General features: G+C 35.6%; 4 protein-coding genes and 1 long non-coding RNA gene across 5 annotated transcripts in view; 3 read left to right on the forward strand and 2 right to left on the reverse strand.

Moving 5' to 3' along the window:
* The window catches only part of LOC115212231 (NADH-ubiquinone oxidoreductase 49 kDa subunit), an 18010-nt gene extending 1349 nt beyond the window's left edge, over positions 1 to 16661 (forward strand). The window contains exons 2-14 of the mRNA XM_029781070.2: positions 529 to 638; positions 2209 to 2318; positions 3506 to 3586; positions 3705 to 3825; positions 5067 to 5179; positions 6045 to 6119; positions 8430 to 8593; positions 9090 to 9209; positions 10279 to 10408; positions 12096 to 12191; positions 12297 to 12380; positions 14206 to 14263; positions 16465 to 16661. Of these exons, the coding sequence (XP_029636930.1) occupies positions 529 to 638; positions 2209 to 2318; positions 3506 to 3586; positions 3705 to 3825; positions 5067 to 5179; positions 6045 to 6119; positions 8430 to 8593; positions 9090 to 9209; positions 10279 to 10408; positions 12096 to 12191; positions 12297 to 12380; positions 14206 to 14263; positions 16465 to 16502 (1300 nt within the window). The 3' untranslated portion in view covers positions 16503 to 16661. The remainder of the gene's footprint in view (positions 1 to 528; positions 639 to 2208; positions 2319 to 3505; positions 3587 to 3704; positions 3826 to 5066; positions 5180 to 6044; positions 6120 to 8429; positions 8594 to 9089; positions 9210 to 10278; positions 10409 to 12095; positions 12192 to 12296; positions 12381 to 14205; positions 14264 to 16464) is intronic.
* A 2444-nt stretch (positions 16662 to 19105) lies between these two features.
* LOC115211827 (COMM domain-containing protein 5) lies at positions 19106 to 20729 on the forward strand. The gene has a single exon (XM_029780536.2). The coding sequence runs from the start codon at positions 19373 to 19375 to the stop codon at positions 20078 to 20080; it is 708 nt and encodes a 235-aa protein (XP_029636396.1). The 5' UTR covers positions 19106 to 19372; the 3' UTR covers positions 20081 to 20729.
* A 12114-nt stretch (positions 20730 to 32843) lies between these two features.
* Positions 32844 to 96484, forward strand: LOC115211682 (proprotein convertase subtilisin/kexin type 7). The gene is made up of 17 exons (XM_029780326.2): positions 32844 to 33717; positions 55635 to 56139; positions 67493 to 67589; positions 68437 to 68538; positions 70263 to 70358; positions 70987 to 71077; positions 71561 to 71615; positions 76829 to 76967; positions 85465 to 85565; positions 86199 to 86366; positions 86946 to 87050; positions 87473 to 87572; positions 89490 to 89646; positions 90679 to 90773; positions 92634 to 92727; positions 94320 to 94434; positions 96002 to 96484. The coding sequence occupies exons 2-17, from the start codon at positions 55636 to 55638 to the stop codon at positions 96398 to 96400; spliced, it is 2418 nt and encodes an 805-aa protein (XP_029636186.1). The 5' UTR covers positions 32844 to 33717; position 55635; the 3' UTR covers positions 96401 to 96484.
* Positions 88881 to 111664, reverse strand: LOC118763646. The gene is made up of 3 exons (XR_004999410.1): positions 111652 to 111664; positions 100017 to 100026; positions 88881 to 89005 (listed from the first exon to the last, which is right to left on the reverse strand). It is a non-coding gene; the product is annotated as an uncharacterized LOC118763646 (long non-coding RNA).
* Positions 111665 to 120550: 8886 nt separating this feature from the next.
* On the reverse strand, positions 120551 to 133224 carry LOC115211792 (mitochondrial import receptor subunit TOM40 homolog). The gene is made up of 7 exons (XM_029780482.2): positions 132892 to 133224; positions 128818 to 128978; positions 128109 to 128210; positions 127886 to 127991; positions 125567 to 125698; positions 124440 to 124619; positions 120551 to 122564 (listed from the first exon to the last, which is right to left on the reverse strand). Exons 1-7 carry the CDS (start codon positions 133082 to 133084, stop codon positions 122425 to 122427), a joined length of 1014 nt encoding a protein of 337 aa, XP_029636342.1. The 5' UTR covers positions 133085 to 133224; the 3' UTR covers positions 120551 to 122424.
* Positions 133225 to 139309: the final 6085 nt, after the last annotated feature.

Below are 139309 nucleotides of genomic sequence, written 5' to 3' on the forward strand. Positions count from 1 at the left end.
TTTATGTTGCATATTAATGTCATATATCTGCAGAGGGTAAAGAGTGGTATTGTTTACTTATGAGTATCATAGGAAATCATAGCTAATAATTTACCAATGTACAAGAGGAAAAATGTTGGAGATAAGCCTGCCATGCAATGTGGTAGAGTTGTGGGACCTTCTCTCTTACTGAACTGAGGACAGGACTGTGGCTGATGGAGTTGAAGGCATTCTTAAGGTCAAGTTTGAGGATAACCTTGGGTGGCAAGGAGGGCAAGTTGGCATAGGCTCTGGCAGCATGGGCAGCAGCTTCATATCCCAATTTGGTGCCCACTCCTAGCTGGGTGGAGGAAAAATCCATCCTCCAATAAACAAGAGACTGATTGTAAGCGCACCTTTACAGTGAAACGGCGAAGGGTGCAGCCGATCGCAATGAGGCACAGTGCTTTTTAATCAGTATTTTGTTATTTCATATACTTTAGAGTTATTTTTATTGATTTGCCTAAATTCATTAAATCCTGGTATTTTATATGAATCTTTTTATTCCAGCCGAGGAGCCAGCAAATGGCTAATGGATTCAGAGTATTTAGGAAAAATGACAGGACCTGTAATGTACCCTGATGAAGTCAGTTCAAAATGGAAAAATCTCCCACTTAACCGTAAGTTTATTTTGTTTTATTTCGGGTGATATATTTCCATAAACTCTGAAAGCTGTTTATCACTTTTGCACTAAACCATTTTGATAAGAATAACTGCTTAATAATTTTAAGTAAATGTTATAATGCTATCTGGATCTTTAATTTTTAAATGGTTTTGAATAAATTTGGAACTTAGTAATTTTGTTAGCTACTCTTTGATAATCTTGTCCAGGATTGAAATAAATGGCCTTCTGTATACATATAAGTATGTGTGTGAATTTGTACACATATACATGAATACTGTAATCAATTTGACTAGTGTGTCCACCAGATCAGTAGGTGAATAGGTGACTGGCAGGTTTCCTGAAGTTAGTATTACAAACCATAAGATCATTTGCATTGCAGAACTCCAGCAGCCTGGTTCCCTCCTCATTGCAGGAATCAAAACTATTGCCTCCGTGTACACTATGGAAGCCCCCTGCATGTTGTCCAATATGCCCAAAGAAGTCACCAGCCACAAAAACAAGATCCCTGTCATTCGTTGATGAAGTAGTCTGCAAGAAGATGTCATAAAATCAGTCTTTCTATTCATCAGGTAGCCCAGACTGAGAGGCATAAAGCAAGATAATGGTTGCTAACCCATGTTGCAGCACTAATCTGAACTTAAGTAGTCTATCACAGATGCTGACTACTTCAATTACCTTATCAACCCATTTCTCCACGCCCCTGACCCCTTCAGTGTTCCCAGTCCAGAAAATGTTATACCTATGTTCTTTGTCTGTGAGGAACCTAGCAGAACTTCCTCTTCACCTTACTTCTTGGATGCAGCACAAATCTACACGTCTCTGTTCAAGCATCTCAGCAATCTCACCAGACCTACCTTTCGGTGTGCCAACTCTGAGGGTGCGTGTGTGTGGGGGGATGTGGGCCCACGAGACCCTGGGATAGGAGACAGCTCGCATTTGGCAGAACTCATAAACATACAATAGCTTTCAACCTGCATACACTACATTATCATTTTATACGCTACATAATCACTATGTAGCATAAGAGATAAACCCTAAATAGGGATGGGGGAAAGATTAAGCCTTTGGAGGTGTTCATGGGAGAGACATTCAATAGAGGTTAGAGGATAGAGACTTCCGATACAGGTGGTGGTGGGGTGCACTGTGAAATAGCAAAAACTCGGGCTGCCAGTTTGAGAAAATATTAATGATAATATTGAGATAGAATTGGGGCATTTGAATTCTTAACTAGAGCTATAACCAAGAGTTTTCAGTCAACCAAACTGTGACAAAATTAGATAAATGACAATAATAGTTGCTTAAAACGATTCTATTCTATATTTCAAGCTGAAGCAAACACCGTAATATACATATTTAAATAACGAACAGTTATGATTAAAAAAATGCAGTTATTACAGGTTATATTATGGCAAAAAAATGTTTCAGAAATTTATTAAAAATAGTAGAGTTATTTCTGAGATATTTAGATATATGTTGAATTTTTTAAAACTGTCTTCTCGTCTGAATTCTGTATAATGAATACTACTATATAATGGTTACATGAATTGTATAAAAATTATCTGCAGCTCGAGGAGAAGTGAAAGAGAAGGAAGTTCAAAATGTGACTATGAACTTTGGTCCACAGCACCCTGCAGCTCACGGTGTATTGCGTCTCGTACTTACACTGGACGGTGAGGTAAGTTTCTCTCTAATATTATATTTCGTTTTTTTTTTTCATTTTACAATTGACCATAGACTACTAATCAAACTAAGACTTATTTATTTATTACTCTGTGTATTTCCAATTGCTTGACTGATAAAAATACATTTCCTTCTAATTAACATGAGTACTTTGTAGCAGAAAGAGCAAATTGTAAGAACAGTTACTTGAGTGAAAACCAAATTGCATTTGTTTTAGCATGAAATACTTGTAAAAGAATAAAATTTTTTAACTAATTTTCTCTAGTTTATGCTTAGACACCTTGTTCACTTGGTTATCAAACAAGATCATAAATACTTGATCTCGTTTGCTAATAGTAGAAACTGTGCAGCAACAAGTATTTGGATCTCTAACCTCTCCAGAGAACTCAAGAAGAGATAATACTCCTTTATAGATATGAAACTTGGATGATCACTGGATCCATGACTAAGTGTCTTCATGGATGCTCGACTTGGATGTGATGATGACCTTCAGATGCAGAAAGTGACCAGTGCACAACTGTGTGGTAATCTCTTGCTGTTGAAACTGTCTTCATGCTATTTTGTTAATAACATGAAGGCAGTTGCAGCTTAATGGCCACTGTCTCTGAAACTCAGTTGCTCATTGACCAAATCATCTGAGAACCACTCCACTGGAGGATAAACCATATATGTTCTTCATATGAAATTGTAACTGCTTTATTATTCTTGCACATTTTTTTATCAACATCAATTTGTTATATATCTGTTAGAAAAAAAGATGAAAATGAATGAAATGAGAAGATTGACATGGTTATCACTTGTATTAAAATGTGACAATGGAATTATTGTGCTTCATGACTCAAACAAAATCATCCAACTCAATCAAAGTAAAAGAAAGGTAAAAAAAAAAGACAAAAATATGATGTAAATTATTTGCATGTCTGGAAAAGCAAGTGATTGGCAAAATTTGTAGAGTGCTGAATAAAATAACCTTGTAGAATTTAATTGTATTTCTTTGCATTCTGAGTTCAAATTCTGGATCAACTTTGCATTTTGCCTTCCCAGAGATCAGTAAAATAAGTATTAGTTAACCTACTGATATTGACTCTAAGACTCACCATATTTCTGACCTTTTGCCAATGTATGAAATCGTTACTTTTGCTACTTCTTGCTAATATGAAAAACCTGTGTATTTCTCTTTAGACTATTGAACGTGCTGATCCTCACATTGGTCTATTACATCGGGGTACAGAAAAGCTTATTGAGTACAAGACTTATATGCAGGTAAATAGCATGATAAAGAAAACTGTAAGGAAAGAAATTACTATAAATTTTACAATTATTTCCTTTTACATATTGTATATTCTAGTTACTTAATTGATTTTATTTTCTTTCTTTGTAGGCCTTACCCTATTTCGATCGTTTAGACTACGTTTCAATGATGTGCAATGAACAATGCTATTCATTGGCTGTGGAAAATTTATTAAATATTGAGATTCCAGAAAGAGCAAAATGGATCCGAAGTAAGTAAATTCATAACTAAGTAGATATATTGGTTGGAATAATTTCCTAAAGTATTTTAGTTAATATAAGGACCTATAATGTTACTTGTGGAAATAGATGAATCTTTTACATTACTTATTGCAGTCATCCACTATAATAATAATAATTCTTTATACTGTAGGCAGATGGTCTGAAATTTAGGATGAAGTTTGGCAACAGGAAGGACATCCAGCTATAGAAAATCCCCCTCAGTTAACTCCATCCAACCCATGCAAACATGGAAAAAGGATGTTAAATGATGAGTTTTCTGGCTTGTGTTAGTCAATCCTGTACAAACTATTTGCCAATACCTCCAACACTGATCCCTATACAGATGATACCACCCTCCGTAACCTGCACCTAAGTTTCAACCAAATACAACTTAGGCACCTCACACCAAACCTATATTGATTCCATGAACAGAACTCAGTGAAGCCATGCTAATCTTTACTCTTTCAAAAGTACGAAGATGTAATTATTATGTATTATATACATATATATATATATATATATATATCAATAAAGCAATACTGTGCTCAACTCCTCAAACATGAAAAGCACACAGAACCCTTATAAAAATATTAGGCCCTCCTTATCACTGAGGATTTCTCCTGGTGATTTCACATCCTCAACATAGCAAAGACTGCATCCCAAAGACTGGCTTTCCTCTTCAAGACTAGAAAAATCTTTCAGCTCCCAACAATCAGTAACCCGATACAATGCGTGAATCTGACCCATAATGGAGTATTGTTCCAATATCTGGTATTGTCTGCTGCTACATTTACTGACATCCATGATTGCATTAAAAAAATAGCCGCTCAACTAATTGGCCTAACATCACTCTCTAACACACACCAATCTCTGGCCCACACACATGCTACTGTATGGCTACTTCTATTACTACTCAGTGGTCTTTACTCCTCAGGTATCTGGTCTTATGTCACCTCCATTCAAAATCTTGATGCATTTGTCTCTCTTGTTCCTTTTGTCACTTATATTGTGCACCCCAGTCCTTCCTCCTTGGAACATCGCTCCTTTAGAATTGCCTCCTTGCTCATGTTTTTTCCTTGAACCATCAAGAGAAACATCAACTGTGCCAATCTCACTGGTCTCAGGATTGCAAGGGCCACACCCACAACCCCTTCTTTCAAAGAAAACCATTAAAAAAAAAGACAAAAGTAACATGTTGATTATTCCAGTATTATCATTTGTTGATTTTTAGCCCTTTTTGGTGAAATAACTCGGATACTCAATCATATTATGGCAGTCGGTACCCATGCTTTGGACATTGGTGCTATGACACCTTTTTTCTGGCTCTTTGAAGAACGTGAAAAAGTAAGTACTAGTACTGTTGTTACCTATTTTGTAAGCATTATTAGCTGGTTTAGATTATAGTATGAACTATAAGTAACAGAGACAAGTGCAACTGGTTATTGTGTATTTTCAGGCCAACTATCATAAAGCTGACTTTTAGTTTGTAGGTAGTCAGTTGAATAACTAGGTGTGATCTACAAAGCCATCATTCCAATATACAGTGGCTAATCTTATGGGATACAATGTAACAATTTTGACAGATTTCACTTTCCACTATCCAGTCTAATTCTATATACTTGTACATTTTTGAAGTGGCCACTAGCAGAAGCAGGCAAGGAGGATTCTGCACAGTCACTTGACCTGCTAGAAATAGCATCCAAATCTTGAATTGTGCCTGTCTCTCCTAAAAATAGGTGAATATACAGACTAGCCAATTGCAAGTTTTATGTTTTAAATAAAGGTGGAGTGCAGTTGGTATTTGTAATCTAGTCTCTTATAATTTAACCCTTTCATTACCAACCCGGCTGAAGCTGACTCTGGCTCTGTAGTACAAATGTCTTGTTTTCATAAGTTTTGAATTAAAATCTTCCACTAAACCTTAGTCACAATTAATGTTCCTAACACTAGCTTAATGATAACTAAGTTATTTTACTAAATTCTTTGTTATATCTAAAATAATTGAGAGAAACACAGAGCATCTCAAAACAAATACAGTAATGAAAAGGTTAAAGGTCTAATGCAAATAATTCTGCAGAATTAACTAATTTTCTCTAGCTAGAGATCAAATTAACATTAGTTTTAGTAATGAGTTTATTTTTTGCAATAGAGTTGCTTTTGCTTAATATGTTGTGTCTACTTTATTAATTGAGTTTATGTTTCCCCATAGATGATGGAATTTTATGAACGTGTTTCTGGAGCCCGTATGCATGCAGCTTATGTTCGTCCTGGTGGAGTTTCACAGGTAAATCATCCAACAATTGTAGAAATGAAAATAAGACATAGTTTTACTTTAACAAATTCCATTCAGTATTGAAAGTCAATTGACTTAGCCACCTGCTTGGTCACCATCACCACTGTTTGTCTCTTTGCAGTTCTTACAAATCATTCTCACCCTCTCTTTTAAATGTGAGTAGCTACCTAGCTCCTTTACAGCAAGAACCTGCTCTGCTCCTCTCCCCTTCTCTTTAATTCTTCATCCCCTAGCATAAAGTCAACCTCCATCCTCTGGGTTCATAGTCTTGTAAGTTGCATGGCAACCTTATTAGTGCTGGTGACATGAAAAAAGTACTGTTGTAAAGTGGTTGGCATTAGGAAGAGCATCCAGCCATAGAAACCATTCCAAAAAGACACTGGAGCATGATGTGATCCTTAGATTCATTAGATCATGTCAAACCACCCCAATCCATGCCAGCATAGAACATTGGGTATGTTCTATGCTAGCATGGGTTCATTATGATAATAAAAGGTTTATTCATGATTAATTATTAAATAAAAATTTTAAAATATTGAATTTGTATACTGTGTGTATGTGCATATATATATTTATATATATATATATATATATATCATCATCATCATCATCGTTTAACGTCCGTTTTCCGCGCTAGCACGGGTAGGGTGTGATGAGTAAATTGTTGCCATTTTATATTTTTAATTTCATGCATATGCATTGTTTGTTTTTGATTCTGTCAACTACAGTATAGTAAAGTAAGCTGGACATTGTCTGTGAGAAAAACAGTTCCATGATACAATTCACTCAACCAGAAATTTGGAAATAACATGCTGTACTGCTTAGCATTTGCGCTGGCAACTCCAATTCGAACATTTCAGAGTGTTTGGCTGTCAATCTGAGTACATGTACTGAGAGTGATAAAAATTAAACATCCAGTCAACATCATGGTGTTTGGAGTGATCACTAGTAATGGTGACGTTATGCTTCCATTCATCTTCCCACATGGCCTCAGACTCAACATGGAAGCCTACATCAAGTGCCTGGAGGAGGTAGTGCTGCCCTGGGTTAAGAGGGTGCAACCACATCACCCCTAACATCTAGCTACCTAACTTCCCAGACTGCAACCCCCCTTGATTATTATGTGTGGTGCGCACACATAATGTAACACCAAAGATGAATTGTAGGCAAGTATTATGGCAGCATTCACCAACTTAAACAAGGAGACCATCAGAAGAGCTGCAGGAGATTCCGAAGTTGTCTAGAGACTGTGGTTGAAGCCAATGGTGGTTTTACTGAATAAATTTATTCTTTAGTACTTCAATATATTTTTATGTAATGTTGATAAATATATCTGTTAAGCTGAAATGTCAGTGTTATTTTAGGTTTTGCATAATTTAGACAACAGTTTATTCACCACACCCTCTATCATCATTATCATCCTCATTGTTTAACATCTGCTTCCTATACTGGCATGGGCTGGACTGTTTGACTGAGGGCTGACAAGCCAGAAGGCTGCACCAGGCTCCAATCTGATCTGGCAAAGTTTCTACAGCTGGATGCCCTTCCTAATGCCAACATAAGTGTAGTGGGTGCTTTTATGTGCCACCAGCACAAGGGCCAGTCAGGCGGTACTGGCATCGACCACACTCAAATGGTGCTTTTTACGTGCCATTTGACAGGAGCCAGTCCAGCGACACTGGCAGTGACCACACTTGAATGGTGCTTTTAACATTCCACTTGCACGGTTGCCAATCAGACAGTATTGTCATCGGCCACAACAACAATTCCACTTGTCTCAACAGGTCTTTGCAGGCGTCGTTTATTATCCAATGAATGAAGGGCACTCTTAAATGGGCTGGTTATACAGCACTGGCATTTTCCATGTTATGGTCTCACTTGGCTTGCTGGGTTTTCTCAAGCACAACATATCGCTAAAGGTTTCGGCCACTTGTTATTGCCTTAGTGAGGCCCAGTGTTTGATGGTCGTGCTTCACCATCCCAGGTCTTTCTGGGCCTACCTCTTCCACAGGTTCCTCAACTGCTAGGGTGTGACACTTTTTCACACAGCTGTCCTCATCCATTTGCAACACATGACCATACCAGTGCAGTTGTCTGTCTTGCACACCACATCTGATGCTTCTTAAGTCCAACTTTTCTCTCAGGGTGCTTAGTCGTGTATGCACACTGACAGATATATAGATATATATACATAGATAGATATGTATTTAAAAGACAAAATTAGAAAAGCAAAAAAGAAATCAAAGCTGTTATAAGGTTTATTGCATTTTCATTAACTACAAGATGTGTATTCTGTTTCAGGACTTACCTCTTGGATTGATGGACGACATCTTCGATTTTATTAGCAAATTTGGAGAGAGGCTTGATGAAATTGATGCTCTTTTGACAGAAAACAGAATTTGGAAATCTAGAACAGTTGACATTGGTATTATATCAGCAGAAGATGCCCTCAATTATGGCTGTAGGTAAGTTCTGTAATATTTTCTTATGTCAGAAAAAAATACAAATGAGTACCACAAACTTTCTGCCTTCTAAATTAATGCGTATGTTAATTTTGGTGAGAAGTGTGTGAAATTTAAATGTTGATATAAATATATTTGTATTGTAATTGTTTAAGTTAGAAGTCTAAGCTTTTGTGACATTAAACCTGTACTGAAATTTTATAGTATTTTAATATTCACTGATACAAGTGAACATTTATGTATGTATATCAGAATCAATTTGAAATTTTCTTTTGTCTTCTTATTCACTGGTTTATTTATAAAATTGCTTTAATATGCTGCCTCTTTATAGTAGCTTAATAACAAATATGAGTATTTCAGTATCAAAAAAAATATTTAGTAATACATTCTACTTTAGTTTCATGTATGTATGTATGTATGTTTGTGCATATAAAGTAAATATATTCTTACTTTATGCAATTGTTATTTCTGTTATCACTAAATCTTTTATGATCTTCAGTGGAGTAATGCTGCGTGGATCAGGAATCAAATGGGATTTGCGTAAAGTACAACCATATGATGCTTATGACAAAGTAGAGTTTGATATCCCAATTGGTCGTAAAGGAGATTGCTATGACAGGTAAAATCTTCTCTGGTATTTTGTATTTATTTAGTATATAGCCCAGTTACAGGGCCACATGTGATAGCTGGTATGCAATAGCAGATCCCACATAGGCTTCCGTGACTTGCTGGACATTTCGTCAGCTACATGGAACTATCATAATTATCTTTATCTAGAAGTTTGTTTGTGGTCACTTAATTTCCTAAAAAAAAAAACGTAGCTACCAATCTCCTTTAAATCAAGCTTTCATTCTTATAAAGGACACATTAGTTACTGTAGTCCTAGTGGAAACCAATAATGGTCATAGCTTGAATACCTTTCGTTATAGGTCTGCTCTGTGAGGACCTTGGGTTAAAGCACTATTTTAACTCAATATAAATGTACAATCAAAGAATTTCAAAGATTTTATTATTCACTTCAATTGTGAATACTTTGTGAGACAAGGTAATTTGTAGTCCCATTGTATTTCTCTGTTTTTTTTGTTTTTTTTTAATCTAATGTCCCTTATTGCATGGGTAATAATTTAGTGAACCAGTTGTTGATTCATTGGTTAAATCTATTATAACCAGTAGGTCTGTTTATAAAATTTAAAAAATAAAAAATCTAATATTGTTATATCTATTTGTGATCCTTTTTAACTAACATTACAACATTACCATAGAAGATAAAATTGAAACTCATGGGAAAAAAAAGTAAAACCTAAGTATATATATATATATATATATATATATATATATATATCATCATCATCATACGTCCATCTTCCGATATATTTATCATCCACCTCTCTGTCACTCTCAAATACTACCTTGCCATTTAGTTAAGGAAGTTCTTTTCTTGCCTTGAAAGTTATGTCGTATCTTCACTAGTGCTGGTATCACAAAAAAAAAACAACCCCAGTACACTCTGTAAAGTTGTTGGCATTATGACATCCAGCTGTAAAAACCATATCAAAGCTGATACTGGAGCTGATGCAGCCTCATGACTCACCAGCATGGAAAAAAGATGTTAAATGATGAATGTTTTGTAAATAAATTCAGGTGCCAAAAATATAAGATTTGTAAAATTTATTTTCATGTATGTGCAGGTATTTAATCCGAATGGAAGAAATGAGACAAAGTCTGAATATTATTCATCAGTGTCTAAACAAAATGCCTCCAGGTGAAATAAAAGTAGATGATCACAAAATTTGTCCTCCTAAGAGAAGTGAAATGAAAGTAAGTTGTTTTTTATTAAGCAGCTCAGTAATTGCTTATTATTCTAGTTACTTGTAATTTTAGTCAATCTTCATTTCTTACCCCTTCTTGTAGGCTAATTCATAATACCAGTTTAACCATTTTCCTTTACCTGATCTGCATATTACTCTAGTAGTTTCACTCTCCAGACAGTGGCTCAGTTGGGATACCACCTTCAACGATTTTAGTTGATCATATCAACTTTTGTACTTAATCTACTACTTATTTTATCAGTCTTTATTTATGGAATGGCCTGCTGTAAATGTCACAATACATAACATTTGTTGACATTCCCTATTTAGTAAATCATCCTCTAGTTCTACATGTTTGAAGTAGAATAAGTATCCCTTGCTTGAAAAAAATAGTAAGGTTAGAAACAGAGTCAAACAGCCAACTATAAAAAAAAATATCTGAGTTTATGAATTTGTCCAACTCATGCTAGCATAGAAAAACTGATGTAAAATTCATGAATGAACAGTGGACCACCACGGTTTCTGCTTAACAAAGTCAAAATGTTTATGAGCTTCATTCCTTTCTTTTATATCTGTTTTTCCATTGCTAAAATGAGTTGGTTGAAGACAAACTGAGGCATTTTTTTATGACTAGGCATCTTTCCTGTTGCCAAACCTAAATCGCCTTTCAAGTAAAGAATATTTTATATGACTATTCTTCATAAGCACAGTGCTACAGGATGTATTGTTTATAGTAAGTGTACACATTACATTAGCTTAAGCAGTAGCATGCAAAGATTATAGAATGCAAACCTCTATGTTCACACATGCACATACATGATGGAATGATGCAAGAATGGCTGTGTGGTTATGAAGTTCACTTCACAACCAGGTGTTCTCAGGTTCAATCCAAGTGCATGACATCCTGGGCCACTGACTTCTCTAGCTTTGTGAGTGAAATTGGTAGACAAATTCTATGAAAGCCAGTCATGTGTTTGTGTTGCACCCACTCTTATTTTCATCGATTTACTTGCCTTAGAATACAGAAGTATTGTGATGTTGGTACTACAAGAAAATGCACCTAGTACTCTGTGTGATGTAGAAACCGGTGCAAATGATACTTATGATCACTAGGAAGTGGAGGTGGTGGTGGTGGTGGTGATGGTGGCTGCTACTGCAGTGTGTATGTATGTAGATGTTGTCATTTCCACTTCTTCACATGAGACCATCTGAGCAAAAATGGGGATGTCGTGTTTACATCCTATAGTTCTGCCTTTTTGAAATTTAATGGAATGAAAAGAAAATGCTTCATATGAAAAATGGGCAAGGATTAGCAACAGGAAGAGTCAGGCTGTAAAATTCTGCTTCAGATAAAATCTGTCCAACCCATACTGGCATGGAAAATAGATGTAAAACAAATGAATGATGGGCTTCCAGACAGCTTCCATGTACTAGATTCACTTACAAAACTTTGGTCAGCTTGAAGCTATACTAGAAGACAGTTGCCTAAAGTGCCACACACTGGTGCCAAAACTACATAGTTATGAACTAAACTCCACATCCATACAACCATGCCTATATGTACATCTTTTTTTTTTATGTGACACTTATTTTTAAACAAAAACACCTGTGTTTTTAAACATTAGTTCCTGTGTTAAATGGTTTCTTACATTAACATGATTTGAGTGTTAATTTTTCAAATATTGTATTATTTGCAGTCTTCCATGGAATCACTGATCCATCATTTCAAGCTATACACAGAAGGTTATAATGTACCTCCTGGTAGTACATACACTGCTGTGGAAGCACCAAAGGTATGTAACTAAACAAAAATCAAAGCAATAGATAACAAGTTTGATTTTTTTTTCATTATGCTTTCTGAAATGTATTTCATCTTTAAAATTACTTTTGTTCTATAGGGTGAATTTGGAGTTTACCTTGTGTCAGATGGTACCAACAAACCTTATAGATGTAAGATTAAAGCTCCAGGATTTGCTCATTTAGTGAGTATTACTGATATTTGTTACATGCTTTTTTTTTACTTGATTTCTTATTTAACTATTAATACATCATTGCATGTTTCTATTTTTCTTTATTGCTGCATTCACTGTGGTAGCCATTACCCATAGCTGTTAGGGGAAACTTTAAATTGGAAAAATGTAAAAGGGATTGTTGTAGTTAATATAGAACTGAAGAATTGTATTGCAAGAACATTCATGAGGGAAGGTCATTTCATATAGCAGCAGTCTTAAGAATTCAGTGTTTATAGGGAGATTTTAGTCAAAGTATATGTATTGAAAGCAATCTTTGCGATACTCGGAATGTATAGCTTACTTGAATTATGACATATTTTGATTGACAAGAACACTGATATTTAGTAGTTAATAAACAACTATTATCAATAATTTGCTGTCTGTTCTGTCCCGCATTTAATATTACATTTTCACACACCCTACTTTACAATCAAATTACATCTCTTCTTCATACACTGTGCTTATCTCTCCCTTCCCACTCCTGCAGCCTAATAATATCCCTGCCCTACTTGCATTTGTGCGAACTCCTTACTCATGACCCTGGGCCATCCCCTGCCATTCCATTTATATTCTCATTCTTCTGCCTTGAGAGTATGCCCTGGCATATTGCCACCATCACTCTTATTCTCTCTTACTCTTGCTCTCTTTTCTTTGATTTCTTTCTTTCTCTCTCTCTTTCACTCTGATTGGGGTACCCATGTATCTCCTTTACAGTAAGACACCTATTTCTGTCCCTCTGTCATACCCTAACCTCTCATCACCTGGCACAAAGCCACCTCCTTCAATACCCACCCCAGTTCAAAAGACCTTTTTCATGCAAGTTACTTGTTGACTTCACCAATTCTGGTGCCATGTGAAGAAGCACCCAGTTTATGTTGTAAAGTGGTTGGCATTAGGAAGGGCACTGAGCTATAAAAACCATGCCAGAACAGATCCTCTCTTACACTTATGGAACATTTTCTGTCTCCTCTACTACTTATATTCCCCATCCATTTTCTCCTTTGGGTAGGCCCTCTCTCTCTCACTCAGTCTTTCCATCTTTCTCTCTAACTCTCTCCCACCTTCCTTTTTCCTACTAGGGTTGCCAAATATCTACTCTATAATAAGACAGCTATCTCTGCCCTTCTATCATACTCTAACCTCTTGCCTGACACACAGTCACTTCTCACACTTCCATTCCCTCTCTCAGCCAGGAGGTCTTTGACTTGCAAGCTACTTGGTGACCTCACTGGTGCTAGTGATATGTAAAAAGCACCTGTGCTAGTGCCATGTAAAAAGTAACTGGTATACTCTGTAAAGTGGTTGACGCCATAGAAACCAAGCAAAAACAATCAGAGCCTAGTGCAGCTCTGCTGTCGAACCCGTACCAGCATGGAAAGCAGACATTAAATGATGATGATGATATTTGATAGTTAATAAAGCTGAATGACATTTTAATATTTGCATTGGTTGCTTGATGAAAATCAGTGAAGATACTGAAATAAGTATTGTAATGGTTTTGTTGAGTGATTAATTATGACAACTTCAGATGAGACAAGTTTAATTACCTTTCTCTTAGCAATATTTTAAAATTTATGTAAAGAAAGGAAACTAATTTAATAATTCTCAGATTGGTAAAAATATAATTGATATGCAATAACTATGTTTACAGATTTGTGATTATGAATTACTTTCTGATTCTCAAGGTCAAACAAAACCACTTAGTACTTAATACTTCTCATGTTAAAAGAAATACTTCATTGAAAATTAGAATATTTTTCCATTGTATTTACCATTTGCAAAAAATCTTTTTCAGGCTGCCCTGGACAAAGTTTCAAGGAAACATATGCTTGCTGATGTTGTTGCCATTATAGGTGAGGATTTATTCACTTTCTTTCATAATCTTTTGATGTTTTTCATTGCTAATATATGCAGGATAAGTTTACGATTTTATTATTATTATTATTTAAATAAAGCAAGCATTTTTCTAATTACATTCTACATAGTGCCATCATTTCTTACTGTAAAATTACATTGCTAGAAAGACAGACAAGCAAATATGTCTTGACTTAGAGTACAAACTATGAGCAGTAGAATTTGAACTCAATATTTCACTGCTTTACAGTAAATAATTTCATACTGATAATATTAAAAATGATATATAGAAAATGCATAGGCAGAAACTCAATAAGGTGTATCCTGTGCAGTCAATGGAAACATAAGAGGTGCAGCAATATCTGAGGAAGGTTAACAGGGAAAATAGTCTTTGTGTGTGGCAGATGTATTGGTACAATATACACTAGAAATGTACAGAAAATAGATTCCCTCAAATACCAGTGGGGGATACCTGCAAGTTGTTAATAGCTTTTATTATCTGGGTGACCAAGTCAGCAGTGGAGGTGGATGTTCCATGAATGTAACTGCTAGAAGAAGAATAGATTGGACAAAGTTCAGAGGGCTTCTAAATTTGTTGGTAACAAAGAGCCTCTCCCTCAGAGTGAAAGGCAGATTGTATGATACCTGTGTGCAAACAGACATACTACACAGTAGTGAAATATGGGCTGTGACTGCAGAGGATATGCGAAGGCTTGAAAGAAATGAAGCTAGTATGCTTCACTGGATGTGCGATGTCAGTGTACATGTACAATAGAGTGCAAGCATCTTGAGAGAAAAATTGGCATTAGAGGCATCAGATGTGGTGTATAAGAGACTATTGGTATGGCCGTGTGATACGTACAGATGAGAACAGCTGCATAAAGAAGTATCAATCTCTAGCTCTGGAGGGAACCTGTGGAAGAGGTAGACTCAAGAAGACATGAGATGAGGTAGTGATGCATCATGTTTGATTGTTGGGTCTCACAGAGGCAGTGACAAGTGATTGAGACCTTTGGCGATTTGCTGTGCCCGAAAAGACTTGTCAAGCTAAGTGATACTTACTTAGTCGTGGCCAGTGCTGGTGACATGTAAAAGGCACCCACTACACTCTCTGAGTGGTTGGTGTTAGGAAGAGCATCTAGCCATAGAAACTATGCCAAATCAAACTGGAACCTGGTACAGCTCTCCAATTTGTCAGTTGCAGTCAAACTGTCTAACCTATGCCAACATGGAAAACAACAGATGCTAAATGATGATGTTGATGATTTAAAAATTTTCTTGTCTCTTTCTTTTTCAACTAGCCCTAAGTTTATCGTTAAAATATGTTTATTTGCTGTTCCACTTCCAAATTTTCTTTTCTAGTCTCTTTGCTTTTCTCAAAATTCTATACCGTGTATGTTTCCCCCTCTGTGTTGAACAACAACTGCCGTCTGTATACATGACATTAGATTACTTAACTAAAAATGCATAATAAATAATAGGCTTTAAAAAATAGAAAAAAATAATACTGTTAAATGCTCTCTTATCATAAAACAAGACATTTAAACTTTCCTTCATTTTGACCTGCCTTTTATATTTTTGCAATACAGTTACATCATCAATGATCTATTTTAGAGCTTACATCTCCAAGAATTGACTTTGTTTTCTGCAATATGTCTCATTTACTTTCTCTGTATAACATACTTCATGCAAATCATTCCTTCAAATTTATGCATGACCAGTGTAGCACTAGTTATTATATTGAACTTCATAGTAAGCTAGCAAAATGAAATACCATATTACATATGACTTTCAGATTTTAAGTCTTTCAAATATATCCCAAGAAACAAGCAATTCCTCTTTTTTTTAAATTACATTGCTTTAAATTTGCTAATTTTTAACTTTTGTAATTCTTAATTTTTCAAGTGCCCATCCAAAATTTCTGCTCTGACACTCAACATTACTTGCTCTTTATGAAAATGCATACATTTAAAATTCTTTATATTTTCAACAAGCAAAATAGGTAGTTGTAAAATCTGAAGAAGAGGTTTATATTTTTATTTTTGTTTGAAGTAGCTTTATCGTTGGATTTACTGCATAAAGTGGTATGAAAGTTGTTGATAAAGATGGTTTTACTTAAATTGGTTCATGTAAATATGTAGTGCTCATCATAATGTTATGTAAATATAATATTGATTATAATGTTATTATTTTAACTCAGGAACATTGGACATTGTATTTGGTGAAGTTGATCGATGAAAACATAAGGTAGAGGGATGAAACAAATCTGTGAAGACCAGCCATGATATATTGAGAATTTATTTACTTAATGGCTTTTACATATATTTATCAGAGTTTTATAGAATGTCGATAGACTTTTATAACAGCTGTTCTGAAAAATAAACTTGTTGAATAGTCTCCCTGTGTTGTTTCTCTTATTTTATTGCATACGTACATGATAAAGCAAAATTTAAATGTAGAATGTTTGGCATAAAAAGACATGATCATATCTTATGATTTTCATTTAAAGCATCAACCATTTGTCAACCAAATCATTTGGATAATTTCCAGCACAGAGGTTATTTGTATGTATGTCAGTAGCACATCTTTTTTTTTTTTTTGAGTTCTTACATTCCTGAAAAATATTTGTAGATGATGAGAAAAGAGATTGTGATGCATTTGGTCAACTTTTGTACAGGTATATATAGCATTATTTATAGATTTCATTGGTGAAAGGCGGTTTTCTGGAGGTATCGATCCCAAGATATATAAGATATCAAAGTCCAAAATTGCTTAAGGTTTTAAGAGGGAAGCAACCCTATAATATCAAGGTATATACTGAGAGCATGCATTAAGTGTTGAGAAAGTTCACTGGAGTGATTTAGCATGGTGATGTATTTTTACCTTCTGGCAATGGACACAATTCTTGGCCCATTCTCTGTGTTAATAAAAGTCTACCAATACATCTTGGATTTCTTGAACTATCTCGAGTGGCATAGTACTTATAATATAGGAAACACATGCTGTCTGCCAAAATCCAATGAGAAATTGTTCCTCGAGATAAATGAACCGTACAATGGGATAATGAATACAGAAAGACATGATCCTTAGGGATACTACAGATTGTATAGAAGTTGAAAAGCACAACTGGTTGTTCTTTGGGCATCTCATATGTGCAAAGCGTTCTGTAGCAAGAAAAAAATTGCTGAGATGTTGCTTGTGAAAGTTCACTCAAGAACATGTTGGATAAAAAATTCTTTGATTCATTGTTGCTAAGGTCACCAGTGTAACAATAGGATAATGAACCAAAGTTGATGAAATGAACAAGTCAAAATTCATCATATATTTCTCATTACTTCTGAAAGAAATACCCTGATACAGCAAAAATAGAATAGAAAAACAGTTCATTTCACAATAGAGGTGTGTCCTTTAGGTAGAGAAGGAATTTTCTGCATACTGATGACTGTTGATATACCTGAATGGTTAAGTAGTGTACATATTTTGCTGACAGTCAGGTTGTTGAAACAGAATTAGCCAAAATTTTCACATGACAAGTTCTGTTGGGCTTATAATGTGATCAGTTATGGAAAGAATTTCACTTGCAGTCTTACTTCATTACTCATAACCCTGCTTCTATTGTCTTTACTTATCAATAGCATCTTGTCTCATGGACTTCTCACTGACTACAAGAATCAACAAGCTGCTCAAAACTGATGACCAGGTCGAATCTGTCCATGTGTTCGCCTGACTCTGTTTGCTACTCTCTTCATTGGATTTGTAGCAGAGGTTTCTACAGATTCATTAGAATTTTAACTGACATCAATCAAAGAATATGATGTGTATGTTGAGTCTAATTGATAAGCTTTTTCTTAATGTTCTCACATCTGCAAGTTGTTTTGACCAAATTCCAAAAATTCTAGGAAAACCATTGGTCGGATATTTGCTGATGTGACAAATACCAGTTACATTTCGTGTTGGAGCATGAAAAAGTTCCAAGAATGAATCATGGTATACATTTGCTACACACCCATTCATTGACCCTTGACTCATCTTCGGCTGCATACTAAAAATTACACCATGTTATTCCTCCCTTGAATGTTGGCACGCTGGAATTTCGTCTTTGCACACATCAACATTTGTTAACATACAACAGTTTAAGTGGCACCAGTTACAGTGTTGGAGGACTCGCAAAGGATGCTACTTTATTCAGATCTAGCAAAAATAAGGGGTGGTGTAGAAAGAAAAGTTTGGCAAGGATGTAATATTATGTAGACTTTTTTTTTAAACGATACCAAATAAAATAGCTTTTGAGGCAAATTCAAGGTTTATGTAATTAAACTTGTAGCCAATCCTTAAAAATAAAACCCTTTTGTTTTCTTTCGCTATCATTATTTTCTCTTGTTCACCATCAAGTTGGTTTCAAATCCCTGTTTTAACCAGCCCATTTCACTTACGCTGATAAGTTCTTTAGAGAAATCATGAACGTCATTGCATTCCCTTTCTGCTTCTCCCCACCAGCTAGTAATACTGCTGTCTGTGCATAACAAGACCGATGATACGCTTATTTATCAGAAATTTATTCCGTTAATAATTTAATTAATTTCTTTAAGGACTTCTAACAAGAACTTATCAAAATACCAAATATATTTTTTAAATAAAACCTTACATAGTAGAAAGAAAACACGTCTAAATAGGTTGTATAATTCCTATTTCATAAAAAAAAAACTCCTGATAAAGTGGGGATAACTAACAATCCTACTAATAACTGTTAAATTAACGAACCGAGTATTTATTCAAATGGTCGGGGACCTGCAATAATTATTAAGCGCGTGTGTGTGTGTGCGTAAATTCAGTTTCGTACATCCCGTCATTTGAATAACGTTCGTTTTAGAATTGATATATACCTATCAAAGTATTTGTTCATCTTTCCATTTAACATCTACAACTGAGAATTTAAATTAAGTCATAAGTTTTGTTTACCAAATCACACTTTTACATCTACATACACGAGAATGTACTCCTATGATATAGTCTGCTTGTAAAATTTGAACCGGAAATCTCCATCACGTGACTCGAGGGGTGGAAACGACATGTCGATGTCTTTCTGATTGAGATCCTGTGTTTGAAAGATGTCTATTATAAAAGTTGTTGGGACAGGACTGGGTGGAAATATCGACAGAACCTTGTTTGTCGGACCAGTTATACCACCCGAGATCCGTTCTATGTATAAAATCATATCGGATATCGATAAAAAAATTTTCCGTAAAATCTTACATTCTGTTGTTTCTGGTTTCACATTTTCGGATAAAGTGAAAGACGAAAGTTTATTTTTGGAAGAAAACTCAAAAGAACGTATCCAGTTGGATTTTAAACAATTAAGTTCAAATAAAATTGATGAAGAAGGATTACGGATTATTCACACAGGGCTTCACACTCTGCTGTCGTGTGCATTCAGGAAACCAAGTGGAGCTTTAAAGGTTGATGTATTTAAAGAGGATTTAGCTGAACTGAACATTCCTTCTGACTTTATAAGTGATTTAGAAACTGTTGTGTATGGAGCTAAAAGATCAGAAATTGATACATCTATGTTGGCTTGCAGGCCTTCATTACCTAAACTAGAATCTTTTAGGTGGCGTGTGGACACTACAATATCCACTAGCGTGCTTAACCGAGTTTTAGAACCGTATCTCTTCGTGGAACTAATTCTAAGTAATGGTGAAGTTTCAACCTTTGAGGTACCATTGACTAAATTTCAAGAACTCCGATATAATGTTTCGTATGTTTTAAAAGAAATGGAAGCTTTGGAGAAAAAAAGTATTTTAAGATTAGCAGATTAAAACGTTTATTCAGTTGGTAATTTATATATATAAATGAAAAATATTTTTTCTATTCTGCTTACCAAATATATAATTTTTGTGTTTTATATATAGTGAGATGAGCATCTTAAAAGCAATTCAGTTATATTTTGAAATAACACGAGATATAATCAAAATATTTGGATTTTTCTGTTCATTGGCTTTTGTTACGTTCTTGTTGGTTTAAATAATTGAATATTTCACTAAAAGATATTAGGACTCCCTTATCGAAAACTATCCTATTTTGTTTTTGTATTTGACATAAAGACCCTCCCAAGATACAACAAAAACTATTCGATTTTGTTGTTAAAAAACAGACTGCATTGTGTATCGATAAGGTTAGGGTTTATGTGTGTGGAGGAAATGCATTCCAGATTATAATCAAGATATTGAGAGTTCATGAAAAGACATTGACGTTAACGGGTTTACACAAAAACCCATTGAGTCGGGGTTGAGGGGCGGCAACCCCGGGAGCAATGCATCAGTTCCCTGCTTTGACACTGTCAGATTAGGACTTTTGTTGTTTACAAACGGATCTCGTGAATTTTGGGCCGGAATTACTGTCGATATTTTCAATTAAAATGAATTTGTGTTTCTTGCTCTTATAATTAAATTCATAACAACGAAGACAGTTTTTCGTTTTAGCGACTTATTTATCTGTCCTTGCTTTGAAATCTACCGAAAACTCGTGTGTGTTATGTATATATATTCTTTTATTCGTTTCAGTCATTTGACAAATGACTGAAACAAGTAAATCGACCCCCGGGACTTATTCTTTGTAAGCTAAGTACTTATTCTATCGGTTACTTTTGCCGAATCGCTATTTCACAGGGATGTAAACACACCACCGGTTGTCAAGTGATGGTGGGGGACAAACACTCGATTACGTCGGTCTACCAAATCCACTCACAAGGCTTTGGTCGGCCCGAGGCTATAGTAGAAGACTCTTGCCTAAGGTGCCGCGCAGTGGGACTGAACCCGGAACCATGTGGTTGGGAAGCAAGGTTCTTACCACACAGTCACTCCTGCGCATATAACTCAAAATTCCATAAATACTTAATATTCAATTTTATTTATTCATTTTAATTATGAATGTTTAATAATTGAATGCTGTGAGTTTAAATCATAATTTTTTTCTTTTTCAACATTTGTCTATTTATTAGCAAAATCTCATGAAATAATTTTTTGTTTCGATTTTGGAATTAAATGGTTTTGATTCACTGTCAGGTACTTAATGCCAACCCTGTATGTATATATAAATATATGTGTGTGTATAGAGCTTCAATCATCAGGTTGCGGCCATGATCATCATCATCATTGTTTGACCGTGGTTGAGACAATGGAATTTACTATGCTATGCCAGACTTCACGGTCCATCATAGCATTACGGAGGTCCTGTTTCTGGATGCCTGTATCCCTGGAGATTACATCAGGGTAGGAGAGTGTGCGCCCTCTGGTATTGCGAGCAGATAGCTTCCAGAGGAGAAGAGTAGAAAATGCCTTGTTTTCAGCTCTACAACAACGTCCAGCAAACTGGAATCTCCTACCTTTCACAAGAGATGATACAGGTGGTAGTTTCCCATATATTTGTACTTTGGTTGGACGACGCTTCCACGAGAGATTTTGAGCTCTCATAAGGAGGCGAGTGTAAGTTCCATCCAACCGCCTCTCAAGCTTCTTTGATAAAGTCCAGGTTTCTGAGCCATATAGTAGAATTGGTTCGACTGTGGCTTTGAAGATTTTAAGTTTGAAATCTCTAAGTTTGATGACCAGATCTTATGCATATCATTACAGGCTGACCAGGCCATACCCTTTCTAGTTAGAAAATCTTTTCCAGATGATGAAATGTATGACCCAAGATATTTGTAATCAGAAACCATATTTAAGGGCGTATTGTTGAGAGTATGGATGATGAAATCATTGTTGGACAGGCACTTGTTTACATATTCAGTCTTGGACTCATTGAGGTAAAGACCTACACAATTTGAGGCTTGTTCAAGAGATTGTAAAAGAGACTGGGGATTGGAGAGAGAATCACTGATAAGAGCGATGTTGTCAGCAAAGTCAGTGTCTGTCAAGTATTCAGCTGGGTGTCTGGAACTTCTAGGTTTTATTTCAAAGCCCTTGCCAGAAATGGTATCAACTGACATACGTAGCACATAGTCAACGATAATGATGAAAAGAGAAATGAGGCAAGTGTGTCTCCCTGCAGTATTCCGGCTTTGAGAAAGATGATGTTTCTCCATCAGGGGTTAAGATGGTCGAAGACGTATCTGTGTAGAGGACCTTAATGGCAGAAAGGATTTTGTCTGGCCATGATGGAACACCACCTTGAAAGACTTTAATTGAACAAATCGATACCAATACTTTTATTTTTTAATCCTGGTACTTATTGTATCAGTATCTTTTGCAGATCCGCTAAGTTATAGGGGCAAATAACCCATGGACACCAGTTGTCAAGTGGTGGTTGGAGAGAAACATAGACATGAAGACACACACACACACATAAAGACAGGCTTCTTTCTGTTTCTGTCTACCAAATACACTCACAAACTATAGAAGACTCTTTGGCGATGTATTGTGATGATCAAAAATCCGGCCTGCTAAAATTTGGTTAAAGTGATTCAAACTGCAGACTCAACACAAAATGGTCACATTTAATTCAAAGCGTTAAAAATGTTATGAAAACAATTAGTATGTGTTCACAAAGTCCAAACGATTAATACAAAAAACCCTCCAGGCTACATCCCGTAAATTCATTTCTTTGCCGAATTTCTACAATGTTTACGGCGATTTGTTTTTATATCTTGATTTTTAATTTTTCATGCAATTTCCGCATGCTTGCATGCGTGGTGAACACAGTTCACGTCAAACAGCTGAGTAAAGTTCATTATTCAATGCATGGGATAAAGCCTAAACAAACACATTATCAATTTTTGCACTTGCGAGATGAATTTCGGAACAGAAATAGCGCAGTTCATTTTCATTCGCCTAAACTTTAAGTGACCCATTTTTGGTGGTTCTATGATTTGTTGGCTAGGAGGAGATGTGCTGGGAAGTTAAACACACAGACACACAAGTTGAGTTTTATATATATAGATGTTACTCAGTTTTAATGAATTATGGACAACTTCATAAGAAATGATAATCTTAGTGGCATTTTGTCCATCTTTATGTTCTGAGTTCAAATTCTGCCGCATTTCAGGGTCGATACAATAAGTACCAGTTGAACACTGGGGATGATGTAATCAACTTAACCCCTCCCTTGAAATTGCTGGCCTTCTGAAAACATTTGAAATCAGTGTTTGATTTATAGAGCCAACATGTCTTTGGCTCCCACCTATTTTTCTTCTTCAGATAAATAAGTGCCCAAAATAGTATATAACAGGAAACAACTTTGTGATGAACATAGCAGATATTCAGTATCCCCTTCCCACCCTATTTTTGAAATACATCAATAATGAAAACTTTTTATTTAATAAAAGAATACTCATCATTAATTTTAAAAAAACAACAGGTAATATTAATAAATACAATATTTTAGATAATTTCTGTATTTAATATGCTGTTTTCACTTTTTAGATTTCTGTTGCAGTTTTCCATAATCTTTATCTTTCATTTTGTCTCACTTGTAACTAGTTTGTTTCAAGGACTTTGCTGTTTCCATAACATAAAAGTTATTGAATTTGCTATAAATTACATAGCATTCTTTTGGTTTGTGATCACAAAATGAAAGTGGGTATATCGACATTATTTAGTAATGTTAAGACAGATATGTCAAATAAGCAACCTATCAACCAGTAATTTTTTTAACATTTTTTCAATAATTTTTGGAGTATATTCCACATTTAATTTTTTGGTTATATGATTCTGAGAAAAATTTTTTTTTCTTCTCTATAACTGAAAGAATGCTTATGCATAAGCCTGATGATGATGGTTGAGAATATTAGCAAAAAATTATCTTGTATATTCTCCAATTACTCATTTTGATTTGTTCTTCCATTTAGAATCTGGTGGACTTTATGGGGAACAAGGATTGGAGTGCAAAAATAGTCAAAATTTTTTAACAAAAAAATTCTTTCATAATCATAATTCCATTGTATGAAATGCAGGAATATTAAAAAGAAAACAAAAAACATGAAGGTAAAATTCCACCCAATTCCTTGTCCTTCTCATTCCTTATCAGGTAGTGATAGCTATTCCAAATGATCTCCTTGAACCATAACAGTATGGTTTCAGATTTGACCACATTGTGTGGCACCATAAGTAAGATCATCCAGGTTAACCAGAACCTTGTGAGTGAAAGTTGTTGTTGGTGGTGGTGGTTTAACCACATGTCAAACCTGATCAAACATGCCCATGATGGAAAGCATTGCTGCCATGACTATCCAGTCTTTTTCAAGCTGAACAGGATTACATTATGTTCTATGTTCTTATTTAAGATGATAGAGTGTCATTATAGGGGAAGCCTGCTAGAAATAGCAATCAAATCTTAATTAAATATCACTCTTAGTGTCTTAAGTAAAGAAAAATCACATTGGTTACTCCATAAAAATCCAATGGTCATGGCTAGAATGACTTGACTCATGAACCTGCTCGATTATACTTGACCTCAGGCTAAATTTCTTAATTCTAAATTAACAAACAAGCACTAGCATGACTATGTGGTAAGAAGTTGGCTTCCCAGTAACATGGTTCTGGGCTATTGCATGGAGATGAAAGTAACAAACACTTGAAATCAAGTAAGAGATACTCATAGGTTTTTAGTGTCTTATCAAAGTAGAACAAAGTGATTTGTAGAATACAGGCTTCAGTTCAGTACAGATTTAACAAGCAGTGGATAATTTCTTGATGTCTTCAAGAGATCATGGTAAATTTCAAGTAAGATTAATTCTTGTGATACCAGGATGACAGAGATGTAAGTCATTAAGTGTTGGATGCTCCAGACTGATGACTGAACAAAAATTCACAATAATGTATCAGCCAAAATACACTTTTTGTGGGAGTAGATTATATGTTGGTAACAAGTGAGTTCAATTCTCCATCCATTGTTCTTGAGTTTTACCACATTAATTGTTGTTATATGTGCAACTAACTGATTATTGCTCCTTTATTAGAGTGAAATATCTGCCAATACTTGTGAAATGCTTTTTTCAAGATTGGAGTGATTCTTTTAGAACTACATAATGAATGAGAGAAAATGGCAACATATCCTATTTTGTTAAATGAGCAGTAATGGCAAAATCAGAAACATCCATCTCAATAAGGAATAATGCCATCAACAGCATGAATGACAGACAATTTTATGCCTTCTTCAATTGAATTAAAGAAATCCCTTCCACGTTTTTTTTTTGTGTGTGTGTGGAAATGTATCTACTTTCATCTATGGTCTAATTTTGTCTGAGAAATGGAAAATCTGGTGCATAAGTAGAACATATCAATTAGCTGATGAAAAGAGACTGCATCATTTGGAAGAGTACTCTTTTACGGAGGATTCAGTGATTGAAGATCGGTGAGATCAATCCTTGTGATATTGTATAACCAAGGAAGTCATTGAATATACTACTATAGTTGGATTTCTGCTTGTTAAAGGTAACATGGGCATCTTTAAAAGTTTGCAGGACCTTAGTAAGATTAATATCATGTTCAGTTTGTGTTCTGTGAAAGGCATGAACATTGTCCATATAGACAAATGTATCCACTGGATTACCGTTTCTTATGAAGTTGTCCATAATTCATTAAAACTGAGCAACAGCATTGATTGAGCAATCTGAGAAACACCTTTGGATCGAAAGGATGTCATATTCCAAGATATATGCATTCATCGAATCCAGTGAAATGAATATTTTATAGTGTGCAACAGTGTTTACCAATGCACCTATCATTGGCAGAGTAACCATCCAATTGAGTGAAATCATTTGATAGTTTGTGAATAGATCATATGTTTGTGATGTTCACTGGTAGTGTTGACAATTTGAGATCACTGTGATGAATTGCTTGGGTCATATAAGCCTTTGTTCAGAAGATTTGCTATTTTTCCTGGTTGAACACCTTATCTATCTTGTTAAATATTCTTGATGGTGCAATGAAAGCTTTTACTGTCAATTGCGAGGTATAGAATCAATATTATTTGAGATAGGGTAGCTTCAATCAAAGCCAATATACTTTGGTATAGCTTAGCCCTGTTAAATATTGGTGTTCATGTTGGAAGAAATCTCTATCAAAAATTATCTTTTTGCACAGATTTGGTGTATCTGACACTTATCTCTTGATAAGCAGCTTCTTATAAGTGTAAAGTTCACCATATTCTAGTAGATACAAATAGAAAGAGAAGTCAACTGTGGTCATGCTCTTGGAAGAATGATACGTTATCAGGGAGTATTCATTCATAGCAGTTTTGGTGATGAAATATACAAGTCAAGATTGTTGATGTTTATCAAAGCCTGTCATGTCTTGCCCCTTGTGTATAATAATAAAGAAAAAAAAACAATTATTTTTGAGGTATCGGTAGCAGAGCTGCATATTGTGACAAGAATAGGTGTATTGAAATTGTAGAAGCTGATGCATGAATCTGACTTGTATATTTCTCTGAAGTGACCCTTTTTGCTATAATTTTCATACTTGGTTTTGTGAGGGGGACACTTGAGAAGAGGATGACATTTGTATCTTCGGAAAAAGTAAAGATTATGACTTGTCATATGTAGTAAGCATGATGTTGTCTTGAGAATTGTAACTTTGCCAATCTTTATCTACTGTGGCTACTGTGTAATATCTGGTATTGCCATACAAGCCAAGTGTTCCATCCAAGTTCCAAGGCACATACTTGGTTGTAAGCAGTTTCAAGACCACAGTTATACTTTCTAATATGTATTGTCAGATATCCTGCATTACTAGCCTACTAATAAAAGCATTCCTAATTGATTCTTCATAATGACAACTTTGAAGCTGCAATCCTTGCCAAGAGTTTGCATACCTGGAAGAAATTCATCAATAGATTCTTCTGAGGTTTAGTGTCTGCTTGCCAAAAGATGGCATACAAAAATTTCATTAAAGTTTCATATACAGTGTCTCAAGTATTTGAATTAGAGCATCAGTTCAGAGACATCAGCAATGTCATAAATTGTTGAGGATAATAAGAGTCAAACCTTTTTAGCCAATATGATGCAGTGGATTTGAAAAATGTCTCAAATGACACCACTCTTTGCTGGTAGTAGAAGCTAGATTGGTATCAAATCTCACAGGTTTGAAAGGTCATTCCATCTTTTGTAAGTAATTTTGTATTCAATAATTAATGCTGTATATCGCATCTTTAATAAAATTTTCACATTTTTTTTTTTTTGTTCTTGTTGAATAAATTGAACTGAATAACTAGAGAATAGCTTTAGTCAACATGGTCAAACTAGACTTCAGAGAGAGGGAGAGGAGAGGGAGAGAGAGAGGAATAAAATACAAATATATTTAATATCCGAAAGAAAATTATAAACAATCACCACATTCTGAAACCATGTTATAACTTTATTGTAGTTCTCAAATGTCATTCAAGCTGCATGGTAAAACTTGTCTGAAACGCAGCCCCAAACTTCTGCTCTTTCATTCATTCATTTATCTAGCAGATAAGTTGAATGCTTATTTATTTATTTTCACTTCCCCATCAATCATACATGCTTTCTTATCTATCTAACTATTTTTAACTAATTTCTATATCTATCTAATTATTTTAACTAATTTATCCATTACCCATCTCGCCTCTCGTGTATTCATCAACCATCGTGTATTCGCGGTGCACCCGCCCTGCCCACCCCCACCACCAATACCGGATATCTCTATATTTTTGCTCCATCCATACCGGATGTCGCTTCTCCCACCACCATAATAGGTGTCTACTCTTCGAACCCCCCTCTTCAATACGCTATTTCACCATGCATTACCCCTCTCTTGATATCCTACGTTCTACTTGCCTAGAACCTGTCATCATTTCTCTGAACCACCCCTCCCCACTGGTGCTCCCCTATATTTCTGCACCCCCCCCACATAAAAAAAGCACCATCCGAACGTGGCCGATGCCAGACCCCTCTGGCACCTGTGCAGGTGGCACGTAAAAAACACCCACTACACTCGCGGAGTGGTTGGCGTTAGGAAGGGCATCCAGCTGTAGAAACTCTGCCAGACTAGACTGGAGCCTGGGGCAGTCCCTAGCTCCCCAGACCCCGGTCGAAACCGTCCAACCCGTGCTAGCGCGGAAAACGGACGTTAAACGATGATGATGATGATGATGATCCTTTACTGCTCCTATGTATATATTATACAACATACATAATTTCGGATCTCTCTCTCTCTCGCCTGCACCCACATCTCTCTGTCAGTTCTGAAACATCAGTATTCCTTTCCCATGGCATACTAACTTCACTAAATAATTTTTACAAATACCGACCATCACTTGTTTGTTTTTGTTTTCCATTTATTATATTATTTTAACAGGAATTTGTTTTGTATGAAAACCAAATTAAATTCCTTCGCTTTATGCTACAGCATTGCTTCATCAATGAAACATAGTAAACATTTTGATTGGAAGTAGTTTATTGAATTTAATAATTGTATTCTTTAGAAAAAGTTCAAGGCCATTTTGTTGGGGAGGGTCTACATTGAATCAAATTACAGTATATCACTGGTAGTTATTGTATATAAGCCTCCAAGGAAATATTTATAAAACCTATTTCAGTGAAAGTAAATGCTAGACTAGTATTTTACTATTTCTGCCATTCCAACCATCCTATTAAATTTAATTTTGCCAGATCATCATTTAATGTTCATTTTTCCATGCTGGCAAGGGTTGAACAGTTTGACAGGAGCCGACCAGCTGAAGAGCTGCCCAGGCTTCATGTCCATTTTGGTATGGTTTCTACAGCTAGATACCCTTCCTAATGCCAACCACTTTACAGAGTGTACTGGGTGCTTTTACGTAGCACTGGCATAGGCTTGTTTATATGGAACTGGTACAGAGGCCTTTTATGTGGCACCAGCATCTATTAGCCTGCAAGATTAGGAATGCTCAGCAGGAGAGGGATGCAGGGGTCAAGGCTGTATGCAAGGACAACAACACTTTTACTTAGCTTGACATATCTTTTCAAGCACAGCAAACCACCAGGTGTCATCCCCACTGTGAGTCCCAATATCTGTAGATCCTTTCTCACTACTTCGTCCCACATCCTGGATCTACTCCTTCCACATGTTCTAATTAAAAAAAATATGTACTAAAAAAACAAAACCTATTTACCTGAAATGAATGCTTTCAAAAACACATTAACAACAATCAAATTTAAGATAATTATTTCTAAAAGCATTTTTGTTGTGTATTTTGTTTTGAAAGAAACATATGCCACACACAAAGTTTTATAGGAAGTATTAACATATAAGCTTTAAAATATAAGCTCTTGTCAAGAGCTTCCTGATGATATAGTGAAGCAAACATATTTATATTAAGGATACAAAGCAATAGCTATCCATGGAATTTAAATTTGTTCAATAATTACTTTGCCTCCATGAGGAGCAAAGCACCTTTTAAGCATTGGGCCTCATGGAGGCAAAGTGGTTGATGCTGGTAGCATGTGAAAAGATGCTTTTGAGTGTTTGGCTTCATGGAGGCAATGACCAAGACCTTTGGCATTATATTGTGCTTGAGAAGAAAACCCATCAAGCCAAGTAAAATCGCAGTCATGGCAGATACTGGTGTCATGCAAATGGCGTATGTGCTGCTGGCATGTAAAAGCACCCATTACACACTTGGAGTAGTAAGTATTAGGAAGGGCATCCAGTTATAGGAACCATGTCAAATCAAACTGGAGTCTGGTGCAGTCTTCCAGCTTACCAGCCCTGGTCAAACCACCCAACCCATGCCAGCATGGACAATGAACATTAAATGATGATGATGATGAATAGTGATTTCTAACATTTGTACGAGACTAAATATTAAAAGGATGGAAATATACATGATTCAATTACTTTACTGGTACTTATTTGATGCAACATGGAAAGATATCCTGATAGAGCTTGACAACATGCCAACAGGTCATCTGTGGTCTCGAGATGAGTAGTCTCCCAGTCAGGGCTGGCATCCCAGGCAAGCTGAACTTCGGCACATGCAAGCTGACAATCATGGAAATTTCCATGTCTTTGTCATGACCTCCTTGGCACCCCAGGCAACTAACTGAGTTGCTGGTACCTTGAGCCAGCCCAGCTCCCAGTGATGATGGGAATTGGGTGAGATTTACAAGTATGGCGGGCTGCACCTCACCTCACATCTTCACGCTTTGTTTGTAGGGGAAGACTATACCCAACAGGTGGAAACACTCCAAAATTGTCACGGTCTACAAGTGCAAGGGAAACTGTACAGAGTGTGGCAAAAGCAAAGAAATCTCTCTTCTGGATAACGCCGGCAAGATTCTCTCACATATTCTCCTCTGACGTCTTCTATTTCAGGTTATCAATCTAGTTATGCCTGAGTCCCAGTGTGGATTTTGATCAGAAAGAAGCACTTTTGACATGATATTTGCGGCCTGTCTTCTCAAAATGAATCATCAAAAAACTTAAGTTCTCCAGTCAGCTTTCTGGTACCAACCTCTCACTCAACTTTTCCTTATTGATGATGCTCCTCTACCACAGGTAGACTCATTCTACTATCTTGGAAGCACAATCTCTAACACTGGACTACTTGATGAGGAGACACTCTGTCGGATCAACTCTGCATCTTTCAGAAGACTCAGCGAATGAAGTCTTTCAAAATAAGAAAATCTCAGAACAAGCACAAAAATCTCCATTTATTGTATCCACCCTCCTATATGGGTCTGAGTGGTTAACCCTTTATCAGCACCAGATCAGACAACTGGAAGTGTTCCATATTCAATCACAGCATACCCAGTCTCATACCAAAATCCTCCTGAGGGTTGGGGTCTTCAGCATTAAGGTCTGCATCCGTGGTCGTTTTCTTAGCTAGGTTGGTCACATGATTTCAGATGCCAGGTAACCAGCTCCCAAAGATGGCCCTCTTCAGCATGATCAAGACATGGACATCCAAAACTTCGTTTTCATGATCATCTGAAGTGGTCTTTCATTTAATGTGGTGTCCCTCCCAACCGGTTGGAGTCCCTGTTTGTTAATCCGAGGGCATGGAGGTCCGAGTGTGATGCTGGAGTAGAGCACTTTGAAACAGAACGCAGGAGACTGCATGAAGAGAGGAGACGTTGTCACCAACTCCTTGCAGCTGTTGTTCAGGGTCCCTCAATGTCACAGGATCTGCTTGTCTCGTATTAGTCTTGTTAGCTACGTCCGATCCCATGAGAAACAATGTGCTGGAGGCGGATGAATGTTTTGGATGGATGTTGTCATCAGCTTTGATGGGCTGTCATAAACAAGCAAATAAATAAGCAAAGCAAGTATTGTCCCAATGACAATGGGCATAAAACTGAAAATCTATTTTGGGCCCTGGATTTGGGAACTACTCATCAATGGTCCACAGAATACTATTTCTTACCACATTGATGTTAAGTGGCAACTAACTTTCAGAATCAAACAATTTTTTTTTCCGGTTCCAACAATATCAAGTTGGTTGTGCTTTAATTTGGTTACTATTTCGTTTTTAGGATCGTTTGATCCGTCAGTCCTTATGTTCACCTTTATAGCGATTGTTATATTTGAATTATTCGTATGAACGACTGAGGAACTGCTGTGAAATTTTACAGTTAAGTGCAAACCTAAGAACCGCATATGGATATTGAACAAGGTACATAACTCTGTTTATCTCACTTTGCTTTGCTTACTAATTTTACTGTTTAACGGTCGAGGTTTTTGAAATAAGATGCACATGAAATTCGAAAATCCATTTGCTACAATAAGAAATGCGTTTATGTAATCATATATATGTGTATGTGGAAGAAGAGGTAGGAAGAGTGAGTGTTTGGAGATGTAACAGGTGTGTGTATATGCACCCGTACATATGTATACCTGTATTTTAGATTCTGAAGTTAACTCTTGTCTTTAAACAAATTTCTCAAAGTTCTTTATATTTTACGTAGAAAATTAGTTTTTTTCTATGCTTCCAATGTATTAAATTTCTAATGAAAAATAAATTTTAATTCTTTTTCAATGATGTATATTATTTCATATCCGCTTCAGAGTGGATGCTCAAATTTATTATTTACTTCAAATATATGTTTTATAAAAGCTGAATATGTTCTATTAAAATCATGTGTCTTCAAGCTTTACATTTAAAAAAAAAATTCAGTCATATCATTTCATATTTCCTTTAAAGAACTTAATTACGTTCAATTATCTCGTCGTTAATTTGTTTTAGTCATTAAACTGCGGCTATGCCGGGGCACTGCCATGAAGAAATTTTAGTAGAATTTATCGACCCCAGTATTTTCTTCTTTTTTTTTCTTAGCCTAACGAGGTGTAAGTATACTGGTTGTCAGGCGGGGATGGGGTACAGACATAAACATACACCTTACAGATTCTGTGTACCACATCCACTCACAAGGCTTTGGTCGGTTCGGTCCAAGATGCAATGCAGTGGAACTGAACAAGTTTCTTGTAACACAGCGACGCTAGCGCCTGTGTTCAGTTATTCAGTTCTTTTAAAATTTTCCGTTGCTTTTTTTAAAAATAAATTTAACATCTAATAGATTACGACTACCAAGTGAAGTATTTTTCTCTGACAATATATTTCGACTTCCGCGAATCTAAAGAGCTTGTTTGCAAAGCCTGAGTTAAAATCAGTTTTTTTTCATGTTCATAAACAGGACTCATACACACATACATATATACACTGCTTAAACTATAATATCCGTTTTGGATTATCCTGTCGGAAAATTATTTTTGTAAGTAACTCCTGTAAACTAACACCGAAGTTGCCATGTCAGGTGAAACGTCAACTGCTAAGAATAATACCTGTTTATATATTGGGATATGTTCCCGTTTTTCGACTTTCCAACTGAATCAAATAGATCTGGACTTTACTGGCAAATATGAAATTATTAGTTTATTTTTAAGACGAACAATTGTAAATTATCCCACTTCCCTACTTCGCTATTCATGTACATGCTTAAAAATGATCAGATCTTGATTGAAAAACAGTAAATAGGTTATTGAATAGCAATGCGGGTATACTGGAGAGGAGTGGTTATAGGGTCACACATTGTGTATGTCACGTCAACAGGGTGGGCTTCGGGCAGATTAAAACTTTTTTCAATCGCACTTTTAAACTTTTGCAAACAGTGGACTCAGTCAAATAGTTTTGTATGAGGAAAAAAACCCCCTGTTTTCTTAAGGCAAATGTGTTGTGGAAAAACTAGTTTGTTTTTATTCGTGTATATAGGACCTCAAGAAACATTCCCTTTCGAAAATTTTAAGCAGGAAATCATGTGTAATTTATTTTTCCGAAATTGATTACATCATTTCAAAAATATTATTTTTCTTAACATTTTTATGTACAAAGAATTTTCTAATTCTCTGCGTGAAGTTACTTATAGCAATTTCCGAGTTTTACTGCTATCCGCCTACAGAACTTAAAGAAGTCTTGCTTTATTTCTTGTCAAACGATTCTACTCAAATGACGCTGAATTAAGGTATGTTTTGTATACACGTACTCATATATATATAATATATATATATATATATATATATATATCAACAGTCAGCTTATTTTTGTTTTGTTTTGTTTGAATGCATTTTATTTTTCATCGTAACTAAACATTATTGATAGCAACCACTAAAAAGTTTTTTTTTTGTTGAAACACTGAAAAAAGTACATATACATAGACTTGCATGTGCGCGAATGTTTGCTTCAGGTATATAAAAAAAAATTCCGATGAGAAAACAAACCTGATATATGTGATAAAAGCAAATAGTATATATCTATTGTATCCACTTTTGTATAGCTCATTTCTCTTTTCAATCTTGAGAAAATCGAAACTCTTTGGACACGTTGTCACAAAATATAGAAATATATGCACATGAAGATTGAATCGCGTCATGGACTTCACTTAGGCTTGAAACGTTTTCCGCTTATTCCATGGCTGGATAGTGGTCAGATAAATCCATAAAAATTCTTTTGTTACAATAACTAAATAAACCATTATTAATTCAGTTAATTATTTTTTGTTGGGTGTTATTGAATTAATTTCCGTGAGTCTGTGTGTTGAATGTAAATGTTTAAGTACTAATTACTGTTAGTAGTTAACTAATAGACTTCCGTAAAACCACAAACCTCCCGATCTATTCTGTCCCCACCCCAACATTTTTTCAAATCTCACAAAACTTATAATTAAATCATTATTAATATTTTGAAGTAATTTTCAAACCTTGAGTGACATTTGTTAGAGAATTTCATAAAAATTAATTTATTGTTGATATTGTGCTATTTCTATTACTTTAATGGTTGTATGCATTTCTGATTTTGTAATGTCCGATGTTTACACACAAACACACACCGATAACTAATACTTGTACATCAAGCAATTTTTGCTTCAGACAAGTTTTCTTTACGAAGCATGTCAATTCAAGTGTAGTAAGACCGTAAGCTAACATTTTCTTTGTTATCGATTATTTTTGTAGTGAGTTCAATATAGATTAGCGACAGTTTTTATGAAAAACTTGTAATGAGTACTTAATAAGAGGACGTTAGGAAAGCAGGGAGGTATACCTTTCTGCACGACTGTTTTCTAACATTATTTTGAGAAAAGTGTGTTAAGTGAACCAGGAATTTGCTCTTCAATGAAACATGACTATGCAGTACTCAGATTACCTATTACATTTCGTAAACCAAGTCCGCGACACCTAAGATCCAGTCAGCAACTGGAGAAAAAAGGGTTTAATTGTATATTAACTCCGTGTTTGTATCGTGATATTGATTTACTAGTGACACGAATTTAGCGTATGATATAGAGATGTGCAGATCCTTGAGGTCTGTGAAGTGAAATTTTATATACTTTAGGTTTCTAATAGAGAGAAATGGGTTTTTCAGATACAGAGAACTTGGCTACAAGTCAGAACTAAGGCGACAACTAAGTTTATGGATTTTGCAGTAATTGGGAAACATTGCAAACACAAATATGTATTACATTACCTTGACCTTTTTTATGTTGTTTAGTCCTAGGTCAGTTGCAATCGAGCAGACCTAAAAGTATTCCATCTATGAATATCCAGTCTTTTATTGATATATCTTGGACTATATTATCTAACACGTACTTTTAAGATAGTAAGGGTGCAATTTGAAGGAAATTTAACTAATACAAAGTTGACTGTAGAATAAGAAATAAGAGAGAATATTTAGTTACACCTCTTTACGTTCTAGGTTCAAATCTCACCAAAGTCAATAAAATATCTACAAATATAGCATTGAAGTCAAGTAACCCCCCCACCCCACCTCACTCCTTCCAAATAGGAAAAGCGTGGCCTTGTGCCAACGCCAGGAATTTTTGTCTACGTGGTCATTCATTCTGTTCTAAATAAATACCACTCACATCTTACAAAATAAAAAAAGCCAGGCCCATTGTAAAATGTAAAACTAAATATATATATTCTGCTTGGAAATAAAATAGGGATGGTCAGTGTTGGAACTCATGTGACCATGGGAATGCCTCAATCAGTGCTAACCTTGGGTTAGATAACAGCAATTGTGATTATTTGGGTGATTAAATGGTAGAGGTTTTAGAGCTGATATTTACTTATCATTTTACATTATGAGTTCAACAAAATAGGTACCAATCATATTCTAAAATTATTAATTCTGCCCCTACAATTCGTGACTTTGTGCCCCTATTGGTAATCCTTATTCTGCAAACTGTGAATCAATTAGCTAAGAATCAGATACTGGCTTGGCCTCTTAGCTCAACTATTAACATATATATTCGTATTGGGTTACTTTTATCCTATGCTTTTTTCAAACTTTGTATACTACTTAGAAAATTAGCATATTGTTACTTAAATATGAAGTACATTATTAAAAAAAATTCCCTCTTTAATATTGTTCGTGCATATGTTTCATATGAACTGAAATGAGATGTTGTCTGGAAATATTCTTTTACTTGTTTCAGTCATTTGACTGTGGTCATGCTGGATCACTGCCATTTTTAGTTGAGCAAATCGACCCCAGGACTTATTCTTTGTAAGCCTAGTACTTGTCCCATCAGTCTCTTTTGCCGAACCGCTTAGTTACAGGGATGTAAACACACCAGCATCGGTTGTCAAGCAATGTTGGGGGGACTAACACACACACACACACACACACATATATATATATATATATATATGACAGGCTTCTTTCAGTTTCCATCTACCAAATCCACTCACAAGGCTTTGGTTGGCCCGAGGCTATAGTAGAAGACACTTGCCCAAGGTGTCACACAGTGGGACTGAACCCAGAACCATGTGGTTCATAAGCAAGCTACTTACCACACAGCCACTCCTATGCCTATATTGGCTTAGCCTCTTAGCTCAACTATTAACATATATATTCATATTGGGTTACTTCTGTATTATGCTTTTTTCAAACTTTGTCTACTATTTAGAAAATTAGCACATTGTTACTTAAACATGAAGCACATTATTTAAAAAATTCCCTCTTTTTTATTGTTTCAGAAAGTTTCTGTATTATCCCTACAATATTTTCTTTTGGTTCAGTCGACTACCCTGTTACTAATCACTCCCCTACAAAGTAATAGTAGTAGTAGTAGTAGTAGAATAATCTGTGTCAACCAGCTAGTGTACTGCCGGCAGAATTAAAGTTTCAACATTAAGCCAATCAGAAACCCAGTACCTTAAAATCACTGCCATTCTACCTCTTCTAACATAGCATATTAAAATTCAGCGTACCCTTATTGAGTACTTATGATACACCATTAGATTTATGTCAGAAGGAAGTATATTTAAAATTTCAAAAGAATCTCTGGCCACAGCACAGGAATTTATTTAAACTCATGAACTAGACCACTATAAGTTTCTTTCAGCTTTATTTTTTACCTGTTTGTATTCAGGAAGTTCATAAAAAGAATATTCTATTTGAGATAAATACGGTCATGAGAAACTGTTACTTGGCAAATGCGAGCAAATCAAGGGTGTTATATTGGAAAAAGTGAATCTATAGTTCTTTAATCACTCATTTCCCACATAAATTCTGATAGCATCTTTTTACATTGTCAGATCCTTGCTTCTGTAAGCAACAACTGTTTCTAGTAATCGACTAATAATTTGTTCTTGTGCACACTAACATCATCATCATCGTTTAACGTCCGTTCTCCATGCTGGCATGTGTTGGACGGTTCGACCGGGGATCTGGGAAGCCAGAAGGCTGCACCAGGCTCCGGTCTTATCTGGCAATGTTTCTACAGCTGGATGCCCTTCCTAACGCCAACCACTCCGTGAGTGTAGTGGGTGCTTTTTACGTGCCACCTGCACTGGAGCCAGGCGAGGCTGGCATCGGCCACGGTCGGATTGGTGCATTTTACGTGCCACCTGCACGGAAGCCAGTCGAGGCGGCACTGGCTTCGGTCACGATTCGGATGGTGCTTTTTACGTGCCACCGACACGGAAGCCAGTCGAGGCGTCGCTGGCATCGGCCACGATTCGGATAGTGCTTTTTACGTATCTCCAGTCCAGGGATCTTGGCATCTGCCAGGTGCCAGTCATAGGATTGGTTCAATTTCGATTTCGATTTCACTTGCCCCAACAGGTCTTCGCAAGCAAAGGTGGGTAGGCATAGGTGCCTGTCGTCGGATGAGGTTCGATATCGACTTCGCTTGCCTCAACAGGTCTTTGTGTGTCCAAGGGAGGAAAGGCATGCATAAGTGGGCTGAACTCACTTGTCCTGCCTGGTCTTCTCACGCACAGCATATTTCCAAAGGTCTCGGTCGCAGGTCATTTCCTCAGTGAGACCTAAAGTTCGAAGGTCGTGCTTCACCACCTCAGCCCAAGTTTTCCTGGGTCTACCTCTTCCACGGGTTCCCTCCACTGCTAGGGATTGGCACTTTTTCACACACCTATCTTCATCCATTCTCGCCACATGACCATACCAGCGCAATCATCTCTCTTGCACACCACAACTGATGCTCCTTAAGTCCAACATTTCTCACAGGGTACTAACGCTCTGTCGAGCATGCACACTGACATTACACATCCATCAGAGCATACTGGCTTCATTTCTCGCGAGCTTACGCATGTCCTCAGCAGTCACGGCCCATGTTTCACTGCCATGTAGCATGGCTGTTCGTACACATGCATCATACAGTCTGCCTTTTACTCTGAGCGAGAGGCCTTTAGTCACCAGCAGAGGTAAGAGCTCCCTAAACTTTGCCCAGGCTATTCTTACTCTAGCCGTTACACTTTCACCACACCCACCCCCACTACTGACTTGGTCACCAAGATAACGGAAGCTATCAACTACTTCTAGTTTTTTCCCCTGGAAAGTGACGGAAGTTGTTTTCTGCAGATTTTCAGAGGTTAATGCTCCCGAGCATCTGCCACATACAAAAACCATCTTCCTAGTTAGCCTTCCTTTGACATTGCTGCACCTCTTATGTGTCCATAGCTTACACTGGGTACATCTTATAGAGTTTCTACCTACACCTTTTCTACAGATCGAGCAGGGCCATCTTCCTGAAGACATTTGTGGATTTTCTACCTTCCTACTTATTAGTACTTTGGTTTTAGCTAGGTTGACTCTAAGGCCCCTCGATTCTAGACCCTCCTTCCACACCTGGAACTTCTCACAAAAAAATAAAAGATTGAAATGCTGCTTGAAATAAGAATACCTTAAGAGGTTAGTCAGTTTAAAGCAAGATGTAATTCACTAAAGGTTTTACTGACTTTTACAGGCAAAACGCTCAGAAGCAGTTTATAAAGCATCTATAGCTGCAGAATCCACTGTTTTATAATAGCCTGAAATTCTCCACCACACCACATATACAACATTATTAGAACAATATCAATGACCAAATGGGTAAATCATTAGAGCAATATCTCACAATATTTTTCTATGAGTGTGACTATATCTTTCAATTGGTTTTCTAATGTGAGTAGGACTGCAAAGTCTCTGGAAGGTTCTGTCAGGGTTTATCAGGTTACAATGTCAGGGCTCTATCGTGAGTCACAATAGACAAGCCAGGGCAGTTTTCAGGAATTTCCATACATTTGGTTGGAACACTTTTCATTATGCTAAAGCATATCTAGAAAATCTCTTGATGGGGCTAAGAATCTAATTACTACAGTATCTTCTCAACAAATTAGAGAATAAATGTGAGCATAATGAACTTTCTTGGGACTAAAGAATTGTCCATTTTACATATGTACATCCTCACCAGAATATTTCTATATAAGGGAAGCCAAATTGGCATGTGCATTTCTGTGACCATTTTTTAAGGAAAAACTTCAGTTTGGAAGATCTGAAGGAAGTTCCTGTATCTGAGAGGCCATACCTAGATGAACCAAAGACAGTAACTAACATGGTCAAGCAAATATGGACAGTTGAAGAAATTTTGTGACATGAGTAACTGTTGTGTTTCACTTCTATAGAAAATATGTTGAATGTTCATAACTGCAAGTTGCACAGCTCACTTCCAAGGGCCATGCTGTACGGTTCCTAGCATCCTCCCTGTGCATAGCAGTATCACCCCTTTTATGACTGCCAGCTTGTTCATTTCTCAACCCATGATCTCCACATGATTGCACGAGAGTTCTATATATATCAGGATACTAAATCAGCAACCCAATGCAATTATCACATTCCTTCTCAAAGTGTTTTGGCTTTTTACGTCCTGCTGCAATTCTTGCACTTTGCCTTAGTTGAGGACTTGATGAAATTTTCGTGTTCAATCTTTGACAGCTAGCATCGTCAATAATGGGCTGCTCCACTTCTTCTACATCTCTGGTGTTGGTGTCATTCCTCGCCTGGGAACTTGATATGATTGCACTGTCACCTTTAGGCATCCTTGCAGACTCAACATGATCCGGTTCTGGTTCCTGTGTGTTTAGTGGGACCAGTTGCTCAACTGCCACTAATTGCAGTGGACAATCCTCCTTAATCCATGCAGTATTCTTTCTGTCATGTATCACATATTTTGCCTTTGATGCAACCTTGTCGAACATGGTTTTGTGTATTACATCATCACCTATTTCAAAGAATGGGTTTACAGCAAACCTCATTAACTTTTCAGCTGGTGATAATTTACAACCACCTGAGGCACTGATGGTTGAACAGAATTTTATTCAAGTAGATTCCAAAATTCCCTGTCTTTGGATCAGAATGCTTCAGTGCAGCTTTCACAGTTTGTATGGCCCTTTCAGTAGTGCCATTAGATGCTGGACTGTAAGCAGGTGTCTCAGTTTTCCTGCAACCTATTGATGACAACATATTTTTTAACGCAACAAATTCAGGTCCATTGTCTGATACTAAGGCTATGGGTACACCAAAACAAGCAAAGACATCAAACAACTTGCTTTTTACCACCTCAGTTGAGCGATTAGAACACAAAATACCTTGATCCATGTTGAATAGGCACCTACAATCACAGGTATGTTACTGATGTTTGGAACATATGCCCAATCCATATGCACTTGTTCCCAGAGCCCAGAAATAGGCCGTGTATCATTTGCTTTTACTAAATTTGGCCTAACTCTCTGACAACTATCACAAGATTTGACAAACTTCTCCACCGAGTAAGCCAACCCAGGCCACCAAACACAGCCCAGCCCAAAAGTGACAGTCTGGTGTGCTGTTGGAAAAGCTGCCAACATTGGTCCTTACTTTTTTGAAGACAATAATGGAAATGCTGTTAATGTGAACTCCAAGCATTAAATCGAGATGATAAACAACTTCTTTGTGCCTGAATTACAACAAAAACATATTCCTATTTGATGTGTGTGGTTTCAGCAGGATGGAACAATGGCCTACACAGCCAGAACATCAAAGGGTATTCTTCGCCCTATCTTCGGTGACTGCCTCATTTCCAGGTTTGCTGACATTCCTTGGCACCCCCAGTCCCCTGATTTGTCCATGTGTGATTATTTCTTGTGGGGAAACTTCAAGGCACATGTGTATGCACATAAGCCATGTATGTTGGATGATTTGAAGGAAGCTATTTGCATAGAAGTTACCCAAATTGACAGAGCAATGCTGGAGAGAGTGGAGGCCAACTTCCAAGAACACCTTCAGAAATGCATCAATGAAAAAGGACATCACATGATTTTGACAAATGCTAATTCAATAAAATTTGTTTGCAGCTAGAATTAATGATTTTGTGAATTTTTTAATCTCCTCTGTCCTCTCTGCCCCACCCTGTATAAACATGTAATCGTGATCATCAGAGTGAGTCACGTGGCTCAATAATGTCTTCTTTGAGCATTCTACTTACAGCCAATCAAATAAATTCAGTATCAGATGATTGAAACTTACAGAATTTCATAATTACAAGTTTAATATCGGATTAGAATAAAGAAATCAGGGGTGCGGTGAGAGGTAATGAAATCAGAGAGCAAATTTCCAACAAATGAGTACCCAAAAAGAAAAAGGAATAACACTTGAGTAACAATCAGGTAGTATGAGAAAATATATAAGTAGTCTTTTACTGTTAATATTTATTGAGCTGGCAGAAACGTTAACATGCCGGGCGAAATGCTTAGCGGTATTTTGTCTGCCATTACATTCTGAGTTCAAATTCTGCCGAGGTTGACTTTGCTTTTCATCCTTTCAGGGTCGATAAATTAAGTACCAGTTACGCACTTTGGGTCGATGTAATCGACTTAATCCCTTTGTCTGTCCTTGTTTGTCCCCTCTATGTTTAGCCCCTTGTGGGCAATAAAGAAAAAAAAATATTTATTGGTTTGTGCAGTCAATTTAACTGATGCCATCAATATAAAACCTTTATAGTTTTTAAGCGGTTACTGATTCAGAGATATAATTTTTGAAACTACCTATGTTAACATACCTTTTAGAGAAGTTCTGTGAATGACTAACTCAGTGATAATGTTTTGAATGCAGAAGACATTTAGGCAAGTGTTGCAAAGAGAATAGTAGCACTGGCTGTTTTTTTTGTGATCTACAGATATATAGAAAGTTTCTTTTTTCTCTTACATACAAAACAAATATCACAGGCAGGATATTGGATCTTCCTAACTACATAGTTTCAGATTCAGTCCCACTGCATGGTACCTTGGACAAGTGTCTTCTTGGTAGATCAAAGCCTTGTGAATGACTCTGGTAGAGAGAAACTGAAAGAAGCCTGTTGTGTGTGTGTATACGAGGTCTGATCAATAAGTATCCGAACTTTTGCCATAGTAGAAGCTAAAGCACACACAGTGAAGCCACTTGGCAAAGATTGACCTTGAACTCTGCTGTGCATGTGCACTAAGGTTTAATGTTCTCACTTCCGCTGTTTACAGCAGTGCTTGGAAAGAAGGTGTGTAACACGTGATCATTGCATTGACCATGATAGAGAAAGTTGTCATGGTGATGCCTGTTCAGAGGCTTACATGAAGTTGCAGAAAGTGTATGGAGAGGAGTGTATGGGCTGCACACTAGTGTACAAGTGGTTCAGACGTTTCCAAGATAGCTGAAAAAATGTCGCTATTGACGAATACTTTGGGAGACCTGCAATCAGCAGAACTGAGAAAAACATTGCAGCTGTGAGGGGGAATCATGGAATCACCATCCGTGAGTTATCAGATGTGCAAATCAGTTATGATTCAGTTCAATCCATTATCACTGAAGATTTGGTTATGATATGCATGTCTGCTAAGTTTGTGCCAAACTGCTTTCAGCTGACCAAAAAGGTATCAGTTGCACAAGATCTTGATTGTGTTGAAAACTTTGTGTAGGGCTCTGAGCAGGTATCACCAAGCTTTTGGCAAAATTTGATGCAGATTTTCTGCTCAACTTTCTCTGTTATGGTCAATACAATAATCACACACTACACACCTTCCTTCTTAAGCACTACTGTAAACAGAGTAGATTGTTCACAAGTTTTTGCCCTCTTTACAATATTGGAAGTTAAGGTTTGTGGTAAGGATAATGAAGGTAATTTGAAAGTAGCTAGTAGAGTCAGAGATTGCTTTCTTGGGAATGAGGCACAATTTTACATGTTTCTAGATTGGCTTGACCTCTGTACAGAGTGAGTTTGGTGAGGATAGGAACTATTTCTTCAGTGTAATGAGAGAATACAACATCAAGATCTGGTGGATGTATCAGATGTGAAACATAGTTGCTGTCAAAACCAATAGAATTCCAACTATTTAGTTGATTGAAAAATACCAGTGGTTTTGGAAGGTTGTTAAGATTATGAGAAGTAGGTTACTTTGACTCTGATTTAGTAGGTGGAGGACAGTAGAGACTGATTATTGAGTAAAAGTTTGGTTTGGCACTCAGAAAGGTGTTAAAGTTGTTTTTGATTAAGAACAGAAGTCAGTGAAGATACTAATTGATGCAGGTAATTCAGAATAGCAAATAGAGTTTCAACCCAGTTCTGTTGGTGTTAGAGGTGTTCAGAAACCAAGAGGACTTGTATTTTGGAGTCAACAAAATCAGTAAAAGGTGAGCTGAGATAAATATCCTGTAATATCCCTAAAAGATTGAGATATAGTCGAACAACTATTGATGGTTGGGGATGTAGAGACAGCAGATGAAAATTTAAGGTTAGGAAAGAGATATACAGGCCAGATCAACTGAGATTCTTTGTATATGTCCAGATGGAAGAGCGGATTCCCTGTAAGTGCAGACACCACTTTTGAGCAAGAAATTAGAATACATCATGCATCCTGGACAAATAAGACTTGTCTTTGTGCAATAATAGGAGTTGATGAATGGGAACAATGTTTAATCGAAATCAGTGGATTTTAGTGTAGAGAAGGGAGATTCTCTACAGAGTTAATCAGATTTATTCTTGTTCTTTTACAATTTTTCATAGTTTTGAAAGTAAATCATTTTTTTCCAGCTTTTTATTAGGCTCAAAGTTAATTTAGTGACTTTGGGTGAAGATTGGTGGTAATGTAGAGACTGTCAAAATGCTGTACTTTGATTTCCTTAGGACTTATTGAAAGAAGTTAGCAAATCAGCAAAGTATGGATTACATAATTTGATGTAATTTGCAATATAAATTATACTTTTTCCATATGAATCTAGTCTTTAAATCTAAGTATTTCAGTTTGAAAATGTAAGTTACTGCTTATCTATTGAGGACACTATATGAATGATTTTCATGTACATTTTGACAGAAGAATGTTTATTTTTCATACCTTAGTTTCTGTATTAAGTGGATTTGTTGTATTTGTAGTTTATTCTGTAAATTATTTTGTTCATAAATCGTTCTCTTCTTTATTTGTTAATGGTTGCTTCTGGTAAATGTTTCAATACTGCCACATCCAGTCATTGCAGTTTTAAGAAATATTATCTAGCATGTTACATGTGGCTAGCTGTCTGGACCAGTCCATTATCTCATAATTTATGTTTTCCAATGATTTTCTGATAAATAGAACAACGGTGGTAGTGTATTTATGATGTTTTTTTTTGCATTAAACTTTTCTTTTGACAATTCACTTCACTGACAAATACATTCATATTACTAAAAGATATTTACTCGTGCAATATAAAAATCTTTCCATAAAACCTTAATCTTATCAAAGTAACACATCTAATAAAAGAAAACTTTGTAGTTTCAGACATAATTACAACCATCATTAGTTCTGGTGCATGAAATTGGAATATTTCAGCTGCCATATACTCCTGAATAAAGAACAAAAATATAAGGGAAAGTTTAATAATTTAAAACATATCTTAATTATTTGTCATCATGCTGTTCAGAACCATTTATTTTTTTTTTCCTTTTCTGTCTTGGCTGAACCTATACCTTCATATGATTTCTAGCCACTCACAAATGATGAGAAGGTCTCTAATTGCATTGGCACTGCACTGATTAACATTATTATGCAAAAAAAGTTGCAGTATTTTAATTAGCATACAGCTCTTTACCAAACTTCTATACAACAAATCTCTCTCTCTCTGGTATGTGTCAGTGTTTACTACATGAATTTTGCTTTGTTTCCATCTGCATTGTGAAGAAAATAGATTTTCCCTTTTCTATTGTTTGCTGATTCTTTTTTTATTAACTGAAATTGACGGTGGTGATTATTATCGTTATTTAAACAAAATATATTAAAATTATTCTATTGAGAGCTTCTTACAATATCAATTTAACCTTGTAACTTATAAATATTTCCATTTATGAAACTGCATCACTGTCCTCACTATTGTCATCAAGTCTGCCTTGCAGATTTGTTTAACCCATACTAAAGCAGAAAATAGACATTTAAGCAATGATCAGGATCACAAGAGAAAAGAAACTCTCACTAAACCTCTCTCTAATGTCTAGTTCTTATGGTTCTGTAATAATGCATCCTTTTATTCATCATGTTCCTGTATCATTTCATAAGTGGAGCCAAATGTTGTCCTGATTAGAGCTTTCATGCCTTTTCTTGATTTTGAGTAGCTTTCACCACCATATTGTAGCATTCCTTTATACAAAAATAATGTCTAAAAGTATTTCAAATGTTTTCATTTAAGAATATTGATGGAATAATTTTTAAAATGCTGTTACCATTGTGAACTACCTTCCGACATTATTTATGTGAATTTGAAAATTTTAGTTTCCTATTGTTGTATCATCTTTATCTTCTAATAGTGCTTTTAGAATTCCATATTCTTATCTTTCATACTCATCATCATTTTACATCCATTTTCCCATGCTGGCATGGGTAGAAGAGATCTTGGCACATCTTTTTATTTGTCTGCAATTGTTGTTATCTGGCATAAACAGTATCAGAGAAACAGGCATCTTCAGTATTGTATGTGTGTTCTGTTTATGGTTTTGTTGTTAGTGACTCTTTCTATTATTCACCACTTCTTAGTGTGAACTGAGTGCTTTCCTTCACTTACACCTTTCATCTGAGTTCCACTATGACATTTAAATTTAATTTTAAACAGTACAGATTTCTTAATTTCTATTTCTCAACTAAATTGCTTGTCTCTGAATTGCTCTAATTATATGGTATTATTTACTTCAAATAAATAGTTTTCCTCCACCAACACAAAATAAAATTTATGTTTGATTAAGTTTACCTATAGCATAGGTAAAATCAGTTGGAGGATTATCATAACCCACAAACCAGATGGTTATTATTTCACTGTTTATGTTGGTAGATTATTAGTTGTTTCATTTCTATCAAAGGACTGAAAAAATGTTAACCCTTGTATTATAGTATTTGCAGTATAACCAAGCCATTCCGCTTTTAAATGATGGGTGTTTTATTTTGTTAATCCAACCCTTTGGTTTAACATTTTAACTACTGCTTCTTTTAGAAATAAACTCTCAGCGTATGTCTATTTATTCACACACAAAGACATGCTTTATGAGACACGTCTTCTGCTGGATAGCAAGCATAATAATATATAACTGTGAAATACAAGTAGGCATGCTGATGACCTACAGTGACAAGAAACAAATGAGTTGAACAAAATCTGTTGAATATGAACTGTTAACATATAAATTAACTATGTGTGTGTTGATAAAGTGGCTAGTCACTGAAGAATTGGTTAATCTATACCTAAGAGTTAATGGTGTTCATATGGACAGATAATATAAATCAAGATTATGTTTGAAGTGATAAATCTACCAATATTTTGTTGTGGCAGATGAGGTGTTCACATGGTAAAGATAGGAAAAATGAGTATTAGGTAAGTGATAATTAGATCATATCTGAGAAACCTGTTTAAGCCATGCTGGCATGAAAAGAAAATATTAAGCTAATAATGATAATGATTCCTCATTTGTTAACATATTGACCTAATTATTAAAACTCGGAACTGTAGTTCAAATACTTATAGGAAATCAAAAGGAGTGTTTGTAGAGATAACAGCAATGATATATCCTTAAATGCTTAAAATATATATATATTTTCCTTTTGTTTCTAACATGCTAACAGAGAATAAGTCTCTTTTATTCTTGTTGGTTGAATGTTTCAATAAGCATGTTATTTCTGAGTGCAGATTTGAAAGCATATATAATTCACTATGGAACATAGCCAGTTTTAATTTATCATATCAATAAAGGCAGAGTTTTAATAAAAGTGTTTGTAATAATGTATATGCATAAGTTTGTGTTTGTAAAGTCAAAATGTTTACAAACAGATAATGGACAGAAACAAATAGAAAATTTTTTTTAAATGGACAGATGTTATTCTCTCTGGACAATGTCAAAGTAGAAGAGTTAACAGCTGACATGAGTGTGAAAGGACACAACTTACCCATAAGCTGCTAGTGATAGCTAAAAGAGAGTAAGAGAATGGTAGCAGTTTTGCTTCTTTTTAAATAACCAAAAATGACTTACAGGCTACTTGTCTTTGGTTAAAATAACACTGATGATGATAGTGAAACTAAGATGTCATTTTTAAATAACTCACACACACTTAAATTATTTTTAAGCCCAGGGCTTTGAATATAACTACTACAATTATTTATATAACTATCACAAAATTAAGACAAAACTAGCTTTAACATGTAAAACTTATTGAATTGGGGACTTATATGAAAGGAAACAACTTATGTGAAAACTTTAGTTTTAAGTTACCTCAATTATGTTGAATGAATTATTGGAAAACTGCATATTGAAGGATCATTGTTTGGCTTTATTGGTCGATATTCAAAACCATTTTTGTTATAGGTAACATTGGCACAATCTCTCTTAGGGATCAAAAGATTCTTCAGTTGAATATATGCATCTAATTTTATTTGACTACAAGTAAACTTATCTTAATGATTACAAGGTTTATCTTAATGATTACTGTGTTCTGTGTTTCAATATTTCTATACTGTAATGGAGAAAGCTGCTTATTAATTGGAATTATGTAACTTTTAGTGAAAAAAAAAAAGCAGTTATTAAAGGTTAGATTGTTTGGAAAATTCTTATAAATTCCAGTTTTAATGTGTTTTTATCAAAATGCAGTTTTGAAGATGTTTTTTATTGAATATTTCAAGTGCCCACTCCAGTCACAAATCTTATTCAGTACAACATTTAAAATTAACTTCAGGGTAGTTTAGTATCTGTTTATACTTCTGGAAATATAAAGGTTACCGAAATATTTGTGATGCTACTTTAATCTAGGGTATTGTTGGAGAAATAGAAAACTGAATAAAAAACTGGTTTTAATTTACTTACATCAACTGAACATAATTACAAAAGTGTACCCCTTTACCTACCAATTTTGTCTCGTAACTTTTCAGGAAAACTGGTATTTTTATGTTGTGTCTTGGGAGAGTCATTCTCTTTTAATGCCTTATAATTTAACACACTCACCAATAAAATTTCCACTCATTTTCTATAAATATCTTTCAAATGGTGTAGATTATATTGGAATTTAATGTTGAATAAAAACAAAATGAGGAGAGGGATATTTCATGCATCTTGAGTTTGTTTTCTTCATACATTTTGATGATTTTATTACAATTATGTTGAAGAAAATTACTTTTAGGACTATTCTGCCATTTCCTGGAAATTCTCTGAAAGAAATCTTTGTACAAAGAGAAATACAGTACTAACACTAGTTATTGAATATATATATGTATATCTTTCATTATTTTATTGCAATCTTAATCTCTTTTCTTTATACAAACTCAAAGGTAGTACATTCTTATGTGGTCATTTAGTATGTTAGAAATAGCAAGGATCACATGGGTCTCAGAAGTAACTTTTTTTCAACATAATTGTTGTTAAATTGTTAAAATGATGAGGAAACTAAGTCAAGATTCATGAAATATCCATCCCTCCTACCATATTAGAATTTTTTTATACAATCCTAATGTAAACCACCCGAAGGTTATTTGATGAAAATTCACTAAAAAGTACCCATTTTTCTGTAAGTTATGAGGAAGCAAAATTGAGACATGTGAATTATCCAAAGCACTTCTCCCCAAAAGTTTTTCACCACAAATTCCAATATAATCATATTGTACATTATCTGAAAGGTATATGTAGAAACTTTCATTAATAAGTATCCATTTTTTCAGAAACTTATGTGGAGACAAATTTGGCAGGTCACATATCTGTAGTTATGCCCTAAATTTACTGAGTATTTCTTAAACTGTTAGCTTCACATTTCAACAGCTTAGCTGAAATTTAGCCCATGTAACAGAAACTGAGAGGGAAGATATTGTGGAGAAGAGAAACTGTGGGTGATACAGATAATTTAACGTTATTTTTGAAGTTTGCATGCAAAAACTTATACGATACAGGTATTTTCCTCGGAACAAATTCTTTGTTGACCAGTGTTATTCTTAGCATAGTTTACAAATCCAAGCACGAAAATGTTACTCAACTTTGGAGTTTTGGAGACAGACGCCCCTTTTCACACACACACATACATGCACTTATATATTAATGATGTACACAAATACATGACAGGTATACATAATACTGAAATACGCATAAAGTAAACATGTGCAGACAAATATATTAATTCAAGTAATTAAAAAAATAATTAAAAAATACAATCAGTGAAGAGACAAAAGAAACAATAAGATGATACATGTTGATTTTATTAGGTATCTCTGTTTATTTAGAAACCTACAACTAAACTAAACTATAAATTTTGCAGGGTACAACATTAAAGTTGACACCATTCTGCTAAACGCAGAAAATTTCTGTCTCACTAATGGTTAAAAATACTCAGTTTTTTCGATTTCCAAACCTCTGTAACTTTTTCTCCACAACATCATACCTTCAAAGCAGTGAGACCGGAAGGCTACATTATTATAGCTGATTTTCAGATTTTTTACTTCCTTTTCAAAAATGCATATTTTGTGAATGAAAAAAACTAGATCCGATATTGTATTTAGATACAAGATGTTAACATCTTTCTATATATACAGTGTCTGCTAAAGTCTATTGGTATATTCTATAATACAGTATAGTATAGTAAAACACTGTTACTACCTCATTAATTAATTGATTGAATTAACTGCCATGAATGTATTATTTATGTGAATTGGTCTATCTGCTCTACTTAATCTTTTAATTATAGTGGGATTATAAGTAGTCTTTATTAACATTTAAAGAGAGTACTTGGTTGCTAATGGAAACCCAACACAAGATTAAATCCAGCTAGTCCCTCATTTTGTGTTCATCAATAAATCCTATGTGAAAACAAATATATCTGTTTGTACATAAGTGTTGGCTAAAACGTAATAGTGCCTGTCAGTTCAAGCTGTTGATGATAGTTAATATTTTTCATCAATTGAAATCTGAGTACACTTATTTATTGTACTCTTATAATGACAATCATAATCTTAATGTTATCTTCTAGTATATCTGAAATTTATATGTGACCTGACACAATATTGTCTACAGTTTTTTTAGTATGAAACATTCAAAGTATAAATTCTAAAAGTTCTTTAGAGTAGTCTATTAATTATCTGTTCAAAGAGCAATAAAGAAGCATGGATAATTGAGTGTAAGTCAAAATGCTATACTGCATTTACTTCCTTTACGTTCTGCATTCAAATCCTGCACGAGATAACGTTGTTATTTACTGTTCCAGGGTTGGTAAAATAGCTACCAGACAAGAATTGGAGTTGATTCAATCAACTCTATTTTTCTATTAACTTAAAACCATGTATCAAAAATATTGCTTATTCAAAAATAAACTATTGGTTGTATAATTTATTCATTATCAAATTGGATAGTTTTGTTTTTTATTGGTTTCAGTCATTGATCTGTGGCCATGTTGGTGTACTACCTTCCAGTCAATCATATCAATTGTAGTACTTATATCAGTTTGGTACTTATTGCCTTTTGTTTGTTGAACCACTAAGTCATCATCATCATCATCATCATCATCGTTTAATGTTCACTTTCATTGCTGATATAGGTTTTACCAAGTCACAGAATGTAAAAGGATGCAATATAAGCAATACTATTTTTTAGAAAAATGAAAATATAAACACAGAAACCCTCCCATCCACACATAGTATATAAAATAGGCTTCTGCACATTTTTCATATAGCAAATTCCATTGACAAGATATTGTTCAATTCAAAGATATAATTGAAGACATTTACTCAGATGCTGCACACTAGGATTGAACCAAGAGCCATGTACTTGTGAAGCAAACTACTTAACTATATATCTATGCCTGTGCTTATTTTAATGATTGTTTATTTAGAAATTGTTATATCATTATCTTAATCTGTTTCATATCAATTTTCAGAGTTTTTTGTTTAACCAACAACTTAATGCCACTAAATAAGAGATATGCTTAAAATTATTAATTTTTGAAAGTATTGGGTTATCCCATAAATAATGCAGTTTTTTCAATTTCATGAACTAAAAGTCAGAGGGGGACAGGAACTACCTGCATCAACTTGCTATAAAAGCAGGTAGTAATTTTACTTTGTCCTTATTCTTAGTACAAGTTTTGAAGAGTGCAGTTCAATTTTAACAGTTATTTTTTCAAAGCTATAATGGAAGTGACAAAGTTGCATATTTGGCATATTTTGCTTTATGAGTTCAATAAAGGCAACAATGCAATGGAAAGTGTGAGAAATGTTAATGCAGTATATGGGGATCAGACAATAAACGTAAGTCAGTGTCAGTGGTGGTTCCAGAAATTCTGAACTGGAAACTACAGCCTAGAAGACCAACCTCATTCTGGAAGATCGGTAGAGCTCAAGGAATACGTTTTCAAACCCTGGTGGAACAAAATCCCATCATAACTGTTAAGGAACTAGCAGAAAAGCTTGGATTTGGTCATTCAACCATTCATTGGAGAAGTCAGTAAATTGGGTCAATGTATTCCTCACAAACTTTCCGAGTCTAATCGCATGCCAAGAGTGAATGTGTCCTCTTTTTTGCTGTCACATCTCATGAATGAATCTTTTTTGGACTAAATAGTGGCAGGTGATAAGAAATGGGTTCTCTATAAAAATGTCAAACACCGAAGACAGTGGGTAGGGAAAGGAGAAACACTGGCACCCCAGGCTAAAGAAGGTCTTCACCTGCGTAAAGTGTTATCTGTTTGGTGGGATATGAAAAATTTAGTCCACTTTGAACTTTTAAACCCAAACCAAACAACAACAAAAATCTACTGCAAGCAGCTTGAGTCACTTCAGTCAGTGTTAGAAGAAAAACAACCATCTTTGTTTTCAAGACAAAAGGTGTTCTTCCATCAGGATAATGCTCAGCCACATACAGTGAAGGTGACATTCCAAAGGCTGGAGTAGTTTGAATGGGAAATGATGCCCCACCCACCATATTCACTGGACATTGCTCCATCTGATTATCATTTATTCTGCAGTCTTCAAAATCATTTGGACAGAAAAAATATGAATTCTGTAGACAAGGTCAGAACAGTACTGGAGGATATTTTTCGTCATGGATAAGTGAATTTTGGAAGAGGAGCCTTGCAAGTCTATGAGGTAGATGGAAGAGCATTGTAGAAAATGAAAGAGAATATATTTTAGATTAAAAAAGAAATTTGTTTATCTTAATTTTGAAAAATAAAAGAAGTATTAAAAGAATGCATTATTTATGGGATAACCCAATCTATAAAGTCTAAATAACCATTCTACAATTTAAACTGTAGAGATTTAAATTTCTGTTCAAGGAATATGTATTGTGTATAATTCTCTGGTTTCTTCATCATTGCATTTGGTGTGTGAGAAGCTGTTTGTTTATGAGAAAAAGGTAGAGAATGTTTGAGAATAAGCTATAGTTATATTAAGATCATAACTAAAATTCTTTACCTAGTGATAGTGCGTCAGTACTAATCAGTTAAAAATTACAGCAGTGCAATTTGGTATGTTGGAAACTATAACATTCTGGGCAAGCCTTTTGCTGAATATGTTAGTTTTATTACAATTGAGGTTGTGTATGTCCAGAAGACAACTGCTTCTATTACATTCACTAGTATTGTTGTTGCTAATGTATCTCACAAGCGGCAGCTGGCAGTGATACAAGGCTGTTGTTGCTAGTGCTGCTACTATTATTATTACTACTGCTTCTAATATTACCTCTTATCTTAATGTGGTGAGCTGGAGAATCATAGCATATGAAACAAAATGCTTAACAGCCTTTTGTCCATCTCTTTGTTCTGAGTTCTAATTTTGCCAAGGTTGATTTTGCCTTTCATTCTTTCAGGGTCAATAAAATAAGTACCAGTTGAACACTGGGGTTGATGCTATTGACTTATCCCCTCTCCCCAAAATTGCTGGCCTTGTACCAAAATTTGAAATCAATATTACTACTAAACTTAGAATATTTGAATATCTCAATGCCTTGCTCATTGTTATCATTCTGGAAAATCTCAATTGATGCTCTAGTTTTACTTCTTGGATGAAGAGATATCCTTTGACCTATATCACTAATATCTTTTAGAACTCATCATCATCATCGGGAAATTATAATTTTATACTTATAAATTTGACCTAAATTCATAAATGTTAGCATACAGATCAAACTGAATACATCTGATATACAAACTTTCCAATAAGGGATACATGTCTGTTATGTTCCAATATGAAATGGTGTCATGCAAAAGAGAGACAGCAAAATAATAGCAGGAGATATGAATTCTAGAGTTAGTAGTCTAATTCATTCAACTAGCAATCTAATTTATTTCAATTCATCCACCAATTGAGAATAGTTGCTAAGATTGATGAAATCATTTTGAAGCTTCGTGCCTGCTTAGAATAACAAAAGAAAACAACATTGTAAGCGCAAAATGCTTGACATACATTGCTTCCACAAACAGTGACCTTGAGAGTATTCTTTAGTTGTAACACGACTGTCTAGTCTCTTTTAACATTATTAACAATAATTAATATCAAAGAAACAGTCATATATTCACTCTCTTTAAGCAACATAAAGCTAAAACTTTCACAATTGCTACAAATATATACCTCATGTTTTCTGACCCTCATGTTGGTTCCACATATGTAACATTGCCTAAACTGTATCATAAAGTCCAGAATTCTTCTTCTGAGTTAGAAAATACTTCAACTCTGATTGGATGATGACTATCTGCAAAGCTCAAGAAATACTCACATTGCAGTTACTGACATTTTAAATTACATCCAAAAGAAAGTTTACCATCTGATTGGAAATTATTCACTACTAACATGCTTCAACTATTAGCTGACAGAACTGAAATTTCTACTCTTTACTTCTTTTGCCATTTCTACATTGGCCTCTGCTCTCTTGAAATAATAATTATTTGAATACTCTCTCCACACAGGCTCACCCAATTCATCCTTCAATCCTCATACTACTATTTTTGTTATTTAATCTCCTAAATCTCATGAAACACTTTACTCAATCCTTTCTGCCCAGAACTGTAACATTCTAGAATTCGCTTTTTACCCACACTTTTCCTGCAAATATTGCTTTTATAGCGGGGTTTTTATGGTTGCTGTTAGTGTAACACTACTTTTATATGTTTCCTATTTGGAAATGGATAAATATATTTTACTTTTGAAGCAGGGATATATATTGATAAACCCATCACTTATAACTTGCTTATAAATGTTATCATTATACGTAAATCCTGACTCCAGCTACATAAACACCATAACGAGAAATATATTTTCTGAAACGCTAACAGACATTTTATGCGTGCATGTATGTTGAATATAAATAATTTCATGTTCTTTTAACCGCTATAAAAAAAATACAGTTTTATAATTACAGAAATACATTTCATTAATAAGTTGAAGAACGTGAAGAAAGAGAAAATAATTACTACATTATTTTATTTATGTACATTTAGCATTTTTGATATTTATAATACAATTTGAAGTAAAGTAATTTTGTCGTAGAGAATTACGACTTGAAATTTACACTAATTCTTCATATTAACTTTATAAATCTCAACAATTCAAATAAGTATTGTTGGATTTTTCATAGATATGGCATAAAAAATAACCAATGTCTCAAAGGAGTGAGTGTTGCGGAGTTTAGTAACATCCCACAAACACTAAAGTTTTCCCCAAAATCCAGGGTTTTTATAACTGCTCAACTCGACTTTAAAGAATTGAAATCACATAAAAATATTCTTTAACTAATTTTTAGAATTCCTATCTGAGCAGTTATTTCAACCAATGGGAAAATGTCAGTCATATTTCTTCGGCAATACGACATTATGTCATATTGCCATCTTCCACAAATTGGCAGTACTATTTGAAAATGGCTACACGCTACACTCTGCATATGTTTAAGCTGAGTGTCAACTGTCCTAATCTCATGGACATAAGGCCTCTCACCTCACTAACTTATAAATAAAAGTTCCAAGGATCACCAGGAGTATTTATTCAACTCAATAGCATATAAATATTCACAACTATTCTAAAAAGTTCTCTTTGGATAATTCTATTTCATGTTCTTCTTTTTGCTTCTTACCCTAAAAAAAAAAATTTTTTTAAATATCATGATACATTAAATTTTTTTTTTTTTTTTAGCATGCCACTAGTGACTGGCATCATACTGATCTGCCTACAATGGAGTTTCTATGTGATGCCCTGTTCTACCAGACCTCTAATTTTCAGCAAACGAACAATTTCTTCCCTCATATCACTCACAGACTATGAAGAGACATTGCTATGGGCAGTGAAGCTCCGAAAACCTTACTGGGGTTTTGTCTCAAATTTTAGTGATGCTTTTAAACAGTTAACCAATGACATATCTCTGGTGCTGCTTCACCAAATAGGTGACATAGATGCTCATTACCTATTTGCCTATCAACCTCCAGAACATCAAGGTGCTGTAAATTATTCTGTAGGCTTCTTTCATAAAAAGCATTTGGATTTGCATAAGGATCTCTTCAGAAAGACTCAGGAAATAGTTGAATTAAAACTAGACAAACATCACTATGTCGAATCATACAGCCGAGAAATAATCCGTAAACGGCATAAACGGTGGGAAGTTAGATTTTCAGATGAAGAATTTCCGAATCAATGGCACTTGGTAAGTGTTATTTTGATTGTATTCATTTATTTATTCATTTTTAATTTCTCATCTGCTACAATCACCATTGTGACTGGTTTGGTACTAAAGAACCTTGATGAAAAATATGGCAACAAAAGATAAGTCACGCAAAGACTGACTGTTATTTAAATGCTTTGTTTCAGATGAATACTAGTAGTTAATTGTCACAGTTACATTATTAGTAGTGAGAACTATTTTACAGAGATTGGAAAACATTCAATCATTAATAGCTTGCCCATCACTATTGTCTCACATTACTCATGGTGAAAGTTGCAAGCAAATTAATAATATAAAAAAGTAAAGATATTTATAGAAATTTGAAACCTGAGAAATCTAAAAGGGTGAATGGAATGAAAAAAAAAGTCAGTTACTTATATGCAATTTAATTCAGTTTGTTGCCTACATGTGTCAGTTTTTAACTCATGTAATACACAAGCTAGGAGTGGTCTACTAATCCTTGTAGTGGATGGGGGAACAGTAGTATCAAATAATATATGCTTTGAAGCATGGCAATCTGTCTCTCACATAACCAAATGCAATATCATTCAACCATGGTAATGGTTGAATATATGGATCTTTTCAGTTTGAACGGCAGTTTTTAACATAATTTCTAAGTAACTAAAAAATTTTAAAGTTCGTATACTGGTAGAATGTGTTTATAAAACATCTTTTTCTCTTGGCTTTATTGAGAAAATTCTATAGTTTGTAAGATATTTGTTGTTTTTTTTCTTCAATTTCTGCATTTTCAACCAATCAATGACGTCCATTGAGGTATAAAAAAAAAACATTCTGTGCCGTATGAATATGTCCCTCGTTTAAGAAACAGATTGGGTTTATTTACATTTGTGAAGAAAAAAGATACCCTTCTCCCATCCCTAACCTTAACCAACCCTAACCCTAAAAGAGATTGAAATGCAATAGATCGATTCTAAGGTCATAATTATGGGTGACAATTTCATATGACACCGTTAGAAAAAACTGCCGTTCAAACCGAAGAGATCCGAATATATTCTTACGTCCACCATTTCGTCAATCGCAGCAGCTTCCAAGCTTCATCACTGATTCAGTTCTCATCTATATTGCAAACTGTTAAGTTTTAAAGAGGACACTTTGGCATGAATAGTTTGAGATTTGGTTCAGTAGAAAAAAAGTTAAATCAAAATATGTGAGGCCTAAAGGTGGGCAGTAAGGCACGTATTCATTTTCAATTAACAGAAATTTTTTTTATTTTGAAATAAAAGTATACTTTTTTTAGGCTTAGATGATAGAAAAATGCATGAGGAATTCAGAATCATTAGTCACATTCAACAAAAATTAGTAGAAAAAAAGTTATGAGGTGCAATGTCATGAAATGTAAAATGAGTAAGGGAGTAACGCCCCAAGCAGTAATTTTAAGAATATATTTCTAAAATGAATGTTTACATTCTAACATGGTGAGCTGGCAGAAATGTTAGTGTGCCAGGCGAAATGCTTAGTGGTATTTAGTCTGCCGTTACGTTCTGAGTTCAAATTCCGCCGAGGTCGACTTTGCCTTTCATCCTTTCAGGGTTGATAAATTAAGTACCAGTTACGCACTGGGGTCGATGTAATCGACTTAACCCCTTTGTCTGTCCTTGTTTGTCCACTCTATGTTTAGCCCCTTGTGGGTAGTAAAGAAATAGGTATTTAGTCTGTCATTTCGTTCTGAGTTCAAATTCCACTGAGGTCGACTTTACCTTTCAACCTTTTGTATACTTTATTTTTTCAATTGAATTGTTTAATAAAGTTATTTTTAATATGCTGTTGAATTAGAGTAAGTTTAACTTTTATTATTAATTTTCTCTTTCAGCTTTAATTAACTTGCTTTCTGATTTTTTAGCTTTTCCTTTTTAGTTGCTTTCCTTTTCTTTTTAGTTCATTAATGTGTTACATGCTTCAGATATATACATCTAAATTTATTGGGGCAGGAATATAGTCATTTTTGGCTGTCCATATAGGCAGGCCTGAAGGCATGTAGTAAGGCTGCCCAGAAAAGGTATTGGTTAAAAGTGCTTATATTCTAAATTTACTTTTTAAATTTCAAAATTAATTAAAAGAGATTTTTCATAAATCAAATTTATATTAATGGGATGGAGGTAATTTTTACTTGTGTATATCTGATATGCTTTTATAATTACTGTTGCATTGAATAATTATTGATAGATCTAGATTAGCAGCAGTCAGTGCTGTTATCACCAACTCGAAATCTAGGTTACTTAAGGTGAGCCTGGTAACTGATGATTTTGCAGTCTTGTTGTTTGTAACCTTTGGTGAGCCATGGTTCAACCAACAACATGGTAAAAATCCCTGCCATTAATTTGGTGTGAATGTGTAATATCAAATAATTCAATCACAACATATATTTAAATTAAACATGAAAAAAATTGAAATATTATCATTGCTTCCATGGAAAAATTGAAATATTATCTTTCAGTATCTTATAACTGGCTTCTGTGCCGGTGGCACGTAAAAGGGCACCATTCAAGCGTTTTTGTTACCAGCGTCGCCTTACTGGCACCTGTGCCGGTGGCATGTGTAAAAAGATTCGAGCAAGGTCATTGCCAGTACCGTCTGACTGGCCCCCGTGCCGGTGGCATGTAAAAAGCACCCACTACACTCTCGGAGTGGTTGGCATTAGGAAGGGCATCCAGCTGTAGAAACTCTGCCAGGTCAAGATTGGAGCCTGGTGCAGCCATCTGGTTCGCCATCCCTCAGTCAAAATCGTCCAACCCATGCTAGCATGGAAAGTGGACGTTAAACGATGATGATGATGATGATATATATATATATATATATAAATAGATAGGTTTAAGAGACAGAATCACCCTCAAGCAACTCAATCATCATTGAACGACATTATCTATGATAGGTACATATGGGACTAAATATAAAAATTATCAAAATTAATACCTTCAATTCTTATTCTAAATCATATACTTTACATTATATAGACTACGCGTGTTTCATGACAACAAATTCCTCGATATTGCTGAAATAGAAGGTCTCAAAATACAATACCATATTAAAACGATTATATTGTCAATCTTCAGGTCTAGTTTATATGAACTTATTTTGCTACTTACATCCTATATAAAGACATGACAAACTATAATTATATAACTAGAAGCTGTCGGAATAATTTTACTTTTGTAAATTATGAACAGAAATGTGGAATAAAATTAGGAACATTTCTGTTCATTATTTACTAAAGTAAAATTATTCTGACAACTTCTAGTTATCCCTCATTTCTGTTCATTCTCTCCATAATGCTGGCTCACCCACATGGCGGGAAAACAACAGTTGTTTTACCAACTTAACAATAACAATGTTCAATAATTTTCAACAGTAACAAATATAATTCCAACAGCAGACCTTTGCAAACAGTAACACAATCCAAAATAACAATTCCAATACACAAAAATCCAACAATATCAGCCAGCCGAAAAATTAAGACATTGTGCTTACCACCTTTATAGTTATCTAATATTATCTAATTAGCATATAGTCAGAAGACTATGGTAAAGGCATGTGCTAAGTTCAACCCAGACTAACCCATTATTGCACTTTAATTTTATTCCCATGTTTTTACGAAATTAGTTATCTAAGTTCAAATCATACCTATTATATTATTGGGATCTTGTCCTTTTGAACGGCACTTTGTAACATAATTTCTAGGTAACTAAAAAGTTTTAAACTTCGTATACTGGTAGAATGTGTTTATAAAACATCATTTTCTCTTGGCTTTATTGAGAAAATTCTATAGGTTGTAAGATATTTCGTCTTTAATTTCAAGCATTTCGGCAATTTTAACCAATTGCTGATGTCCATTTAGGTAAATAACATTCTGTGCATAATGAATATGTCCCTCCTTTAAGAAACAGAATGGGTTTATTTACATTTGTGAAGAAAAAAAGATACCCTTCCCCAACCCCTAACCCTAAATCTAAAATAGATTGAAATGCAATAGATCGATACTAGGGCCATAATTATGGGTGATATTTTCATTTGACACCACTAGAAAAAAATCCCATTTTCCGTAGCGGTGTTGTATGAAATTGCCACCCATAATTATAACCCTAGTATCGATCTATTGCATTTCAATCTATTTTAGATTTAGGGTTAGGGGTGGGGGAAGGGTATCTTTTTTCTTCACAAATGTAAATAAACCCAATCTGTTTCTTAAAGGAGGGACATATTCATTATGCACAGAATGTTATTTACCTAAATGGACGTCAACGATTGGTTAAAATTTCCGAAATGCTCGAAATTAAAGATGAAATATCTTACAACATATAAAATTTTCTTAATGAAGCCAAGAAAAAATGATGTTTTATAAATACATTCTACCAGTATATGAAGTTTAAAACTTTTTATTTACCTAGAAATTATGTTACAAAGTGCCGTTCAAAAGGAAAAGATCCCATTATTGCAACCTTATACTATAGCTATTGTTAATTTTTTTAATTATTTAATTATTATATTATGTTTTAATTATTATTATTATTTCTAATTTTTATATTTATTTAAAAATTTCTTCAAGAATGTAGAGTGGATCCTATGCGTACAAGCTGGTATTGCATTAGTAAATTTATTCAACATAACATGATTATAGTTTTCCAATATAAAGTATGCTTCCCTGGTGCACAAACCACATCTAGTGGATCCGATTGCATATGGGGCGGGCGTCTGCAAGGATAGACCACAATAATTTGAATGCAACATTCCTTTCTTTAAGGTCATTTACATATGATGCCAATGCCGTAGATGTCCTATATTTAGGATCATTAAAAGAACTTTGGCTTCAGTACCTCTGCTTGAAGTTTATTGTACTACCAGTATATATTTTTCTCTGGCCATTTTGTGTTTCAATGCTACATTTATAAATAACATTATCCTGGTAACAATTTCCGCTAATCAGACATCTTAGAGGGGCCCCTACAATTACACTTTTTACGCCCTTTATGGGGTCTACTGTTAGCATTATTCAGTATACCGATTGCTTCCGTCCTTCCAATGCTAGGATCCATAGTATTATTTGTACTTGCATTCATGCTAATTTCAGGTTTATTTATTTTATCATTATTATTATTATTATTATTATTATTATTATTATTATTATTATCATTATTATTATTATCATCATTATCATTATTATTATTATCATCATTATTATTCATATTATCATTTGCATTATTAGTCATTCTTATACTTCTTTCATATTCAATTTCACGATTTGCATTACTACTATCATCAGTGCCATTAATGAATTTCCTATTATTGGTTTTAGTGTTCTTGCCAAAATTATTATTAACAATTCTATCATTATGGTATCTTATTTTATTCCTGTTCATTGGAGCGATAATAGACCCAAGATTGGGAGTGACCGAATAAGCTAGCTTTATTGATGATTTATTGCATATTGAGTAATATTTATGATGTTTTGGGAAGTTTTCTTTCAATACTTTAAAGAATAATCTTGGTAGACCTTTCACTCTTAGTGAAAAGGGTGGGGTGAACCAAATAACCTGACGAATCATAGATTTGGTATTAAAAGTGGGCTTACAATATGTTGTTTGACTTAGTTTGCCATATGTAAAGCTATTCACGTTTTTATTTGTATTTATATTTTCATACTTGTTTCCACCTTCATTTGACATAAACCTAACTTTATAATTCTGTTATTTATAATTCTTATTACTACCATCTCTACATCTGTTATTATCCTTATCATCCATGGTATCCACATTGGTTCTAGTTTTATTACTATTTTTATGATTATTACTTTCATTTTCAACTTTATCTCCTTTATTACTATCATTGTTAAACTTCATTTTAAAGCATTATTATAGATAGGGCCATATTGATTAAAAATGTTTTCATTAGCTGATAGGTTTGAGACTCTAATAGATATTGCAGTTACAATGCTATTGATGGTTGATTTAGGATGATTGGAGGATAGATTGATATTATTAAGTTTGATATCATTAAGTGGAATATATATATATTTATATATATGTGTATGTATTTATGCATATATACAGTTATATATGCATATGTATATATATATATATATATAATATATATATATATATATTATATATATATATATGTATATATATATGTATGTGTGTGTGTGTGTGTGTGTCTTGGGAAGAGGTGACAAAAGATTGGGATGGCAGGTGATGTTCCATTCTCAAGATCTGCCTACTTCAGAGAAGCTTAAGCTAAGATTCTGGAAGCACAATGTGTGTGTTCAACTACTCCCCACTCCCACTTTGAACTAAATTTCTTCCTGAAGACATTCTTACCATCTATCATCTCTCTACTTGCACTATTCTGCTACTTTAGCATGAATAGAACTGCTTATATCAATTCCTTGATTCAATTTACTCAGGATTATATTATCCATACCATAAATCCCATGAGAGCTTCTATATGTTTATAGATTGTCATACCATCCCAGGTATGTTATTGATAGCTTAGAAGTATTTTGATTAGGGTTTCCAAAATTTTTCCCTGCAGCATAAGTAACATAGCATTTTCTATTTTCAAGAGAACTATCAAGGTATCCTACTCTACTGCACCCAGTGTGAGACTATTACAGCTTCATCTAATAGGCTAAAACTTGCTAAATATAATATGGAGACCTGTTTTGGAGAAACAGATGACTGTGGGGGTACCCCATAATTTAAGCTCAACCAAGATTGTAAACATCATAATGTCTTCTCCAAAAGAATTTGAACAGAGACTTAGCAGGAATTCCATAGATCTGAGTGAATCTCAACCTGGCACTCTAGGTCACAACAACCAGGCATGCATCTCACCGGTTGCTACAGCACATAGGGTGACTAACAAACCTGTCTAAGCTCCCATTTCCCTGGATGTAACTTCAGAACATTTGCAAACTGTTCCCTGGGTGGGCAATGCATACTTATCAGTGTAGTCTATAAATGCGAGGTTTTGACACACAACAATACTACATAGATGCTGCAGATGACCCTCATGAAATATTCTACTGATAAGCACTCCTCCTGTATGAGACTCATGCACACTATGAGCTGAATATATCCATAATTTGGATGTTCATAAGATTAGCTATAAATTGAAATGCTTGGTTCTGTGACATGCCATACTGAAGCATGGAGGTAGATGTCTATGCAGGTTATGTACAAAAGAAAGTTTAAAGATGATATTAGCTAATATTCTTAATATGTACAGTGTCTTAGAATTAGGTGCATACACCATAAGAGCAAAACTTTCCAAACTTACTGGATTGGAAACTAATTGAACTATGCTGTCCTTACATTGATATTGGGATAATACCCATGCTATTCTCATTGTTTTTGCATTCTTAGTATGATCATTTTAATAAAATTCTGTCTAAGCACCCCAATCTGTATACCCATGCATGGAGCCCCTTTTCCATCACATCTATCTATGAACATATCCCAGCTGTACTTGTGTCAGCAACATTTTTATATGGAGGACTGGATTATAATGGTACTAGGAATAATGAGATGTGTAATAATGCTGAACATGATGCACGCACCAGCTTGAACATTGTCCAATCTCCTATATGTTTCTTCAGCATCCTTCCTTAAGTGTTGTTTCATTGAAAAAAGAAAAGATCCAAAAATTGATTCACTTTTAAACTTCCTTGGGTTATGTAAATACCTCAAGAGAATCAAGGTTTCGACCTTTCTTCTCTTATTATAACTATGCATAAGTCTTTCATGAAGATTTAGAGTCAAAGGGTTGCTGACAATATTAATTTTATTCAATAAAAATTCTATAGAATATTCCGCTTTCAGTAAATCTGTATCATCAGCACAATAGCTTTCAAAATAATTTCTACTGGATGCAGAATTTCATATAGTAAATCGAGAGATTTCCATTCTTCGTCAGCTACGGCATTTGTGGAAAGTACTGCTCGTAGAGTATTTGGAATGCAGCTTTTCAATTTCAAAAATCTCTCAATCATATGGAATGTGCTATTCCACCTAGTTCTGCAATCCAGTATAAATTTATATTCTCTGTTATCAAAGTTCGCTCGTATAAAATCTTGTAAAATTTCATTTTTTGTCGGAGATTTACAGAAAAGTTTTGAAATTTTTCTTACCTTATTTAAAACTTTGTTAAATTCAGGTTTTAGCTGGGGAAAACAAGCATTTTTGTGAGCCAAATCTGTTTGAAAAAGTATATCTTGTTCGCTTATGTCAGCTTCATCATCACTCTCATCTGTTATAGCGATCTCTTCACTTTTTTTATCAGTCTCATTGGTTGAGGCAATATTTTCAATATTTTTTTGATAGAGAATGTCGATCACAGACAGATGTATGCAATGTGAGACATTGTTGGTGATCAGGTTTTATTTCTTTTCCAAATTTCACCATCATAGAAGCACCATCTGTCGTACAGCCAACAATGTATATATCCAATCCAATCCAAATTCACGAAGATGTCCTCTCACAAATTTCTCTGTTTTCCTGCTACTAAGGGAGCCATGGATCTCAATAAGACCCAACGACCAATGATTGTCTTTCCTATGAACATTTATGTTCATATATCGCTTATTTTGAATTGATGTATATTCATCCAATGTCAATGAGTAGCGAATCCCCAGCGCTACTTCTTTTTCGAAATAATGAATAAGTTCTTCTTTCTTGGTTATGTAATAATTCATTACCATATTCCTGACTCCGTTTGCAGACGTTGGTTGTAATTTATCATATTTGCCTCTCTGACTATGAAGATTTCTCTGTATAAAATTACTTTTGGCGATTGAATTGAATGAGAATCCATCCATAGCAGCTAACTTTGAAACTTCTTCCATCGATTTCTTTGTTAAAAAGTGTTCCATTGTTCTTGTCATTTTCACAGGAGGCTGGTTTATATCTTGATTTATGTTGATTTGATGAATTTTCTTCAAGTACAAGATCAGAGACGTAGCAGATCCTCCAGAAAACTTCATGAACTTATCACACTTATTGCATTGAGCTTCATCTTTGTTTTTCCTATCAAAAAAATTCCAAACAGTTGATTTTCTTTTTATCATGCTAGGGCTAATGAAAATAATTAAGAAAAAATTTAGTTAGTGTTACTTCCTTGAAATGAATGTGGAACTGGTTATTACATATGCTCATGGGGGAAAGATCACCTGACTGAAGACTAACTGCATCCCCTTGACTTGCTATGAATAAACTCTGTTACCTCCAAATTCAAAGAGTCAGCCAGAGGTTAGCGAAGGAAATAACAAGGTGCTGATCTAAGGTTCAAGGGGAGAGAAGGTGAGAATTGATATGTTGCGATATGTTTCAATGAAGCAGACAGCACTCTCAACTAAAGGCGACCGACAACAGTTCAGTTAGTTCAGTTTCAACAATATTTCTTCAAAAGAAAAAAATGTTTTGCGAAAAAAAAAAAAGAAACAGCAAGCATTAAAATTGGTTTTGGCAAATCCATTTCAGTTTTACTGATCATAATATAAAACCAGTTTCGAGCCTTTTATCTACTTCTTTCATTCTGCTGCCCATCACCCTGTATTCTACTACTCCATTGATGTTATAGTTAATTTGCATAATGAGGATATATAATGAGTGAATTTAATACTATGCTTTGCTAGTGCCATAACAGAATGTACCCAGCATATTGTATAAAGAGTAAACACAGTAAAGTAGTTGGTGATAGGAACCATCTAACTTTAGAAACCAAACTAGAATTAAAATGTATAAGCGAAACATGTTTCACCAATCAACTCCAGAAAAGCAGAAACACTAAATAAGAACCATCTTGGACCTTGAACCAGCCAATCCATGCCAGTATGGAAGGTATATGTTGGGTGAGGGCATTGCAGAACTGGTTAATCATTCACCCACACACAGTATCTGGGGCATCACACCCCAGGAAACACAAGAAGCAAATGTATCATATTCACTCTCCTAAGTCTTATTGAACCTTTCTCCTTCATCTGTTCCCAATATCCCTCAAATTTATACAAATTTAGCTTTTTATTGAAAACAACTTAGCAAATTCAAAAGACATCTTCAGAGCTATTTCATTTACAATCCAAGTAACTATCATATTTTATATGAAAGAAAATAAATGAGTTTACATCTGTCAAGTATTAAATTGAAAATTTAATTTTTTATTTTTTACAAATAACAGTTTATTTATAATTATCTTTATTTATCTTTAATTTATGTACATATATGCAAATGCTTTTACCTTTCTATACTTTGTTTTATTTCTGTTATTTTTTAATCTTGTTTTTACTGTCATTATGTTGCAAATTAGAACATGCAAGCTGCTACCATAGTTTCCATTGCCTCTGTGTATGTGCGACCATTATGTATATGTGTTTATATGTATTTTAATGTTCATTTGAATATGACTCTGGAAAAGCTTCCTGTTATGGTCACTAGCCTGAGCAGTAACAACTTACCCCCTCTTTCTTATATAATATATATAGCCTCCTGTTGACCAATATGTTGAAAAACAGAATTCGGTAGATGAATCTGTATAAAAGCGTGTTTTGTGTGTGTGTGTGTGTGTGAGAGAGAGAGAGAGAGAAAACTATGCACATCAGCAAAAAATTTACTGGTAACCAGTGTGTCAAATTAAGATAGTTTGTGGTTATATTCTTCCCAAGTTACACAGGCCATTCCTTGTCGCTCTTGCACTCAGAAATTTAGTGAACTAATGACACTATTATTCACAAAATCTGTTATTGTAAAAAACACAAAGTTACCAGTTGAATTTAAGAGAGCTCACACTGAGTAAAAATTCAACATCCCCTTGCTACACATAAAAATTTCCACCGGGAAATGTTGAGCTATTCAAAAACTTTTACTCTGTATTTAAATAATAAGTCACCTATTTTTAATATGCTTTTCCATGCTGGAATGGGTTGGCTAGATCAATTTCAACACAGCAGCTCTTCACTTGTTGCAGTCCTTCATCATTTCGTTTGTACAGTTCAGCATTTTGATATCAGTCCTCACCACTTCTGTCTATATTTTTTGGGTCTTCCTCTTCTGTAGTTCCCATCTCCACTTTTTACCCAGCTATATTTCTTTAAATACAGTACATGTTCATACCAAAGCAATTTTTTCTCTTGCGCATTACAGTGAATACCTTTGATGTTCATTTTTTCTCTCAGCACATTTGTGCTCTGTTGTTAATGAACATGGGCATTACACATCCAGTGGAGTATGCTCACCTCATTTCTTTTCAACCTTTGCATATCCTTTACATTTGTCACTTCAATTAAGTGTTATTTCTGTCTGAGTATTGGACTCGGTTCTATTTATTTTAGAATAACCCCAAGAATCCAGAGATGGATATTGATGTTATGCGCGTTTGGAAGCACAATGTTACTGGTAAAAACATTGTTGTAGCTGTTGTTGATGATGGTAAGAAATGATATTGGCATTTATCTATATTTCTTTTTTGTTGTGGTACAAACACCATAAAGTGTTAGCAAGTCTTAACAAACCAAGTTTATGGTGCATATTCAATTCCGGGTAGTACCATTTCACTTCTGTTGCTATCTGCACCTTACTATTCAAGATCAAAAGGCTAGAGAGGAATGAAGTGTTACTAGGCTAACTTATCCACATCACATTACATGAAGTCAAAGTCTCATAAGACTTAAAGGCCCAATTTTGATTCTTGAACCAACCCAATGTAGTTACTCTATTAATACTCTCAGGAAATAAATGAATATCACAACTACCTATGAAGGTATGTAGCTTAGTGGTTAGGGTAATTAGCTCACAATTGTAAGGGTGTGAGTTCAATTCCTGGTTGTATGTTGTGTCCTCGAGCAACACTCAGCTGGCAAAAACTAGTAATACCTGTATTTCAAAAAGCCAGCCTTGTCACGTTTTGTGTCATGCTGAATCTTCCTGAGAACCACATTAAGGTTATGTATGTCTGTGGAATGCTCAGCCACTTGCATGAGCAGGCTGTTCCATTGATTAGATCAACTGGAACTCTCATTGTCATAACTGACAGAGTATCAGGAGAATAACCTATTTTCATTGTTTAAATTATAGTACTTTGTGCATAGTAATGATATAGCAATATTTGTTATACAAGTAGAGGTGACCTGAGCTTACAGTTCAAGAAAGACTCAATGTAGTCCCCTCTCTTGTATGTTTATGAAGCACCTAATATAAGACATTACATTAGCAACTATGATATTTATTTCATATTATAGATCCAGCATAATATGAGTCTTTTGATCTGTTCATTTAGGAGTGGAGTGGACTAACCCTGACCTTGAGAAAAATTATTGTGCTAAAGGAAGCTGGGATTTAAATGATAATGATCCTGATCCAATGCCTAGTACCAGTTCAGGTCAGTATTGTAATATGTTTATTTTATTTTTATTCTTTTTCCCAACAATAGTTTCTTAATCATTTGCTAAAATCTAAGATTCACTACCATTCACTGTAATATATTATTTACATATTTAAAATCTCTTATTACAGTTATGCTTAATATATATAATGCTTGGTGGTACACAAATGAAGGTTAGCTCTAAGGGGATGATACTTAACTTTGGAAATATTCTCAGAAATATTAGATATATGTTGGCTGTGATCTGAAGTATGCAAGCATTGATGTTGAACTGTCACAAGAGCAAGAAAAATAAAGAATTAGTGTACAACTTCATTGACTTGATTTAGGTGGCATCCAACTGGTTTTTGCATAAGGCACAATAGCTGGAAAACTGCATCAGTATTGGCAGTAGGAGAAGATCAATGTGTATAATAAATCACTTCCAACAAAATGGAATGAGTAAAATTTGTGTGTTTATATTGTGGAGTTTGAAGTTTTGAGGTTAGTATATATGGAGATTATATGAAAGAGAGCAATGATATATTTGATGATGGGGATAGGAAAGAAACTGTGAGGCATTGACACAAGGGAATATGTTATGGCTGGTATTTAGTTCTAAGCACAGTCTCCTGGAATAATATTGGCAAGAAGATTTCTGCAATTTTATCAATGGCTTTGCTAATTTTGAAGCAAATGAATTTTAACATTGGCAAATTTTCACTCTGCTATATAGTTATCTTTTATCTTTTACTCTATAGTCTCATACTATAGCCCAAGGCTATAGTAGAGACATTTGCCCAAGGTGCCATGCAGTGAGACTGAACCTGGAACACTATGTGGTTAGGGAACAAGCTTCTTACCATACAGCCATGCTTGTGCCACTTAAAACACAAAAAGAATCTTTTAATTTTTTTTTTTTGGCCATTATGAAGAATATTCAGTTGTAAAACACCTACTTTGATTGGTCTTGTAAATTTTCACATTCATATAACTTGTGTTTCCATCATCTTTGTCACTACTACTATTATTATTGTAATAACTGCTTTTCTAAGTTAGTCTGTTGTACAAGTCTTTCATTCTTCATTGAAATTCATAGAGCATTTGTCTATGAATCTAAAACTCATACAATGCCATTTGTGAGACACATTGATTTCACATTTGATACAACTAGTCTTAATTTTATATAAGTGTATGGACTAATATCATATGTATTTAGTTTTCTACTTTTTGCTAGTTTGGTCTGAGTAATGGACTGACTGGTTTCATTGCTCCCCAAATTAACAGTGATAGTAGTTGATGACTATTAAATTGTAGACAGTCTAGAAAAGAGCCTATTTATGTAAATTTATATGATTGACAACTGGACAATATGTACATTCAGTGTGGATTATGAATGAATAAACATATGGTCTCATTTACATATCATTTGTATTGAGTCTTTCTGTGAAATTAAACCCAACAAGGACTGTTCAGCAACTTGGAATAAAGGTTAAACTGACAATATTGCAATTAAACAATTCATCAGTAATTACTTAACACTCCTTTGTGAGTAGTTTACTTCTATTGCAGGTGTCTTCAATTAACTTCACGAAAAATTTTTTTCTGCAGTATGTATCACAATGAACATTATAAAAGACAAGTTTAAACCTGATTGAAAGATTAGATTATTTAATTTAATATTTATGCATTTATAAAACCTGTCAATACAAACATAAGCTGAAGGTTTGTTTTTCTTGTAGATACTAATCATCATGGTACCCGTTGTGCTGGAGAAATTGCTGCTGTCCCTAATAAAGTTTGTGCAGTTGGTGTAGCATATGGTGCTAAAGTTTCAGGTTGGTTTATCTTGACATTTCAAGTGTTAATGTCATATTTTGAAATGTATTATAAAGTCATTAAACCTAGACCTTGAAGAAAATTTGTTATGCATGAAACAATAGGAATGGTATATTACACAGTAAAAAAAGGTTGATGGGTATTTCTATACTCATATCCTAGTATAACACTTGCCAATATTGGGTCATCAAACTTAATGCTGGTAATTAGATAGGAAGTCATTTGTCATAGTTTCCTCATGTTTAGCAAAGTGTTAACAAACATCCACTCTATATTTCATTAGTTTAAGTTTAATTTATCATGTCTTTTTAATAAGTTGCACTACAATCTATAATAAACATTGATACAAAGGAATTCAATCTGAAATAGATACCTTTTACTGCATAAACAATGCAACATTTTATGACAAATTGGTGTTTAAATTTGCAATATGTATTGAAATTGTAATATTAATACACTAATTCATTTTTCTGTCTCATAATGTCACCAGATCTATGACATAATATATTGTTCGGGCTTACTTTATTTAAAGCCTAGCATATCCTGTTTCAGTGACCACAGAAGATTACAAGTCAAAACATAATGATGATACTTGAAAAAAAAAAAGTAACAATTTCTTATTTTCAGGATTGCGGGTACTAGATGGTCCCCTTACAGATGGTCTGGAAGCAACAGCATTTAACAAAAATATGCAAATTAATGACATATACAGCTGCAGGTCAGTTTTCTTTTCCATATGTCTTTTACTAGAGTTTTGTATAATATTTATTGCTTCACTGTGGAGGTGCAATGGCCCGGTGGTTAGGGCAGCAGACTCGCGGTTGGAGGATCACGGTTTTGATTCCCAGACTGGGCGTTGTGTGTGTTTATTAAGTGAAAACACCTAAAAAGCTCCATGAGGCTCCAGTAGGGGGTGGTGGCAACCCCTGTTGTACTCTTTTGCCACAACTTTCTCTCACTCTTTCTTCCTGTTTCTTGAGTAACGCTGCAATGGACTGGCATCCCGTCCAGCTGGGGGGAACACGTACACCACAGAAACCGGGAAACTGGGCCCATGAGCCTGGCTAGGCTTGAAAAGGGCGACGTTTATCATTATTGCTTCACTATTTTACATTTTGATATGAAAAACTGATGTACCCTAACTGTAATTCCCTTCTTTTACATTATATTTAGGTGATTGTTTTTTGCAATTGTTTTTCAGTTGGGGCCCTGATGATGATGGAATGACTGTCGATGGTCCTCATACTCTAGCTTTGGTAAGAAAGGAATTTTAAATTGAGGCTTGGAAAAACTAAATTACTCTTGTAATGAGATTAGTATTGAATTTGATTTGTTAACATTGAAACTAATGATACAGAAATCTCCTTTATTGTTGTTTTATTTTTTCTCTTTCAATTTTGTTTCAAAGCTGTGTTGAATTAGTAAATATGCTGATTTGGCCAAAAAGTCCATTTGATTTCTAACAGGTAGCTAACTTCACTCTGCTCCTTATGCATGCACACTCATTAGATACGTAATACTTCAAAATAGTTCAATGCAAACTTGCAATAAGACAGGCTGTATTTTGTGTTCTGGAGATCACCCTCAAAATAGAGGACCAAAACGAACATTACTGACACTTCATGCTTTTTTTATTCTAAAAACAGCAAGGAAGCAGTAGAAACTGGCAGGAAAATATGCACTGTGTGAGGAGAGGATACTGTTTACAGAATGGGTATATCAGAAGTGGTTTTTCAAGATTTTGATTGGGAAATTACTTAGTCCTCACTCTGGCTGGCCAACTGAAATTAATGGGGACAAAACAAAATAGTTAGTCAACACCTACCTTCTATTATATGATCAGGATGATTGCAGATATTCTTCAAATATCCAAATTGAGTATTTAAAATCATCTGAATCAATTTGGTTACATCAGCAGTCTCAATGTTTAGGTCCCACACCAATTGAATAAGGCTATCCTTGCTCAGTGGTTTTTCCATTTGCAGTTTCAGAAAATAAAGAAAATGATCCTTTTTTTGAAGAGAATGGTGACAGAGGTTGAAAAAGGAATTGTCTAACAAAGTGAAGTGCAAATGATCATGGGAGAAGTTTGATTAACCACCACAAACAATCTCCAAAGCATGATTTCACCCAAAGAAGGTCATGATCTCAATTTGGTGGGTTTGGAAGGATGTTGTTTTATATGATCTTCTTCCCTTGAACTAATTACACCATCAATTCAGATGTGTACTGGGACCAGCTAGACAATTTATATGCAGTGATGCACCAGTTAGCTGAAGATAATGCAATGAAATGATAATTACATCATTGATCAGATAAATTACTTTGTGTTTAAAACTTTTGTCTTAATTTTACTTAAAAAAATGAACAGACTTCTTGGCTAACCTAATACTATTGTCATTGTTCTCTGATTGTGAATCCCAGTTGCAGTGATTTTACATGCATCAGTAATATTCTGTGTATAGCAAATGATTGACTTAACTTCAGATTTTCCATTTTCTACCCTTGATATTTCATATTTGTGCGAGAAAGTACTATTTGTATCTTTTACTTATCTCAGTCATTGGACTGTGGCCATGCTGGTTACCACCTTGAACAATTTTTTTCTACAGTTCTATATTTACTCCTTTGAGTAAAACCACCAATAGAAGAGAATATGACCAAAAACTGCGTGTACTCCATTCTATGCAGCTGTGGTAGGTTATACAAAGACAAAACATGCCACCCCCTCAAAATAAGGGTAGATGAACGTTGCAAAGCTGTGACACGAGGAGATATTGATAAATCAGGTATAGCTGATCATGTATGGAAAAATAGAGACCACCTCCCTCTGAGGGATGAAGTTAAAATAATAGACAGAGAACACCACTGGGAAATACGAAAACTAAAAGAAGCAGCACATATACTAGGAAAATATTAGATTTATAAGTCCTAAAATTCACTCCGTAACTGCCCACGGGCATATGGCATAGTGGTTAAGAGCACGAGCTACTAGTCCCAAAATTCTGAGTTTGATTCTAAACAGTGACCTGAATAATAATAATAGTAATAACATCGAAAAATACCTTAGGAATGAGAACACAGGTTTGAAATTTCCCCCAAGACACCTGATGAAGGCTGGAGGGTGTATCAGCCGAAACAATGTGTTAACAACATGATGAGGACAAATATCCATCAAATATAAATGATGTAATTTTTTTTTAGTTGTACAGATTAACCTCAGTATATATTTTAAAACCTGGTACTTATTCTATTGGTCTCTTTTTGCTGAACCAGTAAGTTATAGGGGTGTAAACAAATCAACATCAGTTGTCAAGCTGCAGTAAGAGATAATCAAAGACACACATACACACAAAAACACACTCATGTGCATGCATATGTATATAATGGGCTTCTTTCAGTTTCTATCTACCAAATCCACTCACAAGGCTTTGGTCAGCCTGGAGCTACAGTAGAAGATAGCTGCCCAAGGTGTCACGCAATGGGACTGAACACAAAATCATGTATCTGGAAAGCAATCTTCTTATCACACAGTCATGCTTGCACCTATGTATTGTAGTTTTTTTCAGTATCTTAAATTCAATTTATTTTAGTGCAACATAGATCTTTCAGCAAAATTTATTGAACATAAAACTTATATAAAACTTATATAAATTAAAATGATATATCATGAGTTAGTGCGTTCTTTCATATATTTGTTAGGCAAAACAAAGAACATATATTATTTCTCCTTTAAAATTAAAGTTGACAATATCTGGATGCAGACTGAAAACTTACTATCAATATACATATCATTTTAATAATTAAGATCTAATTAGAGATGAAACACAAATTACTGAGTTGATGAAGAGTCAGTGGTTTGTATCATGTAGTTTTCATCATAGCCAAAACACTTAATTATCAGTAGCTCTGAAAGAACTGAAAATAAGGTTGTATTGATAGTTTTTCTGTCATGGCCCATGCCCACAAAAGAGGTTAGCTCAGTAATGTGAGCTAGAGAAACATTTTTGCATATTTTAGTTCCACTGCTGCAACAATTTGGGAATGAGCTACTTTTACCCATGCAAAAATGTTTCTCTAGCTCACATTACTGAGCTAACCTCTTTTGTGGGCATTGGCCATGACAGAAAAACTATCAATACAACCTTATTTTCAGTTCTTTCAGCACTAATCTTGAGCGGACTAAAAATTATTGAAACTGAGGAAATAGCCATTATCTTTTTATTTAGTCTAATTTTTGTCTAGCTTGCATAACTCCCAAAAGCCATCCATTTCTCTACCTCCCAGTTTTTCTAGCAATCACAAAACTGCCAATCATAGTAGATAGCCTGTAAAAGGCTACCTTCAAGTCAACAAATGCTAAGTATATTTTCTTGGCTTAAAAGGTTGTTTTTTTTTGTAGTTTCCTCTCTAAGAAGGCGGCATCAATGATTCTATGTCGTGGTACTAATCTAAACTGTATTTCATATAACTCTCTGTTCCACTTTCATGATACATCAGTTTAATGTCTCTCTGGCTACTTCTTTCTAAAGTATCTCCTTTCTTTTGTTGGAGTTCACAATACTGCTGCTATACTAGTTGATGGGGATGACACCTCCTTTCATTATTTAATTGACTATGTGAATAACCAGTGCATGTCCTACTTTACCAGATATTTTTAGCATTTCAGTAACCATCCCTAATGGTTCAGCTGCGGTCCTTGCCTTCACATTCTTAATGGATCCTTTCTATTGTATAACAGTCAACCCCAATAGCTATTCCTACTGTTGGATCCCCTTGGAGAAATCCCTTTTACTCATTTGACAGCTGTTTGTATTATTTGTGCCTTTTCCCACTTAGCATTGATAGGGTAACTATACTGTTATCATTCTAAACATGCCCTTCACCATTGTTGTCCTGTTTTATTCTAATACACTACAGTGTAGAACATTGGGAAATCTCTTGAGTGGACTAAAAATTATTGAAACTGAGGAAACAGCCACTATGTAAAAAGTTTATCTTTTTATTTAGTCTAATTTTTGTCATAACTTGCTCAGCTTCCTTGCTTGCAAAGTATATATGACTTCTAGCTTCTCTTGTAGCTACCTGATACCATTCCTTACTCCTCCTTTTTTATTTGCTACCAATATTCTATTCTGTACAAAGAATTTAATTTTTTTTTTTCACCTTCTCTCTAGCATCAACAAATTCTCCAGATCTATTTTCCATCATACGAACTTTAATGGTACAGGCCCTGAAGTCCTGTGCCTAAACATAAGAGAGTTGTCATTTGTAGTGGTGGGTTGTTTGATGTTAGTTGAAGGACACTCACACCTAGCAACTTTTATATTATCACTGCTGTCATGGTATGTGCTGTTGTTGTGTATGAATTAGGTTGCTTTTATGACTGGATACCCTTTCTCTCTTGAAGCTACATGACCTAATTGGTTATAGAGTTCAGCTCATGATCATAAAGTTGTTGCAATTCCTGAAACAGGTGGCACATTATGTCCTTGAATAAAGAGCTTGGTTTCACATTGCTCCAGTCTACTCCCCTGAAATAAGTACCAGCCAGGTGCTGGTGTTGCTCTTCATCCTACCACTTGTCACATCCTGGATGTTCCACTGGCTCAAAGGTGTAGGGAGCCAAGAAGTTGTTTATTTCTACTCATAGGTACCTAAAACAAGCGAAAGAATGACATGTTTCCAAGCCATACTCACTAGCTGTACTTTTACTCTTCCTGTCATTAACAACTTTATAGTACAGACTAGGTGCATTTTATCATGCTGTCAGCACTAGATAGGTTAAAGTATCCCCTCTACTTTATATCAGTTTTTATTTGAGTTCCCACTCTTATAGATGGGTTGCTTTCTCTGCAGCTTGTTGTATCCACATCTTTTTCCATGTAGTTTCAAACAATGTTGGGTTTATTCAGAGTGTCCAGCTTCCTAGATGGGTCACTTTCATTATTGCTGAGAAGCTGTGACTCTCTGTAGTGATAGGAGGTTTTCTGTTAGGGGTATTCAGAGTGGCAACTTCGAGTTGCTATGAATAAAGGTTTTCTCTACAGTTTAGTAGACAACCACAGCTACCTGTTGGTGGTTGGGGGCATGTGCTAGTCTAATGTGATTAGGCATAAAGATGATCTTTGTTATGTGGGTAAAGGTTGAATTTGAAGGAGGGGTTTCAGAGTTCTTCTGGGTAATTGGGAATGTGGTTGTCTACATAGTGCTAGGTGGGCAAAAAAAGTTTAGGTATCAAGCTGTCATGCTTTTTGAGGGGCATGGGAGATATTGATAACATATTATTGTGTGTGACACATAGGAGATATTCTCCCCAACAAATAAATATATATCTTTAAGACTAAACATTTTATTACTAAAGTAGAAAATTTTTTATTGCAATAATTTACCACTAATTTCTAAATTGCTTGAAAATACATGCAACAAACACATCATTTTTTAAAAATTGCTCTTCATCTTTTGGTAGCAAGCTATGAAACATGGTATCGATTATGGCCGTAATGGTTATGGAAGTATTTATGTGGTTGCCAGTGGTAATGGTGGTAGCAACTTCGACAATTGTAATTATGATGGATATGCAAATTCAATTTATACTGTGACTATAGGTGAGTATTTAATTTTTAGAGTTGAAATTATATTAATTATAATTTTAAGAGTTTAAAACTCTTAAGTCTTGCCAAGCATATGACATTGTTAGTTATGATGACACCAGTAACACACTGTAAAGTGGTTAATATCAGGAAGAGTATCCAGTCAAAGAAACCTTACTGAAATCAAGCAATGTGTGGTCCTCCAACTTATTTAGGGAGCAGTAATTCAAAATAATAATTGAGTTGGACCATGATGATCTGTTGAACTCATGCCAGCGTAGAAAGTGGATGAAAAATGATGATGATACTACAGCCACTGCTAACTTATTCTTAAAGTGGTGAGCTGGCAGAATTGTTAGCATGACAGGCAAAATGCTTGTTGTCATTTTATCCATTTCTACATTCTGAGTTCAAATTCCACAAAGGTTGACTTTGCTTTTCATCCTTTCAAAGTTGATGAAATAAGTACCACTTGAGCACTGGGGTTGATGTAATGGACTAGCCCCCTCCTACCAAATTTTAGGCCTTGTGCCTATAGTAGAAAGGGATATTATTATTATTAAAGTAGCAAACTGGCAATCTTTAGCATGTCGGGCAAAATGCTTGGCAGCACTTCATTTGTCTTTATTTTTGGAGTTCAAATACTGCTGATGTCAACCTTACCTTTCATCCATATGAGGTTGATAAAATAGTACTGGCTAATGTAACTGACTAACCCCTTCATCCAAAATTTCAGGCCTTATGCCTACAGCAAAAATTACTATTATTCTTTTGAGTTTTGTTGGAACTCCTGGAATCATGCATGAGTAGTGAGCTTGCTACTTGTGGCCTACAGTACCATGCTTATTTGTTCTCTCAACTATCCAATACTTTCCTGGTGACTCTGGCCATTCCAAGGAGGCAAATGTTTTGCAACAACTCTACTGGGCACTCTATTCCCATTTCCTTTATATTCCTCTCAGAACCTTATGTTACTGCCCATCATCATCATCATTATTATTATTATGGCCAATCTCACCCAGAAATGGGTTGAGAGGAAGCTGTCCCTGAAAGGTCGAGCGGAGGTGGCGAATGCGTACATCGCATCTGTCATCTATTACCGTCGTCCCTTGTCCTAACCGCTGGTTGGCCAAGTTGGTGCGCTTGCTCTTCGATTTTCTCTGGAAGGGTCAGGTACCACTGGTCAGGCGCTGAACGGAGGCCTTGGCATACTGTGGTTGCTGATGCGCAGACATGCGCTCAGGCTATGGCATCTCAAGCATTTCTTGGACGGTGAACAGGTGTGGTCGCCATTTGTCAGACATGACTTTCCGCAGCTCGTCTCTTTAACAGAGCTGCAATCTTGGATCAAACGCAGACTGAGAAAGGGCGCTTGGCACCTCGAGTGCCGTCAAGCTCTCACCACCCTCCACCAAGCAGGCAATGTGATCGGTAGTAGTTCCACTCTAGTGTTCTATAGAAGGTTAGTGGAGGAAAAGTGCAATGACGTTCTCAGGGAAACTCTAGGCGTCGACGATAATGAGTTAAACAGTCTGTTTGGAAGAACTTTCGGGCCGGGGCCCATGGATACCTTCCAAAGGTCCCTCGCCTTGCAGTGCTACCAAGGGGCACTGCCTGTTCAAGATAAACTCTATCGGCATGGAAGTGCTGTCAGCCAGGCCTGCACGAGGTGCGCTCAGAGTGACGAAACCATTCTGTACGCACTCGTCCAGTGCCCGAGTATTGCTGACCTGTGGGTTTATGTCGAACAGCTACTGTCACGTGTAGGACGGATCCGGCTATCAGCTGAATCCATAGTGAGGATTGCCCTGCTGACTTCTTTTAACCAGGAGGTCAAGGCAATTTTCCTTTGTCTAGTGGCTGTAGCAAAAGAGGTGGTATGGTGGACCCGTTTGAAAGGGCTAAAGTCAGACACTTTCCTCTTTGGCTAAGGCCTCATCAGCTTTTTCAAGTTCCACTTGAAAAGGAAGATGAGAGTAGAAAGGGAAGTGCTGTCTTGTAGCAAATTTATTGAAAGGTGAGTGACTGTTGGTAAAATGGCCAGCATGAATGGACTAATTCTGAGGTTACACCTGTCAAAAAAAAAGATAATATAAAAGAAGGGGCTCTCTACCCCCTTTTGACCAGGCTCCCGTGGCTTTTATGGGTTTTTCCACATGTAACCTTTGAAAGCACCTCCCCCTATTGGGAGTTTTATTTGTTATATTTTTCGCTGTTATTAATGTTTACACGGACCTTTCTTTTTGGACAAAACCCTTTGTACTTTTCGTTCTATCTTTGTCCTTACATGTTTTTGATTTATATTGGCCCTTGTGGCCAATAAAACAAGAATTTATTATTATTATTATTATTATTATTATTATTATTATTATTACTTTATGAAGATTGACATAACTCTTCACAAAGGTCAATACACAACAAGAAGAACACAATACAATATGTACTAAATACAGACTGATTCTATTTATTGAATTGAACAATATTTCCACTGTATGTTTGTTTTCCTCTCATTCAAATGGAAAATGAAAAATGCACAGAAATACAGGAATTCAAAATTTGAACTGGAATTTCTTGCATTCCTTTCCAGACAAAAACAATATCAAGTTTTTCTTGCTCAAAACAAGCAACAAAAAAGAAGGAAAAAGAAGACATAAAAGAAAATGGGAAAGAAATGACTTAGTCAAATGGCGTTGTGTAAATATGATGTCAAATTAAATGTTTTTAACCAAGTTGTTACTCATTGGTTCAGTGGAAGAGGAAACCTTCAAATTTTTCAGTTTATTTTTCTTTTTTATCCTTAGGACCAAATTTTTTTTTCTTGAAGTTCTTCAAACAATCACACATTTTGGTGTAAAGCATTTAATATTGTTCAATTCAATAAACAGTGTCAGTCTATATTTATTACATATTGTATTGCTGTTGTTGTTATTGCTATCATTATTATTGTGAGGGTGGCAAGCTGGCAGAATCATTAGCACACCAGATAAAATGCTCAGTGGTATTTTGTCTGTCTTTATGTTCTGAGTTCAAATTCTGCCAAGGTCATCTTTGCCTTTCACCCTTTCGGGGTCAATGAAATAAGTACCAGTTGCACACTGAGGCTGATGTAATCAACTTACCCCCTCCCCTAAACTTGCTGGCCTTGTGCCAAAATTCGAAATCCTTATTATTATTGTGAAGGTGGTGAACTAGCAGAATCGTTAGCACACTGGACAAAATGCTCAGCAGTGTTTCATTCATCTTTATGTTCTGAGTTAAAATTCTGTTGAGGTCAACTTTGCCTTTCATCTTATCAGAGTTGATAAAATAACTATCACTTGAGCACTGGTGTTGATGTAATCAATGTGCCCCTTTCTGAACTTGATGGCCTTATGCCAAACGTTGCAACCATTATTATTATTAAAGTGGCAAGATGGCAAACTCATTAGCATATTAGTGGTATTTCTTCTGGCTCAAATTGCACTGGGGTTGTCTTTGCCCTTCATCCTTTCAGGGTCAATAACTTAAGTACCTATCAAGTACTGGTGTCTATGTACTAAACTTGTGCCAATATTAGAAATGGTTGTTATTATTATTATTAAGGCAGTAAGCTATCAGAATCCTTAGTGTGTCAGATAAAATGCTTAGCATCATTTCTTCACTCTATGTTCTGAGTTCAAATCCTGTTGAGGTCCATTTGGGGTTGATTAAATAAAGTACCAATCAAGTACAGGGGTCAATGTAATCAATTTGCTCCTCCCCTCAAAATTGTCAGCCTTGTACCTAAAATTAAGAAGTATAATTATTATTATTGAGTGAAAGAGAGCAGCACATGTCATCAAAGTGATGCTAGAGTACAAATATATGAAGCCCAAAATACCTATCATGACTACCTGTCTGATAAGGGTACACCAGGTACATGCAACACAACCATTTGCACATGACATGGTGACTTCATATCAAGATAAACATTGTATGACTTTGCAGGTGGGTCCCATTTGGAATTTTCTTTAGGTTGGGTAGCCCATCCCACTCAGAAAGTTCCTATGTTTCCTGATGTGAATTATTCAAATCCCAAAGAATCCCTCTTTAAACATGGCTATGATGCTCTCCCACTACACCTGCACAGGATCAGAGGTGCACATATCATCAACCACTAAGGGACATGCTTGACTGGTAACGGTCAAGCAATTGACAAGCAAATCTGGTATTAGCAGAATATTTGCTGTAGCCCATCATTTACAACAAAGCAAAACGTACATGATAACTGTTGTAAAGTGGTCTTTTGCCGCTGTTGTATTTGTCTTTTGACGTTTGTCACTCTGACAGATATTGTTATCTTCCGAAGTCATTGATCGAATGTTTCTACCTAGCACTGTACAATCCCCAGTCATACCGTGTTATTATCCTCAACAAGTTGGATTGTTATAACACCACACAGTATCACAGTATAATTACTATATCAACACAGATATGACTTATACTCTCAACCTTCTGACCTTCCTCTGTTGACCAGCTTCTGGTCTATTTATAATGGCTGGCAACTACCACTTTTTACCGAGAGGGGTGTACAGTTTCACTATACAACAATAATACTTCCCATCAGTTAAGATTAGAAACCATGAGAGCCACGACCTGCTATTGCATCAGGGTATTTATTATTATTATAATTATTATTTTTGAAGGTGGTAAGCTGGCAGAATCGTTAGCACACTGGGCAAAATTCTTAGCAATATTTCATCTGTCTTCATGTTCTGAGTTCAAATTCCACTGATGTTGACTTTGCCTTTCATCTTTTCAAGGTCAATAAATTAAGCACCAGTTGTGTACTGAGGTCAATGTAATTAATTTACCATCTCCTCACAAATTCCAGGCCTTGTGCCTATAGTAGAAAAGATTATTATTAGCAGCATTTTTCTTATCTTTACATTCTGAGTTCAAATGCTGCTGAGGTCGGCTTTGCCTTTCATCCTTTCAGAGTCAATAAAATAAGTACCAGTCAAGTACTGGGGTTGATTTAATCAGTTTGTCACCTTCCTCAGAATTTCAGGCTTGTGCCTTTATTAGAAAGGATTATTATTATTATTATTATTTAGTAGTAGTAGTAGTTTTATCTGTTATTGCATTCTTTAAAACAGGTAATTGTGCATCTCTCAGTAATGATTTTGTTAATCAACTTTGAGAGTTAACCAATCAATAGTTCATTTATCTTAGTCAAATGCATCAAACAGGGAGCATTTCTTAATCTTACACAAAGATATCCATTGATAGACAATTAGTGCTGGTATTAACTATCCCAAAAAATGTCTCCTCTTCAACAACCCAGGATAAGCTTTCAGCTGCACTTCAAGCCAACAAAATATCAATAATGCAGAGCCTTTTATGCTTGCAGCAGGGAACTGTGTCACTCTGAAATACTAATTCATTAGTGGGCTGAGCTGCTAGACTGACATAATGCCAGTTTGAGACATGAACTTCCAAACTTTCCTGCAGCTGTGGCTCTCAATTAACAGTTATAAATAATGAATGTAAATTAGAGGCCACTTATTCTTTGAATGAAATGTTTAGATGTTTGAATTAAAACTTTAAAATTGTTTTATAAACTAACTGCTTAATATCATGATAATTTATTAAAATAGTTGAAATTTGAAGATTGGGTATTATTGATCTTTATATTTATTTAAAAATTTTTTTTTTATTTCATCTAGTTTCAGCTCACGAGTTGTGGCCATGCTGGGGCACTTCATTTTTTTTTTATGAATTGTTTCATAATTTTTTCTTCAGTTTTATGTATTATCTGATGACATACACATCACATGCATCTCCATTTTTCTATATAAATAATACATGAAATAACAATGCAATTATATAATTGGTATTTTTATGTCATCATCATCATCATCGTTTAACGTTCGTTCTCCATGCTAGCATGGGTTGGACGGTTCGACCGGGGATCTGGGAAGCCAGAAGGCTGCACCAGGCTCCAGTGTTATCTGGCAATGTTTCTACAGCTGGATGCCCTTCCTAACGCCAACCACTCCATGAGTGTAGTGGGTGCTTTTTACGTGCCACCTGCACAGGTGCCAGGCGAGGCTGGCAACGGCCACGGTCGGATTGGTGTATTTTACGTGCCACTGGCACGGAAGCCAGTCGAGGCGGCGCTGGCATCGGCCACGAGTCGGATAGTGCTTTTTACGTACCACCAGACCAGGGATCCTGGCTGGTTCAATTCGATTTCGATTTCATTTTCACTTGCCCCAACATGTCTTCGCAAGCAAAGGGGGTTGGCATGGGTGCCTGTCGTCGGATGAGGTTCTATATCGACTTCGCTTGCCTCAACAGGTCTTTGTGTCCAAGGGAGGAAAGGCATTCATAAGAGGGCTGGGCTCACTTGTCCTGCCTGGTCTTCTCACGTACAGCATATTTCCAAAAGTCTCGGTCGCTGGTCATTTCCTCAGTGAGGCCTAAAGTTCGAAGGTCGTGCTTCACCACCTCGTCCCAGGTTTTCCTGGGTCTACCTCTTCCACGGGTTCCCTCAACTGCTAGGTATTGGCACTTTCTCACACACCTATCTACATCCATTCTCACCACATGACCATACCAGCACAATCGTCTCTCTTGCACACCACAACTGATGCTTCTTAGGTACAACATTTCTCTCAAGGTACTAACGCTCTGTCGAGTATGTACACTGACATTACACATCCATCGGAGCATACTGGCTTCATTCCTCACGAGCTTACGCATGTCCTCAGCAGTCACGGCCCATGTTTCACTGCCATGTAGCATGGCTGTTCGTATTCTAAATGCATTGCCACCATACAGCAGCGTTCATAATATAAGGGTCAGTAAGAACAAGTGTATTGAAATATTTATTATAGAAGATCCACAAAACAGTAAGACTAGATATTTTACACATATTTAGATATATTTAATATCTCTTTTGTGAAAGTTTCAAGTGAATGGTATAGATATTTCGTAAGTTATGAGGAAATAAACAAATGATCTTCGAAACTACAACGGCCAAAAGTTAAGTGTCACTTAGAAAAACAATGAAAAATGGAACAAGAACTAAAAAGAAATCCTTACTATTAATATTTTGTGAATATCCTTTTACTATCAATAACATCCTGGTATCTGTTACCACAGGACTGAATTTCTTGCAAAATAGAGTAATATTGTTCCATTCATTTTTCAATAATTCCCAGAGTTCGTCTTACTCCTTTGGATTTCTCCTTCGTTCCCCATCTCCAATAATCTTCCAAACGTTTTTTATAGCATTGAGATCAGTAGTTTGAGGTGGCCAGCCCATGAGATCAGACCCTTCATCACTCAAAAAGTCTCTGACTCTCTTTGCAGTATGACAGGCAGCATTGAAGATAAGAGGTTGAACTGACAAGAATTGGAGATGTGGAAGGACATGCTGTCTAAGAATCTGCTTGTAGATTTCAGCATTGACAGTCCCTTATAGGCGAATAAGTAGACCAGGACCAACAGCAGAGATCACTCCCCATACCATTACTCTGCCTCCTCCATATTTCACTGTCTCCTTCACACATGCATGAAATAACCTTTTGCCACTTCTTTGTCAGATGTACATCCCGCCATCGGAACCAATCACATTAAACTTCAGTTCATTGCTAAAATGAACCTGCGACCACTGTTCTTCTGTCCAAATGACATGTTTGTGAGCGAAATGAAGAGGGGTTCTTTGATTCTTCTTGGAGATCAGAGGTTTCTTTGCCAGTGCCCAAGCAAGCAACCCAGAACCTTGTAACCTCTGAGAAACTGTTTTGTGTGATATGTTGACATCAGAAGTGGAGCTAAAGTTGCGGGACATTTCAGCAGCACTCTTATACCTGTCCTTCAGTGACATTCTAACCATAATACAATCCTGTCTTGGTGAAGTTTTATAAGGTCTACTAGTTTTAGGTTTAGCATCTGTTGATCCTGATGACTTAAAATGAGCTACAAGTTGTTGCACAACACATCTAGACCTTCATACAGTAATTGCTATCACAGAATTTGACTTGCCCTCTTGGTGGACGCACACAATCCTTTGTTTTTCATCACAGGACACTGGTCGTCTTTCACAAGCCGCCACGTTGACAGTTAAATGTTCCAATAATGTAAGATCATAAGAAGTAACTGTTAGCCCATTAACAATCTTCTAAACAACAAATACATCGGTTAGTAATTCATTTTTTCTAAGTGACCCTTAACTTTTGGCTGCTGCCATTTGGAAGATTGTTTGTTTATTTTTTTCATATATTATGAAATATTTATTCCATTCACTTGAAATTTTCCCGAAAGATAGATTTTAGATGTATCTAAATATGTGTAAAATATCTAGTCTCAACATGTTGTTAATCTTCTATAATAACTATTTCAATACACTTGTTCTTACTGACCTTTATATTATGGTCACTGCTGCATTTCTCCTGTCTCATTCTTTTTTTGAAAGAATCACCTTTATCTTTGTAATGTACTAAAGTTTCATATGGAAATGAATTTGCCCTTTCCAAATATCTAGGTGCTGTTGATGAATATGGTTATATGCCCTATTATGCTGAAAATTGTGCTGCCATGCTAGCTGTGACCTTTAGCAGTGGTGGAAATAATGCCCGTTCTATTGTAAGTACTTCCTGTAGCAAACATTTCTTCACTAACAAGCTAAAATAACTAGCTTAGTAGTATTTTTTTGTGATAATTTTAATAATCCTCAATGAATTGCACAACCCTAATATTGGGAAATGTTTCTTAAATGTTTTTGAATTGATTTCTTTCTATTTTTCCCTCAAATCCTATATATATATATATATATATATATATATATATGAAACTTTGGGTGTTTGTGTGATATCTAAAGTAGTTAATAAATTACTTTATTTATAACAATTTTCCCTTTACCAATTTTCTAAACACTTATTTATTTATTTTTGTTTTATACAGCTCCTAATTAAGCATTCATTATTGCTTAATATCTTTGGTCAGTTTTACTTAAATGTAACACTAAGGTATCAATGGCATGGAATGATTTCATCAGCATTCCAACTGGGCAGGTGAATGTTTCACAACTAGCATTTGAGTAAATGAGAACTGAATTAAGATATGAACATTTTGTGGAAAGATTATTTGGTAACCTTCAGTATAATGTTTATGAAGTAAATCTATTAGAGATTTCAATTAATAAACAATTTATACTGATTTAATATATGAACTTCATTTTGATACTTGAAAAAAATACTTGATATTCATTTATGTCAGGTGACCACTGACTGGTCGAAAAACACAGGGAATGGCTGCACATCTGATCATACAGGAACAAGTGCTGCAGCACCAATTGCAGCTGGATTGATCGCGTTATTATTGGAAGTGCAGCCCTGCCTTACATGGAGAGATGTTCAGCACTTGATTATATTATCAGCAGTTTCAGTTAGTATGATGTTTGCTTACAAATAAGGTTGGGTATATATTTTTTTAATGTGAGCCTAATAATACATAAATAATACAAACCACTACATTGTGATTCCATATATCTAAACAATAAGTTAAATTTTATAATTTTGAAGCTTAACTAAGGAAAACATCCAATCTGACAATGACTTGAAACTCACATAAAATACCTAAATTTATAAACTAATAACAGTCTTGCAGATGGAAAAAATAAATAAAAATATTTGATTTGTTTACTTTTATCTTTTTTAATTTGAATCAAAGTAAGCATTTGATATATTTATATTGTTCATTAAATATTTTAGATTTTAAATTTTAATTGATCTGGCAACATTTTTACTAGTATTGTCTCTTGAATTATTATTGATCTCTTTGTTCGAATATATTTAGTGATTAGTTATAAAAATAACTAACTTAAAATAATTCCTTGAATCTAGCTGATTTGTTCAGTTTATATCCCTTCCAACTTCCTGTAGGACTAATAAAAAAAAAAACCAGCTCCAATTCTCTTCACATAACTACAATGATAATATGTGAATGAATTTCTTAATATTTCAGGTTGATGCTGATGCCAAATGGATAACGAATGCAGCTGGCTTGAGACATAGCCATAGACATGGATTTGGTTTGATGAAAGCATGGCATCTGGTCAATGCAGCCAAGGTATGTCAACATGTTAATCATCTTAATAAGCTTATTTTATAATAGCATCATATTCTTATTAAGTATTTTTTTTAAATGTTTATGCTCTTCTTTTTCTTTCTTTCAATTTAGTTACTGAATCAGTTTCTGTTTTTTAATTCTTGTTTGAATTTAATGTAAGAATAAAACAAAAATGGATTTTGAAAAACAAATACTTTGTTAATACTCAAACTAGTTTATACCCAAAGCCTGTCTTTGGTTCAAATCTTTAGTTATGGGTTCTTTCCAAACTAAGAAGACTGAAAAGATTAAAAGATCAATATGATAATATTATATAGAAACTTAGGAACACATTTAATGGTATTCAGCTGATAGTTTTTATATATATTTTATATATTGGTTTCAATTGACAATAATGTTATTTTTCATGATGAGCATTATAGGTTTGGAAGATTGTTCCATGGCTTACTGAGTATGAAACTGAAATTATAACACTTAACAAACCAATACCTAAAGACGACTGGTCTGTGTCAGCTTATGAAGGTTTGAAAATTATTTTTATTTAACTGATAATTTGTTTTTTAATATAACTTTCTGATGATCATGTTTATGGAGGATTGGTAAACCAGCTGAGAGAGTGGTCATTTATGCCTGGTATTGGTGCTGTAATGTGTCGGTGGTCATGTCAATTAATTTTTAATAGTTGAGTCCACCTAGCTCTAAGACATTATTGAACACTCAAGTCAGTTTGATTGAGCAAATCTTTGATCAAAGACATTCTAGCCATGAACATTTCCACTTTCCCCTGGCTGTGTACTTGCATTGCCATATTATCCTCTGTGTTGTCATTATTATGACAGTAAGGAGATTTAGTTGCTATTTCCAGAAATTAGAATAACCATGTAGCAGATCTCTCTTGAGTTCATGTGGCTCTAAAGTATTGTGGATGATATGGTTCATTATTATAAGCAATGGCAACTCAGAAATTTGCTGCTTTGGAGTAAGTACTAAGTTCAGTTTCTTTATGAAGAAATGTTATCTGCAATAACCCAGCATCCTATCCAGGAAAATTTTATTTTCTTATTCACTTAATGCTACAGAAACTTGAATTATGGATATTTGTGGTATGAAGCTTTTTCTGTTATAAATAACTTTTTTATAAATTCATTAAATTTGTTTGTCTTTCGTTCATAGAATACTTTTTTGTTAAAGATCATTTGTGATCCAATAATGTCACTGAGATCTCCTGAAACAGTTTAATTTTTAAAGATTAAAGATTTGATTGACTTATAGTATTAACGTATTTCATTTTAATATTATTTTCAAAAGTGAACTAATGCAGAAATTAAACTTTAGCATCTAATTGAAGTTGAAGAAACTTCTTTACATATTACATGGATTATACTGAGGGGCAAGTTGATATTAAAATTTATTTAGTATTGAATTTTAGACAAAGAAGACTTTTCTAATGTAAATTGTGCTTTTTCTTTATTAAATTCTGTAAATGACATTGTAGGATAGTTGTAAGAGGTCAGATTTGAACATAAAACAGATAGGATATTTGGGCCAGATGTGGCTAGTTTAACTACTAAAGCATTAATATATTGATTATCGGTTTTGTTTTTGGTAATTATCTCAAATTATGAACAAGGAAATAATTTAGAGTAGGTACAATCAGCGTATTGTAAGAAGCAAGTAAAAGGGTTGGTGACAGGAAGGACATTCAACCTAAAACACTACCTCAAAAATCATGGAATCATGATGAGTAAACTGTCATAAAGCCTACATGATTAACCCTAACTTTAGCAGGGAAAATGACCCTAAAACCCTTTTATGTATCAAATCTTTTTATTCTATCCAAACGTTCTAATAACAATGAAAAGATTTAAAGGTGATTTTATACCCAAAAGCTTATACCCAACCCATTTGATACCAATCATTCCTAGACAACCTCTGGTTTTATAATACAAAACTCCCTGTTTTAAAGTTCATGTTTTTATTAAAATCTTCTGTCATGATCTTAATGAAGAATGTTTGTTATATTCTATACCCCAGCTTGATGAAAAACAGTGTTTAACTAAATCCATATTCTTGATTATTTTCAAACCTAATCAAAAACATTGGCAATGTATTTCATTAGAAACAAGGTCACAAAATCAGAAAGGAAATGTTTCTCAGTAATTGTAATTCTTTCCATTCCAAAATTTTAAAAATAACTCTAATGAGAGTTTAAATAAATGAGATGGGCGGCAGGAAGTTTAGATTAAATAACATTACTTTTTTTATATGCTCCTCAGCTTAATTTTAAATTCTGTTGCTTTCACAGCTGCATTCTCTTTTAATAAATTTTTACAATGATAGTTTGGGTTTTCTGGACATTACAAGTGTAGCTGATAATTTCAGAAGTTTGAAAAAAATCATATGAATTATATTTACTTATTTGAAAATTATATTTTTCAGTAACTAAGAAAGACCTACAAGGGTATGTGCTGAATGTTCTTGAACATGTATTAGTCACAGTTAATATAACTCACCATTTTCGTGGTCAGTTAGATATCCAACTACTGTGTCCAAGTGGTACTCATTCAATGATTGCTCCACCTAGAGCAAGTGACAAGTAATTATCAGTTCAGTTTTTATATTATTAGTTTTCAATTGAAAATGTCTTCTTCATTCTACATTTAAAAGATTCATATTTTTAAAAAATAAGTTGGTCAAAGGAAAGAGGAACTGAGATCAGTATTAGTGATGTTCAGTTTAAATATGTGTAGGTCAACATTTGTAAAGAAAATGTGGATAAGTGAAGAATTCAGTTGTTTGGAAGAGAAAGGATTTTATCAGAGTTTAGTGCAGAATCTAGCAAGTAAGACACAATACAAGTAACTAGCTATATAAGCTAAACCAAATGCTGTGAGTTCAAGCTTTATGAAAGCCATTTTCTGGGTGTTGCTATGCTTTTCTCAATCTGATTTTTGATGTTCAGGTGGTCAGCACTTCTTCCAATTGTAAATATAACTATTTCAATGGTATGTTAATATCCAAATTGGTAAATTCATTTCACCTGTGCTTGTATTGTGAAATGAATGTAAAAGAAATTTGTTTACCTTCATGAAAGTTAGAGCATGGGATAGTTACTGAGCATTAAAGGTATCACTTCATGTATGCAAGATGGATGGTTGTGGTGGTATGAACATGTGATATACATGCTAAGTGAGAAAGAGGAAGAGATTTGTGGCAATGGTAGTCTGAAGACATGGAAAGAAATGACTAGGTCAGATTTCAGAACAAGATGACAAAAATTATTTTTGTTATTTAGCACAAAGCCAGCTCTGACTGAGCAGACCAATATTTAAAGACATTCCAACTGTGACCATTCCATCTTTTACTCAAGGAAATTTTATTTAGGAATACAATTCTCAATATGTCTTACCTTTTATAAGATGGAAGGTGTAATATGAAGGATATTTGGTTACTATTTATAGCAAGCAGAGGCTCTCTGTTGACAAACTAGACACACTATAGAAAAGATCTGTTCAAATCATACTAAATTGGAAATTATGATGTTGATGATTACTGTGAATATGATTAAATATGAAAACAGTATCATAAAAATTTGTATATTAAAATGTTTATTTGCTTTTCAAAATAGGTCTGACAGAGGTTTAAAAGGCTGGTGGTTTAGTACTGTTAGATGCTGGGGTGAATCTCCAATTGGAACTTGGAAGCTTCTTATAAAAGATATCAGTAAGAAAACATTTTTTTATTTATACTTTAATAAATTTTGTTGAATATTTAACTGTAGAAAATTTCCTATATCTCTGTTTCGTTTTGTAGCAAATTGCATGAAAGTTTGATGTCTCAGCTTTGAAATAGTAGCATGACTGTGTGGTTAAGAAGCTGACTTCGCAACTACATGGTTTCAGGTACAGTCTCACTGCCCAGATCTATGGACAAATGTCTTCTAATATGGCCCTGAGACAAACAATGGCTTGTCATGGAAACTGTGTGCAAGTATGTTGTCTTTACACACACACACACACACACATATATATATATATATCAATCAATTTGTTGAAAAGGAAAACAAACACCAAGCTGAGACATCGCAAGTCGTATATGTTATTAAAAATAATTCAGCAATTTTTAAAGTATTACTGCTGTTTCTGGGATATCCCAGTAATGGTCAGCAACTGGTGTTTGTAAAATTTCATTGGACTAAAGGTAGGTGACATTGGCAACTGGTGTTTGTATGGTGATTGGAGTTGCAGTTTTGGAACCCGGGTGGAGGGTTGTTACTGAAGTTTCTGTAGTGATCATCAGTGTATTTTGTCGATTTAAATAAGAGTTTTGACTGTTATTTCCAGCAGGTAGACATACTTAATATGTCCTTTGATTAATTTTAATCCCTCAGCTATTTAATGCTTCTTCTGGCCCTGCAGTCGCCTATATTATTCATTTTGTTATTTTTTATTTTAAAAAGTTACACTGGATAATAAGAAAATTAATGATATCTTAGCATTGATTCACATACCCTTGATAGCATTTAACTAACAGCTGTACACCACTACATAGCTAAACGTGTGCTCTTTCATGTATGTATATTACATATTGTAGTAGTGGGATAAAGTATGAAGTCACTAAGGATATGTTCTCTCAGATTTTGATTGCGATTTCAGTTTGTTTGCTCTAATTGTTCACTCTCAAGCATCTCAACTCAGTAGATTACAACCTGAGACAAAATATACTGACATAATGGATGTTCTGAACATTGCACTTGATGCATTGTTGTAATTGTTCTGCCATTTTGCCTTCTGAGTTAAAATCCTGCTATGGCCTACTTGTGTGGGAAACTTAACCCATTGCTCAATTTAACACTATCACTTGGCATGTTAAGGACCTTAAGCAGAGTCCACTTTTTTGCAAACATTTGAGCCAAGCTTGGGAGTTGAGAATACCACCCTCTTTCCCTCTCACCTGTCTCAGAGGCCCTGTAATAGATCATAGGCTCTGTCTTACTTCCTGACTAAAAATAACAACAACAAAAACTATACTAATCTAGTTTTATGCAATAATTTAATGACATTATTAAGAGGATTAGCAAATACTAGATGTAATTAGTTCTAGCTGAAACAAAGAAAATGAATGATGATAGACCATAGCATAAAAATAAGTAACTTATTAATAGATTAAGAAAAATCAACAAGTCTAATTATCTGTGTATGAGGTTGATTTTGTACTCTCTGAAATTTACCATCACATGAATTTAGACATCACAATTCCTAATATTTGGAATTGGCAGAATTGTTACTGCGCTGGGCAAAATGCTTAGCGCCATTTCATCTCTCTTTACTTTCTGATTTCAAATTCTGCTAAGATCATCTTTACCTTTCATCCTCTTAGGGTCAATGAAATAAGTACCAGACAAGTACTGGGGTTGGTGTAATTAACATACCCCCTTCCCCCAAAATGGGCACCCTTGTGCTAATGTTTGAAACCAGTATTTGGTTGTCATTAAAATCCAAGTAACTTCTTTCACTAAGTTTAGCATTAGTACATTTTTAAAACATGACTGAGTTTTCTTTTTCATTTATTTGCTACCTGCAGATACATCTGACAAACGATTTGGCATAATTAACTACTGGAAGCTCAAGTTGTATGGTTCTCCAATGATGCCAGAGGAATTTCAAGATCGTCGAAAGTAAGTTTTTGTAGAGATTTGTTTGCATATGTCAGAATACGGTTTATTTTAATTTAATGAAAACATTTGAAAAATACCTTGTGGTATTTGTTCCAGTTGTGTACATTCTAAGTTCAACTCCTCCTGAGGTCAACTTTGATTTTCCTCTTTTTTGGGAGTTAGTAATTTAAAGCACCAGTCAAGTGGGGACAATATAATCAACTAAGCCCTACTCTCAAAATTGTTGGTCTTGTACCTAATTTAAAAACAGTTATTTGAAATATTTTTGTTTTCTTATAAGTTCATATAAGAGTATCAGGGATTGGATTTTGCTCTGAGTAACTTAACCAATTTACTTTGCAGCTTAAAACCAACCTAGCTTTGTAACATTTACATTCTGTTAATTAGTATCACATTTTTACATCATTCAAATGCTTTTATCATACTGTTGAAAACTAACTATAATTGTTATTTCTGATTAGACATAGCAAATAATTTTAATTCTTTTTCTTTTGTTGGTTTAATCTGTAGAAAGGGGCTATGCCTGTAACTGTCATATGCTCTTTGATGTGGTTAATGTTCTTCTTAAACAATTTCAAGTTGACATGCTGAAAAATTATGGTCCAGGAATGAATTAGCATGGCCAGGAGTAAATTAGGATTAATGAAGAGCAACTACTTGTTTTCCAGATTATCAAAATTTCAGTAGATTACTTCATGTGTCTCTTAGTGTTCAATATCATCAGGCAACTGTTTCTCTTGAGAATTCATGTGAAAACAGTGTTATTACCATTAAGATTAGTGAAGCTTTTGATCCTGCTTTACATGAGAACCTCCTTGCTAAGTTATCTACCTATGAAAAGTTTGCTATCTCACCAATCCATCACAACAGATGTTGTTGTGTCTCGCCAGTTTGCATTCTACCAATACTCATCTTAGAATTCTGCTACATACCACATTCTTCTGACCATATACACTCCTATGCAGATGATAGAATCATTCACTCCCACTTAACTTTCGGCAGACAAATTTCATCCACTTGGCACTTTGTGCTAGACTTTCTCTGCTTCCACAAACAAAAACCTTAGAAAAAAAATTCCTCAATGTCACCATGGCAATCTTGAATTTCATTGCCATAATTAATGGATGTGTATTATATATATGATAGTGTATTACTCAATTGCCTGCTTGTAAAATTAATGTGCAAGTGGCTGAGTACTCTACATACACACATACCCTTAACGTAGTACTCAGAGATAAGGCTGGCCCTTTGTATTACTACTACAACTCGTTTTTGACAACTGAGTGGACTGGAGCAATGTGAAATAAAGTGTCTTGCTCAAGGACACAATGTGATGCTGAGAATCAAACTCACAACCTCACAATCATGAGCTGAATACCCTCACCCCTAAGTCATGTAAATAAATATGGTATATGACTTTCTGTTTATTAACTTTATATATATATATATATATATATATATATATATACACACACACAATCATGTTGCTTTACATGCATATCAGTCAACAATCCTTGTTTACTTAAGGGATAACACAAAGCTTTCCAACCTAAATAAGACAGTGTGTTCATATGTACATTTATTTATTTTAGAGAGGTTTTATCAGCCATATCAAATTCAGTAATACAGAATAAGAAACCTGCACTTTGCCAAACTCTTCCAAAACACGGCAAAGATATCATTCCAATTTCAGAAAGAGTTCTTAAGGTAAGAATATAACTTTTTATCATTAATTTCTGGCTTGATGATATTTATTCATATATTGATACATCAACACTGTTTTGCATTTCTCATGTAAAAAAGACTTAATTATGCTTGCCTGATGTATAGTCTAGTGATCTATAAAAAAGCTAGACTTGTATCAAAGATACAAGTGATTAGTTTCAATATTTTCAGTAATTAATTTAAAATTCAGTTAGAACTTTCATAGTTTCTGTTCTCATTCTTCATTACTGAATATGTGTAGATAATTGTCTGTGTAATAGTCCAATATATCATTAAAGATTTAATCAAAGACTTTCAAAATAATTTCTAAGCATTGAAGGAGGGAATTTAGCAAAAAATTCTAAACATGAGCAAGATTAAGGCATTCTAAGACTCTCAATAAAAGTGGTCATTCTCAGTCTTGAAAACAAAACAGGCATTAAATGTAATAACATACATCAACAGTAAGCAATGAAATCAATGGGAATACAAATATTTACAGTGTGATTTCAGAAGGAACAAATTAATACTACACAGTGAAACTGAAAGTGACCATATACTTATTTCATGCAATGAGAATTGGTGGAAAATGTTTCTGGAATCTTCTAATGAAGAATAATGTGATATAATGTGTGTCTCTGAAGTTTGACAATAAAGACTGAATCAAATAGAGAATAAGCTGTATATGAACTTGTGGAACAAATTATATACAAGTAGTTAATATATACAGAAAATATACTATAGAATACTAATAAAACATTTGTAGTATAAAGGTTGGGATGAAGTAATTCAGTTCATAGAATGTTTAACTTCAAAGATAAAAATATATCAGATCAAGATGCAAAGAATATTTGCCCACTTATTTATCTTATAAATAATAGTCATTACAGAAAATAATAGTCATTATCATTTTTGTTGTCATCGTCGTCATCATTTTACTTCCATTTTCCATGCTGGTATGGGTTAGATGTTCAGTGAGATCCTATAGGTTGGAGAACCTAATGTTTACTAACTCTTCCCTAAATTTATAAACTTTAGTTCAGCAGTCTTATATAAACTGGCCTTGTTTCTAAGCTATACTAGAGAACTGGCTTAACAAGACCATGAAAGACATTGATTTTGAAGGATGGGCTTAAAGCAGATGTCCAAATATTGGCCAGTATATTGCAAGCTGGCTTAAATACAAGAGGAGTTCACCACATATGAACATAGGTTTAAAAACCTTTTGTGTAAAATACATCCAACACTAAAACAAATTCATGGGACTATACTATTCACCACACAAACAGTGATGTAACAAAGTACAATTTATTGGGTGCTGCTTTAGAGTAATAGATGAGCTAGTATCATCCATTGTCCTTTGGAGACCATGGCCTATGTGTAGGAAGTCACAAGTCCTTGTATTTAGATGTTGTCAGAGATATGAAATGTAAGGTGTGATACCTTGATTTAATCATACAAAGTCTATCTTGATTGAGGGTGCTGAGTGTTGTGATGAGAACAGCTGTATGAAATATATAACATCAGTATTGTTGTCTTCTTATTCAATTTTCATTCTGTTCTTTTATAGATTTTGGCTGCAACTAATATATTCTTGGTCTTCCTAACATTATACCAAATGTTTGAATACATTGTATGTTATAAGGATGAAAAGAAAGAGCAAAAAGAAGTATTGCAACAGCAAATGCAGGCACATCGAATTCAGCAATATGCTACTGCTGACAATGATGGTATAGTAGAATCAGAACGGTTGCTTCAGGATCAGGACAGTAGGAGCTCGCCAGCAGCTTTTGATTCCTCTGAAAGCATTAAAAATATGTCAGAAAATGTATCTCTGGACCTCACTTCAGAGCAGTTACAGTTAAACAGTCACTTTGAAAGCTACGAGTTAACTAATTCTCAAATGCAGGATAATGTTGACAGTGAAAATGATCCTATTGAAATACAGGAATCTTCTTTAATGACATAACCAGACAGAGGCGTTTTGAACAAGAGCATTCTTCCAGAAAATTTCTCAGGTTTACAATGCAGCACTTTTGGTATATAACCCATGCAAGCATGGAAAAATGTACATGTTAATAATGAGGATCATGATGAAATAATGCCGAATTGCAAAACAATTTTGTAATGATGTGTCTGTGATATTCATTTTCAAGAAATTATGAACTAAACACAAATTTTACTACCATTTATCTTCATGCATTTATGTGTGTACGTGTGTGTATACATGTATATATAGTTATACACAAAAGATAAATACAAATACACACACATCTATTTTATAATTCATAGTTAAGATATTTTTATATAAACAATAGTAATCAGTTTATTGTTTATAAATATATTCCAAAACAAACATATATTAGAAGGCTTGAGTGTGAAAGGAATATTTAGAATTTAAATACATTCTTCAGAGAAGACATACCAAGTTTCCATCACTAATCAATTGCATAGAATATCCCTTTGTTATATAATGCAGTCATATATTTGTCAAAAATTAAGCTATCTACTGTTGGAATTGCTTAAGTTGTATATTTGTACATTTGTTAGCTTGTCAGTAGACAATATATGTATTTTACACACAACACAGTGCAAATCAGAAGGAGCAAAATAAATTTACATGTTAGAAAGTCTGGCTTTGAGAGAAATATTTAGAATATAAGAATTCTGTAAAGAGCAGTCATCAAGTGATGGAACACTTCACAGTTTCTCCGCATCAAATGCTTAGAATGTATTTACATTTTAAATATTTCTTTCACAGCCAAGTGTTCTAATATTTAAATTATTTCACTCCTTCCTAATTGTGGTACGTTGTGCTTAACTAATGATGAGCAACCAAAAGCAAAATTATGCAAATTAAGTTATGCACAACAGTAATATCCCTAATATATGCTTGCATTCTATAGGAGGTGAATATCCTAGGCTAATGAATCAGGGAAAAAAACTGAGTATATCTTGTCACAGGAGAATTCAACAAACCATCAAACAGTCCATCAAGAGATCAAATTATTTTATTTCTGCACATCAAGACCATACAAAGAATGTTTACATTTTAAATATTTCTCTCATGCCCATCCTTTCTAATATTTAAATCTGTTTCAGTCATTCTTTTTTCTGCTGTTTTGTTCATGAAATGTGTATGTATATATATGTGTGTGCGCGTGTGTGTATATATATATATGTATGTATGTATGTGTGTGTGTTTGTGTATGTATATATATCTATGTATGTATGGATATGTGTGTGTGTATATATGTGCGTATATATCAAAATAAGCAACAGGATATCTAGAGATTATGCAGTACGATTGTTTCAAGCAACTTCATTTAATTGAACAATGCAACCATTACATCAATCTAAATGCAGAGCAATCCTCAGCTGCAGAAATACGTAGAATTAAATTAAATTAAAACAGATGGACACATTAGTATAATTTTACCTAAAACCTCCAAGAAGGTAAGGAGATAGACAAAGAACATGCTGTCTTCACTTCAGCTTAGAAGCTACTAAGGTATTTAGGAAGAACAACTTGTTAGAGATCTAGCTTTTCACTGTTTTTTGGGGTCAGATTTAATTTATAGTCTTGTTTATCAAATCTTTGTAAGTCAAAATCTAAGGCCAAAGAACAATGAGCAGTGACTGTTAGGAAAGGGGCTGAGAAAGTTGACAGAAATCATAGTGGGTATAGTCATAAAACTATCAAGATTAATTTGAAGCAATATAATGAGATTTGGTAAAGGAAATCTTAAATCAAGATGTTAGCTGACAAAAGGGCAAGACTTTAGTAAAGTAATAATGATAATACGGGGGGGAATTTTATCATGGGGTACTATAGTTAAATATTTTAAACAATATTGCCATAGTTTATAATTATGGCAATATTGTAAATATTAATATTCCTTTAGTTAATACCAGGTATTATAAATACAAGCTAAATAAGTAAATATTTATAGATACAAGCTAAATAAGTAAATAAACAATTTTTTAGTTTAAATACTTGAATTATTATACATTTTCTATAAGTTTTCTCTATTGATGTTACTAAGGTATATATACTTCATCGTGGTTTTTAGTGATTAAGCTATTTTATTCCTTTTCTATGGTGATCTACCCTACCTGATCATTTTAATACTTTATAATTTTTTCTTATCTGCTTCCCCTCTGGCTTAAGACAGGTTTATTTAGCCTGAGGGGAAGCAGATAAGAAAAAATTTGCCAATGTTCTGCACCGCGAGGACCAAACACTAGAGGTATTTTGTGTTGCAAGACAGTGTGAGCTGGTAGAGAAACATTAGCACGCCAGAAAGTCTGCTGAATGTTGACCAACAGAGGGACCGGCTATCTGAATTGACAGTACCTTTCATGTGCATCTTGCTAGATTGGCAATGAAATGTAGGCGGCTGACCGGATGGATTCTTAGAACCTTTAGAACAAGAGACCAGGAAACCATGATGGTCCTCTGGAGGACACTTATCCTAAGCCACTTTGACTATTGCTCTCAGCTATGGTCACCATCCAGTGTCAAGTTAATCGCAGAACTTGAGGTGATCCAACGAAGCTACACCAAGAAGATAGCCTCTGTGCAGCATATAAGCTACTGGGAAAGACTCAAGAGATTAAGACTCTATTCCTTAGAGCGTAGGCGAGAAAGATATGCCATAATATACATCTGTAAGATCCTAGAAGGACTTGTCCTAAACTTTGGCATCGAAAGTTACACAAATGCTAGAACTGGGTGCCACTGCATAGTGCCAAGGACTCCAAATTTGCCATCAAGATGTAGGACAAGATACTGTGATAGCCTGGGCTTCAGAGCCCCACAGCTCTTCAATATCCTCCCGAAGAACCTGAGAGACCTGCATGGAGTGGATGCAGATGTCTTTAAAATAAAACTGGATCTCTTCCTGTCAGGTGTCCCAGATGAACCAACTTCACGGCAGGAGGTGCAGATGAGGGCAGCTGCATCGAACTCTCTCATGCACCAAATGGCAGTTGTTAAAAAGCATTTGTGAAGTAAAATTATGTAGCAACACCAAATGGTGGTGCCCCAGCATGGCCACAGCTCATGAGCTGAAACTAGATAAAACAAAATAAAAATAAAATATATATGTATGTGTGTATATATATATATATATATATAATATATATATATATATATATATATCAATAATACAGTGATTGTTTCTTATCAGGAACAAAATGTTTAATAGGACTGTTGCTTCTTTTCTGTTTCTTATCGCCACATTCTCTCTCTTTGTTTCTCTCTCACTTTCCCACTCTCTTACTCTTCCTTTCTTTCGGACTTGCTCTCACTTTCTCTTACTGTCTATCTTTCTCTATCTATTTCTCTTCCATTTATAAAAAACAAAAGATCTTGAGTAAGCTGAGAAAGAAAGTATTTTGAAAGATCAATCATAAATATCAGGCAATGACAACGGAAAGCACACTTGCCTTTTGTATGTCCCACTATTTAAGCGATTAAAAATAACAAAAAAAGCATGTCTTTGTTAAATTTAGTACTTATTTTGGGAATTTTTCAACGATTGACCGTGCAAATGAAAGCTCTAAACATGGGCTACATGCACCTGTAAATTTCTGAAAAAATGAAAATTGTAAACAATCAAAAATAAAAGACAAAAATAGGTAAAAATGAGAAATTTTTTACGGTGATGGTGGACGATAATAATTCATTCTAAAACACCTGTGACGGGAATATTTAAACTTTTGCGGCTGTCTACACTTTCTCTCTATAGATACAGACAGATGTACAGTGAGAGAGATGGTGGGAGAAAGAGTAACAGAGAGATGGCAAAGCTGTCAAACATCGTTATAGAGAGAATGTGGAGGGAAGGAAGGAAAGAGAGAGACGGAGGAAGACAGGGTGATATGCGAAAGGGAGAAATGACAAACACTTGTCGAAGTGTAGGTTTTGTTGTCCTAGTAACTACAGCTTTTGAGATGGTGGTTTCTAACCTAGTCCACTCACATCCTCGCCTCTTTTACATGTCCCTGTAAATTTTGGAGCCAATCCGACCCCATCTAGTTCCAATCCCCAAATGAGACAAATAAACTTTTCGCATTTCAGCTTTATAGATATTGATATATATATATGTATGTATGTATGTATATGAAAAAAGTTTGAAAATGCAATTTTAAAGATGTTTATTTACTTGACCGGTTTCACTTTTTTAGAAAAAGATTGTCAAAAGTAAAATGTAAAGCTTTGTATAAGCTTTGTTGTGGTAAGTACTGGTTGTCACAAATGTATTAAAATACATATATACATCATCATCGTTTAACGTCCGTTCTCCATGCTAGCATGGGTTGGACGGTTCGACCGGGGATCTGGGAAGCCAGAAGGCTGCACCAGGCTCCAGTCTTATCTGGCAATGTTTCTACAGCTGGATGCCCTTCCTAACGCCAACCACTCCGTTAGTGTAGTGGGTGTTTTTTGCGTGCCACCTGCACAGGTGCCAGGCGAGGCTGGCAACAGCCACGGTCAGATTGGTGCATTTTACGTTCCACCGGCACGGAAGCCAGTCAAGGCGGCACTGGCATCGGCCACGATTCGGATGGTGCTTTTTACGTGCCACCGGCACAGAAGCCGGTCGAGGTGGTGCTGGCATCGGCCATGATTCGGATAGTGCTTTTTACGTACCACCAGTCCAGGGGTCCTGGCATCTGCCGGGTGCCAGTCATAGAATTGGTTCAATTTCAATTCCGATTTCAGTTTTGATTTCACTTGCCCCAACAGGGTGCCTGTCGTCGGATGAGGTTCGATATCGACTTCACTTGCCTCAACAGGTCTTTGTGTGTCCAAGGGAGGAAAGGCATGCATAAGTGGGCTGGGCTCACTTGTCCTGCCTGGTCTTCTCACACACAGCATATTTCCAAAGGTCTCGGTCGCTGGTCATTTCCTCAGTGAGGCCTAAAGTTCGAAGGTCGTGCTTCACCACCTCGTCCCAGGTTTTCCTGGGTCTACCTCTTCCACGGGTTCCCTCAACTGCTAGGGATTGGCACTTTTTCACACACCTATCTTCATCCATTCTCGCCACATGACCATACCAGCGCAATCGTCTCTCTTGCACACCACAACTGATGCTTCTTAGGTCCAACATTTCTCTCAGGGTACTAACGCTCTGTCAAGTATGCACACTGACATTACACATCCATCGGAGCATACTGGCTTCATTCCTCGCGAGCTTACGCATGTCCTCAGCAGTCACGGCCCATGTTTCACTGCCATGTAGCATGGCTGTTCGTACACATGCATCATACAGTCTGCCTTTTACTCTGAGCAAGAGGCCTTTAGTCACCAGCAGAGGTAAGAGCTCCCTAAACTTTGCCCAGGCTATTCTTACTCTAGCAGTTAGACTTTCAACGCACCCACCCCCACTACTGACTTGGTCACCTAGATAACGGAAGCTATTAACTACTTCTAGTTTTTCCCCCTGGAAAGTGACGGAAGTTGTTTTCTGCAGATTTTCAGAGTTTATTGCTCCTGAGCATCTGCCACATACAAAAACTATCTTCCAGTTAGCCTTCCTTTGACATTGCTGCACCTCTTATGTGTCCATAGCTTACACTGGGTACATCTTATAGAGTTTCTACCTACACCTTTTCTACAGATCGAGCAGGGCCATCTTCCTGAAGACATTTGTGGATTGTCTACCTTCCTACTTATTAGTACTTTGGTTTTAGCTAGGTTGACTCTAAGGCCCCTCGATTCTAAACCTTCCTTCCACACCTGGAACTTCTCCTCCAGTTCTGATAGTGACTCAGCAATTAGAGCAAGGTCGTCAGCATAGAGGAGCTCCCAGGGGCAACCTGTCTTGAATTCCTCCGTAATTGCCTGGAGGACTATGATAAATAGGAGGGTGCTGAGTACTGAACCCTGGTGGACCCCAACCTCTACTTTGAATTCTTCTGTGTACATGTTGCCAACCCTAACCTTACTTACGGCATCCCTGTACATGGCTTGCACAGCCCTCACCAGCCATTCATCTATCCCTAGTTTCCTCATTGACCACCAGATAAGGGATCGGGGGACCCTGTCAAAGGCTTTCTCCATGTCAACGAAAGCCAGGTACAGGGGCTTTTCTTTGGCTAGGTATTTCTGCTGCAGCTGTCTCACCAGAAATATGGCATCAGTGGTGCTTTTCCCTGGCATGAAACCAAACTGCATCTCGTCCAAGTTGACTCTCTCCCTAATCAGTTGGGCTATGACCCTCTCTGTACCCTTCATTACCTGATCCAACAGCTTGATACCTCTGTAATTATTTGTATCTAGGGCGTCTCCTTTACCTTTGTAGCAGTTGACTAGTATGCTGCTACACCAGTCATTGGGTATGACTCCTTTGTGTATCACCTGGTTAACTATACGGGTGACTAGGTTATAGCCGACACTGCCAGATATTTTGAGCATCTCTGCAGTAATTCCTGATGGGCCTGGGGCTTTCCCTGTCTTCATGCTTCTAATTGCCATAACCACCAAAGAATTGTCAACTCAGATGGCTGGTCACTCTGTTGGGTTGACATTCGGCAGACTCTCTTTATCCCATTCATTTTCTTTATTCAGCAACCTTTCATAGTGGCATCTCCAAACCTCTCTCTTGCATCCTCATTTATCGCAAGTGAACCATCATCCATGCAGACACATTTCTCTCCTACCACATCACGATTCTCTCTCACACACTGTCTTGCAACATGAAATACCTCAAGTCTTTCATCCTCACGGCGCAGAACATTGGCAAATTTTTTCTTATCCGCTTCCTCTCTGGCTAAATAAACCTGTCTCCTAGCTTCCCTTCTGGCTGTCTGATACAATTCCCTGCTGTCACCATTCTTCCAGTCCCTCCAAGCCTGTTTCTTTTGTCTAATAGCCCTGTCAACCACATTGTTCCACCACCACGTTACTCTGTGTCGAGATGGGACTTTGCTCCAGCCACTGACCTCAGCAGATTGTCCCGTAGAAATCTCCAGTTGTCTTCCACATTTAGTGAAGCTATATCCCCTTCTATTTCGTCAAAGGCTTCGAGTAGTATGTCTCTAAATCTCTGTCCATTTGCAGGATCTTTAAGCTTCCAGACCCTTCTCCTCCAAGCTAATCTTCTTCTGGGCAACCATTTAGCTCTGATCCTGAAGTTGCTAACTACTAATCTATGATGAGGAGTACATTCTTCACCTGGAAAGGTTTTGGCATTTATAAGTAGCCCTCTTTCCCTCTTTCTGGCGAGGATGTAGTCAATCTGGCTAGTGTGTCTGCCAGAATGGTAGGTGACTAGGTGAGAGGTAGGTTTCCTGAAGTTGGTATTGCAAACCATAAGGTCATTTGCATCGCAGAACTCCAGCAGCCTGGTTCCCTCCTCATTTCGAGAGCCAAAACCGTAGCCTCCATGAACGCCATGGAAGCCCCTGACATGCCATCCAACATGTCCATTGAAATCACCTGCCACAAAGAGAAGGTCACTGTCATTTGTCAACGAGGTAGCCCGCAATAGGGTGTCGTAGAATTGGTCTTTCTGTCCTTCCGGTAGCCCTGGTTGAGGGGCATATGCCGAGATGATGGTAGCTGACCTATGGTGAAGCACTAATCTAATTTTAAGTACTCTGTCACTTACTCTGACTACCTCGATTACCTTAACTACCCATTTCTCCGCAAAAAGTATATACATTCTTTGATAATAATAAGAAAATGTTAAAAACAGTTTACAAGAAAGTATTTAAGAAAATATTCAATAAAGACTATTAGGAGTTCAATAAAAATCATGTTTGTTTGGTAGTATATATATATATGTGAGGAGCGTGGCTTAGTGGATAGGGCATTCGGCTCATGATAAGTTGTGAGTTCGATCCCGGCGATGTCCCTGAGCAGACAATTATTCCGTTGCTAGTCCACTCAGCTGGCAAAAATGAGTTGTACTTGTATTTCAAAGGTCACTTGTCACTCTCTGTGTCACGCTGATTTTCCCCGAGAACTATAGGGTACACGTGTCTGTGGAATGCTCAGCCATTTACTATTTCACGAGCAGCTGTTCCGTATCGTATCATGGGACCCTCGTCGTCGTAACCGGCGGAGTCTTAAAAAAAATATATATATAATGTAGGTATGTATATATATAATATATATATATATATATATATATAATGTATGGAATGTATATAAGTGTGTTTATATATATATATGTGTGTGTGTGGATGTATATATAATATATATATAATCATCATCGTTTAATGCCCATTTTCAGTGCTAGCAGGTCGCCCTATGATCCAAGGTAAGCACAGCAGGTCACCCTACGATCCAAGGTAAGCACAGCAGGTCGTTCTGCAATCCAAGGTACTTTGGATGGGCTGGGGCTATGTGAAACTGATGCAGGAAACAGCCATGAACTCACATTACCCGTCGGGTCTTTGAAGTCCCAGCATATCTCCAGAGGTCTCGGTTTTTCGTCATTGCCTCTGTGAGGCCCAACGTATGAAGGTCCTGCTTGACCACCTCATCCCATGTCTTCCTGGGTCTACCTCTCCCCCGGATTCCTTCAACAGTTTGGGAGTGGCACTTCTTTACACATCTCTCCTCATCCATCCATAGTACATGACCATACTAGTGCAAACATCTCTCCTGCACACCACATCCGATGCTTCTTATGTCCAGCAAGGGGTGGTGGTGGTGGTGACACCTGTTGCGCTCTTTCACCACAACTTTCTCTCAATCTCTCTTCCTGTTTCTTGAGTAATGCTGCAATGGACTGGCATCCTGTCCTGCTGGGGGAAACACATATGCCACAGAAACCGGGCCCATGAGCCTAGCTAGGCTTGAAACGGGCGACGTTTATCGGTTTTTATATATATATTATTTTAATACATACATATATATATATATTTTTTTTTTTTCTCCCGTGTTGCAGCTCAGAGCTGCAGCCATGCTGATGCACCGCCGTTTTGTGCTACACTGTTATTATGAAGAACCTCCTCTAATGTGTGGCACTTGGTGAAGAATGGAGTTTGATATAGCTATTCTCATTTGCACCTCTTGCCGTGAGGTAGGTTCATCTGGGACTCTCGACAGGAAGATGTCCAGCTTTGATTTTAAATATATATATATTTATGTATATATATTATTTATATTATATTATATATATATATATATATATAAAAAGCACTATCCGAATCGTAGCCGATGCCAGCGCCGTCTCGACTGGCTTCTGTGCCAGTGGCACGTAAATTGCACCAATCCGACCGTGGCTGTTGCCAGCCTCGCCTGGCACCTGTGCGGGTGGCACGTAAAAAGCACCCACTACACTCACGGAGTGGTTGGCGTTAGGAAGGGCATCCAGCTGTAGAAACATTGCCAGATAAGACTGGAGCCTGGTGCAGCCTTCTGGCTTCCCAGATCCCCGCTCGAACCGTCCAACCCATGCTAGCATGGAGAACGGACGTTAAACGATGATGATGATGATATATATATATATATATATATACACACATATTCATACATATACATATGCATACATGAGTGCAGAACATCACCAACAGTAAACAATGAAATACGACAACAAATGAGTTCAATACGCAAACGTGAGAAACAAACGGAAAACAGGTCAAGTAACGTAATGAACAATCCTTCATCAGTTGTCAGCTGTCTACTCATTTTGAGCATTGAATGACCATATGAGTCTTCAAAGACAATCACTCTCATAAGTACCAAGATAATATTTGGGATTTATGGAGAGTGAAAGTTGGGAACAAAAACAGAACAATGGAAACATACAAAGAAACCAAATGAAAACAAACATGGAGGGTCATTAGACCAGAACAATGGTAAAATAGCAAAAGCTGAAGAAATATTTTCTGTGACAAAAGGAAAGATAGGAGATATAATACATCCAGTCCTGAAAGAAAAGAAGATGATCACGTGAGGAAAAGAAAGATGGACGATAGTCATGTGTGAGCAACAAGAGAGAGAGAGAGACAGACAGATAGAAGACTGTGAAGGGGAGAGAAAAAGGGAATTAGAGAAAGGATGAGAGAGAAAATGATAGGGGAGAAAACACTATAGAGTAGAGTCGCATCAAAAAGATTCAGATAAACTTACTTAGAAATGGATACGTGGCATTCCAATGCTCAAAATGAGGAGTAGATAGACAACCGACAACTGATGCAGGGTCATTCTTTATTTTACTTGTCCTGCTTTCCATTTGTTTTTGTATTTCATGTTGTTTACTGTTGGTGACGTCCTGTACCTATATATGCATATGTATGTATATATATATATATATAAAATCTATATTATTATTTGAGTGAATGCTGTACTTCCATGTATGTATGTATTCTTTTATTTGTTTCAGTCGTTTGACTGTGGCCATGCTGGAGCACCGCCTTTAGTAGAACAAATCGATGCCAGCACTTATTCTTTGTAAGCTGGTACTTATTCTATTGGTCTCTTTTGCCTAATCGCTAAGTTACAGGGACATAACCACACCATCATTGGTTTTCAAATGATAGTGGGAGGACAAACACTGTCACACAATATATATATGTATATACATATACATCAGGCTTCTCTCAGTTTCAGTCCACCAAATCCACTCACAGGCTTTGGTTGGCCCAAGGTGCCATGCAGTGGGACTGAACTCGGAACCATATGGTTGGCAACCAAGCTACTTACCACACAGCCACTCCTTTGCCTATAGCTATATATATATATATTGTTACAAACCGCCGTCGCTCAAACTCTTCGGAAACCCGGGACCCTACCAAGTCGAGCGACGACGATTGACTGGCTTCATCGAACGGGGAATTCGCCACAGAAAGAGAGAATTCGGTGGGGGAAGGCGGCAGCGAACACGAACCGGCAACCGGAGAGAACAACAACAACAACAACAACAACAGCAGGAAGAGACGGCAGAAGGCAATTGGCTTACATTTAACAACAGTTTATAACAATTACGACATCAAATACAATGTGATACATAGCAGATACATTAAAGAAAGTAACATGCAACAGAATTAACAAGAAAACAAATCAAAGCATGCAGATACAGTTCAATGTTCAAATCACATTAAAGTCTTTCTCTCTTTTCAACAACTCTTTTCACAATGTCTTTACAATTTCATTTCTTTTTCTCTTTAACACAGTTCTTTCTTTTTCCTCTTTCCTTCTTTCTCTTTTTTTCACATCAATTCTCTTTTTTTAGTTCAACAATTCTTTTCTTTAACACAACTCAGTTCTTTTCAACACATCAAAACATAACAACAAAAAGCAAACATAATCATTACCGAACGTTTTCGCGTCTGCAACTCTGCGACAATAGCCAATGCCTTCTACGCCGTAACCTCCCCTTCAGTTCCTTAATCCTGTCTGCCTGTCTTCCTCTACGCTGTCATCCTCTCGCCTGTCATCTCTCACATTCACTATCTCCAGCAGAACTCCCTGTTACCAACTCGCTCTGTTCCCGACTGTCGACTGACTGACAAACTCCCAGTGCATTGCATTTTAAAGGGTGGTCTCTTAAACTTTCCTTGACTGGCAGAGGGCAAAAGGTCTCCTCCGAATACATAAACCTCCCCAGAAACTGACAGAACAAAAGATTTACCTGTCTCCCTGACACCAGATCACGAGAGTAGGTCGCAGCACTCTTATTTTCTGAACTGAACTGACCCCCATATCACTACCCCCTCCCTAAGCTTTCTCGACCCGACAGAAGCACACTAAACCCGTACCTCCGAGGGCGAGCTCCAGCTGATGCTCCAGGAACTGGAGGTCTCCTTGGGTAGTTTCTCTTCCGGAGGTCTCGTTTCCCACGGCCACCACTTCACCACCGGCCACAAGTTGGCATCTTCCCTCTGCGGCTTGGGTAACGGCTCCGCCAAGGCCACGAGGCTTCCCACGAGCCGCCTACAATAGGCGCACCGTCCAAGGAAGTTCCTTAACTCCTTCACACAAGCAGGGTCCGGCCAATCCTTCACAGTGGCCACCTCCCTCAGTGCTCTATATCCCACGTAGCACCTTGCTGTGCCGTCTTCGTTCCTCGCAACTATCGCCGACGACCAGGGACCGTTCCGACTTTTCACTGCTCTCTGTCGCTGATACCTCCTCGATTTTCGCAGCCGAACTGGGACCATCCTCCGATCCTGCTGCCTCCTCGAGTGACGACCGCTCGGGTCGATGAAACGCTCCGCCAGGTCCGTGCGACCAACATCTGCTAAATCTCGCGACCAACGTCCTATGTTTTCCACCAACGGTTGCTTCTTCCGCAACATCCGAGTGCCAACCAAGCACCAGCGACTCCCTGCGGACCGCTTCCGCAACTGCACAGGTAGACTACCATCTCCTTCAACTGCATTACTGTATTGGCAGAACTGGCCCTGCCGCTGGTTCACTGTCCGGCGCAGTTCCCCGATTTGCCCTCCTGCGCCTATGTATATATAAATATATACACACATATATATATGTATATATATATTTGTATGTATATATCTATATGTATATATACTTGGAAATGGATGCCTGGCGTTCGATCATATAATGATATAAATAATATATATATATATGCATATATACACACATACATGTACATGCCTACATATATATGTATATATACATGCATATATGAGTACAGGACATCAAAAAAACATGAACAAACTGAGAAATGAGAACATAAAAAACAAAGCATGGAAAACGAACTTTTTTTTTAACAACAAAAGAAACAAATAGAGAAACAACACAAACAACATTCCCTTCATCAGTTCTCCCCTGTTTTTTCTACTCCGTGTTTCAAAGGTAAGGACAAAACATGACATTGTTAAAACAGTCCTTCCTGCAAAGCAAATTAAATCAAATTTGGGATTTTTTGCAGGGTTAAAGTGGTCACAAAAACAAGACAGTAAGAACAAAACAGTAAAAAGAAATGGTGAGGGCTACTTAAAATGTTTATTTTAAACATTTTATAATGTTTACTTTTTTTTTTTTATAAATAAATATTAAAAGATATTTTGTCAAAGTTTACGTCTCCTTTTGTTATTTCATTTCAAATAAATTGTGTCTCTTTTTTTTATACTCCCATTTCTACCAAAAGAAAACCACTATGATCTACTCACATCATATTTGTTATATGTGATTCTGTTCTGCAATGGATTAAATAAATCTGTATTTGAGATCAGTACTGCAGCTTGTTAAAATAATCAATTATTGGCTGCCCTTGCTTTACAGAAATATATTATATTTTCTCATAGTGTAGATTTGCATGTGGACTCCAACATCATCAACTACTACTTCCCTCAAACTAATTTACATAGTCACTACCTCTTTTCAAACAACCTTTAAATAATATTTATACTGTTATGTATATTCTTTTATTTGTGGCTGAGTTGGAGGCTCAAGACTACGTACCTAAGCAATATTTTGAATAATATTACATAATTCTCACAATTTCAAATATCCTGTATGCCACAAGGTTATCAGTTTTTCACCACTTAGTTATTTTGTTTACTAACATGCTAGTGAAATGCTTCATAATAATGTTTCAAAAGTCAGAGAGGCAATCATGTAGAGAAACATAAAGATTTAATTGTGCCAATGATAGTATATTACTGGTACTTTATTTTATTGATATCAAAGGAGTGAAAGGTGAAACTGACTTTAGGTTTAACCTAAGAAATGAAATACTCTCTTAGATGTAAAATATTGCCACAAACTACACAATTCCATTTTCTTACAAAAGAAGAATGTCAGCGGGGGTGGATGCTATGTGAGTGTAGCTGCTAGAATAAGAATAGCTTGGGCAAAGTCGGTACTGACTGATTGGCATCTGTACCGGTGGCATGTAAAAAGCACCATTTGAGCGTGGTCAATGCCAGTGCTTGTTGACTGGTCCTGTGCTGGTGGCACATAAAAAAGCACTATTTGAACATGGTCATTGCCAGTACCACCTGACTGGCTCCCATGCTGGTGGCACGTAAAAAGCACCATTCAAGCATGGTCGATGCCAGTATCGCCTGACTGACCCTCGTGTCGGTGGCATGTAAAATGAACCCACTACACTCTAGGAGTGGCTGGCATTAGAAAGGGCATCCAGCTGTAGAAACTTTGCCAGATTGGATTGGAGCCTGGTGCAGCCTTCTGGATTTCCAGTCCTCAGTCAATTTGTCCAACCCATGCCAGCATGGAAAGCGGATGTTAAACAATGATGATGATGATGAAGATAATGGGTATTTGGGACATATCTTATTCGAGGGCCTTTGTGAAACAAGCTTGATAGCTTAACATCACTTTTTGGCATGTGTGTGTAAATGTAAATTGATTTCTACTGAAGAGACACAGCCCAGGTATTTACTTGGAGGGTATAGTTAGTTGAATCAACTCCAATATATCATTAATATTTAATTAATCTACCTCAAAGAGATAAAATGTAATGTTGATTGCTGCATAATTAGTATAATTATTTTGGCACTTGATAATACGCTTTATAGCAGACACTTCAAATGTTCTTTTTACATTAGGTCTTTTCTCATGACCACATACCAGGTTAAGTCAAAAGTTTTTTTGTTTCCTAACCTTTAATTAATAGTTCAAGCAATTTGCAAATGAAAAGCATTTATTTATCAAAATATATCCTATCATATTTTGTTGTCTGTTGCTATCATTGCTGATTGACACCCAACATGGTTTCTGACCAAGAAGAAACTGTTTGAATCAGCTCTTACAAACAATATGACTGGGTGTTAAAACAGCTGCTCAACCACTCAAATGTGGAAGCGATATATATCGACTTTGCAAAGGCCTTCAAGAAAGTCAATCATGGAATGTTATGTCACAAACTGTATGATCTCAGCATAGTCGGGAAATTGGGAGAATGGCTGCATGATTTTCTGAGGGATAGAAGTCAGGTAGTAGCAAATGGGGATGCCTCCAATGACACGCAAATAATGAGTGGTGTTCCACACTATGCACTTTCAGTGTGTATTGGATGAAATATACAAGTAGGCTGAAAAGAATAACATGCAGTTTAATGCTGAAAAGTTTCAAGCCTTGTGCTATCAGCATGCAAAACTAAATGCAATACCAATTAAACACACTGGACCTGGAGAGATTGCAATCCCAGAGACACAGTCAGTGCGAGACCTGGGCATGATTAATGGCGCATCCTTCCATGTGCTTGTTGCTAAGTTGGCAATGAAATGCAGGTGGCTGACCAAATGGATTCTTAAAACTTTTAGAACAAGAGATCAGGAAACCGTGATTGTCCTCTGGAGGACACTTGTCCTAAGCCACTTTGACTATTGCTCCTAGCTATGGTCACGAACCAATATCAAATTAATTGCAGAACTTGAGGCAACCCAACAAAGCTACACGAAGATGATAGCCTCTATGCAGCATATAAGCAACTGGGAGAGATTCAAGAGATTAAGACTCCATTCATTAGAGCATAGATGAGAAAGATATGCCATAATCTACATCTGCAAGATATTGTAGGGACTTGTCCCAAACTTTGGCATCGAGAGTTACATGATTACTAGAACAGGGCACCACTGCATATTGCCAAGGATTCTAAATTTGCCATCAAGATATAGTACAAGATACTGCAACAGCCTGGGCTTTAGGGGACCACAGCTCTTCAATATCCTCCTGAAGGACCTGAGAGATCTGCATGAGATGGATGTAGGTGTTTTCAAAATGAAACTGGACCTCTTACTGTCAAGTGTCCCAGATGAACCAACTTCACAGCAGGAAGGGCAGATGAGCGCAGCAGCATCAAACTCCCTCATACATCAAATGTCAATTTCTAAAATGAATTAGTGAAGTAAAATTATGTAGCAACACCAAATGGCTGTGCTCCATCATGTCAACAGCTTATGAGCTGAAACTAGATCAAATCAAATCAAATCATATATATCTATATATAGAGGAGTATATTTTTCCCTTGTTAACAATTAACACGGAAAAAATAGATAAAGCCTCGAGAAACACCCAAGTACCTTAATTTCATCTACTAATTACTTTAGTCCACTGGAGGGATAAAAGTAGAATGAGTTATTATTGCCTCTTGGCTGAAACAGCTGTAAGATGTTATCCCAATTTCTATTGCTCTATGCTATATATTTTAATAATTACTGATATTTTCATATTATATATGTAAAGCATAATATGTTATACATGTATGTATATTGTTATAATTGTCCTCATAGTAAATAAATAAATTGACATAATATAATGTCTAAAAGTTGATGAATACCACTATTGATCCCCTCCATTTTCTTATTGCTCTCTCTCTCTGTATATATATGTGTGTGTCTAAGCACCACTGATGCCATATTCCTGGTTCGACAACTGCAGGAGAAATACCTAGCCAAAGATAAACCCCTATACTTAGCTTTTGTGGACTTGGAGAAAACCTTTGACAATGTTCCCCGATTCCTTATCTGGTGGGCAATGCGGAAACTGGAGATTGATGAATGGTTAATAAGGGCTGTACAGGCCCTTTACAGAGAGGCTGTTAGTAAGGTTAGGATTGGTAATGAGTAGAGTGAAGAATTCCGGGTAGAAGTTGGCGTCCACCAAGGCTCAGACCTCAGTCCCCTTTTATTCATCATAGTCCTCCAGGCAATAACAGAGGAATTCAAGATGGGTTGCCCCTGGGAGCTCCTCTATGCTGATGGCCTAGCTCTCATAGCAGAATCACTATCGGACTGCAGAGGACATGCATAGGCTTGAAAGAAATGAAGCTAGCACGATCCGCTGGATGTGTAATGTCAGTGTGCACACACGACAGAGTGTAAGCACCCTGAGAGAAATGCTGGACATAAGAAGCATCGGATGTGGTGTACAGGAGAGACGTTTGCACTGGTATGGTCATGTACTATGGATGGATGAGGAGAGATGTGCAAAGAAGTGCCACTCCCAAACTGTTGAAGGAATCCGGGGTAGAGGTAGACCCAGGAAGACATGGGATGAGGTGGTCAAGCAGGACCTTCGTACGTTGGGCCTCACAGAGGCAATGACGAAAGACAGAGACCTCTGGAGATATGCTGGGACTGCAAAGACCTGACAAACGAAGTGAGTTCATGGCTCACAGGACGGCCTGCTGTGCTAACCTTGGTTCGTAGGGCAACCTGCTGTGCTTGAAGAGACTTATTGTGTCAAGTACATCAACATCAAAATAAAGATCAAATGGATATAGTAGTTGTGATACCCATGCTGGTGGCAAGTTGGGCCTCACAGAGGAAATGACAAAGACTGAGACCTCTGAGATATGCTGTGACTGTGAAGACCCGACAAATGAAGTGAGTTCATGGCTTGCAGGACGGCCTGCTGTGCTAACCTTGGACCATAGAGTGACTTACTGTTCTTGAGGAGACCTATTGAGTCAAGTATATCAACACCAACATCAAAATAAAAATCAAATGGAAATTGTAGCTAAGATACCCATGCTGGTGGCATGTAAAAAGCAGCATCTGAATGTGGCTGATGCCAGCACCGGCTGACTGGTGTCCATGTCAGTGACACGTAAAAAGCACCAACTGATCGTGGCCATTTGCCAGCCTCCTCTGGCCTCTGTGCTGGTGGCACATAAAAAGCACCCACTACACTCACAAAGTGGTTGGCACTAGGAAGGGCATCCATCTGTAGAAACACTGCCAGATCAGACTGGAGCTTGGCACAGCTTCCAGGCTTCCCAGACCCCAGCCGAACCGTCCAACCCATGCTAGCATGGAAAACGAACGTTAAATGATGATGATGATGATCTATCTAATTTATTGCCACGATCGACTGCTAACTCCAAAAGTTTTTTTTATTCTCTCTCTGCTTATTTCCTTGTGTTCCTTTCTGTTGAAGAGTGTAGGCTTGAAACATAAAAGACTTTCTCACCTTCCCGGGCATCAAACTAATACACCTACCTGTTGATTATACACCTGTCTTCGTCTTTTGTCTTTCTGTAAATTAAAATCCTGGTTCAATGACAGATCGATCAAGTTACTGAAGTTTTAATGTATTTTTCAACATAGATTAAAAAAAAATTCGAAAATGTTAAACATTAAAAATTTTGAACACGCGGTTTTTTGTATATTTGGAATCTCCATCATTGAAAGCATAGGAATCCAGTAAAAAAAAAAATTGGAAAGGTCAGTTTTTGTGGGGAGGATGGGTATCCAATGTACAAAAGATGCAAACCAGGAGATGGTGGATTCCATTTCATTCTTCAGCCACAGCAAAGTCCAGTCATCGTAGACAACAGACGGATCGTCCCATATAGTCTGCTATTGCTACGAGTTTTCAAGGCACACATTAACGTGGAATTTTGCAATTCTGTTCATTCCATCAAATATGTATGCAAATATATAAACAAAGGGTCTGACATGGCTGTTTTTGGCTTTTCAGATGCTGATGGGCCAATGAGGTACACTAATATCTATTTAAGCAGTAATGAAGCTGCTTGGTGACTCTTTCATTTCCCCATCCACATTCACATCCCACAGTTGTCCACCTCTCTGTTCATTTCGAAAATGGTCAAAAAGTTTATTTTGATCCATTGAATCCTGAAAGAGTTACAGGACAAATATATGCGTCACAGGCAATGACTCTCACAGCATTCTTTAACCTGTGTAGATGTGATGCATTCACTGCAACCATCTTCTACTCAGGCATACCAAAGTATTACACCTGGAATAACCATGTTAAGAAGTGGAAGAGGAGAAAGCTTGGTGTAACCATCGAAGGGCATCCACACATAAAAAAAAGTAATGCTTTAGGTCGAGTTTATATGGTCCACCCCAAAAACTTCAAATGCTGCTGTCTCCAGATGCTCCTCCACAAAGTTCCTGGACCAATGTCATTCAATGTCTCCACATTCTACCTGGAGATAGCACCTTAAAATAGTAAACTCCTTGATTTGCGAAACATTTTGACGAGCCTGCCAACAATGTCTTCTCGAAGACAACTGTCAATAGAGTTTAGCTCTTTCTGACACAGCAATTGCATCCATAGCTTACCAACTAAAATTCTTCGCCATCATGTTGTACCATTGCTATTTACTAAATCCACTACAACTTTGGGAAAATTACAAAGACCGCCTGTTTGATGACATCCTTCATGAAGCTTGACAATTGCATGGAGCAAGTGCCTGCTACTCGTATGTTATACACTGAAGCATTACGGCATTTAGAAGACATGCTTAATTCCATTGGGGGCAAAAGCTTATCCGACTATGGCATTCCAACACCTTCAGCTGATCATCATGGCCTTTCAAGAAAGAGCATACGATTTGGATGCCTTGAAAAGGCAACTTGATGAAAGTGAACCATTGTTGCAAGCTCAGCGAAGGTCTGTTTACAATGAAATAGTAGTGTCTACCTGGCAAGTGGAAGGACGTCTTTTCTTCATTGATGCACCAGGAGGAACAGGGAGATTTTTTCTACTTAGGGGAGTTGGGAAACATGATTGCAGTCACACCATCAGGGATAGCAGCAACTTTGTTAACAGGTGGACGAACTGCTCACTCAACATTCAAATTACCTTTCAATATGACTTCAACAGTTGCCCAAATGTGCAATATTTCAAAATGACCACCAACAGTGGAAGTTCCACTCCAGACTACACTTATTGTCTGGGATGAATGCATGATAGCTCACCATGGTGCACTAGAAGCCCTAGATAGGTCACTAAGGGATATTAGAAACAATACTGCCATTATGGGGTGGTGGTGGTAGTAGCTTAACTGTTGTCCTTGCAGGGGATTTCTGTCAAATATTACCAGTCATACCATGAGGTATGTGAGCTAATGAGATTTATGTATGTCTGATGTCTTCATCAGCTTTCATTAAGCAAGAATATGCGAGCTCATTTCTACAACAACCCCTTAGCTGAGGAATTCTCTCATTAACTGCTGCAAATTGGAAATGGCGCCTTACCGTTGAATAACACCCTGCAGCAGCATGTACTGCAATGTAGGCACATGGTGTCTACATTGGCTGAGCTTAAAGAAAAGGTATTTCCCACTTCGCAAGACTTCAGAAACATAGCATAGTTTGCAGAGAGAGCTATTTTAGCACCTTGGAATGAAAGCGTTGATAAAGTACACCATGAACTCCTCCACATTCTACCTGGAGATGCTTCAACATTTGTCTCCACTGATACTACCATCAATGAACACCTATTTATTTTCTGAACATTTATAGTGTTGATTGTACCTGTGAAAATGTATACTTCAACACATTTCAGTGAGGATAAGTTACAAACTGAAGTAAGTCATTTTTATCAATTTTGCTTTTCAAACTTTCATGTTTTTCTCTTCAATGAAAAATGTTCTGATATGAAACTAGCCTCTGACAAAGATTTTACAATCTTGTTCAGTTGACAGTTAGCAAAACATTTAATGTTTTTACTTATAACCTGCTTGTCATCTCTAAGATTAGCAATGCTTTAGAAGCATTCAAGTGGAACTTACGAAAGAAAATCTTGTATTCAGTATTGTTAAAAGTTAACTATCAAATTGGGGATAACATCTCTTGAGGCCCTTTGCATATTACAAGTGGGTTTGAACCTAGAACTATGCAGTTGGGTTTGCTTTGCAATCACATAGCTTCAGGTTCAAGGTCACAGCACAGCACTTCAGTAAGTCTTGATCAAAACCTATATTATGTGTATGCATACTTACAGCTAATGCATTAGGTGTCAACTATAAGGAAGGATCTCAGTTGCTCTAGTGCGAGCTTGCCTAGCCTATTTAAACTAGAACCAGTTTACCAGCATTTACCATAGCAACAGCATGCGTGCATTACCATTTCTGACCTCAACTCAAAGTATGTTATTTAATGGATTATGAAACAAGCAAAAATCTAACAATTGGATATATTGAAGGTATCTATGAATATTCACAAGTTTAGTGACAAATATAAAAAAAAAAAAAGAGCAATAAATTTCTAAAGCAGCTTTGTGGAGATCACTGCTGAAAATTTAATAGAGGAAGTGTAAAATACTCTGGTATTATTTCCTCTAGAAAAACACTCACTGTGGTTAACTGTGCTGGGATGTGCTAATGCAGCAGGTAACCATAAGTGTAAATTTGCTGCAATAATGAAAAGCCTGTGTTCTTGAAGTTTTAGATATATGAATACATTACCAGTGGATTATTACACTAACAAAAGTGCATAGCTACCCAGGAACAAATATTTCTTTGGGATTTTGTACTAGTGGATTATGTCCACTGCAAGGAACAAAAACTGGATGTCAAGAGTAAGATTTTATTTCTGTACAAATATTCAGTTCATCCTCCATCTGAACTTCTAATCAAAAATAATGTTTATGTAATGTACTTTCCTTCAAAATGTAGACATCATTAATTCAGCCATGCGACTAAAGTGTCCTTAGATCAATGCAAACATTTTTTTGAACAGTACACTGGCAGTTGTGAAAGGCTTCCAAAAGAGTTACTCTAAAGGACAACATATAGGAAGTCACCAATGTATGGGATCAAAGAGCTAAAGACACCCTTGTGCATACCTGGCACAACCTCTAACCAACAACTGCAAGTTATGAGTTTAGAGAATTCTGCAAATTAAGTGAGATGTCAGACCTTACATACAGGAAAATATCATGTTAGAATTCATCAGTAAGTCAGAGAAAGTGGATATCAAGGAAGTTTTCATCTCATGACTGATGATGAAATAGCTGAAATATTTTCCAAACAAGGCAATCTTAATGGTGACAAAATGGTTAACAGAGGGAAAGGTGCCCATAGATAACATAGTGAAAATGTGAGATGAACTTATTGAAGACTAGAGTAGCTGGCAGACATTACAGAACAAGAAATCATGGCAATATACAGGGTGTCCATAAAGTCTCTTTACGATTTAAAAAAATTATTACAAAGGCAGTTGATGAAATAGTTTAACCAGATTTGTTTTATTTTAATAATTGTTTATTAAATTTTTTATTGATATTAAATTTTTGTGTTTCACATACTCTGTTGATGGAAGGGAACTGATTCACTGAACTCCTATAAAATGAGGATGAAGCATTCCTCAAGCGAGTTTGTTTTAGTGATGAGGTCACTTTCATATGTTTCAGGGAAATTAGACACAATGTGAGAATCTAGGGATCAGAACACTCCCCTGTGACTAGGGAGCTTCAACAGGATAGTCCAAAAGTGAATGTGTGATGTGGAATCATGTGCAATCGAATAATTGGTCCATTTTCCTTCAACAAGGCAACAATTACTGCAGATGTTTACCTCGACCTTCTGACCAAATATGTAGCACCACAACTGATTGATTTACAACCGACCATCATTCTCCAGCAAGATGGTGTACCACCACATTGGGGATGGTATGTTCGTCAGTTCCTCAATCAAACATTTCTAGACCGATGGATTGGAAGGGATGGGTCAATTCCATGGCCACCAAGTTCGCCAATTATCACTCCCTTGGACTTCTTTTTATGGGGTTATGTAAAACATATCGTGTATCAAAGATATGGGACATTGCTGACTTGAAACAAAGGATTCAAGATGCCATTGCCACCTTTGATGAGGCTATCCTACAGCGAACATGGCAAGAAATCAAGTACCGTCTTGATGTGCTTTATGCAACTAATGGTGCCCATATTGGTCTATTAAATAACAGTTAAAAAAACTTTAATAAACAATTATTACAATAAAACAAATCTGGTTATGCTATCTTGTCAACTGCCTTTGTAATAAAATTTTAAAATTGTAGAGACTTTATGGACACCCTGTATATTAAAAAAAAATATCAACAAAACACTTGTTAATGATGCAGCTGTCACTGGAATAATCATTTAACCTAACCATATCCAGTCCAAATATGTTCAAACTAGCCAGATTTGTCCTCTCACACCTACCCTACAATGTAATTCTAAAAACAATCATACCATTGAAATCCCAAAGCTATGAAATAATGCATGATTAATTCAAAACAATGTGAATGCATAACCATTGCATTTGTCAGGTTAATATGAACGCTAAAGGGTTAAAAGTGATTGAACAGAGTACTACCTCATCGTTGAGTCTACTTCAGGTTTCTCAACTGTTTCTGATATTTATCTTTGGTAAAAATAAAACATTTTTATATGAAATCACCTATATTTATAATGCCCTGGATGCATGTAATGTGACTATCAGTATAAATGAAATTATTTTCATTACATTTATATTATTGTTTTACTGTCCACTTATACATGTCCGTATAGGTTGGACAGAATTTGTTGAGGCAAATTCTTCAGCTGGTTCTTCCTGTGACCAACTCTCACTGATTTCCAAGTATGGAAATATTTACTCATAACGAGTCAGGATTTCATGAAAGATTGGAAACAGACATGGCTTGCATGAAGGTTATACTTATTTAATAAAACATCCTGCATGGTATAAGCAGTATGATGAAGTAAATGAACATGCTTAAGGCTAGGTTCCATTACCAAATCTCCCTATATATATATATATATATATATGCATAGGTAGAATAATTCAGAAAAAAAAAAAAAATCCAAAACATTTCTGATGCCAATTGCTGATAAGCTGGTGCATCAAACAAAATGTGTTGTTTGTTCTGCTTGAGTCGTACAGACACTCCCATGTCATTGAAAATGCAGCAAAGCAAAAAATTGGCTCCCTGGAAACCAATAACTGTCACCTTAGCTATTCACAAAATATGAAAGAAAAAAGAATCAAATTATTACTTTGATCAGTTACAGTAATCAAAGCAAGAAAAAAATGATAAACTGATAATTTGAATTATCAGTCAAATTTTCATTCCAGGTTAAAATTATTTCACTTCATTCATTTACTCCAAAATATCCTCTATATTTAATTATGAAGCTGTCGTGCTAAGCAATAGAAAAATCAATATATTTTAGATTTAGCAGTCTATAAAATTGATTCAAAGCATTATCAGCCAAATAAAAGTATAAGCTTGTAAAATAGAATGTTTATATATCTTAAAACAGTCATAGATTTTCTTTTAAAAATTCCCTTAAGTATTCATTTTATAAACAGACAATCCCTTCAAAACGTTTGATGTATCAAGTTGGTATCCTAGTATTCAATTTTCTTTTTGTAAGTAATGGCATGCAGAATGGAGAAAATAAATAAACTAGGATATGATGGGATTTACTACTCAATCCAAGCTTATTTTGTAACAGAGTTTATTCAGTAAGAAAAATTATGAAATTAAGGCAGAGAGAGAGAGGGAGAAATATTTCTATCTTTACACAGATATGAAATGCTTTTGACACTTTACTACTTTTGAATAAATACTTTTATAACCATGATATAAAGAATGTCGAATTTAGACGAAGATTGATTCATTTAAATAACTTGAGTCTCACTGTCTTTGTAATCAACATAATTTTCAAACTCCAAAATTGAATATGTAGTAAATGAAATGGGTTGAAGTACATTAAGACCCTTCGATATATTGACATCCAAAGAACATAACATTTGTCAAACAACTAGCTAAGCTTGAAGAATATTAACAGCAGGTTGCCCCCTCCCCATATTTTTATATCCCACTGAATATTTTACATTGACTGCTAATTAAAGATAGACAAACCTTTTAGTATATCTAGAAATGTTCATATTTATTGATTAAAATTTTTCCACAAAGGGCAAACCCCTTAGTATTGAGATGTCGTGATCAAGCAATGCATATAACATGAATGTAGTAAGGAACACAGATATGGCATCAATATTCTGGGATTGTGTCAAAAGCACAAAATAATAGAGGAATCAAATTTCTTATAACAAAAACATGTGTTGATTTTTAAAAAGTGGGAAATGATGTAGAGTGAAACAAATTTACATTTATCTAAGTCAACAGTTTACAAATGGAAGTAAAAAGAAAGTCATCCAGCAAATATTGGGTTTGAATTAAGTAACCATTTTAGGTGTTTGAAAATTGACTCTTATGAGTGCAAACAGATTTAGTAACATTTCAGGTTCATATTAATCAATGTACTGTCTCTGGTCACCAATACTAACTGGCTGATAGCTCTATTGTTCTCAAAATCCAATCAAAGTAAATGTATCCTACCTTCCCTCCATCTTGGTACAATAATTATTAAAAATGAATTTGCTTTAAAAATACGTGGAGACAGAATGTATTAACATTTGCTTTAAGTTGTGTAACAATAACAATATCGCTCTCTTACATAAGCATAAGACCTCATGCTTACTGGGAAGGGAAATGAGATTGTATAATGTTTGAGCCTTTCTAAAAGGCATTAATGGCTTCAATGAATTGACTTCAACTAGGGATCAAAATCAGGTCACAGACACTTTTATAACTCTTGCTGAAGTCAACAATTTCAAAAACTGCTTGGATATTAATTAGCAGTTACAGTAAAGTAGTCAGCTGTTAATAAAATTCTTAAAACAGAAAAGTTGCTGTGGATAGTTGGCTGATTTAGTCTTAATGACTTCAATTAGTGGCCATGATCAAGATTTTAAAGCCGATATTTTATTATAGATCTGTTAAAAACCTAATGTTCCATAAAGATAAATCTTTCATCTATACTAAGGTGAAAATCAAAAGACGATATTTTCTGAAATTTACTCCCCTCACTGTCTACTTATCATAGACTCAACTAAATCTTCTATTATAGGTTTTTTGATATCTCTGATCTGGGATCATTTTCATACAAAATAAGTTTGAATTTAACTTAATTGTCCTGATACAACTGATATATCCAGACAAACACACACACACACACACACAAAATTATAGATATACATCATATTTGAACTTACATGTATGCACATATTTTTATATGCACAAGCATACAAATATACAGAGATGCATGTATATTCTCAAACACCTATACATAGGTTAGCTTAAATAAAAACCCAGATCAACATACATCCTTCAAGATAACATCTTAGAACATCAGTATGGCTCACCATGCACTGATGAGTTAATGAAGGTTTTCACAATATATGTATCTTTGCTTGTACGTTCCTGTTGGGTGATAACAACCTAAATTCCTTAACCTACAATAAGACCAACACCAAATCGGTATTGTGCTTTAGTGTGATTAGCATATCCACTCAAAGCAAAGGTAAATGGAAATGGCAGCAGTTTCTTCTCCAACATTGCCCCTACACACCAGTTAGTATCCAGTTGTCCTGGAAAAGAAAAGGGTATAAAATATATTAATAAGTAATGATTTATTTTATCAATACATTTTCTGTAAATCTATGGCTATCATTGAAGATATAACCTAGAGAGAAGAGACCTAGAATTAGAAGTATTTTTGATGCCAATGAGAGTAGCAGCAAAAATGAAAATGCAGACGTGAGGAGGATGTGTGTTATAAAGTGAGACCTAGAATTAGTCTGTTGTTTGAGCTCTAAGATCATTTTGCAAAGTTACTCTAGCCATACATCAACATCAAAATGAAAATCAAATGGAAATTGTAGTTGTGATACCCGTGCTGGTGGCACGTAAAAAGTACCATCTGAATGTAGCCGATGCCAGCGCCACCATGACTGGCTTCTGTGCCGGTGGCATGTAAAAAGCACCAACAGATCATGGCCATTGCCACCCTCTTCTGGCCCCTGTGCCAGTGGTACGTAAAAAGCACCCACTACACTCACGAAGTGGTTAGCATTAGGAAGGGCATCCAGCTGTAGGAACACTGCTAGATCAAACTGGAGCCTGGTGCAGCCTCCTGGCTTCCCAGACCCCGGTGGAACTGTCTAACCCATGCTAGCATGGAAAACGGACATTAAACAATGATGATGATGATCATTATCCTACATGTGGAGTGGAATATGAGATAGATTTGGTTCCTCCCTCAGTCTGCAGCATGTCCTGATCTATTGCTAATTTAGGATACAGGTTTGGAGACATCCTGTGTATTTTTATAGAAACTGAAGAAAACCTTCTTAGAAATGGTTACACAAAGTGTTCTATTTTAAGTACAACAGTGAGATATTACTAGCAACACAGATGCATCTTTGCTTATCTTATTATATTGTAATGAACCTAGCTCATTTATAAAACCAACACTAATTCAGCATTGTGTGTTAATATGATTAACATATCTATTCAAAACAAAGGTGAAAAAAAATTACAACAGAGATTTAAAAAAATAAAGTAAATGAGATTGATCAAGATGCAGCTAAAATTGTCAACGTTGGGAAACTGGATTTCAGGCTAGTCATGAAGTCATGAATGTAAAACAAGTATGGCATCAAGAGTAGAACGTAATAGAATTTTTGAGATTTTGAAGAGCACAGAATGAATGACATTATTAGTGTTGATACATACATTAGAAATTAAAAAAACGAATAGTCAAATGAGTATTATCTATTTGATTAAAATTTGAAATTACTTGAGAGCAGGCAAGCTGATAAAGTAGCCATTTACAAGAGATATTGGTTAATGTAGATGCAATAAATGTATTTACATCAGAATATGTAAAGTTGAAGACAAACAAAAATATGATGAATTGTTGGTAAATTAAGTCAGAAACAGGTCACAGAAGTTAGATTAAATCATAGTAAGGAATAGCTACAGAAAGGCTATTCTAAAACATTCTGTGTCTATTTTCCATGCCAGCATGGGCTGTACAGCATGTCTTGTACCTACAGTCCGTTTTTGGAATGGCTTTTATTTCTGGATGCCCTTCCTAATGTATTGGTTGCATGTTCTTATGATACTAAACAGTCTCCTCTACGTTACATTGTCTCTATTCATTCACATGTATAGGATGCATTTTATTATAGTAGGAGTATTAGAGAGGTTGCCATGTTCACACGACTAGATGGTGCTCTCTACATCATCTCCAATCTTTTATGGCAATTGTGACCAAGAGGCTGGATAAAAGAGAGTGATGACCAAAAGGACAAAAGAGTGTGATGGAGAAAACCTTTTCTATTTCAAGCAGACATGAAATATTGCTAGATAACAACAAATTAGAATAATCATACAACCTCTTTCTTTCTTTTTTGTAAACAAGTTAACCTTCTGACTAAAAATTTAAAATTCAAACTTACCCCTAAATGTCATTCCAGCATTCGGAATTTCATATTGGTATCCTACTGTTGTAGCACTTTCTTGTAAACTTGATTCCATTTCAACAGCTATTTCAAGGTTTTCCATGACCTCCTGATGAAATCCTAAGTGAATACCTCCAGCAGCAGGACTACAGTTAGCAGAAAGCTGCCATTTATCTCCTGAAATAAAATAAGAAATAAATTAGATAGAATTTCAAGAGGAAAATATGTATAGTCAGTTTAACCTCTTATATCTTCTATATTTTGCAACATCTTGTGTTCCAAAACAGTTATACTTATTAAATATAACTGGTTCTACTTATCTAGAGAGAGAGAATTAGTTCTTGTTTAAGCAGAATATATCTTCAAGCTCGAGACATATAGTTTAAGTTACATGGTGAATACAGCATCCTTGTGACAAAGGCAAATTATGCCAAAAAATAACGAAATTGACAGAATGGCAGCAATTTGTAGGAAAAATGGTATGGTTAATTGAATGAATCAATTCCAGTAAATGACTGATACCTATTTGATAGGATGAAAGACAAACTGTACCTAGAACAAATCCTTTCCCTATTTTTTAACAAATTAATATCACCTAAATTGAAGTTACCATTACTCTGTCATCCAATTATTTTCTAGTTCCTCAATTTGGTTAATACTGAGTGGTCACCAAATCAAATATACTAGACACATTATTGCAGGAGAAACTAAATGCTGATAATGAGTAAATAGAATATATCTAACAAACAGTAATTGGATGGTAGAGAAATAGCATTTATGCACTAATATTAGAGTAAAAATTGTCTTCTCCAGCATCACAAAACACAATTAGGCTATATTCTAACTACAAAGTAAATAATGAAAAAATAATACTGAAAATATTAACCCTTTAGCATTTAAACTGGCCATATCTAGCCAAAATATTCTACTTGCTTTATACTGAAACTGGACAGACCTGGCCTCTCACACCCACCTCACAATGTTATTCTAAAAACAATCACATCATTGAAATCTCAAAGCTATGAGATAGTAGATGATTAATTCAAAACATTGTGAATAAATAAGCATTACATTTGACAAAGGAATCTGAATGCTAAAGGGTTAAAGTTTACTATTGCCGTTACCTGAATATTTCCCAGCTAATGAAAGTATAGCCATTTCATTCCCAGGGACGGTATTACCATACTGATATAATACCTCAGCACCAAGCATTAATGAAGAGCTAACTTTCTGTAAGTACTGAGCAACTGCAATACCTGTAAAACAATTTTAAACAATTAGAAATGTATATACAAAGTGATAGGTAGAAAAAAAAGGACACAAAAGCTATAAAATACATTTCATTTATACATAGTCTAATATAATAGCTATTTTGCTACACCATATAAACTGCCAAGACTCTTTGCAAGTACTATATCTACAATTTTCAAAATTTATTGTGTATAATATATTTATCATCACCATTTTGACATGGTAAAATAGATTTAACAGTTTTGCAAGATGGCTATCACAATTTGTTTCAAACTTGGATTATATCATCTGTGATGCCCAACATTTCTGAATCAGATCTCATCATTTTATCTTGTGTTTTCTTTGGTCTTATTTTGCCACAGTCAAGTACACAAAACCTTCACTCATCATCATTATCATCGTTTAACGTCCGCTTTCCATGCTAGCATGGGTTGGACGATTTTGACTGAGGGCTGGCGAACCAGATGGCTGCACCAGGCTCCAATCTTGATTTGGCAGATTTTCTACAGCTTGATGCTCTTCCTAACGCCAACCACTCCGAGAGCGCAGTGGGTGCTTTTTATGTGCCACCAGCACGGGGGCCAGTAAGGCGGTACTGTCAACAACCTCGCTCGAATCTTTTTACACATGCCACCAGCACAGGTGTCAGTAAGGTGACGTTGGTAACGATCACACTCAAATGGTGCCCTTTTACGTGCCACCGGCACTCATGAAATAGAATTCATAGTAAAGCAGCTATCAGTCAATGTTTTTAATGCATAATCATTTTCTCATTTCATTTGCACTCTGCTGTGTAAGTTAAAGTAGCACATCAAATGGAGCATGCTCAACTTATATTTTTCTCTTTTATCTACAGGTCTTCCACAGTTGATGCTTTGACTGATATTGACAAAGATATGATGAAGAGTAGAGCATAAAACGTTGGTGAATGTTTATACAGTAAATTCCTCCAGCCTTATTTTTTGTATCTGTTTATAGCTTTAACAATTTTTGCAACCATGCACTTCTAGGTTCAATTCCACTGTACAAGACCTTTGGTAAATGTCATCTACCAGTCTTAAGAAAAAAATTTGGAGAACAGAAACTATGCAGAGACCTACACGTGTATGTATATATATAGATATATATACACACACACACACGTGTAGGTTTGCACAAATATATATATATATTTCTGTGTGAGTTAGAGGTTGGGAAACCAACTAAGGGATAGTACCTATCCAATTATTCACAGACAAGTGTTAATTATTGCATGGCTATCTCGCAATTGAGTATTATATCCGAGTGGGGGTAAAAGATTTATATGGCAAGTAAGAAAACAGAGAGGGTATTAAGTCGACAGACATCAGCCAGTAAGCATTCAAGTGTGTCCATTTATTCAATTGTAACAATTGAATAAATAGACAGACTTGAATGTTTACTTGCTGACGTCTGTCGACCTTATATCCTCTCTGTTTTCTTATTTGCCATATATATATGTCAGTGTGTACATATCTTTTTCCTATGTATATCAGCAAATGATATATATACTGCTGAGAAAACTAATAGACTAGACCAATGAGAAAAAAAAAAAAAATAATGTAGTAATTAATTGAGTTACATAGATACGCCTTTATCACTTTTACAACTGGAAACAGTGAAATAGCGACTGATCTGCTGGAACAATTACTAGTTCACTGCATTTCCACAAATAACACAATGTAAGATAAATGAAAATTTGTCTAATCTGTGGGTACAGAAATGGAATTATAACAAAAGATATCTCAATTCCAATTTGAAACTTGTCATGATATATTCAAATGAAAAAGTGAAAATGTTTATCAAGTACAAATCTGCTCACTTGGCCTGACAAAAATACAAACTCTGATGAAACAAAGCACAAAAAATTGGTAGCTGATAACTCAAATGTGTCCTAAAGGGTAGCAACAATTAGCATTAGTATCACTAGATACCACTACTTTCCATGCTACGACTAACTGATTTTGAATGTATTGTAGTTTTTAGCTATTAGTTTCTTTTCCTTTGGATAATTTGTAAGACAATTGTATCTAAAAAGCTTTTGCTGATTAGACAAGAGTTGGTTTTTATATATTAAAGTTCCAAATGAAATATTTTGAAAAATTAAATTATTGCTCATAAATCTATAAAAATGAAAAATAAATACATTACATTACCAGATATTAAATACTTACCAGATTCATTAACAATATCTATATTTCCAAGAGTACAAGAACCAGTGAAATTATTGCCTTTATAATCCACAGCGCATTGTGTGGCCAGCCACTTGCTGTTCTGGATCTAAATAAAGAAAGTAACATCATTTCATTTTCTTTATTTCAGCACAACAAAACCCTCAAAAGCAAACCTCTATTACTCTTCATTAAAACAATAAATAAATAGAGAACTGACACTTACTTGGGCAACAAATTTTCCTCGAAGTCTTTCAGTAAATTGATGTATAATGTTTGCGTTCATATTACCAGAAGCATCAGTATCACCAATAAGAACAGGGTAAGCCTATAAAAGGAAACAAGAACACTGAATCAAAAAGGCTGAAAATAAGTTTTAAATGATACAATGCTTCCTTTAAAAAAATTACTATTGCCTTATGCATCTCACCCCCCCCCAAAAAAAAAACAACATTTTATATATATATAGAAAACAAATGTATGACAGGACATTTAGCTATAAAATCATAGCAACACAAACCTTAGCACAGATTATTTGTATGTTCAAACATAATCAAAAGGAATATAAACGTTTCATGCCAATAAATTTATATTCATAACATCTGGTGTTAAATGTAGATGTATTCATATAAAAACAACCAATGTAAGACAAAAAGGACGAATTTGTAAAAGTCTTCTGCTATGAAATTTAACATGGAAATGCAGCCATTGATGGTCAATGAACAAAAAGCATTGTGTTATAGTCTCCATATTTGGCTGATTTAATGTTAAAAAGATAAATTGCCATTTAAAGCATCTTCAACAAAACTGAATCAAAATCTCCAGTCTGATGTGCAAAGTAATAATATTACATCAATGTAACTCCTTACACTGTATCTTTAGGATACAATACATACAATGAAAAGAAAGCATCTTCATAGATGTAACCTCTTTACCTCTTGAGCACTGTACATTTTGGTACCAACATATGTTCCTCCAAACCGATATCCAGTTGACTGGAATGTACTCATAGACAAAGTATGGCTGATTTGAAAATGACTGCTTAAACCTTTGGAAATAATCAGCTTCCCACCTTCGAACACTTGAGGAAATACATCTGAAGTATAAGAACACATTTATGTACTAATGAACAAGCATATATACTAATGCAAGAAAACAATAAAGGGTCATAAACTGTTAACTAATGGCTGATCTTTCACAAATTAAAATGAGAAAGAAACTTTATAAACTTGATTACTTACAGTGATCAAATGGATAAAAAAAAAAGATCCCTCTCCTGACAATACTACAAAATTCTTTCTTCACAAAAAGAATTTAGATTCTAATCCTAATACAATTACCTTTAAAATGCCCAAAAGGAAAACATTTTAATATGTCAATGCAACTGAAGAATTAGTATCGAGAGGAAATATATATTAATTACACAAGTAATTTAGTCAAGACATCACCTGAAATAAATTACCCTTTCTAATTGACTGTAACAAATTATTATTATTAAGGAAACAGTGTACTAAAAACCATAAACTAAATACCTTGTGATATTTAGCTTGATCTCTCACATTTTTACTTCAAATTTCATCAAGTTTGATTTGTCTTTCATTCTCTAAGGTCCATAAAAATACATTCCAATAAATACTGATCCATGTGACATATATCCTTTTCCAAAAACTCATTATTATAAACACAACTCACATTACAGCATGTTTTAGGATTAAAAATTCTCCAGTAAACAAAAATAAGCCTGCTCCTACAGTACCGAAAAATACTACAATAATCATCTATTATTTACTGAGAACAAATATAGTCAAGGGAAATGGTCGCCAACTTCATATTATGCTCATCTAATTTATTTCTGTAGCACCATCATAGATTAATTGCAACTACATCACAAAAACAAAGCATTTATAGTACCTTGCAAAAATAACTTCTATGCACATAAAATTTCAAAAATATATAAATGTGCAGGAAGAGGTACTGTAGGTCCTGCCAAAAATTGTATTTAATAATTTGTACTTTATTTTCAAAAGTAATTCTTAAAATACAAAATATGTTAAAAAAAACATTTTATGATTGGTACTTTATTCAAGTGAGACATATCTGAAGCAAACATGCATATCTGGTTATAGCCTTGTAAGTGATAAATGAACATCACCTCTCCTTACAGCAACAAATTGGATGTGAGCTTTTAATAGTAAGTATTCCACTTAGATAAAGCTAAATTCAATGAGAACTGATTTCTTAACGAAAACAGTAACATACAAATTCACTTTCTCCCTGATCAGAGGAAACTTAACAAATTCAAAATTTTTTCATAAATTCTTTACCTTGTCGGACTTTCACTTGAGTTTTTTTTTTTATCGCTATAACTCAATGAGACTTCTACGTGATGTAACATCAATATCATCTATTTATCACAAATGGATTCACCCACTAACCAAAACTGCTTATCCCTAGCAAGCTACTAAACATACATATATTAATTTCTATAATATCAATCTTAATTTTATTTCAATTTAGTGAGGCAAATTTCCAAAGACTGACATTTGAATATAGCTTATATTATCACTGAAACTAAACATTGTTTATAAATGACAATAAATGACCCCATAATATTTATCTCAAAGTTGCACCCATACTTTAATTGCCATCATATATGTAATTCTTGGTCGTATATCAATTTTACCTTGTTAAATGGTGGCAGGATAAAAACATTAAAAAATCAGAGTTGGAAAGAAACAGAATTAAAACACACCAGTTTAATGGAGATTAGTGACTAACTTGGCAACATTCAGTTGCCTTTTGCTCAAGTGTTGCTAAATGATTTCCACAAATATTGTTAAATACTGTTGCTTCTTACAAAAAGTAGTACTGTCCTGACTAAACTGGTCTACTCTTTTACTTGTTTCAGTCATTTGACTGTGGCCATGCTGGAGCACCGCCTTTTAGTCGAACAAATCGACTCCAGGACTTATTCTTTGTAAGCCTAGTACTTATTCTATCAGTCTCTTTTGCCGAACCGCTAAGTTACGGAGACGTAAACACACCAGCATCGGTTGTCAAGCGATGTGGGGGGGGGACAAACAGACACACACATATATATACATATATACGACGGGCTTCTTTCAGTTTCCGTCGACCAAATCCACTCACAAGGCTTTGGTCAACCCGAGGCTATAGTAGAAGACACTTGCCCAAGGTGCCACGCAGTGGGACTGAACCCGGAACCATGTGGTTGGTAAGCAAGCTACTTACTACACAGCCACTCCTGTGCAATAAACTTCATTTTATCTATGTCTGTCTAGTATTTTAATAGCTAGATAGTATATAGTAGTAAACCACAATGATATTCAATATTTATGCTACAATGAATGAAATATGAGGATTATGACAAACGGATCTGGGAGTTACATTATGTGTAAGCCCTAAATAAAGGAGTTATTTATTTTGCGTTACCTCTAAAATTCTATTATAGACGATGATTCCTAATTGAGAATGTTTTAGGGTACTATTAAGACATTGTCCAAAGATTTTAACCCAGAACGGTTTTTCTTCCGTCTATATTTTCCACCTTCAATGTGCCAACTAGACACCCATTGCAAACAACACCAGTTATTAACTTCCATTCTAGTTAAAAACAATCTTTCAAGCTTAACTAAAAACTGGTGCGAACTTATACACATATCTTGTTCAAGAGCAAACTGTATCTTTCTGTGTAGTCTAGAATATCAGGGCTCAATCTGTTACAAGACGAAAGACGATCTTGATCGATATCAATAAGGTGCTACGAATCGCAGCTAAGTCTAATGACCACCAAGTCTACGTTTAGGATTAGTATTTGATTGACCCAGTCCACCCAAATGTTGAGACAGATCTCATTTCCGTAAGAACATATATATTGCATAACTAGGGAGTATTTCATTAACTTGATGTGCGAGCTCGAATTCACCGACGGAATTCTTGAAATAAAAAAGTTTCTCAGAGAACAAATGAACTATGTATTCTAAAGTCAGCTATACTACACGGAAAGTGTTAAACTTTAATATATTTGGGAATGGAAGATAGTGTAATGTTTACCCAGTGTACTTATATTTAAGATATCCCGAGACATGTAATGTATGTGCACCATACATAGCATTAATATACAAGTACTTATTCCATAAACGACGGTTTGACAATAAAATGTGTTCAGAAATAAATTATCCCACGTTTTATTTTTATAAATTGGAATTCATAAGAAATCATTCTTCGGCAATATATATTTTGTTGAGACTAATCTATACAAATTGCTGTTAAAGAGAGCAACAGATGATAGATAATTACATTATGCGGAAGGCTATAATATTTTTAAATGTCAAATCATTTGTTCTCCCCCCAAACCTTTCGGTATTTTGAAAGACTACACATTTTAGTGCATTAATTATATAACAGAAAGTAAGCTAAAATAACAAAATATCGATTTTTCTTCTTGCACTAAAAAATACGAAACTTGGGATCATTGAAGGAGGTCGGGAAAATAAAGTGAGTAGTAGGGAGAGAAACAACAGAATATTGCAACTAAATAGTAATATACCATAAATAATACATTTCTTTGAATTAACGATGGTAATATCACCGACTGAAACACAAAATTATCGATAGCTAACAAGGAGCATGTAACCTAAAAGTTGCTATTTTTACAATGAACTGAGGAAGCCCTTTACATTTTACCTTACAGAAAAAGTTTATAGGTCAAAACACTAGATTTACATATAGTAATAAACGACAGTAATTATATAGGTGTTAGCATGAAAAACAAAAGGTTAATACTAAAATAATTCTAGTATTTAACACGAAGCCAATAATATTAATCAATTTACAGAATGTAAATGATAAACTGCAGGATGTTTTAGAGATTGAATAGCAAGTTAATATAAGAACAGGGTCGAATTACACCGGGTCATATCCAAGGTGAGACGGTCATAGGAATCAAACCTAAGAAAATCAACGGGTTTCGTTTACAATTCTTTTACCTTTGCATTTTTTATGGAGATCTTCAAAAGTTCCAGGATTGTCAGGAAAATTTGTTGGGGGAATTTCTGATGGGGGACCTCCAGAAAGCCCAGAAGTTTGTGCCGGTTCTTTAGGTGGTGCAGGTGGCGGTGGTGTTAATAACGGTGGTACCGCCGCTGATGGAGGTTGTGATGCTGCATTTACATTACCCATAGTGTCCTAAATATGTTGAAAACTGCTATTAAAATTTATATACAGTTATATTATAGAACAGCCCCTAAATCTTCTCCAGCCCCGCTTCACGTGGAGCAGAGGATTGAAGCCATGTGTTCGTACATGCGCAGTAATTAACTTCCGCTCAAATATCGAAAAGTCCTATTAATCAGTAGGAGCTAACTCAGTTGCGCGTAACCGGCTTTGATTTAACGGAAGACAAATGTATTGGGCACTAATATAAAACTAATCTAATTGTTTCCGACTAAGTCATTTGATTGTGACCAGCTCATACAGATTGTAAACAACGAGTAGACTTCACTTAAAATGTATTTCTACAAAAAGGTGTTATTTAACCCAGGCAATCCTGATCAGGTACAATGCGTATAGGACAATATATAGGGTGTTGTTCGTTATTGTTTATCCCCAGGTAGCACTGTGATTACGAGCGTTATATCATCAACCATTCTTCCTATTTTAGAATCTGTATTTAGGAGTAAATTACATCCACATGGTCTTTCTTTTTTAAGATTAATGATGTGATTTTTAAGGAAAGTTGGCTACTATTTCTAAGAGATTTGGTGGATGCGTATAAATTCCCTTCTTGTTTATCCCGTTTGCTTCTTTCAAAGTATGATTATTTTTTGATTAGCAAACTAGAAATAAATATGAAGAAAAACAGCTTGTCTTCCTTTCCAGTGCTAAGCGCATATGTCACGGCAAGTAGCTTTTTTCTGGTCAGTACTCCACAGCTTACCTTAACGCTAGCTATCTTACACGCCCACTAATTCATTCATGATCGATGACTTGCATAAAATATAGGGTGTGGGATGGGGCACAATGAGTAATATTTACTGCATTTTTGACCGAGTAAAAATATTTTTTTACAAATCTTCACTACTTTACAAAAACTAAGCAAATGGGATCTTTTCGGTTTGAACGGCAGTTTTTTTTCTAGCGGTGTCATGAAATTGTCACCCATAATTATGACCCTAGTATCGATCTATTGCATTTCAATCTGTTTTAGGGTTAGGGGTGGGGGGAAGGGTATCTTTTTTTCTTCAGAAATGTAAATAAACCCAATCTGTTTCTTAAACGAGGGACATTCATACGGCACAGAATGTTTTCACCTCAATAGACGTCATTGATTGGTTGAAATTGCAGAAATTAAAGAAAAAAAACAACAAATATCTTACAAACCATAGAATTTTCTCAATAAAGCCAAGAGAAAAAGATGTTTTATTAACACATTCTACCAGTATACAAAGTTTAAAAGTGTTTAGTTACGTGGAAATTATTTTAAAAAACTGCCGTTCAAACCGAAAAGATCCAGCAAATGACCTCCAAATGCATTAAAAAAACACTTTAACATATTCAGAACACTATTTTAAGAAATTACCTCAGTTCTGTTTGAGTATGTGTGTGTGTGGAGGGGTGGGTGAGATGAAGTGTTTTAACTGCATTTTTGAATTTGTGACAATGTATTTTTTACAAATGTTCACTACCTTACAAAAACTATATCACCTAAGCAAATGGCCTTCCCTAAATGCATTAAAAGTATTATAACATATGCTGAACTCTATTTCAGAAAATTATCGCTGTTCTCCTTGAGCATATAAAAAACAAACTTGGAGTGGCTTACATCTTGATGTATTTACACACTATGCAATTAAGGGGAAGAAATTATTGAAATTAGTCATTACTCGTTGTGCCCCGCTTTAGACATCATTTTCTGAAGATGGAAAATGATCAAATTAGACATTAGTCTTGGGGGTAAAAAAATTTACCTGGAATCCAATAGAGAAAAGAATATTGTTAAACACTAAAAATTGTTCAGATATTTGACCCAATTGTAATTGTGGTTACTGATAGTAATCAAAGTTGAAGAAAATTTTTTTGAAAAAGAAGTACTTGTCACTTGACTATGTTTCAAACTCTCTCAACCTCAACAATAACTATGCCGACCAATTGTACTTACAAGGATGATTGAACAGAGCAAAATGATGATGTTATGCTTGCAATGTGATAATTTCAAACAGATAGAAAGAAAATGATGAGAAATCAAAAATTACTCATTCTTCCCTACTCCCTAGTTTTCTTTGAGGAAATGTGTCTATTTGCAATGATAATTTCTTACGACAAATTCTTTTGGTACATTTAAGTAGGCACCATCTGCACGAAGCACCATCTTCAGTGGGCTTCATATCCTCACCACAACCAGGTCAAAGCTAAAAAGTAATTTTTCCTAATATATTTGCTGTTAATCATTCTAAGTCTATTAGCAGTTGATACACTTGTTATCCATACATTGTCCATGTTAATGATAAATACAGAAATGTCTTGATAGACGAGTTAATTTGTTCCTGCAGATCACTCGTAATGCAAAAGCTTGTGAAGTAGAGCAATAATTTCCCATAGTAGCAATGAAACTTTATACCGTCATTTTACTCCGTCACAGTGTAGACGCGACAGAACCAGTGTTGCCACACACACAAGATGGCTGTTCAACCTTTTTATATTTATTATAAAACAAAACTCATAAACCCAGTGTCTTGTAAAGTGGGTTCTCAAAAAGTGAGGTATTACTGTATAATCGTAAAATATTTTGTAGGTTTCAACTTGAATAATTGAGAACATTATACAGGATGCTTTATAGTACATAGCGGCATTTCACTTTTCATTCTTTAATAGTGTCTGTGAAAATAAATACTTTCCCTTTCTGGAAAAGAAAACACCTACTTTGGACAACCCAAACAGTTTCACTTTCATAAAACCCCAGAGAAAAGTTCTGGAAAAAAAAACCATAATAGGTCCATTAACTGGTATTATTTTGTTTCAGCAAGTACAGGTGACAACTCCAGATATGTTTTGACCTTATAATGACATAGACTCATTGTATTATTGAAGTAGAGGGTGTAAAAATAGAAGAAAGCTTCAGTTCTACATTACCACAAAGAAAGTGCGATTTCAGATATGTTGAGCAAACCACATGTTTCTCTGTAATCTCAGAGCTGTATTTTTCTCCCAGTCTGTAAATATTGCTGTTGTTAACTGTAAAAGGCCAATACAGTTTGTATTTATTTGTGACAATAAATTCTTGTTAAATGTTCATGGATGTTGTTCAGTTACTTCTTCATGTAACCAAGAAACATATTTTTATCCATTAACTCAACCAGCTAACATAGCAGCATTGACATTTATTGAGCGAAAACACCTAAAGCTCCATGAAGCTCTGGCAGGGGGGGGGGTGACCCCTGTTGTACTCTTTTGCCCCAACTTTCTCTCACTCTTTCTTCCTGTTTCTTGTCCCCAACTTCCTACGCAACCGCTGAGCCTGGATGCGCATTCATCCATCCGTTGATGCTCTTGGTGTCGGGGGTTGACCTGCTTTCTCTTCGGCAGCTCTTACGAATAGCAAAGGACCATGTTTCGAACTTCTCCCATCTTGTGATCTCTGGGACAAAGACCGTTCGCTCAACAGCAACAGCAACATTGACAAAATACCATATAATTCCACTCATGACACCAGTATAAGATCACACATAACTCATGTGACACATACTGGTTTTCAACCAATTGGCTGGCAGAAATATCATGCTATACCATAAAACATTCGGTGGATTTCTAGAAGTTTCCATGCTTTTTGTAGTATAAAAGTGAATGCCCAGGATCAACCAGAGTATGGCCCTTCAAAGCATAAGCAACTATTATGATGAAAGGACACTATTTCTCCTCTAAGTGACACCAATCTTTTCTGTTCTTAATTTAATTTCAGCTAAATTTGATTCTAGTTTTCTACAATACACTACAGTTGATTACTAGAAAACTTATTGTATAAATATAAATATTGTACATTACACCAATAAGAATAAAAATGTATTTAAACAACAGTTGTTATGGTTTAATATGGATAACATGTAGTCATAAACAACATACCAAAAGACATCTACACCCACTCAACAATAAACTAAATTTCTTCCATGCTTCTTCCCCTTGCAGTGTCCACTTTGTTAGTCTCTCTTACCACCCCTCCCAAATCTGTTTCCTTTATTCAACTTTACTCTCCCTCATCACCTAGGAAAGGTATCCAGCTGTAGAAACCTAACCAAATATCACTCGCTCATGCATAACAGCAGCAGCTCCCAGTAAGAAATGTCTTGAACTGTGATGATTTGTTCAATACTTGCCAACATGAAACACACACATATAATGATTATGATAATGACACATACAGTCATACATACATACAAACACGCATGTAATGTATATATCAGCACCATCATTTAACGTCCATTGTCCATGCTGGCATGGGTCGGACGGTTTGACTGAGCTGGTATGCTGGAAGTCTGCACCAGACTCCTGTCTGATTTGGCATAGTTTTCTATGGTTGGATACCCTTCCTAACACCAACCACTCTAAGAGTATAATGGGTGCTTTTACATGCCACCAGCACGGGTACAATTTGTGTAACACTGGGGTGCATTTATGTTGCACTGGCACAAGTGCCAGTTTGCGTGACATCAGTATCTGCCTCAACTGTGATTTTGCTCAATTTGACAGGTCTTTTTCTCAAGCATGACATAATGCCAATGGTCTTGGTCATAGCCTTCATGAGGCTCAACACTTGAAAGGAGCTCAGCTACTTTGCCTCCATGAGGCTCAACGCTCAAATGGAACTCAGCCTCCTTGCCTCTGTAAGGCCCAACATTCAAAAGGAATTCAGCCACTGTGCTACCGTGAGGCCCAATGCTTAAAAGGAATTCAGTCACTTTGCCTTCATGAGGCCCAATGTTCAAAAGACGTCCTTTACGTGCCACCGGCATGGATGCACTTGGCTTGAAGGGTCCTCTCAAGCACAGCACATCGCCAAAGGTCTTGGTCACCTGTCATTGCCTCTGTGAGGCTCAAAGTTCAAAAATCATGCTTCACCACCTCGTCCTATGTCTTCCTCAGTCTACCTCTATCACAGGTTCCTTCCACAGTTAGAGATTGACACTTCTTTACACAGCTGTCCTTGTCCATATGCATCACATGACCATACCAGTGCAGTTGTCTCTCTTGCGCATCACATCTGATTCCTCTTATGCCCAACTTTTCTCTCAAGATGCTTACACTGTCGAACATGCACACTGACAGTGCACATCCAGTGAAGCATACTGGCTTCATTTCTTTCAAGCCTACACAGTCCTCAGCTGTCATAGCCCATGTTTCACTGCCATACAGCATAGCTGTATGCACACAAGCATCAAACAATCTGCCTTTCACTCTGAGAGAGGCCCTTTGTTGCCATCAGAGGTAGGAGCTCTGAACTTTACCCAGCCTAATCTTATTCTCACAGCTATGCTTTTGGAGCATCCACCTCCACTACTAACTTGGTCACCTAGATAATGGAAGCTATTTACTACTTCTAGCTTGCCTCCTTGGCAGTTGATGAAGTCTATTTTCAGTGTTTATTGTATCTGTGCACATTCCACATACAAAAGCTAGTTTTCCTGTTAACCTTCCTCTGATGTTGCTACACCTTTTATGTGTCCAAAGCTTTCACTGGGTACATTTTATGGAGTTTGTACCTACATCTTTTCTACAGAGCCATCTACCTGAAGGGATTTGTGATTTGTCTGCCTTCCCACTTGTTATGACTTTGGTTTTTGCTAGGTTAAATCTAAGGCCCTTTGATTCTAGACCTTGCTTCCATACCTGGAACTTCTTCTCTAGTTCAGGTAGTGATTCAACTATAAGAGCAAGGTCATCGGCATAGAGGAGCTCCCAGGGGCATCTTGTCTTGAATTCTTCTGTTATTTCCTGGAGGACTATGATGAACAAGAGGGGGCTGAGCACCAATACTTGGTGAACTCCTACTTGTATCCTGAATTCTTCACTGTACTTGTTGCCCACCCCCACCTTACTAGTAGCATCCCTGTACAAGGCTGGTACAGCTCTCACCAACTTCTCATGTATCCCTAGTTTCTGCATTGATCACCAGATAAGGGATCAGGGGACTTTGTAAAAAGCTTTATCGAAGTCAAAAAAAGCCAAGTACAAAGGCTTATTATTGGTTGGGTATTTCTCCTGCAGTTGCTTCTACACGGCACAAAACCAAACTGTATCTCTCTAGACTAACTCTCTCTCTAATTAGCTGGGCTATGACTTCTCCGCAACTTTGATCTCCTGATCCAGCAATTTGATACTTCTGTAACTATTTCTAAGGTATCATCTTTACCTTTG

Source organism: Octopus sinensis, linkage group LG5 (assembly GCF_006345805.1).
Source record: "Octopus sinensis linkage group LG5, ASM634580v1, whole genome shotgun sequence".
NCBI lineage: Eukaryota > Metazoa > Mollusca > Cephalopoda > Octopoda > Octopodidae > Octopus > Octopus sinensis.

What these genes read in the sequence shown, in the direction of transcription:
- LOC115211682 (XM_029780326.2), top strand. Translation starts at nt 55,636, where the DNA reads ATGCCACTAGTGACTGGCATCATACTGATCTGCCTACAATGGAGTTTC. An exon ending in GAAATAATGCCCGTTCTATT is followed by an intron (nt 85,566 to 86,198) that starts GTAAGTACTTCC and finishes CATTTATGTCAG; the next exon opens with GTGACCACTGACTGGTCGAA. An exon ending in TTTCAGAAAGAGTTCTTAAG is followed by an intron (nt 94,435 to 96,001) that starts GTAAGAATATAA and finishes GTTCTTTTATAG; the next exon opens with ATTTTGGCTGCAACTAATAT.
- LOC115211792 (XM_029780482.2), bottom strand. Translation starts at nt 133,084, where the DNA reads ATGGGTAATGTAAATGCAGCATCACAACCTCCATCAGCGGCGGTACCA. An exon ending in GAGGAAAATTTGTTGCCCAA is followed by an intron (nt 127,992 to 128,108) that starts GTAAGTGTCAGT and finishes TTCTTTATTTAG; the next exon opens with ATCCAGAACAGCAAGTGGCT. An exon ending in AGATATTGTTAATGAATCTG is followed by an intron (nt 125,699 to 127,885) that starts GTAAGTATTTAA and finishes ATTGTTTTACAG; the next exon opens with GTATTGCAGTTGCTCAGTAC.
- LOC115211827 (XM_029780536.2), top strand. Translation starts at nt 19,373, where the DNA reads ATGTCTATTATAAAAGTTGTTGGGACAGGACTGGGTGGAAATATCGAC.